The sequence below is a fragment of the Cylas formicarius genome, unplaced genomic scaffold, assembly GCF_029955315.1.
Source record: "Cylas formicarius isolate icCylForm1 unplaced genomic scaffold, icCylForm1.1 PGA_scaffold_7__23_contigs__length_41026272, whole genome shotgun sequence".
Taxonomy (NCBI): Eukaryota; Metazoa; Arthropoda; class Insecta; order Coleoptera; family Brentidae; genus Cylas; species Cylas formicarius.
This window is the reverse complement of record NW_026844352.1, coordinates 2,391,816-2,535,994: the sequence shown is the minus strand read 5'-3', so window position 1 is coordinate 2,535,994 and position 144,179 is coordinate 2,391,816. Positions and strand designations below refer to the sequence as shown.

The following is a 144,179-nucleotide window of genomic DNA, read 5'->3' as shown; positions in this document are numbered from 1 at the left end:
ATTTATTTACAATACACCAAAAGTATTACCTGTACATTTGAGTGCGACAAAGGTAATTTTGTTGTTGAGAAACGGATTAATAAAACTGCACTTTCTAAAAATGCCGAAAAACATTTCGTAAAAAAAAACTAATTTAATAGGGGTGGGTAAAATTATCTGCTGGCAAACATAATTTTTGAGAGAAGTTACACAGATTCGAAGGGAAACCATTAATAGATATATATTATCTGGGCGAACCTTAGGTAAGTGAAGGACATACCATTAGTAAAACATTAAGTCAGGAATTTTGATGTGTGTGAAGACCACTTCCAGCAAATATTGGGTCTGCTATAGTCGTAGATAATACCAGCTACCACTCAACAAAACTAAAAAATATCGGCCTATTTAAAAAAAAATTGTTTAATAATTCTACAGATTGGCAGACGGATGGCCATAAAGCGCAAATCGTTTACTGTTACTGGTATTTGGTTTGTTGGATGGCTTTACTCGGTCTGTACTGTTTGTACTAAATACTGTGCGAAGCTCAATAGAACATAAGGAAAACTTCATTTGTTTAATGTTATTCTAACTACACCGGTCATTTGGTCATTACATTTATCCACAACACAACAAAATGCATGTTCTATTTGGATCGGCGGGAATGGGTGGTAAAATTTCGAACAGAAGGGTTGGGCCCGTTAAGCATAATAGATGCCGACTATACCATTTTAGGACTTTTTGCCTTGAAAAGTGGACTTTTGGATTAAAAATAACGTTATATATACTGTGTGCTTGCAACGTTTATTGCACCAATAGACTTAGTGTGTTTGAATTATTTTTAATATATCAATTCTCTTAGGGATCAATCAGATTACTGAGTTTTAAGCATTTCGGGCATTTGATTCAAATTAGAACATGCGAAAAGTTTGACATGATATTATTTAGTCACAAAAAATCAATGGCATTTTAATTGTACTTTTATAAACATGTATTCAAAAGCTTCTGATGCTTCAATATTTAATGACAATAGAATTTTGGTAAATGATACAAAAATGTATATTTTTATATATTTAGTCTTCGTTCACTTTTCATTTAAAAGCTTCAATGGGGATATGAAAGATAATTTTAAATTGAAGAAAAATCAGTGTCGTAGAAATAATATTTCCCAAGTTATTTACTGCTACAGTGAAATGCACTATATAAAATTTTGAGAACGTGGAAATAGGAATAGATGAAGGTATTTTTGGAAATTACTGTTGATTATTAATTATTGAGCAAGTATGAATCTCTTGAATGAACATAATTTCATTGTGTTGTCTGGTTGTTAGTATGTAAATTTGAAATTTCTTGAAAGGGATTGCGTGGAAAAATTTATACATTCGTTCATTCATTCTTTTTTCATTGTTAATACTTACATTTCGCGAAGGAGTGTAGACATTGACAAATAGACAGTCTTCATTTTTTTTTAAGAAACTTAGACAGGCTACTGTAATCCTTTTTACAAAACTTCTGGATTCCCCCTGCGTCGGTTTTTGCTTAGTCGAAATTACTGACGTTTCGCCAATCATCCTGTTGGCTTCTTCAGAGCTTGACGGAAACTTCAGTTTGAACATAATGGTAGTAAATAATAGATATTAATCAACGTAGAAATCATTTCTTGAATAATTATCATTGTCTGTAACCTTTGAACAGACAGTAGATATTAAATTTTATCGTAAATGACAATCATTAATTTTTCTATACAGAAGCCTTGACAACCATGGATAACAAAAAAATGTTCATAACAACGATTTTATTGACAATTAACACTTCTTTGGTAAATAGTTTGTTGTCATGGATATTTTAATGCGATATGATGCCTGATATTTCATATTTTATTTTTGACCAAAATGGCGTTTATCACACTTGCTGCATAAAAGAGCTGCAAAGACATCAGTTTATGAATAAAGAAACTCTCCCGAATCGAGTCCTGGATAGACTATCGCAAAAAAAGCTTTAAACACGTATTCTTTGATATTCAGGGTGCAGATCCGATTATGAAAATATGAAGGGGTTCCGTTCGCATCTCCACCAATAGGGTTATTGTCGTATTGTCGTACAGGGTATGAAACAGGTACAAACAACACCACATGGCATTCCAAAATTAGGAAGTTGACGGCGATAGTTCTCGATAGGCTTCTGCAGAAAGCTTATTAAAAGAATTTATTGTATTAGGCCCCAGTCTCGACCGAATCATGGAAAGGCATTCTTGATACTACCAAAGCGAGCAAATGCAGTATTTCCGTAAACTGCGACCCATCCATTGAGGATGAATACTGTCTGGTCTACACTTCTTCGCGAAATGTAAGTCTTAGGTGTCCGACAAAGGAAATAATAAAATCAATATGCGTAGCTTGAAAAACGTGAACTTTGTCCTCAATCGTAGATTACAGACCAATTACCCGCCATGCTAGATTTCTACGGGGGTGCATTTGAAGCGGGTTGTGCCACCTATCAGTTCGGACCCGGCGAGCTTGTTAGCGAAGACTTGATATTTCTGACTTTTAACTACAGGTGGGGAATTTACGGCTTTTTGTCAACAGGAGATGATGTGATATTGGGAAATGCCGGATTAAAAGACTAGGCCTTGAAATGGGTGTAACAGAATATAGGTTACTTTGGTGGTGATCCCAGGAAGGTGACATTATTTGGCTAAAGCGCTGATGGGATCTATTGGAGTTCATTTGATGAACAAAAAGTCACAAGGTAATATGGTGGAAGCAATATAAAAGAAACTTTTAAGTAATTTGTTTGATTAGGATTATACAGGGCAGCCATCTATGAAAGTGGATGTTCGCTGGTAGGTTTGTATCAATTTGATCCAAAATCAAATGCTTACGCGGCAGCCAAGCTATTAAATATCGACATCGCAGATCAGAACACCACCAAAGAGATAAGAAACTTCTTCAAAATCAAGCTGTCGAGACTTTAAATGGATTCTTGAATATAAGGAAACTTTTGGTCAGTTGAGGATTTGACCTATTTTATTATACACGTATAACAAAGTTAGCAGAGAGTTGCTGTTATTTTATACTACAAACTAAGAAATTTGTCTATTTTTTTTAGTTTTTGGTAAATTGAGCTCTGTTGTATAGTCCTCAAATTCACTTTAAAAAGCCTGTAACTGCCTCCGGTTGTAGGAGATTAGTCCCAAGGTACTATTGTATAAAAAGATATAAAAGATTCAATGCAGTTTACAGCTACTCCGAATTTCTATAGATGCTTGCTCAGAACACTATGTAACGAGTCGCGTAATTTTGACGATTAGAAAGTGTTTTGCAGATTCTCCGCTATTGTAATCTAGTGATTTTAATCATGTTCCGCTAGTGCTAGGAACTATGTCTGCTGAATTACTTGGCAAAGGCTTCAATAGTCATTTTTTGACATATTTCTTAACGTCACGCTCTAATTGGAATTTTTTTAGATCTGGTCCTCGCTGTTGCTGTATTATATGATTTTGGTGTTAATTCCTCCTGCCCTAGAACCTTTTCCAGGAACCAATTTAATAGTACTTGGAAATATTATCAAAGAAGCGTATGTGGGCCAATCTAGATCATTTGTAACTAATATTTCACAAGCGTTAGAGGTAAAAAAAATACTAAGCCGGGAATACGTGATATGAACGTCAGGAAATAAGAACGATCTTATCTTAGCTAGCTTCATAGCTTATTCCTTAGCTACCGAATAGGTAAAAGAATGTTTAAAAATTGATAAAAAAAATGATTTTTTCCTCGTGACAAAATAACTTTCTAAATCACTAGCGATATTTTTGTGAGACGAACGATCAAACAGGCCGAAGTACAATCGAATTTTGACGCAAAACCAAATAGAAAGGCTACCCAGTACGCAATGTGGAATGAAGTTTTCTATAAATACGGACCGAAACCTTTCAAAGGATTTTAAAATTTATTTACCAACAACCACCCAACACTTTAATAAAATTATACTGATTTAATAGATTGGCTTTACATTTAAATCAATCAAACATCCTTGATCTATAATTAACAATGCGTCGTTAAGTAAATGTAGTTATAACAAAATAATAGTATACCATTTCGCGGTCTAGTCGATCCATAACTGACCATTCTCAACAATGGATTGAATATACTCCCAAAATTTTGTCTATGGTATTTCAGAATCTGATCCTTGAGGGGGTGGATCCGCAGGTGATTTTAAGATAACGAGTTCAAATAAACTTATTGCACTACAGTGTATCAAACTATTAAGGAAAGAATCGTTTTTGCATTATGCTTAGGATGCAGGACTATTATCGACGACACCGATCTTTCATCGAAAATGATTTTTGATTGACGGTTTCCGACGAAAAAATTAACAATGATTAAATATATACATAGCGCCATGTCCCCATGACACCTGGAAAGAGTTTGCCGAAATGTTCCAGATAAATAAGAAAATACCAGTTTTTGTTGGTCCCCACTTTTTAGAGTACTCGTTAATCTTTTACACAGTTCAAACTTTAGAAGCAAATTGACGCTAACAGTACGTTTTAGAAGCAAATTGACGCTAACAGTAGAGATAGACTTCAGAACACGAATTCAAAATTTGGTCGTTATTAACATAATTTATTAGACTCCGGTTCCATCCGAATCACGGTGAGGCATTTGAGATGCGACCAAGCAGGACAATTGTATTGACTGTAAACTACAACCGATCCGTTGAAAATGAAGACTGTCTATTTGTCAATATCTACACTCCTTCGCGAAATGTAAGTATTAACAATGAAAAAAGAATGAATAAACTTTTCCACGCAATCCCTTTCAAGAATTTTCAAATTTATATACTAACAACCAGACAACACAACAACAACACAACATAGGATTCGAAAGGTATAATGTAAATATTAACTAATTCTCTTTAACAAACAAGGAGTGAATGATGAAATTCGGAAAAGTGTCCGAGATATGGTCTATTTACTTTTAGTAATTTTCAATTTGAAAAAATGCTTAAATGTACGTCTCATTTTTTCGCCTCAAAAAACTGTGCAAGATTATTAACTGCGTTACTAAAATCTATCCAACAAACATGACTTAACAAAATTGACTCATAAACAAACATTCTACACAAGAACCTTGCTACGGTGGAACACCTTGTTTTCGAGCTCTATAGAAATTATTATGGATAGGTTTTAGATAGTCCTTAATAATAATTCGTTACCACTTTATACTTAAAGAAATACCTAATAGCCCTTCTGGACGTTTTTAATCAACAAATGGCCCCAGTTGGTCATACCTTCAGGTTGATATAATCATAAGGTTTTAGTGCGTTTTTGAGAGATCCATTTAACAAAAAAAAATTAAAACGTAAACAAATATTTTACTGGGATGTACAGCCTTAGGCCTTAATGATAGGAATAGTACTTCTCTCTTCTTTCTCCTTTGCTATCCAGTCCAGTTGGTTACGAATTTAGGTTGAAGCAAAACCAGTTATCCATTATACAGAGGAGACCGCGAAATTCACAGAAAGAAGGCTGAAATTGATAATAAATAACGATGAACCCGACTCTCGTCCGTGGGTGTTCCATTTTTTAAACAGGAAATATTTTGAAAATGAAACATAATGTGAGAACATTATCTTAAATGATACGTTTTCCTAAGGTCGGGCCAAATTTCCGACAAAAAATGTCTCTTGTGCGTGTCGCCTATTTCAGAAAATGTCTTAATCGGCAGACGGTGTCATTTATATCAAATTTGAAGACATTAGGTCAATTTAGCTTGGCAAACTACGCGTTCTTGCGTATTATTCAGCTATGAGGGAAATGCAAAATAAAATATTGACACTTTTATTCAATCAAAATTAAACTGCTGGATATAAATATATTGGGACATAGATTTTGGGTTGCGATTATAATTATAATCACCCATTCTACGATTTTGCATATTAGTTTATTATTTTTATCGTACCAAACACTGCTTTTTTTTTAATTTCAACCTGGCACTATTATATTTAATTTTTTAATTAAATTGTTATAGTTTTCCATTTTACAAAAACGTTTAGTATCAATTTGTCACTTTGTCAATTTGTCAACTTTCAGCCTCTTGAGTGTTAATTAGTATTACATATATACAAATTTGCTATCATTCATAAAAACTTGCTATAACATCGTAACATTATTAATGAAACGGAAACCTGTTCACAAGTGTCAGACCCCGTATGTTATTTTTGCATTGAATACGTCCAATAAACTGAAAAAATGTCAATCAAATCAAATTACTAAAAAAAAATGTTTTTTTTTAAACTGATCAAGATATCAAGAACATCATAACAAAAATTTGTTTTTTGTTCTTAACACTTCTTAAAAATGTGCACTAAATACGAAAAAAAATGTTTTTCTACTTCCGTCTGTAAAATGCCTAAGCGTCACTTTACTACGTACGGGTTTGGGAGCAATCGGATGTTTTCGAAGATATGTTGTGATGTGTTGTTTTGCGAAAAAGTACCCAAAAACTAACGGTCGTAGAAAAAGTATAGTATGCAACATGTTCGGTAAACTTTTTAAGTCACTCGTTTATTAAACACTCGCTCCACTCGTGTCAAATAAACTAGTAAGTCAAATGCCGATTACCGCACTTGTTGCATAATATACTATTTCTTCTCAAATATCTTTAAACAACCCTTCCAAAAATAATTTTAGTTCAGGTATGGTGCATTAACGAAAATTGGAGTTGTGTTAAAGTGTATACGAGGTGTCTTCAAAAAGTAAGGCAACTTAAGTGGCTGAGGCATGATTGTACTTTTGTTTTTTGCCAAAAAGTTAGACACAGGCAACGATGAGTGAGCAGGTGCGTTATCGTGATGCAAAATCTACAAATTGTTTTCCCGCAATCCCGGACGTTTTCTTCGTATTGCTTCTCGAAAATGGTCATAACTTTAAGGTAATATTCTTTATTGACAGTACGACCTTGTGGTAAGAACTCTTGATGCACTATATCACGATAATCAATGAAAACACTAACTAAAATCTTGACTGGGCTTTAGTTTCGACGTCATAACCCATAATTCGTCACCAGGATCAACATTGGCGTCGTATGCGTGGTGTATTCAAAGAGTAAAGCGACTTTTGTAATTTGTAATCCCTAACATACTTCTTGGTAAAACTTAAAAGTCACTTTACTTTTTGAACACACCTCGTAAATACGTTTTCTTTGTTTTATTTTTGAATTCGTTGTTGTCAGTTGTTTTTGTGTATATTTATAATTTGTAACAATTTCAATTTTATTGAATATTTCTCCATAATAATTGAAAGGAACCGGAGATTTTAGACATTCATATATATTTTTAACCCTATCTTACTGGGAACAAAAAAGCAACGCTGTGATCTGCGCACATAAAAGAAAATATCACATTTTTTAATCGCCTTGTCAGAACATCAGAATAAAAAAAGTACATCTCCAGCATAAAATAATATATAAGTGAAGTTTGCGAAAATCTAGACATTGCAGTTTAACTTGAACTCAAATCACCAGTTAGATTGAGATCCTCAGTTTAACTCAGAACTTCTCAAGAAATCCTAAATTGTAAAACTGGCCCTTAAAGGTCAGCTTCGTTACTCACGGTCTCGAGGCACTTTGGACATTTCCGGTACTTTTGCATTTTTTATGGTATTTTGATATCAATTCACCTCGCTCAGTGAATGTCATCGTGCTGTTGTGCAAAACTGTACACAAAACCTACTTGCAATAGAAACGGTATAGGTCCCAACACATTAATAAACTTCTTTATAAATTATATTGAACTAATTATTATATATTAAATTATATTATTGAACTGTATAGCTTAGTGGTCACAGCCGTATTCCATAAGCGTGTATATATGGGGATTGTTAAGGGTTCTGAGAGTGGCAAGTAGGTGGACAGGTAGTTCAGTGTGTCTTAGTGCTTAAAATTAGTTACTTTTCTTGGCAAAAATTCGATATTGAAAATGCATGGCGTTGTGAAACTGGACTTTCTAAAAATTATTATTGGTCTTCAAAGTTTATCATTCGGAGTAATTCAAATGTGTTCGAATAGATAGAATAGAAGAAAGAATGTGAGACGCTGATAACGCCCTACTCATACTACTCTGAACATAATGACCATAATTTGAAAATGAAGTTGTATTGTAAGAGAGATACTTTTATTTATTACTATTTTTCTTACTTCTACATAAGTTTTTTAATACTTGATCCTGTATAATTATTCTATATCTACATCTATTCTATATCTCTTTTTAATGATGTTTAATAATGTAACCAAAACGAACTCGTGACTAAAATCGCGTTTATCACACTTGTCGCATAATATGCTATTTGGCAGCATTTATTTAGTACCTTGTGGGTAGTTTCAATGCTACCCAAAGGAAAAACGTTTTTCACACCTTTCATTTGCTCCTTTGGAATGTAAAACGTTCCCCTTCAATCTTAATTACCCTGTGAAAGGAAAAGTATTTTAATAAGGGTAGTTGGTAACTGATATTTAGTGGTCGAAAATTAAAAAAATTCCCGCAGCCGTTAAACGAAATGACAAGCCAGAAATTAAATTACAGTCGCGCAGACATAGCTAGGTATAATTAAAACCAAACACCTTAGGTGCCCATAATTAGGGGTTGAAATGTGATACGCAGCCTCTAATTAAAAATCTGTACTCGCGTTTAACTCTTAAACTTTCGGCTTTGAAAAACGCGAGGCATTTATATACAGTGATTATATATTTACAAAAGTATCTTTCTGTAGACCATTTTCCTGTGTTATAGAATGTAAAGTGACTCCCGTTTTTTGCATACCATACATATCGAAGTGTTGAACGAAATCGAAATTCTTATATACCTTTCAGCGATATAAAACCACGCAATTCCGACGATTTTCGAGAGTCGGTATGTGATTATCGCGAAACGCGACAAAATGAAGTTGAAACCCAGTATTACGTCTTGATAACACGCCTCGTATAGTTGATTTGCATGGGTGTATTAACGCCTTGCGCTGTCAAAACCGCAAATTATGAAAAAGTGGGTAAATGTCTTTATAATTGCTTACAATCGACGACAAACATGTCTTGCGTAAATCTGCATCAAAGTGCTACAAGAGAAAATCAAAATCCATCACCAAATACCAAATCCTATGCTTTGGTAATATTGCAAACAGCCTAGTTGAATTATTTTCACCTTTGACAATATTTATATATACGTGGCGGATATAATGACTATGATACAATATACAAGGTGTTTCATAACGATTGTGAAAAACTTTCCTTTGTTTAAAATAAAGGATAGTTTTGGTTAGTTACGGTTAGTGAGATATGGCGGAAAGCACTGTTTTTATCTTAAAAACGAAAATAGCTAGAACAATGAAGTATTACGGAAGTATACTATTATAATAACACACTTTTCGTCTATTTTTTTTATGAGAGGACGGCCCAAGAAAACGGATAATTGCATTGTCATAAGAAATAATCCCGGAATATTTCAGCATATGAGTGACTCAATAATGCGTAAATTAAATGCACGGCTCATATATATATATATATATATATATATATATATATATATATATATATATATATATATATATATATATATATATATATATATATATATATATATATATATATATATATATATATATATATATATATATATATATATATATATATATATAAATTTTATTTTTGTTTTGCGTTATGTGTCATCTTTATTTCGTATATAAATTGCATTGTTTCAATAAAATATTTGCGAAGAAGTTATTTATTCATAGTTTACGCATGAATAGATCAATTAATTAATTTCAACTAAATTAATTTCGTAAAATGACATTAATTTTAAAAACCTTTTCTCTCTAATAATTTCCACATTAAAGATATTGTTCAATCACAAAATACATTTCACCACAACCTTCCAGTAGCAACGAAATCGAAAGGAATCCCACACTTGCCACTGTTGTCTTTCCTTATATTCAAAACATCACTGACCACATATCAAAAGTTCTAAAGAAATATAACTTCAAAACCAGATTTACCACTTGTCCAAAAATCTTTCAACATCTTCGATCCTCAAAGACAAAATTCCATTTGAGATGCCAGGAGATTACAGCATTCCATGGATATGCGGCAAAGAGAACATTGCGGAGAGCAAACGAAAAATATCAACTAGGCTCCAAGAACATTAAAGAGCCTTAAGACTAAGACAAATAAACTCATCAGCAGTTGCAGAACACAATCACGAAACCGGTCCTAAAATTTTATTCGATAAAACTAAAATTCTGGCATGTAATCAGTTCTTCTACCAACGAAAAATCCGAGAGTCTATAGAAATCTATAAGCAACCTAACAATCATAACCGCGACTCAGGTCTCTACCTGTCATCGACCCGCTCAAACAATATAAAAGCAGGTACAGAGTAAAATGCGGGCCAGTTTCAGTCAAGCTCTGAAGAAGGGAACAGGATGATTGGCGAAACGTTAGCTAGTTCGAGTGAACAAAAATTGACGCAGGAGGAATCCAGAAGATTTATAAAAGTATTTGTGAAATAACCTTTTTTTGAACATGCAATGCTTTACATTTTATTTTTTTATTTTTGAATGAAATTTCTGATAAACCGGAATTTATTTTTTTCTATGTCATTGATTAAGTATTTTCAAATTTAGTTACTAACGATAGGAGTAAACTTCAATCTCCTCCACTCATAAAAAAACAACAATGTATAAACGGACTAGTTTAAAATCAAAGGCTTCACTGCAGACGTAAAAGAACTTAAATTTTTACTGAAATGTTTTATGCAATGAAAGGAAACCGTCCAAGATCCCTAGGTGGAAAAAAAATTATAATGCCTATCAATCTCAATATCCAGACATTCACTTCTATTCGGCAATTTTGTAATTAATCATTATTTACAGCTTAGAGAAGCTCTTTCTGATTGGCCTCTATCTATTTTATCTGCACTTGATAACTGGTATACCAAACTATACGCCAAAACTGATCCAACAAAACAGAACAGTACAATCCAAGCACAAAAATCGATTTAAATTCTGACTACGAATCCCAACATTTAGGTAGCACCTACACACTAACCAGATACATACCCATGTATATATATATATATATATATGTATATATATATATATATATATATATATATATATATATATAGATATATATATATATATATATATATATATATATATATATATATATATATATATATATATATATATATATATATATATATATATATATATATATATATATATATATATATATATATATATATATATATATATATATATATATATATATATATATATATATATATATATATATATATATATATATATATATATTTAGGTAGCACCTACACACTAACCAGATACATACCTGTATATATATATATATATATATATATATATATATATATATATATATATATATATATATATATATATATATATGCGGAAGACCAGAAGCTACACTGAACCGAGAAGTAAGGATATAGCTTAATCACAATGGATCTCCATTCTACAAAACCATGATATATATATATATATATATATATAATATATATATATATATATATATATATGCGGAAGACCAGAAGCTACACTGAACCGAGAAGTAAGGATATAGCTTAATCACAATGGATCTCCATTCTACAAAACCATGCTGCTTCTCGACAATAATATTTTTTAAATCAAGCAACATTTTAGGAATGTCAATGTTAATTTCACCGTTGTTAGCTGACTTAAAGATGAGAGATATATGAATGTTTCCATTGACTAGGAAATAGACATGTAAAGCAATATATATAAAGCTAGTTGCCGTCTCCTCAATTGCTTTTCCCTCCACACTTTCTTTCCGTGAACTGTTAGTGTTCAACATTTTTATTTTCAAACCATCGTAAATCTCATATAATATATTATAGATATTTTGGACCCACATCTTAAAAATTCCAATTCAGAGAGAATATAATATTGTTGCACCAATTCTTTTAGGGTACATTTTGTTTGATTTGTGATTCTGTTATTCCATTTTTATCAACAATTGCTAGGGGGCATTTAAACTTGTCGTTTGCTCGTCTTCTTTTGTGCAAGAGTGCACAATGAGGTAACATAAATTTTGGAAATTTCCTTGAGTGCACAAAAGTTGTAGTCCCTTTTTGTTAAATTTGTTCTGGTAACATCCATAACAATTTTGGTAACAAATATCATTAGAACTTGAAAGCTATGCAGCCTTTACGAAGCTGGAAAGTCCTATAATACTATTCAAGAGATGAAAAGACTCCAGATATCAATTTTGGGCGTTAGTGAAATACGATGGCCATATTCCGGCAAATGTAATATTGATGATTACACTATCCATTATTGAGGGGAAGACAGTAACTATCACGTAAACGGAGTTGCGTTTATTATTTCAAAAGAAGCTGAGAAATCTGTCAAGTCGGTATGCCACGTCTCTGATAGAGTCATTATGGTACAACTAAACGCAAAACCTATTGACATCAATCTCATTCAAGTAAATGCACCTACAGCAGAAAGTAGCGAGGATCAACTCCATCAACAACATACTCCTGAAAAACCAGTAAAAAATCGATTGATTATATCACCATTAATGAAAGTTACGGAAACTCATTACAGGAAGTCAAAACTTTGCCCGGAGCAGATGTCCCCTCAGACCATAACCTCCTTGTAGGGGACTTAAAACAACCAGAAGAGAATTAAAAAGCACCAACCTCCTCAAACATTAAATTCAGAGTATCTGCAAAAAAATCACATTATGGTGACAAATACTATGGAAGAGCAGTTTGAGAAAAGATCCCTTGATTACAATATCGAATATCATTGGACCCTATTTAAAAGTATAGTGAAGGAGACAGCATCTGGTGCAACAGGACCTACTTACAAGAAACAGAAATGGATGACCGACTACATCTTAGTATTATTGTATAAAAGAAGGAAATTTAAAAATCAAGACCAACAAAAACACAACCTCTTCAACGGATGCAGGGAGATTGAGGAATTGCAGTTGAAACATGATGCTTTCAACATGCATAAGCAAATTAAAGAAGTAACAGGCACAAACACCATGATACCTCATAGACTAATTGACAAGAACGGCAATCTTATTATAAATATCGCAAACTAAGAACACGGGAGGAATACATAAAAGTACTGTTTGGTAACGACAGGTCAGAAAATAAAATGCAACATTGTATAACGGGCCCTACGATATCATTAGAAAAATTAAAGAAGACTATAAAAATGGCAAAAAGCAACGAGACCGGATGGAATACCTTCAGAAATACTGAAACTTCTTGATAATAAAGGAAAACAGTCTTATGTCTCTTCATTAAAATATATGAAATCAGACTCATACCAACTGATTGGTTACAATCAACCTTTGTGACACTTCCCAAAAAAGGTAACTCGAGGAAATGCTCTGACTGCCGAGCAATTAGCTTAATGAGTCACGTCCTGAAAATTTTCCTTCGAATAATACATCACAGAATCCACACCAAAATTGAAGAACAAATTAACGAAACGCAGTTTGGGTTCAGTAATAACCTTGGAACCAGAGAAGCACTGTTTTGTATTGTGTCTAGTTCAGAGATGCAGAGGTCCACCACCCCTTTTATATGTGCTTTATTGACTTTGCGAAGGCTTTCGACAGGGTCAGGCACCACAGGTAGGTACAAGTAGGTACTGACGAGAGGGACATGCCAATAATTAAAAACCTTTATCAGAATCAACGAGTCATTACTCCGGAAGAACTACAAATGCTTTGCGATAGACGAATGTGGACTAAAATGTACGTAAACAACCGGTAGCCGCGTATGTGGTTACAGCGTATGGAGTCCCGCTTGAGCAGGAAGACAATATTACGTACCTGGGATCTAACACAAATAACAACTGGGATATGAGCCAAGAAATCAAAATTCGCATTGAAAAAGCTAGAGCTGCTTTTTCCCGAATGAAGAAAGTGCTTTACAGCAGAAACCTCAACATCGAACTTAGGTTGAGGCTTACAAGATGTTACATATTCTCGACTTTGCTCTATGGGATGGAAAGCGAGACACCAAATGAAATACTGCTGAAAGACTACAAGCCTTTGAGATGTGGGTGTACCGCAGATTACTAAAGTTTTGATAACCAATATGATAGCCAACGTTCGATGACGGACACGGCACATGAAGAATACGAAGAAGATATGTTGTATATAATTACGGAAGTCTATAAAAAGGGAATACAACACAATTTTGACATAACGTATCTTAAATTTGACGAGTTTGTGCCTTAATTACGTTTGTTGCTAAAGTCTCCACCAATTTAAGTTTCCGGATATCTATATATCAATAAAGGGAACTAGTATATAGGCTGAAATTTTAATCGATTCATCTTCTTCCTTTCCCTTTTTCTTGCAGCCGATCGTTGTCACAAATGCTATTAAACTTTTATTAAATGGATGTATACATATTTTTGAGTTTAAAATGTAATTTTACTATAAAAAAACGTTTGGGTAGTTGTCGTTCTCTTTCTATAAGGCGCGCGCTTATCTACACCGGACGATCCACGCCAAAGATGCGTTTGGGCCGACCTATATAAGCCACTTATGGTTAATTAAATTCCGATAAACGGAAAATATTAAATATTCCGTCGAACCAGTTCCATCCATAAGCTCGAAGCGGTCCGATTTGACAGTTAGGTTATTTTGGCGTTTCACGGGACAACTTTTTGATATCGATCGTTATATAACTTTAATGAGCATTACCGTGCCAAGTCTTCCGTTAAAAGCATCTTCACTTACACATGCACCATCGGCGTCCAGACATAACGAACAGGGGTCTTTTTTTTTTGTTGTTGCCGGTTTTTAATTAGGATCGGTTCGCTTATGTATTAATTGGCGTTTTTCGGCGGAATTCATAAAACCGCGATTAGGCCTCAGATATGACCGGTGACTTTGTAGTTTTCATTCATAATCAATAAGCAAATCAGATATAATTAAGGCAACAAATTAATGCAACACTACAGGTAGTCACATTATTTTTATGTTTGACTTATTTTCCTTTTCAGTGATATTGTTTATCCTTCACAATACTTCAGCGTTTCGCTATTTCTTTTTGTCAAAAATATATTCCCTAGCAAACAATTAAAACATCTTTTTTTTGTCTTCTATTTTTTTTTATGGTGTCGATTTTCGAAATCGTGGAAAAAACCATTTACACATATTTTAAAGTACGACTCATGCATCCTTTCTAAAGTTATATAGTGTCTTCCATTATAGTAGCCATTATTAACCGTTGCTAATAAATCTAAATAAAAAAACATCCAGAACAGTTGTATCCGATTCAAATCCATTCAACAAAATAAATAAGAACTAAAAGTTCAGATTTTCACGAAATTATATATTTTCACATGGCAATTGTTTCGACCACACTGTATCTTTATCAATTGTAATACTTACAAACCACCTGCTACTATATATACCGAAAAATGACCATATAACCTTAATTAATGTTGTTGTGAGAATTTTAGTTCAATAATGAAGAGGTATTTAAATCCAATTGATCGTTAAGCAATACATTTGAATGTCTCATTTTGTTGATCTCCATTGCTTCCAAAAAATTTAATTTTCTACTTTTTGTGGCTGTATGTAAAATATCAAAATTGTCATCAAAAATGTGTTTTTCTGTGTTTAAGTGTGTAGAATAATTAGAATCTAGACTATTGTTTTTAAATGCTCTTTTATGTTCGTTAATGCGTTTCTTGAAGGATCTATTTATTTGTTAAATATATATTTTAGGACAAGATCCGCATTTCAACCTGTAGACACCTGATTTTTGAGATTTTGGACATTTTTATTGGACATTTATTATTATTATAGCTTGTTGTTTCATTATTATTGTAATATTCGGTTAACGTTGTGGAGTTGAGATCAAAATCTAAAGTTAGGCTTCGCCGTTTGAAATGTGTATTGGTATTAAGTCATTTTGTTTAAATCTTGTGCAATAATTCGAATTAAAAATTAAAGTTTTTATCGAAATTTCTATCCACAATTTATTTATTACTTCATTTTATTGTCATTGTTTTTCAATATAATGCTCGGCGCAAGTAAAGTTTTCTTTTGGTACTCTCTATTAATTTTCTTAGATAATCGTTTATTTGCTCCGAATTATGACAACAAAAAAGACGGATCCCAATGGCATGGTTTGAAGTAGTCCAAAGGAACAATAAAAATAAGCTATTATCTTGATTCGGGTTTAAAGGCCGTAGTCTACGTCCAACATCGGAGATGGAAGGACCTCTGAAGAAGCTCGCCACTCGTGCTAGCGAACCGTTAGGAAGTAATTCCAACCGACGACGGCCTTTAAACCCGAATCAAGATAATAGCTCATCAACGGGCCGCGAAAGCCTTAACCAATTTATCAATAAAAATAAGTTTTAAAAAAAGAACAGAGTATGGAAATGACAGAATCTTCTGTAACCATAGGACCCTCTCTTAGCATGTTGGAGGAATCCGGAAGATTTGTATACAGTACTGCAGTAGTTTCTTTGAAAAAAAGTAACGACTTCACAAAATTCTCGGCTACAGGTTTGTTATATAAACTCAACCATGGCGAACTTTGCACTCTACGTAATTTCCTAGAAAATGAAACTCTAATCCACGCACTGTTTAGTTGTCTTCTTGATAACGAAGATAATCTTACACATAGAATCGGAGTTGATATCTGTGCAAGATGACATTCTAAAACATAGGTGGTTTCTTATTAACGGATAATTTTTTTTTGTTTTTTGGATTCTTCACGGCTTTCAGGAAAATGCTTACAAATCAGGTCATACCATTTATTTTATATACTGATTAATATGATTGATTTATATGATTAACACATTGTTTTATTTTATTTCGTTTATTTAATATTTATTTTTCGGTAGGTGTTCTGTAAGACTTGACTGTAGCATTAAATACGTATCATCCTTTAGAGATCGTTGTAATAGGAATACTAGTATTTCCTTATAAACAATAAATAAATAGATTGACGAAGGCATGAATGAATGCATATTCATCTGAAGTTTGCATAAAATAGTTAGCAATTGCAATTTTTTTCTGAAAACAATTGCAATAATGGAATAGTTGGTATTTTTGTGAGTGGTTAGGTCTCTCCCGCAAAAGGTTTGATTTATTTCCAATTTTATAATCATGTTTACGTACCGAGTCAATAAACAGATCTCTATAAATGAAAACAAAAAATCCAGTAGAAACATGAGTGTTTTGATGATATTTTTCACAAAAACAGGTTTACAATTATCGCGAAAGCTCCTGCCAAAAATATCGAGTATCTATATAACCTTTTTTGTAAAAGCAAAAGGCTGCCCAAAACAAAAGTCCACATTTAAGTTTAGATTGTACCTATAGCTTTTATTAACCTTTTTTAAATTTCTAAAAAAAAATCGGAAACGAGTGCTTTTTTTTACTTTTTACTAGCTATTAAAGAACTACTACATAAAGTAATTGTAACTTTTTTCTTATCATTTAAATTTTCGCGGATAAAAAAATTGTTCGCGAAAGAGATACAATAGAGATAGAGATACATGCGAGAACTAATTATAACTCCACCAAACGTTAAAGCTGAAACCAACTTATGGCACTCGGGGATGCACTAGCAATAAATTTTCTCTTTACCAATAATGATGATTTCTTGCATCATAAATTCCGGAATTTGAAAAATTCGATTTGTCAGTCCAGAAAATATACTAAAAAAATAGCTTTGGCGGCAAAAGTTAACATACCAATGACAAAAAAAGTCTTCTCTCTGCCAAAAGCACCTCAGCTGGTCGGAATTTACAAGGGCAATTTTTTTTTAATCTTTTGAGAATAAGTTAGAGTCTATGACTTTGTCTCGAATAGAATTGTCACGAAATGCTTGAAAACATCCAAGAACTCCCATTTCCGCGTCTACTTCTATTTGTAAAAACGGTTTCATTCATTTAAATAATTGATAATAATTACAGTAGTAATAATTAACATATTCGAACTAATTTTTTCACAACTAGTGTCCAAAGGAAATGTTTTTTTGCAATTTTGTAATAAATATAGACATGGAAATTGTTGTTTTACGGTAAAATAAAACAATGAAAGGAATGTGGAGTTTTATTTCGCAACCACTCATAACCATCTAGTCTAAAAGTGCTCATAATTCGGTTATTTTCAATTTTATGCTAATATTGCATGACTTGTTTTGTTCTGTTGATGATTTACGAACGTTAGAGCAACATATATACAGGGTCTTCCATTTAAAAACAGTACATTTTCTAGTTTCTAGTTTGCTAATTTAACCGCTTTTGTATCTCTACTCATAACAAAGTTACTAATAATGAACATCCTAATTTAGATCACAATTATACTGTCCACCATCATGCTGCGACTGAATTGAAAAGTATTTAATTTATTTCCAATGTCTAACACTAAAAGAACCATGACAAAACGCAAGACGAATAAAAACAATATGTAGTGTAACACGTACGACTAACCAAAACGACCCTCTCTACAGGGATTAACAATTCGCGACGGTAAGTGAACGGATCACGTAAAAGAAGTTTTGTGAGGTTTGGCACCTGCTTCACGAATATCAAATTGGACCATTCGGCCTTAAATATTTAAAATTAAGTGTGCTGTAAGTCAATTTATAGTAGCAGGTGCGTCGACCCGTTTACGTCACACATTTATAAGTCTTACAGATAATAATTTTTGTCGTATTCTTCGTGTAGCGCGTCACTACCCCAGGAGTTTAACGACCTACTCACAACTACCCCGCGAAGTAGTGTAATTTGCACTGATTTTTTATTATGGAAAATTTTGTTTCTATGAAAACCTTTTCAAAGCAACTTTTTACGCAGAATTTAACAGCTTTTTTACATTTTTCAAGCTAATGTTTTATTAGTTAATAATCGAAAATTCGAAAAATTATATGGGACATAGAGGGGGTTATTAAAAAAAAATTTGAATTACCTTTCCAAAAATACACCAAACTTGAAATACTCGTTCAAAGTATGTATTTATTTTAAAGATAAGACTCTGGAAAGATATCAAACAGCTAACTACATTTTTTCAAAGGAAGTTCCATGAAAATTTCAATTACAATTACAATGTGCTTAATATGAAAAAACATTTTTTCTATTGAAGTATTAGCCGCAAAAGTGTTATATTTACACAGTCAAGTTCTGCGCAAAAAGTTGCATTGATGTTTTCATAGAAACAAAGAAAAATTCGGTATACAGGGTGTTTTCTAATATGGACTCTTTCACACATGTACTATGTACCAAAACGCATTATTAACTGTACCACAGCTTATTAAATGCAACCTAAAAATTAAGACGTTTACGATATATGTTCAAATGAAGTTTTCTTTTTTAAAATCGATGTAAAAATCATCTCTTTAATTATTGACATTTAATTAGAAACCACCCTGTATCATACTTCACCCTGCACAGGATGTGTGAAGTTTCAGCGGTTGGAATTACTTAGCACAATTTTGTTAGTTCTTAATTATGAAGCGAGTCATTAAAATGTGCAGAAAAAGTGCGACCCCAAATTTAAGATGTAATACCATATTCATAATATGACGATTTAAACCGATTTACCTCACTCAAGAATTGTATGACGTCAATATAAAAAGTTAGTTAATAATAGTTTATTACTCAGAAAGTGTCATAAAGGATAAGATGGAGAAGGAGTTTATCAACATAGTGCATGGCTAAATTTTGTTAGTACGTTTCTGTAAAACATTACGAATGCATAGACTGAATACATCCGATCTCCACAAACCCTTGACCGGAAATGCCCGAGGTGACTGGGGACAGTGTTTAATGAAGCTGACATTTTAAAGTGACACTTCGCGCACTCCTGAGCTTTTCGAATGGGGAGAAGACTGGCCCACATTTTTTAGGATATAGTTAACTTTAAGATATTGTTACCTAAAAACGTTCTAATCGGTAAGAACTGATTTCAATTTTTCACTCCCACAGGCTACTGTAATACTATTTAAAAAACTTCTGGATTCCTCCTCTTCGGTTATTGTTGAAATAAACGTTTCGCTTTAGTTTCAGTTAAGCTCTGAAGAAAGCAACAGGATGATTGGTGAAACGTTGGCAAGTTCAACTCAACAACAAGAATTGATTTTGGCAGCCATTTCTGAAATATTGTAACGCATTTTTTTGTGCATTACATCGGAATGACATTAAAACAAAACACCTGCACTTATTTTTTTTTTAAATCTACAAATATCAGAAAGGGCTCTAAGAGGCGTTATGGAATATGATTTTTATAAAAGTCTAAAGTTTCAGCCAACCCAAAATCAAGGTAAAGTAAATCGTATTGTATCTTAAGACTGATTCACTAGGATTAAAGCAAGTTGCGATAGATCGTCATAGTTGGTTTATAGTCAGAACGCTGGGCTGGCACTTTTCTCCACGTTTTAAAGGGGTCTGGTTAAATGGCGTGAAATTCAGGGTTGTCGAGATAAATAAAATCAAAAATGAAATCTATTTTGCAAAGCTTTGCATTATTTTAGCAGAACTGAGCAGAAACTGTCTCCTATAAGTTTCGGTGTTCGAAAGTTACTGCACGAATTTGAAGTGAATGACACTACGGGGTAAAGTAGCTTTACATAATCGTTTCTCCGAAAATTTTCTTTCAGTTATCAAACTCGGATAATTTCTACCTTTGGTGGGTTCATTACCATACGTAAGACGTGAAATAACGAGAGCAGCTAATCGGAATGAAATCGAAAGTAATTTTCTCTTGAAATATAGTACCGGCGATTGGATCGCATTGATAAGCCAGATTCAAATCAAGCGTACGTTTTCGATTTGATTGTTATCCCGAAGAGACAACAGGATTTTTCGCTCGTCACGATATAAGGTAGCCAATTAAACTAAGCAAGCTCCCGGAATCTATTTGTAAATATAGCCTAGAAAAATCTCTGAAAATCACATACGCGTCTCACCACCGAGTCATTCTAAATACGAATACGAAAATCAAAAACATATCCAACATTGTCAAAATAGATTTATTTATTTCAATTAATTTCAATTACGAATATAGTTTGAAAATGACCATCCTTCTGTTTTTGTAGAGATACGGGAGATTGCTACTAATTAATCCTTGGTAAAAAGAGCAGTGTTTTAAATAATATTACATTTTCATCCATTTTTAAAGTAATACAGATAACTAAGAAACTTTTTGGATTAAGGGAAACCTAAAGGAAACTACTTATAAATATATTTTAACATCTGACTAGAGTGAAAAGCAGTAAGAGTTTCAGCTTGCTAAGAGAAAGATAGTATTATTAGTTTATTACGGGGTGATTCGTGATCTATAAAGAAATTCAGATAAACGTAAAAACAAAAATTGTCTAGATTGACTTGAACTTCTAAAATATTATGAAGTAGCAAATTCTTATTTCAAGTAGAACACCATTTTTACACCATATTTTGAATTTTATGTCAAAAGTGAATTTTGCAGGTCTAAATATATACCGAGTTCTGCTACTAAAAAGTTTTGATTACATATTTGGGGTTGATTTCCTTATAAAAGGCGATATAATTGACTTGTATGTCTAGGGTTGATATTTTCAAAATTAATGAACACGGGGTGACCAAAACTAACATTAGAAATTTGAATGAAAAAATCGCTAAAAACTGTGATTCTATATAACGTTTCCTATTTCAAAAAGTTGTAAATTTTTAAATATTAGCAATAAAACATTTTTAAATTGCCAATACTACCAAACGACTCTTAATATACTATATAATAAATGACGGCGAAATATTTGTTATTTGCTTTAGTTTGTCATTTTTTTATCAATCCTATAAATTATGCCCGGTAATTAAATTATTATTAAACCTGCAAGAAATACGGCTTGAAATGATTAATACAAGAATTTTAAAATTTCAGAACTGCTATAAAAAAATATTATGTATTACAATAAATACATATTTTTGTAGAAATTTTATTTTCATTATCTTAATTCCCGAAAGAGTAAACTGTCTTTTTAATTTTGTTTTATTTACTGTTATTATTTACCTCAATATTTGGGCTTAAAATCATTTGTTGATTGAAACAACGATAACAATAAACAATGGCTCAGTAAGGTGGCAAAAGACGGTCAAATATTGAATTCCAAACCCTCGGCCTTCTGAAATGGTTGAATCTGCAACTTTTTGAAATTGAAAACGTAGTACATAATCATAATGTTATTAACTGTTAAACACGATAACATCACAAAAATATGGTTTAAATAAATAAAAATTAAAAAAGCATTTTTTTAATTTCAGCTTTTTCGTTAAAATTTTTAATGAATCTTTTTGATCACCCTCTATTTACATATTTTTAAAATATCAAACCAAAGCAACAATAACATCAACCAAATTACATATACCCCGTATATATAGCAAATATTTTAAAAGTATATGTAATAATGTACAATGTTCCTTTTTTTGGTGGTTTTTATCCCGAGCACTATTATCTTTTCCATTGCCGAAAATATAGTTATGTAATAATATTCATTTATACTTATTAATACCATTATACTATACTGTTAGTATTGGCAATTATCAAAACAAATATATTCAGAAAAATAGGAATAGGAATAGGAATAGGCAATAGGAATGAGTTTAATACTCGCCTGTTGCAAAGCGGAAGGGTCTAAAATGTTATATTAATTCCATATTCGTGTGCTTGTTATAAATCTTCCTAAAACACTCCATATATTAAAAACACATTAGAAAGCATAAACTGATTTAAAATTTAAGGGTTTTACATAACGACTGTAAAATATTTTTCTAGAAAAGCAATGCAAAATCTTATCTAGATAACTGATTTATAATGGATGCTCTCCTAGTTTGCTATTGGTTGATTTGTGATGTATGAAACAGTAAATTTTCTTAGCCGTCGAAGCTTTGGAGTTATTTCCATTTCCTCTTGTGTTTGTAATTTGTAATTACCAATTTACTTATTACTTTTACAAAATTAAATGTGGTTCTGTTTCTGAAATCGATATCGAGATAACTAAAATACCATATGCCACAGTACGTGACATAGTTGTCAATGGCGTCAAAGGAAGAAAAACACGGAAAGATCGTGGAGTCCCAAAAAGTCCACTTGAAATCCGTCAGCTTTCATCCTTTGTATGCACAAAGAACCGAAGTACGGTTCTCAAACGTCATTATGGAATTGCGAATCTATTTATTGGGGGTTACAAAAAGGAACAGAGAACCCTAGACCAGTGGTCGCCAACTTCTTCAATGTGTTGAGCTATTTTGTTAGTTTTGGAATAAACAGTGAGCTACCCACACGGAAGCCACGTAACGCAACGTAAATGAAATTATCCACAGCTAATTTATCGTTATATGTATTTATTTTACCATTTAACTTTAACTGGTAATACATAATACATAGGTACTAATAATAAACTAATAACAAAATAACTAATATTAGTAGTACGTACTTATTCATAGCTACATTCCTACCTACCAAACGACGGTGTTTGAAAAATAAACACAAACTTTTATCCAGCCACAACGGCATGTCAAGTAAGATTTAAAAAAAATTAATAATAACAACAAAAAAGTAACGAACTGTGATGAACATTGAGAAATAAAAAAAGCAAATTCAATGAGAAAGCGGATTATCCAAATGTTCATCTGTAAGTCGATTTCGATATTTTTTCTTAATTAACTTCATACTGGAAGAAGAAGATTCACACAAATAGGTTTGAACTGAATAATGCTTTCACTTTCAAGGCAACGCGGCATAGCACTGAATATTTGTCTTTACTTATACATTTGGTAGTTGAGACTAACGATTTTAAGGCTAAATCAATTTGAAACTCAATTATTTCCATTTCGGCTGCAGCGATGTCTTCGCCAAAGTTCTGCAAACTGTTCGATATCAATTTCCATAAACAACAACAACAAACAACAAACTGCGCTACTAAAGCCATTTCGTTGAAATCCTTAAAACGATGTTTGAAGTTATCCTTCAGAATAGAAACTATTTCTACATGATATTTCTAATGGATTTTGAGATATCTTTCTGAAAGAATAAGAAAATGCTTGGCATCGCTGTTAATTAGGTTTTGCTACCAAAACTCCAGCTTTTTGATAAATGCTGTTATATCAGAAATCATTTCCGTTAGTTCTTTATCTCTCCTCTGAAGCTGAAAATTAAGTTCGTTTAATTTCCCTGTAATGTCCACGAGAAAATAAAAATCTCTAAGACAGATTGAATGTTCTAGTTCCGGAGTCAGTTCATCGTGTTGTTTAAAAAATTAAACTATACCAGATAGGACGTCATTAAAACATCTCAGCATTCGTCCTCTACTTAACCATCGGACGGATTTTTACTACCAGTTTCATAACGTTGTTTAGTTTCAGGAAATTTCCACATAATGCTTGCTGATGGATAATGCAGTCATTTTTGCGACACAACCCACCATCGCTGGAGCGCCATCGGTTGTCAAGCTTATTGGAATTTTCTCGAAAGAAATAATATTTTTTAAATGAGAAAACAACTCCTGTCCAGTAGTGTGTCCTTTCAGTGGAATAAACTTCAAAAGATCTTCTTTAATCGTAAAATCACTAAAAACCATCATGACGAACATGGCCATCTGGCCATCAGTTATGGTCTGTTCATAGATATAAAAAAGTGACCAATTTCTTTTGAACGGATTATCCAAGGGTGGTCATTAACATACAAAAAAAATATCATTGCTCATAACTTCTACAGGTCTCATCACTGTATTAGCAGAAAGTTACATAATTAGTTACAGAAAAACGAATCAGCAGCTTCTAAAAACACCTGTTTTATCATCTCCCCGTCTTCATAAGGTTTCTTTTTTGTGCAATTATCTGAGACACACGATACGATGCTTCAGTTGCAGCATTATTTTTGTCGACTGTTCTTAAAACTATTCAGTTTCTTCTTTCTGGCGGAGAATGTAGTATGAATGATTTTTAAAAATTAGAATGTACAGTTTTATGATGTCTCTCAACATTTCCTTTTTTAGCAACGGAGACAAAAGTATTACATAACAAACATACATTTTTACCTTTTTTTTGTGGAATTGTTTGTGTTTCATATTATGGCAATTAGATTTTTTGTGGAATTTTGAAGATTCTCTGATTTTTGCAGTTTGTATTTTTAAAATTAAAATCGTTGTGAGAGCTACCAGCTATCAGAATTTATTAAAGTTAAATATCGAATTATGCAGTAAAAACGGTATATCATTGGGAAATGTATATGAATACGTTTAGACCAATGAATGTTCAATTAAACTACAGTCTGTTACCAAATTAACATTAACGTGAAATTTGTGTAGTCGATAGTGCTTGGGTATAATCTAGAAAAATCTCTGAGTTCGTAGGTGGTATACGTAATTATCAAATTAAAAGGAAGAATATATAGGTCAGTTTAAAACACAATTATTAGTCAAAATAGCTCGTATATCACACGGTACTTTGTCTAAATCCTGCCGACGGCTAAAAAATAATAACCCAAAAAAGGAAAAGTCGGCCACATTAATCAGGCAATGGCGACGATGACTTGGAGCGAAAGGGATTTTAGAAACGCCGCGTTACGTCGTACGTTTCGGGGGTGGTTGTAAATAACGTACTAATTATTGATCGCCCGAAGGTGACGCAAGTCGAGATGGACGGCTTATATATTCATAAAGGCGGGCCGAGAAGATTAGGAAATAGATATTAGTGAAATTTTTCGATGGCCGTAATCTACGTTCGTAACAATTTGTGAAGTGTCGTTTGGAATCGGCCAAACAATTCCCATACACGATGTATCCAAGATAAGGACCTTTTGAACATAAAACTGGAAAAAAATATCCAATTGCATTTTTTAAAGGTATTTTTAAGCAGGCGTTGAAAACAAACGCTTTTACGTAAATACCTGTCATCTAGTTTGACATATATTATTCAATATCATGATAAAATAGTAATTGTTCTTGTTGATACCCTGTTGACGAGTTGTTCTATTTAGAATAGTTAAAATAAGAGGAATAGGATCTACAATTCTTTAAATATTTTCATTGATGACGCAGTGTTTAACTTCGATAATGCTAAGAACTTGGGCATTTCTTTAGATAGCCAGTTAAGATGTAAATTCCATCTAAAAAATAAATTTCAAATGGCATAGACGGCATCAAAAATATTATACAGTAATAGACAAATTTTAGATCAAAAGGTAAGGGAAAATTTGGGCGATTCCCTTGTCTCATCAAATTTTAATTGTTGTAATTTTGTATCTGATTGATGTTTAGATAATGACTGTGAGTGTAGAATTCAAAATATTCAAAACCAATGTGGGCGCTTTGTATATGGCTTAAGATGGAGTCTCGTAGAAGACTACATTTCTGTACGTCCTCCTCATCGGAGTGCCATGTTTCGGAGGAGTCTTTCGTATAACCCCGCAAAATATCATAATTCAATACCTAAGAACCTGGTAAATTTAAATTGTAATACGTTTCAAATTAAATGTAGAGATTTTTTCTGTATTTTTTAGGGTTTCAGTGAATTTGCAAAATGTCAATGCAGAATTCTAACAATTACAGGTGTTTATTTTTGACAATGGGAGGCATTTATTGTTTACGTATTAGGCCGTGCATAATATATTCAAAAAGACAACACATAGAAACTTGTAAAATAATTTAATTAACACTTTAACAATTTAACATAACTTAAGTGAAAAATACGAAGCCTAAGAACCATTTAATATTTTAATTTTAATTTTATATGTTATATTTAAAATTTAATTTTGATATATTTGATTATTTAGAAAACAAAATTATAATTATTTTAAGCTAAGTGGAGAGTGATCAGAAAATTTTTTCACTTACGTTATTATTTGCGATAAGAGTATAAGATAATATTTTAACTTTGATATTAGAAGTTGATGATTGATTGTATCCAAAGCCTTCGAAAAATCTAACAGCACAAGAATGGTACTCATTTTCTTGTCATACATTTTATAAAACTTCTGGATTCCTCCTACGTCGGTTTTTTTTTACTCGAGCTAGTTCGAGTCAACAAAAACCGAAGCAGGAGTAATCCACAATTTTTATAAAAAGTATTACAGTAGCCTATGCCGATTTAATATGTGTTAATGAAGTGGAAACGTCTTTGTACTCTAGTACGTACTACATCAGAAATTAGTAGAAACGAAGGTTATGGACATTTTAATTCAAAACGAAATGACGGAGGATAATTTGTTCAAATGGCTGTGGAATTAGCAGAACCAATTCGAATATTTGAGGATAATGAAGGTGATGATAGGTGTCCAATACCAAAAAGCCAGAAGTATAACGAAGACTGTAAGGAGTTATGAAGGGAACTTATTCTGAGAATATTTTCGAGGCCTAGATTTGTAAATTCATTAAAAAAGGCCTATTTTAGAATTTACCATATCTAGCATGTTTCGGAGCAGCGAGACATTTGGTATGTTTAGAAGAGGTGCTAGAAGAGGAGCTACCATATATGGAGTAGATATTGCAGATGAGGGTGGAAATGATCCAAATACCAAATATGCTCTTTTAACAAATTAAAATATATTTTTCAATTATTGCTCTTTTTTTTTTCATATAAGTCCAAAATTTTGTTTCTTCCCTCCTGGATTTTCTTGCTTCTTTCAATAGGATTTAGTAAAAGGCTAATTTCTTGTACTCGAGCTTCCTCAATATTTGTCACCCTTCTTCGTAGATAAAACATTCCACTCATCTTACAAGCCTTTAATTTTTTTAATTATACCAATAAAAAAAATTGTGGAAACTTAACCTACAGATGTTGCTCTGATTGGAGTGGTTTCCATGTGCGAAGTCACTGGGATAGCGGGTGGGCCTTTCTTATTTTCGGCAGGGGGATTTTTTCCTTATAACAGGAACTGCTGTCGAAGTTATTAGGTTAGGAAGGTTAACTGTTTTTTTCCTACGTATGTATTTCATAAACCTGGTGATAATATTCCTAGAAAATTCTACCCCTTCCAGTTTTCCCTATATTGTCTTTGATGCCTGCGTAGGTTTTTTTCAGGTTTCTCGATTTGCTATCCAATATTTCTTCGGTTTAGTGAAAATGCATCCTGCAAATAACTTAAAATTGCATCTCCATTTCATGTGAGTGTAATTTGCGAGGGGTTTTCGGGAAAACTTTCCGGTTGGAACTCTGAAACATTTTTTTTTGTAAGTTTTGTAAATTTTAACAATAATATAAATATTAACATATGAAATATATTTATTATGCTGGAATTTCGTACTCACCATCACTGTCCAAGACACCCTAACCAAATTCCTCTTTGAAGAACAAATTCTGTCAATACCGATTGCTTTGCTACCGCTACCTAGCACAAAATAAGCTCGCTATTAAAAATGCCGTCCACCCCACAACATGTTGGATTTGTAGCGCATGTGCCGCCGGACGTTTGCGCTACGGCTTTGAAATTCAAATGTCCAACACGCTCTCAATCGCAATCGCTACGCTACGTATAGGAAGCGCTGTCCTGCGTCCGCTGAATGCGACCAAAGCTACTTGTTTCCCAGACCTCTTTAAATCATATTGCGGAAGTGGAAAATTTTCGAAATTGCTGGAAGAGTACTTATCAAACGCATATCATTTAACGAGGGCAGCGCCAAAATTTCCCGGCCTGAATAAGAAAGAAACAAAGTAGAATAACAATTTTTTATTATTTTTCAATATAATCCCCTTTAACTTCAATACACTTATTACATCTCCTTATTAACAACTCAATCCCTTTAAAAAAATATTCTTTTGGCTTGTAATAGTCGCTGGGGACCATATCTGGACTATAGGGAGGATGATATATCTGTTGGAACCCACATTCGAAAATGGCAGCTTGTGCAACACCAACAGCATGGACAGGTACATTATCGTGCAAAAGACGCACGCCTCTAGTCAATTTTCCTCGACGTTTTACACGTATGCAGTCTCGCAATTTATGAAATAATGTTGCGTAATATTTACCATTGACGGTGGTATTAGTTTCTTTAAAACATATCAAAAGAATTCCTTCATAATCCCAAAAGATCGTCGCCATCACCTTTTTTGTTGACTGGCAGACTCTGAATTTTCTTGGAGGTCCTTCGCCTTTACGACGCCACTCCATTGATTCTTTTTTCGATAGAGGATCTTAATAGAGAACCATACTTTCATCTCCCGTCACAATAGTTTCTATCACAGGCTTCGGTTCCGACCCACAGAATTCCAAAAAAGACCGCGCACACTCGACACGGCATTGTTTTTGAATAGCCGAAAGGTTTTTAGGAACCCATCTTGCACTAACCTTATGCATACCTAAATGATCATGCAGGGTTCCACGAACACTTGTATCAGAAAGCTTAGTAATTTCTGAGATTTCCTTGACCTTTAAACGTCAATCACTCAATACCACCTCTTCCACAATCACAACAATATCTTCCGTTATGACCTCCGCTGGTGAATCATCTTCAAGGGACCCCTGCCCCATTCGAAAACGTTTTGCCCATTCTTTCACTACAGAATACGAAGGAGAACTTTGACCGTACACACCATCCAGCCTTTCTTTAATAATTGTAGGTGCTAACCCTTCTTTTGTCAAAAACTTTATGACTAATTTGCGTTATTTGCGACATTTTTTCGGACACGTCATGTTTAAAATGCTGTCAATAAAAAACTATTTGACGCAAGACTTCAATTTTCTATTGCAGCCTACTAAGATATATAGTTAAAAGAAGACAACGTTTTAACGTGATACTGGAGCTGCATCTATGTCAGGCCGGGATTGGAAACTTCTGATTAGGAACTTTATCACATTAACAAAGGCAATTGACATTTGCCTCCCAACTAATAATCTGGAGAAAATAAACCGATACCGTGTTTGGGCACGTTAATCCCCAAAAATATTCCCGGTGCCCTTTAATTATCGAATTTTGTTAATTGCTCATCGGACGTATATCACGCGGAAGTAAAAAGTGGTATTGATATATTCCGAGATCGGGTTAATTAAGCGTTTTAGCATCCATCACTTTCGTGAAACGCAAGTTCCTTAACGTCTGTATATTTGTTAAATATTTGGAGCAGAGTTAATTAAACAAAATATTTATGTACGGGATGTGTTCGCGTGCACACCTCGAATGAAAAAAACTTTCGGAGTTTGGTCGGCCCCTGATTGACGTATTGTTTTTTTGCAGAGGTGATATTTGTTTAACGTAAATTTATAGCGACCGTTTTATTTCCCGCTGCATTTTATAAAACGTAATTAAAATAATTATTGCGGTCAAGATTTGCGATGAAAGGCGACAGAGTCGGACTGGTGGCTATCGGTTATAGTATGTCTCAATCTTCATCGTGTTGGCTTTGGACGGACCCTCCCCAATAAAACTATAACGATGTGATTACCTATTGTTCTTGGATAAAGCCATTAACAAAAAATTTATTATTACTTGAGTGACACGACAGGGGCGGGTCAGGTATATTTCTTTCTTTTTTTACTGTGGCTGTTTTTACTGCGTCTTACGAAAAAGTTATTTTAAAAGAATATTAAACTATATAAAATAAGAAGCTTTAAAAGAAACCTGTCTACTTACAAAAACGCCAATATCGTCGATAAATCGAATAGTAATCAAGACTTAATAATAAAATAAAAGCGTAGTTATTCCTATCTTGGATAAACTGAAAAAGAATCTAGAAGGAAACAAAACCAATGTAAATAGAATTTTTCAAAGAAACTTACACATGCTACTATAAAACTTCTTATAAAACTTCCGGATTCGTCGTCTCTACGGACTCCAAAAATTCACAAACCAGGATTACGTCTTCGATCTATTGTCAGCACTATTGGTTCCCCACATATTCTCTAGCAAAATATCTAGCTTCCTTATTAAAACCCTTTACAGGGAAAACTGATAGTTTTGTAGTTAATTCCTTTCACTTCATTGAACAATTAAAAAGCATTGCATGTAAGCATTAGATACAGTCGGTATTCTAGTTAGTTTCGCCGTAGAATCCCTCTTTACTAAAGTTCCTATTCCTGAAACTCTCACCATCATTCCAGATATATTAAAATCCGAGAATCTGAAATCAAACCTTCTCACCTTAATTGAAAAATGCTTGCAAAATAAACCAAAAAAAAATTTCAAAAATAAAAATAATAATAATTTGCGGAAATTGAGCCCGATTTTAAGAGTTTAAGTGTTGGTCGGGACTTCTACTTCTTCGCCAAATTTGAAGTCGGTAGCTGCAAATTTGAGACACCTACTACATGTTTTAATATAGCACCGAATATCCAGAGCAACAATATGTTAAAACCATAAATACAAAAGTTGTAGCTGCCTATGCGGGCTACATGGTCATGCGAAAGAAACTGAAACTGAAACACAGCCTTCTAGCTGTTATCAATTACCATTATTAGGGGACACCAATTTTCAGATTTTTGCGAATACCGGCAACACCCGGTACATTTAAAAAAAAATCCAATCGCATAAATGGTTTTCGAGAATGGATTTTTTATGGACCCCTGCAATATTAATTTTAAAAAATAATTCTCGACCCCCGAGCCCCCCAATTTCAACATACATACGCGAAATTTCAATTCGATATATTCAAATTTCGGACACTTATCGTGTTTCATGGAGATGTCCAAAAAACAATTTTTTCTTATAACGGTCAAATTTATGAACTAACGTCTGCAACAACTACGGGTTCTTCATTTGCCACTAGTCATAGCGAATATATTTATGGAAGCCTTTGAGAAGAAAGCTCTTGACACCTTCCATCTAAAACCAAAATTATGAAAACGCTACGTAGCAGATTTTCTTGGACATTTAAACTCTATACACTCTGAAATACGTTTTACCATTGAATTAGAAACTAATATCAACCTCCCATTCTTATATATTCTTATGTATAGAAAATCAGAGCTAACATTGGTTCAGTGTGTTTACAGAAAACCTACGCACACAGACCGATACCTTTATTGCATTGGCCCAAAAATCATCGGTTATCAACTTTCTTGTTTACAGAGCCGTAAAACTATCTCAGGCCGAGTCACTGAACCCAGAATTAAAACACCTTACTTCTGCTCTTCCCTCTAATAATTTCCACATTAAAGATATTAAGCGTTGCATCAAAAAATACACTTCACCACAACCTTCCAATAGCAATGAAGCCGAAAGCAATTGACATTGACAAGAATATCTAAGAATTTGACATTATTGCTTGTTTATAATTCAGTGGTGAAAGGTAGGGTGTATAGAGTTTAAATGGCTAAGAAAATCTCAAAGGGATTCTTGACCATGCGACCAAATAACAAAAGTATCATCATCATCATATATTCACCATGACTGCTGTTTCCGACGTTTGTTCAAAAATTTTACCATTTCAAAAAATATGTGTCCCAGATAAGCATTTCTCAATTAAGATGAAATAGTTTGGTTCCATATAATTGAATATATCTGAAATAATGTTGAAAGTTTCAGGAATATGGACTTTAGTAAAGAAAGATTCTGAACTAACCAAAGTACCCTGTGGATCTAATTAAATGGTTTTTACTTGTTCAGTGAAACGCAAGGACTTAAGTACAAAACTATCATTTTTAACTGTAAAGGGTTTTAATTTTGCTAGAGAATATGATGCTGACAATAGGTTAAAGGGGTAATCTTGGTTTATGAATCTTAGGGAGTCTGTAGAGACGAGAAATTTTAGAGTCATGATTTATGACTGACATTTCCAGCAATATTTTGACATTTGTTCTATTCTTGAATTTGCAATAAGTGGGTTACCAAAAGTAAGTCCAAACCTTGCTACTATAATTAGCATTTCTTATTTATATTTTATATCAAATTTTGTTATTATCAGAAGTATCAAAGCTTGCTTCAAAGATCCGCCACGTGTATGGTATTCAACTTTTCTAGAACTGTTTATATTTTTTTAGTATTTTATTAGTAAAGCTGGTGACATTACTACGTTAATGTCAATTGAAATTAAACGAATGTAATAAGTTATTATGCAGTGACTATTAATACAGTGACAGACAAGTCAAATGCAATGTAAACGAAAACATGATAATTAATTAATATACGGAATTATTTCTTCAATTACCCAGGATATTTAGAAATCGTTTTTTAATTGATTTTTCGGTTTCTTTCGACGAAATAATTATTTCTGGGGAGAGCCAGTGCAGCCGAAATATGTAGAAGTGCTGCCCTCAGTTTGATTTTTTTGTTCATGTTTTCGTATACGACTCCTGCCGTGTGTGTGGTCTTGCCCGGTAATCAATCACGGCGTTTTAAGTCACACTAAGAATAATAATATCAAAAGGGTAAACGTACTGTAATTACGAAGATTAAATATTGTTGTTAAAGCAGAATTTTTTCAGACTATAAGACATCCGAACATCTGACGACACTTTTTATTCTTTGAATATTTTGCAAAATTATATCGTAATTAAATTCAACAGAAATGAAATTTCTGGTCTTGCGTTTGGCGTACTGATATTTTTTATAATTAACACATTAACATCGTCAATTTTGCTTAAACTAGGGACGTTTACTTTGAAATTATTTTTTTACATTTGCATGTTCGATAGTGCTTAAAACATAAAAAAATAATAAAATAAACACAATATGCAATAAAATTAATTAATAAATTTTACAACTACTACAACCATTAACTATAGCAAGTTAACTTTTAGGTTCATTTTCAAAATAGTTGTAAGAAAATATATATACTTTTGAATCCACTTTATATTATTTGGAAAACTATTAAGATTTTTTGCATATGACTGCATAAATTCACATCAATTCTATTATAGTCCAAACAATCACAAATGAAACAAATGAATTCTCTTCCTTGTAGGGTAAGAATTAAATTTTTCGACTCCTGCTTGTAAAATACCTAATTACACACCGATCTAGCGTGCGGGAAGCGTCACTTTACCACGTCAGTTTCGTTTTCCACGAATCCGAGCCACTTCGGACATTTCCGGGATTTTACCGCACGGGTTTGGAAGCAATTGGATGTTTTCGGAGATATTTCCCACGCTTTGAATTTTGACGTTTGTCAATTCTGACGGTCATCTCAGTGAATGTTTTCCTGTAGTTTTGCGAAAATGTACTCAAACACTAACGGTCGTAGAAAAAGTATATGCAACACGTTCGGTAAACTTTTTAAGTCACTCGTGAATCAAATGCCGATTACCGCACTTGTTGCATAATATACTATTTCCTACTCAAGTTGTTCCGTACTTCATTACCTTCATTACCTACCTCCCTAAGGTGACCTACAAATGAAGTACCTCAAAATTTTGAATAGTTCCCTACAATTCCTGGTAATTCTCAAAAATTTCCTGTAATTCCTTCAGACTTACCAAAAATATCCTGCAGATTTATAGTTTAAACTCGTGAGTCAAATGCCGTTTACCGCACTATATACTACTATGTATTGATTTACTTAGCTATTAACTGCAATTTACGTTTCATGTAGAAAATTTAGATTTAAGTAAGAGATAAGCATGTTATATTTAAAAAGTATTTTGGTAATATATTTTGAAGGCTTGCATTTTCACAAATACGTATTAACTAAGAATGATACGCCAAAATTAAGAATGTAATGTAAATTAAATGCTTAGTTTTTTCTTTAAAGTAAGGCTCTACATTCGTAAATAAATGCCGAATATTAATGGTTCCTGCAATTTCAATTACTTTTCCCAGCAATATGACTTAGAAATGTTACTTTCTTAAATTCTATATCATCAATTTTTATTTCTACATCGCCTGTTTTTTTATTTGCACATTTGAGTTTACTTTTGTCAATATTTATCTTTAATTTGTTGTAATATGACCACTTGTTATGAATTTCCAAAGTCTGAATTACCATCACCCTTACCCTTATAAACATATATCATATATCATCATCATTTTAAAATATTAAACGGATATTAAATACAGTAACGGGCTAAGCCCCAATCTAATGATCTCACCTAATTTAACATACTGAAAATATTTTACAAATAAATTAACATTATATCGTTCCTAATTCAAACAGCTTTATTCAATATACAAATAGGGCAATCAGAATTCCGTTATCATGCAGAGCTTTCGAAATATATCTAGTTTACAAAATCAAATAGTTTTAATAGATAACAAATAGACAACTAGTAGTTAAAACAACATTGGAATAAGTCAAATGGTATATTATCTGTTGTAAAATAGAGCATCCTCTTCTTTAATTTTTTTTATATAACTTTTGAGAAATTGTTGATCACAGATATAGGTCTATATTTATTTGGTGAACAGTGAACTCCTAACCTTGTACTTCTGTTGTAAAAATGGTGTCGACTGCTTCAGAAAATTTCTAGAATACTTCTGTCAGTTCGGCAAGTCAAGTAACAACGACGTTACCATTAGTTTTGTTTTTCCAATATAACATTATTCATTTCATCTCTTATAGTTAACTACAGACTATTTGTTACAGCCCAATATTGATGATATGAAATGATGAAAGATTAAATGCAAAGTTCACTTTGAATTTATTACTGCCCTTTTATTAAAAAATTAAATAATTTATTTTTAAATGTAAAACATTTTTTCATTATAGTAGCAGATGGAAATGGTTTTTGGAGGGGTATGTTTTACATCTGTTCTAAAACGCAGTTTTTCTGCACATACTTTCGAATTTTGTTTATTGTAATTTTGAAGTGTAATAATTCTTTATAACTTTCACTTCACTACAACTGTCACAAATTTAACTAATCAATTTTCTTAGCTACATGGAAATTCCTTTACATATATATTTTTTGTTCCAGTCACTTGGGAAAACTTGTTAAAAACGTACCAGTGGAATTACGCAACCATTGCAAAGTGCCTCATTTACATAAATATATACCACGAATAATTTCGATATTTATGAAGACCACACAAAACCGCTATAATATTGTCTCTTTAGCTCTACGGGACAATAAAACAAGGGTTAAAAAATTACGCTTGTTAAGCTAATAGTATTCATACGATCGATTTCAGGGAACGCTAAGGTAAACCGGTATTAATCACAATTACCTTTAAGATTGATATGTGTTAACTGAGCTAAAAATCGATCATTTCGTACCGAATGAGCGACTGCGAGTTAATAACATCGAAAGTTATTGCTTCCACGTTATGCGCTACATACAATTTAGTTTGACATCGCTGTTGTTCTGCGTTTGTTGAGGTTGAAATAATATTAATACTATCTCGACTATTCATATGCTTGTTGGATGTAACTTAATAGCGTAATATTCATGTAAATGCTCGTATAAATGCCATTAAACGCAAAACCTTGAAATGAAATGAAATCCCAATGAGCTACACGGTAGAAACAGTTCATAGACGGCTCGTTTGATGGTGTCACCTGTGATGAAACTATTACAGATGTACTGTGCGTTCAATTTATAATGATAACATTTTGATTGACTGTAACATTTTTATTTTTAGAGGTATCAAGATAAACACAAAAAAATGACGTATACGTGACGTATAAAACAAAACACTATCAATTTCCTGACTTATGACCTTAATCATATTTTCTTAAATGGAACGCCCTGTATATTATATATGTGTGTTTAATAGAATATCCTATTCCGATTACAATGATGTAGCACACTTTATATTTTAGTACACTCGTTTTTGACAAATCGGCAAAAATAGGAAATTTTATGGAATTTCATTACATCATTGTAATGTCATATATAATATACAGGACGTTCCATTAAAAAAAAGATGTATGCTTATATGTCAGAAAATTGATAGTGTTTTCTTTTATATGTCACTTGGAAAAAAAATTGCTACTAATCCAACATTTTGTTTTTTTGTTTACCTTGATATCTTTAAAAACAAAAAAGTTACAGCCCATTTAAAATGTTATCGAGATGAATTGAACGCACAGTACTCTGTTTGTTTATATTTTGCACCATGCCTATACCCTATATAAAAAATTATTTAATTCCAAAGGAACATAAGTTGTAAATTAATCAAAATAACATAACTTGCAATGTTCTAAATATAACACTCAGCATATTTTAATTTATTTAATATAGTATAAAGTTTTCTTTTATCATCATTAATAACGCTTAAATAAACCATGTATAGCCATGAATTCGGTTAATATCAATTTATTTACAAATTAATAAATAACTTTATTTATTTATTTAATTGAAAAATCCCATAAATTTCATTTACTTAGACAACATATCCAGCATTATTATTTATGCAACTTTGAATATTCTCTAAAAAATATAGTGTTTATACTGTTATCTGCTACTTCCTCTTAATATACACTTTGTTTTTTCAAAAAGCGCCATAGAAATATGTCTAATGGATTGAAGTCGAGTTTATTGACAGGCCATCGCACAAGTCATTTTCTCCCAATCCAATGTGAAATTCTGCGTTCAGATAGTTCGTTCCTTCATTTATTAAACAGTTGCAAATGAATCTCTTCCAAAACCAGTTGGATTTGATTTTAAAGAGAATTTAAGTATCTTTGAAATTAATTTTGTAATATATTAATAATCCTGTTAACTAAATTTTATAACCTAACAACTATAGTCTAAAGGAAATATTAATAGAACATTTGAATGTACCAGTCGTTGTCTAGCATTATTATCTTAGTTGATTGAATTAAAAAAATTTCTTCAGTCTCGGTCTTTAGTTTATTATAGTTCTTTAAAAATATAACACTTGAGAGTTTATTTTCAAAGATCATGAAAGATTAACTAAAGATAACTTGCCAGTAAACTACCAGACTCGATAAAGTCGAACACACTCACAAACCAATTCGATTTAAAATGATTTCAAATGAAATTAGATCTAAATTTACGCCATTACCTTACATGAACTCTAAAACTGATAAAACTCGCTTTACATCGTGTTAAATATTTGCGAGTGTTTGGTATGGAAGCCGAAATACCAATTCAAGGTAGTTCAATTTGGTTAATATGTATTCAAAATGCCAATTGTATTATTGGGAGGCTCACAAGTTGAACGGAAACAACCGAAAACATCCGATTGCTCCCATCCCGTGACTAAAGTCCAGCAAAGACGATTTCTAAAGCGACACTTTCCGCACGCCTGGGTATTTATAGAATAAAATAATTTTCCAAAACCAATCTCACGATTTATTGTCATTTTGGCGCGAATTTACTCGCCCGTTATCGTTCACCATAAACAGGTGTAACCCTTTCAAATTTAATTTTCGATTATGCGAACATTAATTAAACTCGACTTTTAAGAAACAGTTTAATTTGTCTCGAAGATAAGTAATGTGCCAACTTAACAACATTCAATCAATATTTTCACTTGTTAATGACAGTTAAAGTGCATTGTAACGTTGCTCGGTAGTCGCTTTGATCATCAATCGCGAGCAATGCGAGCTGCGTTCTACCCACCTGGCCTTGTTGCCACTTGTTGCGATTTTTCCGGCACTGATAGGCAAGCCATCGATTCCTGCTATGCCATATATAAAGAAACCAGAAATAATAAGTTTCTTTGCACGATAATATTAATATATACATCTAGCAACTTTTATAAATCAAAGCTCACACACGTAATCTGCATCTTCCACGTAATTAGTTATTTTTCTTCTTGTCTTTCTTTACTTCTCTCCAATCAACTCTATTTAGGGTTCAGCGCGACGAGAACGGGTATATTTTAAAGTGAGACAGATGATAAGCAATTGATGACGTCAGTGGCACCTTGTTCTCTATTCTGTAGTCCCATGTTTTTATTAGCAGCGAATTTTTATTTGCAGAAAGAAACAACATTGTCAAAAGATTTTTTCAAAAATGTTATGAAAAAATAACGGACCCTCTGAAATGTATCATATTATTTTATAAGTTCCAATTTCGTGCTGGAAACTATTATAAGCACATTAAATTGCTTAACCTGCTCTCGTTCGTGAAACTTTTGGATTTTCCAATTTGTCATTGTGAAAGAACATTTGATTTATATAAATATAAATCATCAGTCTCTGGCGAAACTTCCACATCCCCTTTAGTTTCAGTCATCTTACATTTAAGCAGACAATTTAGTGGAGGACAAAACGATTGAAGTCAAAAAAGTATATTGCGACACTTCTATATCTCTTTGACACCTATCTACATAACTAACCAAAGGATTAAATTTTACAGATAATTCATAATAGAATCCACAAGAAATTTAACCCAGAAATAAGTGACACACAAATGGGATTTGGTACTCTTTGGAATTCTATTCTGCTTAAGTGTTCTTGCACAACGATGCCCAGATATGAATCAAAAAGTTTACACTTTTCGTTGACTTCGAAAAGGCATTAGATAAAGTACAATACTATCATATGATAAATATTTTAAAGTTTAAGGATATGCACAGTAGAGACATAAGAATAATCTTCAACTTGTACTAGTATCAGCGGCAAGAGTTTAAAGTTGAGCATGAGCTTACAGAGGAGATGAAAATCCGCCGAGGTGTCAGCCAAGCAATATGACTATACGAAATAGTATAGTGATCAATGAACAAGTGCTCAATAATAACACTGTACTGCCACCTGAAACTCTGGAACACATACAACAATTACGGTCTTAAAATTATCTTGAAGAAAATGAAAGTGAATATAATAGAAAAAAATATGACAATGAAGTACACTTAATTAGTTCCACTGATCAAAATAAGAAAATAAGAAATAGAATCTAAGTTGCTCGTTTAAGTTTTCAGGATAAGAGTTCGTATGCTGGCATATGCTGGCACAGACGGCTCAGAATATCATGGATGAAGGAGGTAACAAGCACTGAGGTTCTCCTTGGGATAAATATTTAAAGTAATTACCACAATTAAAAAATGAAAACTTCAGTATTTGGGGCACATCATGAGGGGGAAAAGTATTCACTACTGAGAAGTTAAGGGGTACAAAAAGTGTAGGTCAACGGAAGATAGCTGTGGAATTTCATGCGGCGGTGTGACTGCAGATTAAGTGAATTATTTAGAAGTGTGGTTTTCAATTAAGCTAGGGTGTCTATTATCCAGTATGCGGATGATATTGTCCTTTTTTGTAATGATGTCAATATTCTTTTGGATAGAGCCCTGATGAATAGAGCCTTGGGGGCAGTGGCTGATTGGATGTATAGATTTAACTTGCAGCTTAGTCCGCAAAAGTCGTCTGCTATTCTATTTTCTAGTTCTATTTTGGCTGGACTTTCTGATTCGGTAATTAATAGTCTAAATATTCCCTGGAAAAATGAAATTATGTACCTGGGACTTACATTTGATGCTAAGCTCACATGGAATTCCCAGGTGGATAAGATAATCCATAAGGCAGCTAGTGGAATTAATATTATGAGATTTTTATCTAGGACGTGGTGGGGAGCCCACCCACTCTTTTGATATTTTATAAAGCTTTTGTGCGTTACCATCTCGACTATGGTGCTGTTGTACTGGGGTGCTGCGGGAAAAAACCCTTTTTGGTCTCGATAGAACTCAATATCAGACGTTAAGAGTGGCATTGGGTATGATGAAATCAACTCCAATTAATATTTTATTGGGAGAGGCTTGCGAAACAAGCTCGGAGGTGAGGAGGATTATGTTGGCCTCTAATTTTCTAGTCAGATCCCTTAGATTTCACCTATTTATTTTGTTAATTCTAAACTTGTGAAGGGGGGAGGGGGTCTAAATGAAATTGAATTTCGGGAATTTTGTGGCACTGGGAAAGTGACATTTATATTGCCTGATGCTCCTAAGGGGAGGACGAGAGAGTTGACTTTCGAGTATTCATACCTTCACTGAATGTTAGGGTTGGTTAGGTTGCTCTGCAGAAATGGTAGCTATTAGTTGTGCTCTAGATCTGATCTTAGATTATAATATTAAACAGGCAGTAATTGCCTCCGATTCCAAAAGTGCCCTGCAGAGCTACGGTTGTAGTGCGGTTGAAGCCTCCAATAGTTACATTATACTAGATATTAAAGCAAAGATTGATATTTTGAAGCGAAGACAATGGTGGAAAATATCGTTATGGTGGATTCCAAGTCATTCGGGTATAAGGCATAATGCGACTGTGGATAGATTAGCCTCAGGAGCCAGACTTTTAGATCCGCTGAATTTAAGGCCCCCTTTCAGTGAATTTATCCAGAGAATTAGAGCGAAGATGTGGCATACCTGGACCAACAAATGGAAAGATTGGGCCGTTCAAAGGGTAGAATTTATAGTGCAGCTTACAAGACCACTCCAATGGTCCCATGGTTTCATAAATTGCAGTTGTCCAGAAAGGAGATTACAACAGTATGTAGGAACTGTATTAGTGAAACGCATCGTTGAATTGAATCCAGTGGTATTAGCGATGATGATATCCAATCTCTTTTGGGATATCAGAAGAAGAAAACTGACCTAAGAGGAAGAAACTAACTGTCATCAACACTTTTTTGCGTTATAATTTTTCCCATTTTTTCTTTCAATTTCCTATTCTGGAACCTTTCGTTTTATCCTGAAATCGAATCCGCATTGCAACACGTGACAACATAAAATTTCCTTCCAACTTTCATACATTATTTTTAATAGCAGAATAAGCGTCAACACGGCCGAGCTTGGGCATCGAGCAGTAAATGCGCGGCCCGATGTCCGAGCGATATTTTTTAAACACGTTTAAATCCTTATCGTTGATTTAATTCTGTTACGATAGCGCGCTAAATATACGCATTATTACTTTTAATAACAAATTGCTTCGGGTCGAATTCGCAGCGATAAGAGTTTCGGTTTTATATATACGTATACGCGAGCTTTGAGAAATGATACGCTTTTTTTTCGCAACGCAATTTATAAAAATGCTTTTCGTGCTTGATCCCTCTTTGTTATCGCTCTTTGTCAGGTTTGTTTTATCGCAGCGCTTATGGAAACGTAATGAATTCTTCTCTTGTCTTTGGGCCACTTCCCGTTCACCTCAAACGTTTACGTTTTTTTTTTCATCTTTTTATTTTTTATCAGCAAGGGTTTCAATGCTCACGTAAAAATCAAGATAATCAATTAATTTAATTAACTAAGTAAATTAATGAATGTTAAGGTAAGCTAATAAAAGGTAGATATGATTTCAAAAAAACCTTTATACATTTTGTAGCCAGATAATAAGATCTGTTGTTTTATAAAAGGACTAGGCATTTTATAAAACTACTAGGAATTTTATAAAATGACGGTAGCTATTGGGCCATATTAATATTGCTTTAAAGGAAGCTGTTTCTAAGATTCCCCAATTTGAAGGATAAGGAACAGAAAATGCCTTTGGTTCACTTCATTGGTCCATGTTTCAGTAAATAAATATTTTAAATGTTTTTTTAATTAAAACTAATTTTGTTTTTATTGTTTATGCTTATTTGAATTTTATGTTAGGATGTTAAATTATGATTTATTTTTGTGTTTTGTATTTTTTTTAAATGATATATTTCTGTAATTTAAAAATGTACAAAAACAAATTAAAAAAAATAACCTAATACATAAAATGTAAACTAAAAGACAATTTTAATACCTGCTTAATGCTGCCAAAAATACTCAACTTTAAAATAAAATTGCTATTTGGCAACCTACTAGACTAAAGTAATTTTTTCTACCAGAATGATAAACGATGAATACCTTTTTACCGTTTAACAATCTAGAAGAGGAGACATGAAGTTTCAGGCATTTACATAGTGGTAGTCTTATACACAACGTTTGTCACATTTTGGGAGAATTTTCGTCTATTAGGTATCTGTGTAAATCGTTGCATAGCCAGGAATTTACCTCAGTTAATAAATAAAATAAGGAATATAGTGTAAATCGAACATGTCTGACAAAATTACAAAAGCACTTTTGTAACGTTAGACCATGTACTGCAAAACGATCTAAATGCGTTGAAATACTTTTGCTCTTTACATTTTTAATAGCTTTCAAGAAAGCTGTTTTCGAAAATATTTCAAAACGGGAAAAGCAAAACAGCTTTTAAGTCAGATGAGAACAACCATGCACAGAACTATAATCTAGTGTAACTTTCTGGATTTTCTTTCTTCTTTCTTCTTTTCTTTCTTAGTTTAGAATAATGAGTTTCTTTAAAAAATTTATCTATCATCGGATGCTCAATGCGGCGTTGGAGAGGAAACACCAACACGAGATGCTATATTAAATTTAAGTTCAAACATAACAGATGCAGTTAACAGCCATCTTTGCCTCCCTAAAGCGTTTAATTCCGTTTCACACCAAATTCTCCTATCAAAACTGGAAAAGTATGGTTTCATTCTAAATAGTTGGAATTGATGGTGCCATTAGTGAAACAGGAGGAGTTTCCCAGGGCACTGTGTTAGATCCCTTATTTTTTAGTGTCTATATAAATGGCTCGGTAGAACAAAAAACTATTGGTGAAATAATAAGTATAGCTGATGACACTACAATCATCTACACGACCGACACTTGGAAGGAATTGAAAACTACAGCTGAGAAAGATTTCAAAATCAAAAAATCATGGTTTCAATTAAATAAATTAATCCATAATTGTGAATCAACGAAAATACTCTTTGCACTGTATGGACAAATCAACAAAAACAAAAAACTACAACACAAGTCTACTTCTTCACGAAACAGAAATAATGGATATTCACCAGCATCATTGATTGGAAATATTAAGAAATATTTATATAGGAAACATTAAGCTGAAATAAAAAAAAATATTAACTTTAATATTAACGGTTTGTAGAATATTTTGCACAGAGTATACAATTCTTTACCTCTAAGTATATAAAGTATACAATAATTGCACCTTTTTAAAAAACGTGTAATAAATTGGATAGTTAAAAATTTCGTAACACTCTGTACAAGTACATATGGATACAAAGTTTACATCTTCAATTCAAAGCAACGAACATTCCACAAATTCCAACGTTCATCGAATATCCTGGAAAATTTCGGTCTCTTTTAATTCAAGGATCCTATTTGCTGAAAAAATTGAATTTTCTCTCTGATCTCAAAATTAAACTATAGAGGAGGATAATTATTAAGTTTAACGTTTGAGATATTTTGGTTTTAGTTAAAGGATGGAGTGATCTAGATTTTTTTTTTAAGGTTCCTGACTGTTTAAAAACTGACAAAAACGAAAGCTGTACAAGGTCTAATCCAAATTATTTGTGAGATCTCAAAACAAAAGTATACTGGATGTTCCAGAATATTCTGTCATACTGGAGAGGATAATTCTTAGATTAAAAAGCATTCATAAATAAATTCATCGTTTTACTTTTTTTACTATCTTTTTTTTGCAATGAGATTACGAAAGAACTGTAACAGACGTATAAATAACTGTATATTAACGTACTTTAACATAAATTTTGGTTTTTAAATAATTCCCTTTTATCAAATTTGTGAATTTAATGCAAATTAACTAAAGAAGCTAAACAACAGCACGTTTCAAATTTGTTAATTAATTATTAATTAATCATAATATATAATTCAGCGAGAGGATAGAATCATGTGACCTGAAGTACTCTCAGGCTGCTAATAGATGGCGTTGAAATACAAAACGATTAAATTTTAAACGTGACGTTGGTTAGCTTCTTTAGTTAATTTGCACTAAATTCACAAATTTGATAAGGGGGAATTATTTAAAAACCAAAATTTATGGTGAAGTACCGTTAATATACAGTTATTTCATAATTTTATTGCAAAAAAAAGATAGTAGATAGAAAAAAAAATAAAACGATGAATTTATTTATCTAATCTTTGAATAACTTTTACAGGATTCAATTTATCGAAAAAAGTATTTAGGCCTTTTTTGTAGAGCGTGAATTTACAAAATATGTTCGAACGGTATTTTTGTTTCGAAAAATAAACTGCAAAATGTGCGAAAATCCTATGTTATTCAAATGGGAAACGGATTATGATTTAGGCACGGGTTAATATCAATATTAAGGGCTGGAATGGGTCTGATATTTTTTTTAGGTCACAATCTAAAAGTTTGGGAGGCCCTTGAAAAAAAAACCAATTTGGGAAATAACGGACACCCTACTGTAGATCCTCTTCCGACTTATTCGAATTGACATCTTTGAGGACGTTTTTTCGAATAAACAATGTTAGTTACTTTTTTATCGTATTTTCCAGAGAATTTTTGAAACATCAAAAAAATTGATCCATTTGCTGTGGATGAAATGACATAGGATATGTACATATTACTGACACGCAGAGAATGTGTGTGACATTACTTGCAAAGAAAAAATACACAAAAACGGTGCACTTACTAGCGTTAAACTTAAAGAAAAAAGTTTTAAATCCAGTAATTAAATGCTGTCGGTACACCTTTACGCAGCTACAAAAGATTAAAAAAGCTGTAATATACTCGCGTTTATATATTACGAAAACGTATCCGGAAGTGGTATATAACATGCGCCAAACATCTGCCCAAATTCGGGTCCTCTCATTGGCGGCGCGCGAGGAACGCATAAAAATTATATCTTTCAATTCTATCTCGAACTTGTCTGCCGCTTAACAAATTCAGAAATCGACCAACACGCAAAGTCGACGACTTTGTTGCTTAGCAGCGTCCTTAAGCAATAGCTATTTACTTATAGTCCGTAAAGCACTGTTTTTTACACAACCTGGCAAAATTAAACAATAAAAGAAGATTTTAAAATCTTGGTATTTCATATTATAAACATTATAATTATTATACTATAATCTTGCTGCTATACGTAAAACTTTGGACCTATCAGAAAAGACATAAAATGTTTTGGAATTTTTGACATTTCGAATTTGTCGGTTGTCCGCTGTTCACAATTTTGACAATTTTTTTTTGAAATTTGAAATTTTTGATAAAATTTAAAATAATTTAAAAATAAAATTTCTTGGATTCATAGTAGGTGTTTCTTCCATTTTTCAAACAGATTCCAGTCAACATCGTCTCCTCCGACTCATATCGTACCTAAAACCGCATCAAAACTACAGATATGCAGCTTAAACTATCATTTTTTGATCCAAACAGTTACATATTCATGTCAAAATCGGCGTCTTCGGGCATTATAGTAACGAAAACCTTAGTAAACCATTAGATTTTGACGTAAAACCCCCTTTCTGAGTCAAATAGTTACCGATTTCGATAAGTTCCCAGACAGAATCTGCTTTTTGCCTCCTATTGTACCCAAATCTACCGTAGAAAAGCAGATATGTACTGAAAACCCCTCTTTTTGGGACAAATAATTGGTTTTCGCTCTTGATTTCGAACAGATTATAGTCAAATCCAGCATTTTCATAACTTACCGGACCGAAATCCACTTTAAAACTGCACATAGCTAGTTAAAAACCCACTTTCTTGGATTGATAGTAGGTTTTTCTTTTATTATTCAAACAGATTCCAGTCAAAATCGGTTCCTCCGACTTATATCGTACCTAAAATCACATCAACACTGCAGATATCAGCTTAAACTATCATTTTTTGATCCAAACAGTTACATATTCATATCACTATCTAATACTAGTCAAAATCGGCGTCTTCGGGCATTACAGTAACGAAAACCTTAATAAATTATTAGATTTCGACGTAAAACCCCCTTTCTGAATCAAATAGTTGCCGATTTCGATAAGATCCCAGTCAGAATCTGCTTTTTCGCCTCTTATTGGACCCAAATCTAAAATTGGGAATTTTTTCATGTGAGTTTCATGGTTCAATTGTATGGTTTCCGTTGATATTGCTTTAAAGAAATAGTTCGCTGAGTATAGTTCGCCTTTATGGAGTCCCAGTATTCCACATTGAAGACAACCTTGCTTTTTTGCCCAACCTATTGGTTCATTTGTAAAATGCATCCTCACGAATCCTTAATTTACGACCATTTTAAAGTTACAAAATTTATATAAAACCAATAATAAAGTGTTTCGCCAAGAATTCATGGTTTTGTAAATGTTGGGCAGATGAGAATATTTCACAAGTAAAACGCGTCATAATTCTGACCCGCTTAAAGCTTTTACTCGATTTAAAAGTAAATTACTCCCGATTGTACGACGTGACCTTTAATAGTGAGAAATGCAACTGCATTTTCCAGATTCACTTTACAATATGCAACGAAACAAAGAAACATACACATACGTTTTAAATACGATCGACATTATATAAACATTTCGAATAATTATGTTGATTTTTAATAATTATTAAATTATTATTAAGAATATTCAGTAATATTACTTTTAATTGCTCTTAATACAAAAAATTAAAATAATTTTGGGAAAACGGTTTTTTTATTTATGAAGTTTTTTAATATTTATTATAATAATAATTATACACTTCAATTTATTTATCGCCGCTTCTGGCAGCGACCCGAGGAATATTTAAGTACCTAATCATTTGTCGAATGTGTACGAAGATTCAAAAATTTAAACAATGAAACATTTCAAAGGCTGCAGATTTTACAAACAGATAACGAGTTTATCGGAGATCTGCAAAGCACAACTACCCCGTTTCAAAACACCATTAAGCTAATGTAAGTGTCAAAGCAATCGTCTAGATTTGGAAGCGAAGGCGCCAAAATATCACTTTATCCGCTTTTAAGGTGGTAATGGGTTAAGTTTCTTAGATTAGATATTTTCCGAAAATTTCTTCGCAGGTTGCCAAACCTCTTAATTAATAGTTGGTCACCGGAGGTGTCAAGATATCGACCGGAATGAAGATATCAAACCGTCACTTCGAGGCGATTAAACTAGGTTATTGTTTTATGTTGTGACGGTTCCGATTTCAAATTTATCTAGCCGACTATTTACTGCGGTGTGAAGTTAATGGCAGGTGAAGATTAGACATGTCAAAGTGGTTAAAAACTATTTAAATTCGACCGTTAATTTGGCCTTAAATGTATTTCATAAGATAACGAACATGCTTGATCTAAACCAGAGACGTCGAAACTAAAAGAGACCGCATAAGGTTACTGTTGCTATGATAAATATGAATGGTTGCTATGGTAACCGCGTAAGGTGGGAGAAAATGGTTCCCCGACAAGTCTGCCTAGCCTACTAGATTAAAATGTCATATTAAAAATTTCATAATCACATTATAAATAGTTGAATTTCACATCCTATGTATACGAACGTTCTTTGGAAATCGTCACTACACAAGATAATACCAAGCAAAAATACACAAAACAATAAAAACAGTACACAGTAAACAGGGCTTCGACCGACCGCTAAACCGCTAAGTTCATTTCAAATTTTACAGTATTCGGTCTTTGTAACAGCAGTATCCAAAAATACCTTTTCACTTTCAAAAACTCACTTTGTTCGCAAATAAGCAAAAGCAGACGCGGTCCAAGACATACGTGAAATCTACTTTAAAACTCCATTTCTCTAATGTTAAAAAAAGATCGACTTGTTATGTAACTATGTATGGACTAATGAAAATTGTACTGTTGCTTAATTACATAATTAGAGGGCACATATCTCTACGACGTATGTTTCTCTGGGGTGATGGTAGCATACCTCCTAATATAACGAAAGAAATTCATACTCTATAAACTAATTTTTGAGAATTGATAATCTCGCATTTAAGGATTTAATAGTAATAATGGTTTTTATTTAAATTACATGGGCGAAGTCCGGCCTTAAAGCCACTGGAATCTATCGCACATGTATCTTTAAAGACGAGACAACCTCATCGAACTTCCTTTAAATTATTGGATAGAAATGTCGCCGTGTCAGCGAGAAACAATAAAGTTGATGATGGTCTGAGAAAAACGAAACATGGTAAAGGATTTTTGAAGATGAACCATAAAAAGTTCCAATAAGGATGTATTTACAGATTTATATTATATAGATACGATTACAGAAAATTTAGCGTTCTTTCATCAAACACAATATATCGATATTTTACAATTAACAATTTGCATTATTTATAGGAAATTCGTAATTTTTAGTGTTTTAGTCACAATTTTCTAAATACGCATGATACATGTACAGGATGCCCCATAAATAATGGAACAAAGTAAATTTGCTGTTTTATCGGCAAACGTAGTAAAGTTGGGCCAATTTGAGTTTACTCTAATTTTTGAATGACAATTTTGGGGTTGTGATGAGGGTGGTACTTAATTAATAACAATTAAATAATACCAAATTATAAGCAATATTTTAGTCACGAGTTTGTTAAGCCACGAGTGGAGAGAGTCTAAGAACTGTCAGACTTTAAAATGCCTTCAGTGGCTAAAGCCTATCGAAAACCTCCGATTTATCCCAAAGCCGTGACCAAAATACCAGAAACGCTCGAGTTGGCTTACTTTACTTTTGTGGCGCATTCAAGTGTCCCTCGGGGTTGACAAATAGGTCCAGTTTTCTTTAATTTGAGTTTTGAGATTTAAGTCGAAGATTAAATTTTATAAAATAATTTAATCATTTGTCTTTGCTCAGCTTCTTCAGAGCGACTTTAGCAATATCAGTTTGTGGCGCAGAGAAAATGACCTGGATCTAAATATTGGAAAATGGTTTAGTAGTACTTTTTCTTGCTTAACTAACACTTTTCGAAATATATATATTATTAACAATACAACGACAAAGTTTGTCTTCAAGGTTGAGTCAGCTGACTCTACTAGTTTCAAAGCCTTAAAGCCTCAAAGAGTATAAACATCTGAAACAACTATCCCGTTAATTATGATCTGGCATGTGAGCCTTTTATAATCAATGGTCGACGTTTTATAATATTTTGAACGTATATACCGTATATGTAACTATCTGGATCTCCTCCAGTCATCACGCCAATCATGTCTATCTTTCTCCTTTAACTCGGACTTTGAGATTATTTAACAACTGCTGTCTTGATCCATTTGCTTTCGACCATTTAAAACAAGAGATTAAAAGAAGTGGTTGATTGTACTGTTTTTTTCCTGTTTTCATATTTGTTATATGGCTATTGAAAAAATCTTTTTACCTCAGTTTGTGTTTTGCCATGTTACAATTTTTATTTACATTGCATATATACTGTATCTTTGTTCTTGTAAATTGGCTCAGCCGTTGAAATAAACAAAAAAAAATAAATAATGAAGCTGACACTTCGAAGTGACATTTTGTCAATGCCTAATGCCATTTTAGAGTTTGGAGTAGAAATAGTATATTATGCAACAAGTAAACAGCGGCGGAGCGTGTTTTTTATAAATGAGCGAATTAAAAAATTTACCGAACGTGTTGCATACGATAATTTTTCTACGACCGTTAGTTTATGGGTACATTTTCACTAAACAACACGAATACATTCACTGACATGGCCGTCAGAATTGACAATCGTCAAAATTCAAAGCATGGGAGATATCTCCGAAAACATCCGATTGCTCCCAAATCCGTGCGGTAAAATCCCGGAAATGTCCGAAGTGGCATGGAATCATGGAAAACGAAACTGAAGTGGTAAAGTGACGCTTCTCGAACGCTAGATCGGTGGGTAATTAGGTATTTTACAGACGGGAGTAGAAAAAACAGTTATAACCTTGTTGCAGTTAGTTGGCAGTTGTTTTTACGCATAACCCTATAAATGTGAAGCTTTGCATTTAAATTATTTTCAAAAGCAATGCAAAAAAACCAGTTTGAAATTTTTGTCGGACATTTTTTAAGAATATTGAAGAAACTGAACTGAACTGAATTAAAATGAAAATTAGTTATCAAAATAAATTACTTTCATTTCATTATTTTCATATTTTATAATAATAAAAATCTAAAATCTAAATCGATTTTTAGTTTTTGAAGAAACAGTAGCGTACCGTGTTTTCTTCAAAAATATTCAGTGTATAAACGCCACAGGTACCCAGAAGCCCTTTAATATGAGAAAATGCCTTTTGGTGCTAGAAAGAAGTGTGTCAATTTACACAAAAATATTTTCTTAGAATTTTAATGGCTTTTAACTGTGCCGATAGAACAGAATAGAATTTATTGAGCACGTTTTGTTGCTCCAATTATGGCAAGTCATAAATACAATATGCAGAAAAATGTGAATATAAAAAACAAGACAATGAATAAATTATATAAGAGGGTATAAATTATATAAAACAGTGTATAATACATAAAAACAGGACAGTGTATATAACAAAGAATAAGACGTTTATATAAATAAATAAAAGGAAGGAACATCAACAAAATTATGGAAAGTCATTGCATGTACCCATGTATACACCGACCGAGTAAAAGTAGTACCTTTTAAGAAAGGTTAAGTAATGTTTTTTTAAATACCTTGTACTCAAAGACGCTTATGTTGTTAAAACTCAATATTTCGTTCGTATCAGAAACGAAGTCGATAGACTGGTTCCAGTTTGTTTTGAATACCAAAGTCATGGCAATCAATTTAGATTTTTCACCAACGAAAATTGAAATTAATTGCTATGCTTCAGATTACCAACAAATTGACATATTTTCAATATCTCAGAGCCAGCTTCGGATATGCTGCCAGGTAGTCATTTTTAAAGACCCGTAATTCAAAAAAAAGTCGAAAAACTTAAGCATCGGGAACAAATTTTCGGCCAAAATTAACCCAGTCAATTCGATCGAGTTTTCCCTGGCGGATTATGACCGCAATGCGTACGGCAATATTTTTCAACGAAGAAAATCGAAATCGAGATGGGCACAACACCAACCCGATTCACACCTCCGTCATAGAGGCGTTGATTTATGGATGGAAGGTGTCTTATCCAACACTATCTAAATGGTAGCCCGATTGCTTATTATGATATTCCCTGAGATATCGCACAACTCTCTACTTATCAACACTCGGGATACTTCAATAAATAACGATTTTGAACTTCCCACGTTGGCACTTTGGACCGATACGGTAGGGTACTTGCCCGCGGTAAAAATTTTTGTTGTCGAAAAATTCGGGCCCGGATTTTTTTATTAATCGAGATACGTCTCTTCGCCGTAGGACAGTCAATAAGTGAAAGTCTACGATTTAAACGAACGTTTAGCCTTTCCTGAGTTTCTATTATTCATAACATAGAGAACACCAATGCGAACGAAAATTGTAGGTACATTATTACATACAGGACTAAAGAGAAAAGTAAAAAAACGGAATAGTCCCTAATTAATCTAGTTTTATTTCAAAAATAAAAAATAGGAACCACGTACCCTATGAAACCTCTATCAATGGTTCGTTCCCGTTGGTTTTTGTAAGTATAGTAGTAAATATTAATAATTGTGCGGTTAAGCTGGACTGTAAACAACAAAATTTCCATATATGTGTGCTCCACACATATAAACAAGCTGAAAATTGATTGGATTTGAATGTTTGGATACGAAATCCTAATTATAGGAAAATAAATTAAAAAAGTATATAAAACCTTTTAATCATTTTAATAAATTCACTTTCCATTTACCTCTACTTTAGAGTTTTGGTTCACTTTCGCTGTTTATAGCAGAAACGCACAGTCTAGAACAAAACAATAATGAGTAAAATGGGTATTTCGACTTAAAATTGGAGAGTTTTTCTTGGGTTTTCTCTGTCCATCAAAATGAATCTAGACAAAATATGTAAATAAATATATTAAACAATAATAATAAGCTTTGTTCTTACCTTTATTGTAGTTACTTTTTCCCTTTCAACATCGTTCTTCTTCTTCTTAGTGAGTTATTGTTCTTTCTTTCCTTTCATTTCAACTTTCCTAATTTTAAATTTAATTATAATAATTATCCAAAGACATGAAACACTTAAATACCAATACTTAAACCAAACTACAGATTAAGAAGTAAACTCATATATAAGTCTTAAGTTTGTTTATATTTTTGAGTTGTTCTACTATAAATGGTACTACTATCTATCACATTCTTTAAACCAGTTTTCTCCAAAATTGGTACCCAAATTTAAGTAATTTAGGCTACCTTGCCCTGACTTAACGAAATCGGACCTCAAAATTGTTTCAAAAATGCTTTAGATATTTTTTTTTTTTTGTTATTGCGGTAAGATCCGCGACAGAGGTTTTTTTTATTTTTTCTATGCATTTTTACTAACTTACGGGAGAGTAACAAAATGTAAATTTACAATAACCACTGCAGCAAAGTAACTTTTATTCTAATTTTAAACATTTATGCTTCGGTAGGACCTGTCTATCTACCTACGATTCCCATCGTAAGTATACTTCGACCAAAAATATAGTGCTTTTACAACCGACCCCGTGATTAACTTTGCCTACTGTTTATTACTTCAAAACCGCAGCCCCTTATAGAACACCCTACCGTAACCATTTCAGGACAGTCCTAGGAATTCATCTATCTACACTAACAAGCGGGATATAATTATGTTTTCAATCTTGTTCGCCGAGCAATTCTTGAAAGATGTACATAAAAAAATTTGTACAAAGTAACAATTTATTACGTTCTATTTCATTACATTTCTACATAGTACCGTTATTAATTAATCGGTCACGATAAATATTTTTTTCTTTTATTCCTCGTTTTTCGTGGTGCGACCAGCACCATACTGATATTTTAGCTACCTCTTGTCGAATTACATTTATGGTACTGTCGAATCGATTTTGTTATTAAACTGTTTTATTTTTAATAATTCCAGAAGTTGTTTTTTCGTGTAGCTGTCTTCCAAATATAAATTATTTTCGTACAGAAATTCTTTAATTTCTTTTTTATTTGAAGAAGCATTTGGAATTTTTCTAATTTGGGCAGAATGATACTAGGCATTATCCAACAGTATTTGGCGATAGTTTTGGTAACACTTTATTTTCAAACCAGTTTTCATGTTTTCATGGAAATCCACACCTGAATCTTTGACGTTTTTGGCAGACGAAAATATGACATCTTCCACCAACCATTTTTGGACCCAACATGAAGAATTATTATGCGTTTTCCATGTGAAAGTGGCACGTCTAGTACACACTTGTATTGTTATCACACCATCCTTTTTTTACTGTGTCGTGAGTGTCGAACCACGTTTCGCCTAATCACACCATTGGTCTATTTTGCTCTCGAAATATTCCAATTGTATTTAAATTATTCACCCTCCATTGGGAAATTCTTTGATATTCCATTAGCACTTGACGTTTATTAATTGTTTGGAACTGAAAATCCATTTTCTTCAAAAAAGTGCGTAACGACTCTGTGGCCCAACTAATGTTTAAGTCTGTCAGTACTTTTTTATGCAGTTCTTCTAGGGTTAAAACACTATTCACTTCATAAGCGTCGTAGATTATACGCTTAATTAAATCTGCTTGTTGCTCTCCTCTTGAATATCCCATTTTCAACAATTTTGCTTACTTCAGAACTTTGGTCATGTCACTTGTTTTTATTGCTCATACTTCCCCTTGTGAACGTCTTATAAAATTGTAAACATTCAAAACAATTTGTTTAGCATCCGAAGACAAATGGATCCGTTTTTTTTTTAGTTCGTCTCTCATCTCTTTCTTCACTTCGTCTTCAAATTCTGTGTTGTTTTCCATGTCTTCTTCTAACAGGGGAACATCTGCTTCATTCCGACATTTTAAAGTATTAAAAAACAGGAACCTTCAAAAAATGTTTAATTGCAAGATACTAACAAATGTATTCTTATGACGTACCTTTATCTACCGCAAATATAATCTATAGTCTTATAAAGACTGTTGTTGTTTACAAATCAAAGAACTATGTAGAAGGCACAAAAAAACAAGAAGAAGAATGTTGTTAATCGACAGGTAAACAAGACAAAAATGATTATTTTCAACCTTACCTGTAAGATAAATAGAGTACAGGTACTTACCCTTACCCTTTGAACTATCCTGTGAAAACAGGAATGATCACAGTCAAATTTGACCGTAATATATACGAACATATTTCAACTTAGATTAAAACGTCAAAGCACTAAATGCACTATATTTTTGATCGCATTATATAGTCCAGCACACCATAAACGGACGTGACTTGCCGAGAGCAGCACTTATCAATACAAGAAAATAATTCATATTTTAGTGGTGTCGATACCTTAGCAATTTTAAAATCATCTGCGCATTGCCATTAGTTGTGTTACAGTCATTACTTGTTATGTTTATAAAAAAAAGGAATGAACGACTTGACAAAACCATAATGAAAGCGTTTAGGAATGGTAAAGCATTAAAGAATGAAGCATAGCTTATGATTTTCCGGCTGACTTCCAATCACGTGGAAGGCAGTTGTTTTAATTGTAAGAGGTTGATTCTGTTGAAGGATTTTAATGCACCGGCATTATTCTGTTTAGATCAGTGGTATGATTATCGGTCATAGAATAAAATTTGTTATATAAAAAAGACCATTTCCTTAATCTATTCCTAGAATTTAGTTTTTCCCTGGTTATTTGAAGTTTAGGGGCAGGTCGAGGTTAATGTTGTTTCGATGGAACATGTAAAGCGATTTTGCAACCCTCGTGGCGTATTATAAATGATTTGCAACAAATTGTGAATGCGGAATAGCGCCAGGGTTGTCAGCAATGTCCTTAATTGAATTGTCTCGTTTCTCGACAGATAAAGGGCCTCGAAATATCGATGTTTCGATTTCGCCAGATAATTTGGTCATTCAACTGTCGTTGGCAATAAAATATTATCGACTGTCTTCCCCGTCGGCCACCGACGAAGCAAACAGCAAAAGTTCGTTAAATTAGACGAGACTCGAGATAAAATATTCCCGAATCGGATCTTTCAAAAGGGCTACATATTTATATAGGTAGAATACCTTTTGTAGATATGTACATTTGTTTCCGATATATATATGTAATCTTTTTTTGTAACAATGTGTTGAAAATAAAACGCAACAGGAACGGCATAAATAATTTAAAATTAAATAAATTACAGAAAAATAATCCGTTTTTCGTTTTAACTTATACTGTTTCTATAGAGTTATCTAATTAAGACAAGAACCTATTCAAAATATGCCAAAAAAGGTCTCATTCAAGAAGAAAAACTGTTGTTATTCTATGAATAACAACGCCAAGAAAATGATAATCCGTTTTAATTTTACTGAATATTTTATGAGTATATTATATAAGAAGTGTCGTAAACGGCATTTGAGATACGAATTTATTTGGCACGAGCGGAGCGCAGCGGAGGGACTGCGTAATAAAGGAGTCTTAAACAGATTTCCAAAACGTGTTGCATATTATACTTTTTCTATAAATGTTAGTTTTTGAACAAAACAACAAGAACATATTCACTGACATGACAGTCAGAATTGACAAACGTCAAAATTCAAAGCGTGGAAAATATCTCCGAAAACATCCGATTGCTCCCAAATCCGTGCGGTAGAATCCCGGAAATGTCCGAAGTGGCTCGGAATCATGCGAACCGAAACTGACGTGGTTAAGTGACGCTTCCCGCATGCTAGATCGATGGGTACTTATGTATTTTACAGACGGGAGTAGAAAAACTTATTTTATAGTCAACTGCATTACAAAATTATGTATTACCTTCTCACTAGCTTTACGACAGAAAAATTTCTACACTTTACCACTTCTACTAGTTATTTCAGTATGAACTAAAGTAAAAATATATTTAGAAATTATATTTGCTATGTATTTTATAAATATAGACTCACTGTTAAATTTTGTGATTGAAAAATAATAACCTTTTATCAGTGAAGCTTCTTTACACAACAAACGTTCCTGGTATTTTGTCCACGGGCTTCGCAGCCATTGATAGATTTTAGCCACATATGTTATTTTATTTTGCCAAAATGCTGGTTACGTGACACGTCACTCAGTGAACGTTCTTCTTCTTCCTAAACTCCACAGAACAAGAATAATGGGCCAGTAAAATTTTACATCCATGCACAGCAAAATCAATTAGTTCCTTACCATTAATCATATAAAGTAAAATAGTTAGATATCACTAGGTCACACTACGAGCTCAAGCTCGGGTAACAGCAGTGATTGCTCCTTGATCTACACACAGTAGTTTTTTTTTCTGGTAAGATTCAACCCACGAAACCAGGGCTTAACCATAGGAGACTAATTATTTTGTGTTATTTTGCAAAAATGTACCCAAAAAGGCAATTCACTGCGCTCCGCTCATGACTAAAGTGAAAATTGCCACAAACGTATTCTATAGTGGTAAAATTTTGTGAGGTTTTAAAATTTTTTAAAAACACTCAGTGTTCGAAGTGTTTCGCGCGCGAGCGCGAGCATTGAAGATGCCAAGTGTTCAACGAGCGAACGGATGATATCCCGGAATATAGTGTCATCAATATATATATATATATATATATATATATATATATATATATATATATATATATATATATATATATATATATATATATATATATATATATATATATATATATATATATATATATATATATATATATATATATATATATATATATATATATATATATATCGTTCCATATCAGTCTGATGACTAAAGTGGCCTTTCTCAAATTTGTTGCTTGACAAATTATTCGTAAATAGAGGTCAACTATTTAACTTCGTTGAAAATTGAATATTCCTAATATTCAAGGTATCTGAAGAACTGTGAACAGTGATGGTGGTAAAACAACCGTTACGTCAAACAAAATCGAAAACGAAAAACTAATTATACGAGTATTGGACACAGTGCCTTGTTTTAAATAAAAATCATCCCCTATATAAAACGGTAGCCGGGTCTGCGACTAACCAAATCTACGGATTTTTCGTTCTAATCTCCTGAAGAAATTTAGAGTTCATTATACGGACGGGGTGCGTAACCTTGAGATGCACCTGTACATACCTCCACACATGCACCTGTACCCTTCGCCGTATATAATCGTAATATCAAAGGTGGACGTGGTCCCCTTTTCGATGGCCACCCTTAAATCTTGATGTCTGTGGTCAATCGCACTTAAGCGCGTGTCCGATAAAATGTTTGTAACCGTTTCATGCCACGACGACCGTTATACTAATAATAATAATGTTTATTTCCATTGACTTTTAGCGAAAGTATCGGATAATGTCAACAAGTAAAAAAAAACATTATAACACTAAAATACAAACTTCAAAAACAGATACGTACAAACACACAAAGTATATCACACTGAGAGATCAGCATTACTACAATCGAAGAATTCATCGATAGAATAAAATATAAAAATAATAAATAAATAATAATATAATAAAAATAAAAAAATATATAAAATATATTATAGCGTAAGATAAGCAAGATTGAACATATCCGAAATAATATAATAGTAAAAGCTGAAGATCCACACTCGACCGCAGTCGCTAAAAAACAAAAGTATACATAGTCAATTTGGCCTGTTCAGGACAAATTACTGTCTTTGAACAAACCCAAATACTTGACAACATTAGTCTGATTAATCGATTTATCATGCATTCTAACCAATAAGCTCTTGTTCAAATCCCTAAGCGAAAACAACATCATCTCAGTCTTTGTCCCGTTCAAACAAATACCGTTACGCTCACAATATCGGATGATACCACTTACTGCCCTAGTGGCCAAGAACGTGGGATCTTCGAGACTCCTAGATGACACTGCCACAGCAGCATCATCTCCATATAAGAAAACATAATGGTCTGGGAAAGAATCAGATATATCACTAACAAATATTATAAATAATAAAGGTCCCAGTATGCTTCCCTGTGGGACACCGCCGTTGAGTATTTTAGATGGGGATCTAATCACAGAAGTAGCACTTCTAAACACAACTCTTTGGTCACGACCATTCAAAAACGACTCAATCCAGGCATAACTATTCCCCCGTATACCGCAATTATTTAACTTATTCAACAACAAATTAATATCAAGCACGTCAAAAGCTCGCTTGAAGTCAGAGAACATACATAATGTTTTATTATTCTGGTCCAGGTTCGAGACTATTTGATTATATAAGGAAACTAAACAATCTTGAGTGGATAATCAATTGCGAAAATCAAACTGAGAATTCGAGAAAAATTGCTCCTTCTTTAGAAATTCATCGAGCCGCACGTAAAAACACTTTTCGAATATTTTGGAAAAAAACCGATAGAAGTGACATTCCACGATAATTAGAAATTAAATGGGTATTATTCTTCTTGTGTATAGGCACAACAATGGAGTGTTTTAAGGCTGTTCTAATCAAAAAAGTAAGAGGTTCAACTATAAAATCTGTAACACGTTTTATTAATGAACAGGGTATTTTATATTACCCAGCTGAATCTTTTTTTGTAACTGACGAAATAATGGGTCAAAGTTCAACACCCGTGAAAGGTGTTAAGAATAGACTTCGACTTGAAGATTTTTTATTAGTTGTTTGTGTTGTTTTTATATTATTTATTATTTCTCTAACGGAATCCACAAAAAAGTCGTTAAATTTTTCAGAGGTCGCATGTAAATCGACATACTCGCTACCTGCATCATCATTGAAGTAATCTGGAAACTTTTTATGTTTAGATAGGTTACTTTCATTTTTTATAATCGTCCACGCCGTTTGAGATTTGTTAGCAGGGGTTGTAAGAAGTTTATTGTAAAAACTTTTTTTTAGCGTTCTTAAGTTGTTTTTCTTGGTACTTTTTTATAATTTATATTTGGTTAAAATTTCATTACTGTTGGTATATTTAAAATATTTGTGCAAATCTCTAAGTAACTCACCCCGTTCCCTAATTTCAACGGTAAGCCACCCTTTTTTGGCTCTGTTGGCCCTGTGCATGCATCTTTGATATGGAAAAGACGAGTCAAACAATTCCTCAAATTTTTTATAGAACAAATCAAATTTCTCTTCAGCTGTACCAACACCGTCAAACAAAAACAGCCAGTCCACCCTAGATACTTCAACCTGAAATTCATTTATGTTACTTTCACTTTTAAAACAACGTTTGTAGAAAAAAGATGGAGGAAAGTTGCAAGAAGCTATAGATATCATTTGCATAAAATGATCAGAAAAATCACAGTGAATAATTTCCGACTGAAAGAAAGTCCAGTCAATATTGGTAAAAATATTGTCGATTATAGACATGGATCTATTATGGACTCGAGTGTATTCGGTTACAGTTTTACTGAACCTGTAACTTGCAAATGTATTTGAATTTGCGTTTTCGAAGTGCACATTAAAATTACCGCAAATAAAAGCAACTGTAGAACTGGCGATCGATTCACGCAATAGCTCGGGGAACGATATAAGCAAAATATTAAAAACCGTTACATTTTACGTAGAATGTTTTCAAATTTATTTTTGTTACTTCTCCACTAGGTAATATCCCTAAATATCGATAGAAGCTTTTAACCTTTATCGTACTGCGCTGTCCCGTAATTAATATATAATTTTCATGGTCCCTTGATTCATTTAGTTACAGTATGAAAAGACGTTTGATTTATTATTATATAATATAAGTCTAAGTATTGCATCAGTATTGCTTTTAGTTACATTAAATTCTTCTTGTTCATCTGGAATATAAGAGAAAGATGGCATTAAAATGGATTTTTTTACTTTACTTTTCCCTTATTCATGTCGTTTCTTTTCTAACAGGTTTCGGTAGATTTTCGCCATGGTATTCTGGCGTTTGCCAGTTCTAACGATCACGGGACACGTGACATAGCCCCTATGAAACTTATTGCATTTTAGATTATTAACACTTTGATTTATTTTAACTTTATCTTTAACTTTAACATTTGTCCTAGATAAAGCAAATCATTACTTTTAAACTACTGATGCATGATTGTCGGTATTAAGATTTGAAATCAATCAAACTAGTGGTCCAAAATCTCCCTATGGCCGTATCTACAAATTTATTTAAACAATTAATAGCAATCTAAACTCAGAAAATTAATATGCAATATAACCATTTACTTCAGTTTTAATTTGTGATTGCACATCACTATGAAATTTCTAATATGCAATAGGTAATACCTATTTAGAAATATTTATTTTTTTTATATTCTATTATGTAATGTCTGTTTTTTTACCTCATTTTTTCTACTTTTCTCCATTTGCAACTATTTTATGTATATATATTTTTAAAAAATAAAACTTTACCATTACTCTACTACCAAAAATATTATCAAAAAGGAGAAAGAAAATGAAAAACCATTGTGCACTTATTTTTTTTAATGACCTCCAGCCCCATGGCAGTTCCAAGCGAATTAAAATAAACTGAATTTGGTTAGTAATTCGGAGTTTTAAAAATGATCGTGAAAATAATAAAATTTAGTATATGTAAATACATAATAAATAGTACATACATAATAGTACATACATAATGGATAAATAAAAATATCAATAGTAATAACAATAATTTATTTTCAACAACAATAATATTGTGCCCTAATGGGCTGTACAATCTGTGTGTGCACTTAACATGGTGCTTTTTGCATATTCCTTAATCTAACAGGTTACAAAACAATACAACACAATTCCTGGCGAAAACGGACGGTCCTATATTATGGACTATATATTGCTCAAAATTAATTTTTGTTTTAAATATTATAACATTTAAGGATTATTGATTATAATATGCAAATGCAAATACAATTGGAATTAGTTTTAAAGAGCTTAATTATACAATTCGTTCTAAGCAGAGAACCAAGATATTTTGTTATTTATTGGCCACTGTTTGAGTTTAATTTTTATTTTATGAAATGCTTTATTCTTAAATTCAACGAGTTACATATTTTTGATATGCTATAAAAAATACATTTTTGGCATTTAAATAGTCACGTGTTTTTAATAATACAGTTATTATTTTACTTTGTGCAAGTATTTCTGATTTTTTTGTAATACCTACTTGTGCATCATTAAATAAATCTACACTAGAATAAAACTTGTCTTGAGATATTTTCGAGTGACAATCAAAGGTCCACTTACGGTTTCACTGGCTGCATCCCATGCAATGATAGAGAGCATTTTTAAGTTTGAATCTAAAATAATTGCAAAATATTTATTTGTTAGTTATAGCAACCAAGAAAGTTTGGTTTATAAACGTTCAATGTTAAGCTAGATAAGCCGCCAGGTATAAAATTTCAAAATCAATTTCAGAAGATTGTTGAGATCAGGTACCAGACCAGACCAGATTGCGCTTCTATTTAGATTTCAGGGTGCGTTTGCCAGCAAACATATAACAGTCGCAGTTGCATTATTATCAGCGTTACGTTTTTTAAAGTGATAATTTTCAATAAATTTTCCTTATCAATCGAAACGGTTTCCTACCACTTCGCGTTATATTTGTTTTGCTCCTTTATTTCGTATTCTTTTTCCTTTTCTACTTCCATTCATTTTCGCGACTCCCTTTACTAAACATAATGTTTACATTAATAATGAACCTTATCTTGGCGCACTAAAGTGCATGTAATGGTGCGTCCGTGCATCCATTTTACGTTCACACGATTTATTAAATTTGCCACCCACAACTGGTTCGACAATAAAAAGGTATCAGTTAACGTCTACCGAACAATCGGCAATTTTTTTAAAGGCAAGAATTTGCGATTCGTTACTGTGCATTGTCAAATTAACTAATTTGTTACGAAAAAGTTACACGTTGCCAAAGAGATGATTATCTTCACGTTGACAAAGTTTTGTTATTATTTATTGTATTTTCACTAAAACTGCGGTTGCGTCGCGGGGTGTTTAAAGAGAAAGTTACGTGTAATAATTTATAGTCGTAATAAATATTCCATGAGATAAAGTTAGCTACCCGATGCCGTAGCAGAACGACATCGAAAAATGCATATGAAGTTTAAATATTTCAGGCCTTTGAAATGTATATAAAAACGAAGGCGTTTGCAAAATGCTCTGAATAAATCAACTTATCTGTGTTTTTATCAATTCCATCAAACTGCATTTAATTAAGCGATGGCCATTGCTGCCCCCTCTGTGGGCGCATAGATTAAGCCGCTTTAAATGGTGGCAGTTCTAAATTAAAGAAATGTTTAATTTTGAGAAGAACTAAACTGTTACACAAAAGCAATATGATTAGGCTACTGAGTGGTAGATGGCACATAGAACACTTTTTATACTATTATTTAAATTTTTAAACCTTCATGCGTTATTTGGATACTACGATACAATAATATAGCATTTTTCTTCCAATTCCAATACAGAATTTTACCAATATGAATTCTATAGATTGTTACCAATATGAATTCCACAGATTGAGACATTACGTCAGCCCGAATCTGAAGAACCAATGGTCGTCGCATATCTAGCCAGTTGACAGTAAAAAAAAAAATGTTTTGTTTTCTTTTTCTGTTTATTTCCCTGGAGTAGCATTTATTTTGTCAGATATGTCAGCTCATGTTATTTGTATTACGTCTGGGGGAGGATTACCTGTATTTTCAAGAAAAAAAGGCTCTTGCGAAAACGTGAAAATGAAATATCTAGGTGTATTATAAAAGCTGATATATATATTTGTAGCTCCCTTTTTCCACAATAGGATCTCTTAATGGAGTTCATATGTTCGGGAAACCTTTAAATATAGAACTTTTGAACACTTTAACAAATGATTATTCAGTAGCATGGAAAGAATTTCGAGAAAGGTACGGACTGCTGAAACTGAATCATAGGTTATCCGCTGATTACTCTATTACAGTTTAGTTATCATAGGCATCGCCAGCGGATGCTCAATTGAAGTTTTATACCAGTTGTTGCAACTTGTATTTGACGCGATTGTGTTAATAATTGGTATTGATGAAATTAAAAATCAACGAAACATTGACCGCATAAAAAGAGAATTACGGGTAGGTATATCTTTTGTCTAACCACGACTTGGTCTAGAAATATCTCCGCGAAATAACTTCTAGATTTGTTATCCACTTATTGATCGGTTGCTGGATATTCTAGACTGCGGAGACTCTAGTAACAAGCACTCCTCTGATATTGTGGGTTTTGTGGAGACTATAATGAGTACAGAAAATCATCTCTTACAGGTGTGCCGAGAAATTGGAAATGTAAAAATTAAGCAAATATTTTTATCATTTAGGTTGTTTTAGATTCCTTTGCAGAATCTGTTGATTCCATGTATAGCTGCCTACTAATTGGAGGAAAAATAGCAGTCGCAACAGAAAGTTACTGGTCACTAAATCCGCATGAACTGAGACTTTTGTCCTTATTGGCAGTAGCAGAAACAAATGAAAAATCCAAGGATGTTCCTGTGTTTTTACCATACAAGAGTTCAACTGTATAATGTTTATATCACATATTATCTGCATATATATACTTGCAATTTTTAGGTGGCTTTCCGCTTTGTGGCTTGTAGTATTATGCCTGACATTCAGGTTTGCTGTCTATGTGGATCGACACCTTCTTTGAAAGATATTGAATATTCAGCTGCTCAGTGTTTTAAAAATTCCATGGACATTCTAAAATCTGCGGAACAAGTATCCCCTAGGCATTTTCCCAATTCTTTTGTGATTGATGGTGGGATTCTAGGGTAGGTAATCACAGTTAGATGTTTTAATTGTAATAATGGATTTTTCAGATTATTGTTGATAAATATCACATTGAAAAAATATATGATGTCGAAAAATCCACAACCTAACTCATCACGCAAAACCACCAGCAGTTCTCATCGTCTTGATATCCTTAGAACATTTTTCTACCAGTCTGTGATGAAGTTTTTAATTCCAAAGTTAGAAATTGAAACCAATCTCATTCCTTCTGATAAATCATCACTGGATGACCAAAACGAAGGTATTGAAAGTTATTGGTGTTCGGAATACCACAAATGTCACGCCATAAGGGTTAATGACAATATTTTGTGTGTACTCTATAACTCTTCAACTCCCACACATGCAATGAGACTTATAACTAAGAAAACTTTGTCTTTATTAATATCTGATAAACAGACATGTTGGTGAATTACATCAGATTATCACAAATGTTTTTCAGATAATATAATACAATTAATAGGTATTTATAAAGGATGAACATAATAGGCATATTTTACTTTATTTGTGAGTGATAGGTTATACCTAGACTAATTCCACGTGATTGACATTGCAGATTTTAGGCATATATAATAAGTTTTTATGCACCATATTATTTTAGGCTTACAATTTATGTTTAGAGGGAATTGCCCCACACGATTGACATTGCAGAGTTTATGTCAATCTAATAATAAATTTTCTTACCTTTGTTTTGCTATAAACCGGATGTTTAGCTGTAATTCTGAGACCTGATTGACATTGCAGATTTTATGCCAATATAATAAATGTTCATACCTTTTTATTATAAGAAACCTTTTGCATTGTTAGTTTACTATAATAATATAGAAATCTGAGATGTAAACATGACAATATTTTAGAGTTATAGGTTATGTTTAGAGGTAATTCCGCCACATGATTGACATTGCAGATTTTATGCCAATATAATAACGTTTTATTTCTTTTTATCGCAATAAACCTTTTGCATGGTTAGTTTACTATAATAATAGGCACACCTGAACCAAAACATGATATTATTTTAGAGTTATAGGTTTTGTCTAGAGGTACTACTGCGGCATGATTGACATTACATATATAATAACTTTTTATACTTTTTAACACAGAAAACATTTTGCATTCACAGTTTACCATAATAATAGGCAAATTCAGCGACAGATTCAGATTTTATTCATATATAATAAATTTTTAAACTTTTTTATCACAATACACTCATATTGTTAGTTTACAATTATAATAGACAAATCTGAGACAATTGGTATTGGTATTGGTATTAAAGGGAGGTGCCCTCGCGGGCGTCGAAGCACTTAGGCCACCAGATGGGCCCGTTGTGCCCCCAGGCCGCTCTAGAGGGCTGAGACAAAACATCGCATTATTTTAGATATAGGTTATGCCTAGAGTTAAATCCGGGAACCTGATTGGTATTGCGGAGAGTATGTGGCTATAATAAATTTTTATCGCAATAAACCTTTTGCATTGTTGGTTTGCTCTTGTAATAGGCAAATCTGAGACAAAACACATTTTAAACTTATAGGTTATGTTTAGAAGTAATTCCGCGATATGGTTGACATTGCAGAATTTATGCCAGCACATCAACTTTTCTGAGGCAAAATATGACATTATTTTAGACGTGTAGGTTATGTCCGAACGGAAGTTGACATGATTGATATTTCAAGTCTTATAGGGATATAATAACTTTTTATACCTTTTTATCACAATAAGCATTGTTTATTATTGTTGAAGTAAAATTAAAGATCCATTAGTTCAGGAGGAACGGGAGGTGGCTCTGGAGGTCCGTTGGATTCATTTCGGCCTGTGTAACATCCTATTAACCAAACCGTGTACTCGTTGCTTTTACCTTCAAATTTGCTGTTTTCAGCATGACCCGTCTGCAGTAATCTGACAGGTATCAGTAAAATTATCTAAAATTTAAATTATTTTCGTTTAAATCAGAATAGGGATCTGATAATGGTACGGAGGAAATGTTTACTAATATTTACCTGAAGCAATATGATTAACATCAAACTTCCAACAATACCTAACCCGACAGACCGTTTCTTGTCCCTCAGGATCTCAAAGCATCCCTTGATTGAGATACTGAGATTATATTCGGGTGTGTAAAGGTAAGAAGTGCCAGTGTCTTCGATGTTGTGATGAATGCAAGGAAATTTGGAACTCATGGAACAACAGCTAAATGGTGTATTGCCAGGAACTTTCTTAGTACTGTATAAAAAAAACGTTTTTTTACAAAATTATATAAATTATAGTTATTAGGTACCTGTTTCGATCCTTTTTGGCCAAAGCATCATCGTACCAGGAAATATTGTACCATTCGTCGTATCTTTTACTTCCGCAACACTGAAATTCAATTTGCAAACGATCTACTTGCTTCTTGTAATAAGAGTTTGTTCCATAATTCTCCATAGAGCATATAATGCCATCATGCAGATGTTCGTGGGAGCCGTAAATATGAACCAGCACGTAAATTGTCAAAACCAACGTTACCGCAATTAAAATTAAACCAATCATAATCAAAAAGAAAACAATCCAGTTCACCCGATAGTTTTTCTTTTTCGAGAAAAGTTTATAGACAAATAAGCACAAGACGATGTTGAGTGCCAGAAAAAATAATACGGGTAAAGCTAAAATGCTGGGCAGGATGTCGCCATCACCCCTGGCAATCATATTGATAAAAGTTCCCAAGTGGCTGCGAATTTTAATAGCTGTTACAAAAAACTTAAGGGAAAGTAGGATTAAAACGATCACTCCTACGATAAACGCGGTGACCGTCCACTTAACTGTTTGAAAAGTAATTCGAAATACTGGCTTTCCAAATTTTACTGTAACATTGCCGGTTTCCTGAGTCCACTTTTTTTTATTAACTTTATTAACGTTTGCCGATTTTTTTCGTCCATTTTTTGCTTGTTTAATTTTCTTCATTGTCAATGTGTTCATTCTTGTCAGTGTCAATCATAACCAGAGCAAAATAATTTTATGTTGGACAATAACGCACATTGTACAGAGTGTTCAAAACATTTTAAAGCAATTCCGAAAATACAGAAATATTCAAGAGTTAAATTTAGATTACAAGGAGATATATATAACAAAATTGTATTTTTATCTCAAAATTAGAGATATGCCAAAATTTTAAAAGAAAAAAATTATTAATTACTTTAATTAAACATCAATTATCAACTACTACATTATTCTCCATTCGTACCAAAAGAAATTTTAAATATTTTAAAGAAAACCTTTATTGAAAAAATCTATCTGCCTACCATTATGGGAGCTTGTTAAAAACAAATCATTTGAAAATCACAGAATCACACGTCCTCTTCTTTATGAACTTTACTTGTTATAACACATAAAAGATTACGAGAACAATCTATAACTCTATGAAAAGGAAGCATACTCAAAAATATTCTATTTAAATTTAATAATAAAAACAAATATTAGTTGCAAAACACATTTTTTATTTTTTCTTCCTGGCTTTTAAAATTTTTTCTTTGAGAGCTGCTATATCCACTTTATTACTAAAACTGGGATTCTTTTTAGACACCTGGGGTTCTTCTGGGGGAACAAACGCTTCTTTTCTCTTTTCTTCCCGTCTCTTTGCAGCTTCTGCATGTTTTTCATCTTTTTCTTTCTGTTTTCTGGCTCTCTTCTGTTCCTTGGTGAGAAAATATTCTCCAGACTCCAATTGTTTATCAATCTAAAAACAAAAAGGGATTAAATAACTTTATTATATTGTCAAAATTACATAGTTACCTTGCTCTCAGTCTGAGGTGGAGGAAATGGTGTGTACGGTTTCTTTTCCTTTTTCTTGGACTGCTTCCGTTTGCTTGATGATTTATTCACAAACTTTGGCAAAAACCTTTCCCAATTTTCATTTTTTAATTTTGGATCTTTCGCAAGCTCCTTCTTAATCATTAAAGCTTTTATGTTATATACAGGATGCACATTCTTCATTGTATCCTCCACAACCTTTCTCACTTGCTGCAAGCCTTTGTAAGGTCCTAAAGCAGATACTGTTTGACCTTGGACCAAGATGTAACACTCGGTAAGCAATTCCAGTGCCTTAAGTGTGCATCCATTAGGTCCAATTATTCTTTGACGCCTTTTAACAAACTTTTCCTTATTTCTAGTAATTTTTCCTATTTTAATAATATCACAACCCACATTGTCTTCCAAAACCCGCTTAGCTTGTTCATAAGGCACGCTTCTTGACATTAACCGAATCATATCCCGAGCTTTTAGGATAATGTATGGATCCCATGTTTTTTTTGTGGTTTTAACAGTCATACTACCTTCGATGACATCTAGTTCTGCTTTAACAAAGTGGTCCTTTAACGTCTTTTGCACCAGAGGCCAAATTTGACGCAAGTACTGCTCTCTGTATCGGGGAAATAATGTAGCGAAAGAACTCTCTTCCAGTAATCCATGTGGATTGTCTGAAGGCTTAAATTCGGGTATTTTCATTGACCACGCGTTTTCCACAGGACCAGTTTTTTGGTCGCTTTCATCGTCGTTGCGCGCGGTCATTGTTATCAAAAAGCACGCAAATAGAAAAACGTTTTAAGCTTCTCGAATTACCCCCAAACAAAAGAACATATAACCTATTAACGGCTTGACGGATAGTTTAAATCAATACAAATAAGTTTATCAAGGCTGTTGGGTAGTTTGCTAGGATCATTCGCCCATTTGAGAAATCTATGGTATAATATTGATATGTCATGTCATGGATCGACACATGTTTTATGAGATACTACACATTCCACATACTGTTCACTTCTCGAAGAGGCTCACGGAACCAATTTTAAAAAGGTTAATAAAACCCTACCACTCACAGACCCTTCGATTGACTAATTAACATGTCTAATTCTTCATCAAATACGAATGTGGATCACAATCGCTGGGATCATTTGCCCATTTACCGAATATCACCATGCGTTATTGTTTTATACTAGGTGCTCGACTAGATTAACTAGTCGAGCAAACAAAATTTTAAAATTTGTTGCACTGACAACCTCGCTACCCCATTCAACTTAGCCTGACAAAGAAGTAATAACCAAGCTTTTCGAGAACCCAATTTAAAAGCAGCAATCAAGCGTAAGTTGAAGACACACTTATACAGTTATATTGCCGATCAGTTTTATTGGAGCATTCAAATATTAAATAGTTGAAAAACTAAGTAAATGTAATAGTTAAAAGGGTGCTGCCACAACAGAAACTGAGAGTAAAAATGTGATTTAAACATGGCTAAAGCATGCCAAGGATTGACTATCAAGAGATATCGTCAGACAAAACTCACCAGGACTGTTATCAGATGAAATAAGCAGATTTATTTAAATATGCCCCTAATAATTTTTTTTAAGTGCAGTGTACCTAAGTATTTTCAAAGAACTTTTAATATGTCAAAAAGTAAATTGAACTGAGGTGGCTTTTACTTGATGAAAATCCATGTAACAAAATAAATAAGAACTAAAAAGATTTTCATGAAATTATATATTTTCATATGACAATTGTTTCGACAACACCGTGTCTTTATCAAATTTAAAATTTACAAACTACCTGCTACTACAAATACCGAAAAATGGCATTAAAATCTTAATTTTTGTTGTTGTGAGAATTTAAGATTAATAATGGAGAGATATTTAAATCTAATTGATCGTTAAGCAATACATTTGAATGTCTCATTTTGTTCATTTCCATGGCTTCCAATAAATTAAATTTTCTACTTTTTGTGACTGTATATAAAATATCAAAATCGTCGTCAAAAATGTGTTTTTCTGTGTTTAAGTGTGTAGCATAAGTAGAATCTAGACTATTGTTTTTCAACGCTCTTTTATGTTCGTTAATGCGTTTCTTGAAGATCCGCATTTCATCAGGTGTCTATTTTTGAGATTTTGGACATTTCGTTTTTTTGTTTTAGAACTTTTCCTATTGTGTTGTTAGTTCTGAAAAAAGTGTCGAAAAAATTGGCATTTGAAAATATATAATTTCGTGAAAATCTGAAATTTTAGTTCTTTTTTTTTTGTCAAAACGTAAATGAAAAGAAATTGTGGACCCAAGGCAAAGATCTCGAAGGGCTTTAAATGCTACAAAACTGCAATTTAGTGGTGATGTGTTAATAGAAAATAACATAAATAATACACAGAATAACATTAATTCTAATTTTAGTAACACAAACTCAGATAAAGACAATTTGTGTATAATTCAAATTCTTTTAGTGAACCTTATTTCACAAGTGAGGAAAATGATAAATAAGTACAAATCAATTTCTGATTCAGAGAACAAGCCTTTTTTATCCAAAGAATTTAAGAAAATTTTAGATATGCTTCTGGTTTTGTTTTAGCGGTGCGTTTTTTTTTTTAAATTAGAATATGTTCATTTCTTTATTGATATTATAGTGTCAATTAATAAATAAAAAAAAGGCTCATCTTTATTCTTTACCTATAATCCTCCATTTTCCGCAGTAAAAAATATTCTATGTAATTTAAGTTGCAGCTTCTGTGTGAAAAGAAAAACCAACTTAAAAATCGTCATATTTTTTTTCGGTAGTAATGACCAAAATCTGATTTTAAGTTGACGTAAAAAAGGCGCCACTTAAATTACAAAGATTGACGACATTAATTTACGTAAAAAAGACGTCACTTTAAAGACATCATTCGTCTGAGACATTAGTAGTTTAAATTCACGTCTTGCAGACGTCATATATAACTTCATTTTCGTCATTTAGTGAAAATTACACCCAATGTGGCAAATACGAGTACTTAATATGGTTTTAGAGAAACAGTGATTTCTATATATTTTACATTTAACAAACTGGAAAATAGACTTACAGAAATTACTAAATAGAATTCCCTACATTTTTTGGTTCACTTAAATAGCTACGAAGATTGTTTTTGAAATATGTACAAGAATTACAGGAAATATAAGAAGCTATTTGAATTTTTACTAGAACAAGTGTAAGAACTACTCATTGTCAACTTCTTGAACGTTTTTTCCACTTAGACGTTTCTTGTGTGATATATAGCATCTCAAAGTTGTTTCAATGGAGGTTAAACCTATGAAAACTAACGCTTTGCGACGATTTAAAAGCAAAAAAATCGGAAAAAATAGCTTACGTGAATAAATACATGTAGAAATTGCATCGTATCTACAGGGCTTTAAAGAACAAAAACGCCAAATTAATTACAGAATTATATGCGGGACATGTAATTCTGCATTGCTTTTCCACACCTTAACTTCTTTTTTGCCTGAAAATTGAATAGGATTTCGACATATTTTCAGAAAATACTGCCATAAAAATTCCGCATCCAAACATTGATCATGTGTCAGCGCCCATGTTGCATGTTGAAAGCCGCAAGGTCTTATGGGTAAGTGAATCTGCAGTACGTACACAAACAATTTGACACTGATTTAATAGGAAACAGTTCTATCAATAAATACTGATTTTGTAAATCAGCTTGTTGGATTTGCGACACCTTGAGTAGGAAAAATATTATATGCACAACTTGGGAAAAACAGATGTTGATTAGTCTCCGACTATTTGCTTGGCTCGAGAATAAGCTATGTCCTTGACTCATAAGTATCACCTACCTCCCTTGTGTGAATAACTATTTAGTACAAGTTTTTGGACAAGTTATGAGACTGAACCATGTTCTCTGTACTATTTTTTTTGTAAACTTGCATATATGTCTGTTTCCTAGTTTTGATATAATAATCACTTAGCCAGGTAGTGTCATTCAATTTACATTTAATTTTTTTGTTTACCAAAAGATGAAATTGTAAGGAAACAATGGATAACATTCTTTGTCAAAAATGGTGCTGCCAGGGAGGCTGATAGCTTTAGAAGAGCAGCCATATGTGGGGGTCACATCACTCCTTTTATCTATAGAAGAGGTGGTAAACTCTTGATAAAGTAGGCAGTGCAGTATCTTTTAGGTGATCAGTTGTAAATCGGGTGGGTTACTTGTTTTCTGGTCATTCTATTTGCTGATGGTAGTTAACAACCCATATTTAGAGTGCCAAATGGTACCTTTTTTCATTTATTTTTTTACTTATTTAACTGTTTCATTTCTGATGTATATCTAACCCGACTGATAAAATTTATCAAATAATTCCACATTCCTCTAACACATTATTTTGTTGGTAATATGTTACCAGCTTTTTTTCAGTCTAAAATATTGATATTTCTCCTGCATAATTGGTTACTCAAAATTTTCCATCTCGAACATAAGAGCGTTTGGTGATGTTAATTCTATAACATTTAGGGCTAATTGTTTATTTACTTGTTTTATGCTAGCTTTTAATTTTCTTGGTTACATCTTCTAATACCTACACTTTTTTAACGAAATTGTCCATTGGTAGTTTTCATAATTATACATTTGGGAAGCGAAACTGCAATTGCTAGACTTGCGATGAAAGAATGAGCGTCCTGTCTATACGAGGTGCTTGTTGAACATTTTTTCCACTTGGATGTTTGCAGTGCGATATCTAGTACTTCAAAATTATATTAATATTTTAGAGTCACATTTCGTGAATTCAACTTTATTTACATTTTCAATAGACGTTAAACCAATAATTTTATAAAAATAAACTGCCGCCGATTTATGGGCCTAAATTCTTTAGAAATTAGCTATTATCGTGTCTATAGCGCTTAAAGAACCAAAACGCTAAAATACTTACAAAATTATATTAAGGACGCCGATCTGTATGCTGCAATTCAGTATAATAACTCTGCACTTGTCGTTAATTTTTTTAACAACGCTTTCTACACCTTAATTCCTTTTTTGCCTGAAAATTTAATAGGATTTCAGAAAATACTGCCGTAAAAATGCAGCATCCAAATTGACGACCTGCTAGCGGCCATGCTGGTTGTTGGAAGCCGTAAGGCGTTATGGGTCGAACGGCTCAAATGCAATTGGAGCTGCCATTGGTTAAACACGAAATTTTAAATTTCGCGCATGTGCATATTGAACAGACTTTTTCAAAATGTTACATATTTGCTTCACGAGTTCATGTACTATTAGCATAGGCCAAGAATCGTAAACCTAATAGGATTGCCTAATCCGCCAAATCTGTCCGCAAGTGCAATGCGAAAACTCTCGTTGGCTGTGACGTAGTTGAAGTCCTGTATTGGTTACATAAAACTAGCGAACAAAACGATTTACTTGTAAAACTTTGTGTTTTATCGCATTCTACCATTATAAATCTTCAAAAACTAGAAATCCCTATTTTTGGATATATTAAAGAACATTATATATATATATATATATATATATATATATATATATATATATATATATATATATATATATATATATATATATATATATATATATATATATATATATATATATATATATATATATATATATATATATATATATATATATATATATATATATATATATATATATTAGGCATACATAACAACGAATTATAGGTGGTAGGTAATAATATGTACCCTCGTATGTACATAATATAAAAATACATATTACTACGTTTACTTAAATCTTTACTTTACAATTTTACCATAATTTCCAATTTTTTTTCTGCGGGTATCATCTGCAAAGATTTTCTGGCCGGGGTTCTGGCATGCGTTCTGGAGATGGATTTTTGTCTAGAATTTCACTTGTGGCCATCGATTGTTGCTAAAAGCTCAGACAATACCTGCTGAGCTTCATTTTTGGCATTTTTGGAATGAAGTCTTTTTGATCTAGATAATCCTGTTTGTTGGTGGCTTCTGGTTAAATAGGGTGGAAACAGCAAATCCAATATTTAAATTTTGTGGTGAATTTAATGTGTTACTCAAGATAAAAAAAACCTAATAACTCATTTTGTAAGTCTCTTTCGTAATCATTTTCAGTAAAATGAACTGAGCAGACATAGCTTTTATCTGGATTAAGTTTGTCCTCTCTTGTACATCGAACTATCCACTCGTTCCGAATAGTTCGGCATACTGGATCTTTCCCTTTGGGAAATCGATAAAAACTACATTTTTCGAGAACTTGCTTTTTCATCAAAATATTGCACCCATACATGACACATCTCGTTCCAGCTAGCTAACTATTTTTTGATGTAACTTATCCCACTGAAAAAGGTAAAAGAAATGTATTTCTTACCTTTACCTATATTATTATGTGTAATATTTTGAGCTTACCTCCTAACTAATAACACCGCTAATAAGCAACACGAACACAAAACTTTTAAGTCTTTGTTTAAGGTTAAAAATACTGCTTTTCTCAGTTCTCGCCACTCAAGCACATACAATTTTTAAGTATTTGTTAAAGCTTTAAAACAGTGTTTTGTCCAAGTTTTTTTTACAGAAATACAATTAACACAAACATAAGCGCACTACTCACTAGTTTAAATTATTTTAATTGTTTAAAGAACACAAAATACAACGGTTTAATACGCCTTGGAATGCATTGACAGAATACACAAAAACCGTTAGAGGACTTCGCTTACGTCACAAGCCACCACGTGCGATCGATAATTTTGGCGAACGTATGTCTTATGGGATTGGGCAATCCTATTAGGTTTACGATTCTTGAGCATAGGCAAGGACTCTATATGTCTAATAGCTATATGGGATAGACGGTCGTATAACCAAAAAATTGTCCGCCACTGTTGTGTGACGCTCGATATCGCAGGGTTGCCGGTGTGCTGCTCCAAATCCCGTCGTTGTTCCGCTCGCACCGGCGCAAAACCGAACGGCAGAGAGGGGATCGTCAAATCGCTTTACCAACACCCAAACCCGACACCCCAAACAAACGCGGTAGCGAAAAGATCGTCCGCCGAATGATAGACAAATGTCGGCTATGACAGTACCGCGGCGGCCGTGGATGCTGCAATCGTTTTTGCGATTATTTTTTGCAAAAACCGCGGTCCATTGATGTCGCGCCAGTGGTGACGGGATTTTGTTTTACACGCGGGGGCGGTCGTTACCGAACGGAGTAACGAAATGAGGCGAAACATAAAAATCATGCTCGTTTTCACCGTAATATGGATGTTTGTTATTATTTATTATCTCCCGATTGCCGCAAACAATGGAAACAAGGTAGGTTAATTACTTAGAACCTAGCCTATTGAAACTGGATTGCATATTTGTTGTAAAAATGCGTTTATATTCCAAAGGATCTGTGCTTGCCGGCAGTATAAACATAATAATTGGTGGCCCTTCGCGATAATAAACAAATGCCGAGCACCGTCGTATCAAATTTTAAATATTTTTAAATTACTTTAACAAGCGTCAATAGGTACATTCTATCAGATTAAAATATTTCAGGGCCAGTTTATTTTTGGCTATTGGTAAATATTTACAACGATCGTTTCGTACACCTTTTGCTTAAATTTGACCTGAAAATAACAAAACCCGAAGGGGTGCAACTTCTACATGCGTTTATTCATGTAAGCTATTTTTTCCCTTTTTTTTTGCTTGTAAACCGGCAAAAGCGTTAGTTTTCATATTTTTTATAGGTTTAACCTCTATTGAAATAACTTTGAGATGCTATATATCTATCTAAAAACGTTCAAGAAGGATAGAGAGAAAATAGAGAGTAGTTGACAATGAGTAGTTCTTATCCTTGTTCTCATGAAAATTCAACTTGTAGCTTAATTGTTTTCCAATTGTGATCCAAATATATTATTTTTTCTTTTAGGCGCAATTTTCGCAAATATTTCTTTTTTTTTTAAATATATGACAACGCTAAACTCTCCAATACGTCCTTTAATTTCGTCTAAATTATTTTTAAAATTTTCACTGTTTAAACAATAAAAAAATATTCTGAAAAAAAAAGTGATTTAATAACAATTTACGAGACTATTTGATATGTTTCATTTGCATTTTTTGGAGTGTTACTCAACTAGTGATTCACTCATGGAAAATTTTTCTAGGATATCATCCTACCTTCGTTGAATTCAACAAACTCCCTTGGCATTTTTAAGGTTTAAGGCATAAGATAAGGTTATAAAAACTAGTTTCTCTGTCGTTTTAACTGTGCTTATTTTTTTTTATTGACAAATAATATTTTTTTTATCGAAATTGGCAACTAAATAAGTGGAACATGCTCTTTTCAATGATAAAAAGTTTAAGCATGAAGAAAAAAACAGAAACACAATTTTGAAAAACCTCGGAAAACATTTCAAAAATATTAAGTTTACATCCATTTGGAAATTTTATGAAATATAAATTTTTAATAGTTTTTTAATTACGACTGAGTATAAAGATTTCACACATAACCTTAAAAGTATTTTTCAAAATCGGTGAAATCTTGTTGGTCATTTAGAAATGTGCCAAATATTTTTCATCTGTGAAATGCTGTGAATGTATATTTCTAAAACTTTCAGGTTTGAGCCCTTTCGTTTAGTAAAGTCATTTTTAAAAAATAAACAAATTTTCCAAAAAAAATCCATTATTTCCGAGACTATATATTATATTTTTATATATTTCATTTGATTGTATTGGAGTGTTACTCAACTAATGACTCACGCATGGAAAATTTTTCGATTTTTGAATTCAACAAGCTCACTTGGAATTTTTTAGGTTATAAGGTATGAGGCATAAGGTGAGGTTGTAAAAAATACTTTTTTAACTGTAATTATTTTATTGACAGATAATTAAGAATTATTATCGAAGTTCGCAACTACAACTAAATGTGTTAAACATATCCTTTTCAATTAAACCTGAAGAAAAAAATAAGTAACACAATTTTCAAAAAATCTCGTAAAAAATATTTTAAAAATATTATGTTTACTTCTATTTTGAAATTTTATGAAAATTAAAATGACACTTTTTGAAAAAAAGTTTTTGGTGTATTTTTTATATATTCTTTTTACTTAATGCTTTTTTTTTAAATTACGACGTTTTTCACAATATTAAAAAATTCCTGGGTACGGTATAATTTCAATAAAGAGAAATTAAAGAAAAACATCTTCTGTTAATATGAATGCAAGCCGAAGCTAGATATAATTTATTTTTAAAGTTACTTACTTTTTATCCTATATCTTATTTAATTCAATTTGGACTCGTGTCAAAAAGATTTTTTTTCTTCTTATAACAAAAATAAAAAATTTAATGGTTTATTTTGTTGGGCTTTGTTGTTTTTTTTTTTGTAAAAGCGTTTTAAGTAGCCACATAGTTGAATTTTTATGTCCAATCTGATTTGTTAAACCTCAAAAATGTTTATAATTAATAAAACTAATCTATCTCATCAAAACTATTAGCGAGCATCAATATGCTGTAAAAGAATCTCTACTGGGTAATGCCACTATATGGGGATGTACAAAAACTGCCAGGAAATAATACAAGAAAGGGAAACAAATTGATAATCAATGAAAACCAAAATTTTCTAAAGACGCCTGCTGTCCCATCCATCAAGCAATATTTCCCATCACGTATTGCTAAATCATTCATCTGTGAGAGGGAGGAATCGTGGGTCTATTGCAAATTTATTTTGATTGATTCTACCTTAGTGGTGATTAGTGATTTCTTGTTATTCCCTTTAATCGTGAAAATGATGCAGCGTTGCCAAAATTCATCATATGTGCAATAGGCCTAGTTAAATACATGGATAAAGATATAAGTGAATAATTATAAAATGTAATAAATGAAGGTCGTGACAGATTTTTCGAAATTTTGTGTTGTGTGTGTTTATTAATTAATGATAAAAAGCAGTATTCAGTCGTTATATTAGTATAACGACATCCACAAGATGAGAAAATATCTTCATAACTACAATAAAGAGCGATAGTCGAATTCACACGTAATTTCTCGCCCAGTTCCGGGTTATTATTCTTGTTCCTTGTATCATTCACACTATCCATATTCTCGTATAAAAGATCCGAGGCAACTTACCGTTTCAATTGTTTAATTTTTGATATACCGGGTGTCTCAAGAAAGTGGAACATTCTGTAACTTTTCAACGACTTGGCCCAATAAATTTGGGTGACCCAGTAAATTTCACTGTTTTTTTATTCATAGCAGTATAAAACATTTTTGAAAACAATATTTTTTTCTTTTTAAAATTTTACAATAAATACTAAAAATTTTCCACCCTTGGTTTAATGGGAAATAGCGTTTAACTAACAAATTTTTAGGTTAACCTAGTTTTTTCAAAATAGCACCCTAGTGGGAACAAACACTTTTTAAAAGCGTTTAAAAGAAAGGTCATTTCAAGCACCAAAGCTAATCAATTAAAAACATTTTTATTTTTATAAATTACATTGTCATATAAGCAGAATGTTTGGTTTTTGTAGTAAGTAACAATTTTATTTAAACAGAACACCCTGTATTTTAACTCATTTTTAATTCCTCTGAAACTTCAAGAACTCCATATTTCGTACACCAGATTAGTCAAAAGTACTTGAATACGTAAATATCTCCGAAACTGCCAAAGCTGGAACGATAAAATCTGGGCGTTTTTTGGATGCAGAACGTGGTATAATATGTTGTGCCTAAGTCTTACCGTTTCTGAAAGATTTTGAATTTTATGTCAGATTTAAAAGTGTCTGTGTCTATGAATGCCTTGTTTATAAAATTGGGATTGATTTTACTTAGTTCTATTGAATTGATATTTTAAAACTAAAATAGTATATTATGCAACAAGTGCGGTTATGCGGAGTGAGTTAAAGAGTTTACCAAACGTGTTGCATATTTTTTCTACGACCGTCACGAAAAAATCACAATTTAACAAATTCAAAGTAATAACAGATTATCGGATTACTAAATTTCGTACCATTCAAACAAAATATTTACAAGTAGTTTGTCGTTCCGATCGGTTCTGGTATTGTTGTGTCTTTTTACCTGTGTACCTTAGACAGGCAGATATGTATTTATTGGATATGTCATATAAAGAACGGAATAAACACAATTTTAAAACGTTATGTTGTTTATCTAACCTCTACGATTGATCATTAAGTAGTTTATTCAAAGAAAGACTTTTTAAGGTCCTGTAAGCAAGAAAAAGCAGGTCCTAACCTTCAATTTTGTTTTGTTTGAGCTGATGAGACATGGATATTTGAAAATGGTGCAATTGGTCTTGGCAAGATATTAATATAAAGAGTGTAAAAACCACTAAAGTTCATGCGAACGGTATGTAAAATTTCTGTGGGAAACTTAATTTGTAAATGTCTCTTTACTTACCGACTAGTCCACTAGATTTTAATTGAAGCTTATAGCAGGTGGTATTTAAATAGTTTGATATATTGCATAACATTTTTCTGTGTATTAGTTTTTGGGTACATCTTTGCAAAACAACACGAATACATTCACTGATATCCCGGAAATCTCCGAAGTGGCTCGGATCCGTGGGAAACGAAACTGACGTAGTAAAGTGACGCTTCCCGCACGCTAGATCGATATATAATTAGATATTTTACAGGCGGGAGTAGAAAATAGTATATTATGCAACAAGTGCAACGGCATTTGACTCACGAGTTTATTTGACACGAGCGGAGCGAGTTTTTAATTAACGAGTGATTTAAAAAGTTTACCGAACGTGTTGCATACTATACTTTTTCTACGACCGTTAGTATTTGGATACATTTTCGCAAAACTACACGAAAACATTCACTGACATGACCGTCAGAATTGACAAACGTCAAAATTCAAAGCGTCGAAAAATATCTCCAAAAACATCCGATTGCTCCCAAACCCGTGCGGTAAAATCCCGGAAATGTCCGAAGTGGCTCGGATTTATGGGAAACGAAACTGACGTGACGCTTGCCGCACGCTAGATCGGTGCGTAATTAGGTATTTTACAGACGGAAGTAGAAAAAAACATTTCAATTGTTGCACTTAAAAAGTGATTACTTTGAATAAGGTTGCCTATTTGCCAAAGTTCGAAATATTGACAATAACGTGTTTTTCTATTGTAAATATTCTATACGGATATTAATTGATCAAGATGGCGGCGGAAGATCGAAGAAAAAAAAAACATTTAAAAATGTTTAATTTCTAAGAATGAGATTCATTTTTCAAGGAAACTTCCACAGGCTACAGTCACGCTATTTACAAATCTTCTGGATTCCTGCGTCGCGTCGATTCAACTTGCTGACGTTTCGGCAATCATTCGGTTTGGTTCATCAGAGGTTAACAGCTAAGGTCGATTTATCAACAACCAATGGAATCCCAAATATCGGTAAATACTAATTCAAAAAAAAATTAACATTTTTTTGACATTTTCTGAACAATGTTGAACGCTTAATAAAAAAATTAAAAAATATGTCACTATTAGTTAGGTAGTAAATAGAATCGTTTTCTAAAATTCTCATTTTTATATATTTTTCTAAAGATTTTTTATATATTTGTATTTAATATTGGTATTTATTTTATTTACTTAGTATTATGTTTTTTGCCCATTGCTTAGTTCTTTTTTAGACATTATTTTTAGAGATTATTTTTTGCATTAAAATAACAATAACTATAGAAATGAACTAAGTTAGGGGGCATAAAACTGTTTTTCTACTCCCGTCTGTAAAATACCTAATTACGCACCGATCTAGCGTGCGGGAAACGTCACTTTACCACGTCAGTTTCTTCTCCCACGGATCCGAGCTACTTCCTTAGAAATTAAACATTTTTAAATGTTTTTTTTTTCTTCGATCTTCCGCCGCCATCTTGATCAATTAATATCCGTATAGAATATTTACAATAGAAAAACACGTTATTGTCAATATTTCGAACTTTGGCAAATAGGCAACCTTATTCAAAGTAATCACTTTTTAAGTGCAACAATTGAAATGTTTTTTTCTACTTCCGTCTGTAAAATACCTAATTACGCACCGATCTAGCGTGCGGCAAGCGTCACGTCAGTTTCGTTTCCCATAAATCCGAGCCACTTCGGACATTTCCGGGATTTTACCGCACGGGTTTGGGAGCAATCGGATGTTTTCGGAGATATTTCCTACGGGTTGAATTTTGACGTTTGTCAATTCTGACGGTCATGTCAGTGAATCTATTCGTGTTTTTTTTACGAAAATGTACCTAAAAAAATGATCGTAGAAAAAGTATAGTATGCAACACGTTCGGTAAACTTTTTAGGTCACTCGTTTATTAAACACTCGCTCCGCTCGTGTCAAATAAACTCGTGAGTCAAATGCCGTTTATCGCACTTGTTGCATAATATACTATAAGTGACTCGTTTATTAAACATTTGCTTCGCTGCACTCCGCTCGTGTCAAATAAACCCGTGAGTCCAATGCCGTTTACCGCACTTGCTGCATAATATACTATAAGTGACTCGTTTATTAAACATTCGCTTCGCTGCGCTCCGCTCGTGTCAAATAAAGTCGTGAGTCAAATGCCGTTTACCTCACTTGTTGCATAATAAACTATAAGTGACTCGTTTATTAAACATTGGCTTCGCTGTGCTCCGCTCGTATCAAATAAACTCGTGAGTCAAATGCCGTTTACCGCACTTGTTGCGTAGTATACTATAAGCGACTCGTTTATTAAACATTCGCTTCGCTGCGCTCTGCTCGTGTCAAACAAACTCGTGAGTCAAATACCGTTTACCGCACTTGTTGCATAATATACTATAAACATTGTTTTTCAAATTCACAGTAAGTTAAAATAGTGACGTTCCTGTACTGCCCGATTGTTTTTTTGCCACGTTTCATTGTTAATCTACAACTTTTTCAAATAGACAACCTACGTAATGACAAAATGATAAAAATTACTTCTATCAAAGAATATTATTTTCTAATATGAACTGATTTAATCGTGTAAAATTTGAAAGTTCGACTGTGGCAAATTAGTAATCTAGATATGATTAATATGAGGCGAATTGCTTGGGGACAATGAAGTAAATACTTTCGAGAACGTACGGAAAATTTTATATGTTTTAAATGTCTGCAGGCATCTCGCCCGAACTTCTGTTTGGAACATTTGTATGGTAATGTTTTTATTCTTTGTTTTAAATTCTAGGTACGCGCCCAAGTTTGCAGCGATCTCATTTCTAATAACGTGTTATAGGAATATCGATTTAACGAAACAAATAGGTACACGTTTAGAAAGCCGTTGTTTTATCAAAAATAATATAATTTGCAGAGTTGATTTGCCGATAAAATCTTTATACGGTACTTGAATTAACGCCAGTTATCTTTGATGGTTTAATTTCCTAATTATATATAGATTCACTATAATAAACGTCGTCGAGACACACTTCCTAAATTAGTACGTTGCCCTTCTATACGTCTCCGTATTTATCACTTTATTTGCTTGGTAAATGTTCAATTATCACTTGGAGCGGCGCCGCTAATTTTGAACGAACGGGATCTAAGTTTTTTTAGCGCCATTGCAAATAGAAATGATCGATTTTAGAGTTCGAAAACAGTAATGGTTCATTTAGAGGAAATTAGTGAAAATTATACTACCAATAATACTAAATAAAGAAGCGAGTGTTTCATGTATTAACATTTTATAGCAAAAATATCTCTTAAAAAACTTATGAGATCAATCAAAATTGGTTAATTAAACAAAGACACGCCATATGCCTGTTTAAAAAACTGCACCGTAGATTTTAGACATCAAATTATACTACTCCAGCGAAAAAGACAAGATGTTAAAATTTGAAATTCAATTTAAAGAGAGTGATGTCAAAATTTAGAATAAGTAGTTTTTGAAATTAGTTTTTACGTTGTTGGAAGAGGGCGCTAATTACACAAATTTGAATGGAACGTTTCCATCATAACTTTTCGCAGTTTTGGATGCAATATGTATTGCATTGATTGCTCCTAAGTAAAACATGTATTCTTGTTATAGAAAATCGGCTGAATTTTGTCAGTCACGATTATTGTCAGTGGATACTTTGATTATTGATCAAGTAGACTTTGACAATTTAAAAAATATATATTTTTTGCAAGTATTCAATAATAAATCAATTTTTTCTGTAGCAAGTCGCAAATAGCACGAATCAGCTTTTTATTTTAAAAAGAAGGCGCTTCGCGGATTCTTGTCCTAGAGGGACGCATTGTTTTTCTGCGGACAACTATGGAACTTTCGCAAAATCGATGTAATTTGATTGTGAATACACCCTGTATAAAGTGTCCTTCACATATCGTCGAACTTCAAAGTTACGGCACACTTCGGTAAATATTAAAATTTGTACTGGTAATTGCAATTTAAAATTATATTTTTTCAAATATCTTGCGTCCCCTGTATTATAGACGAAACCTTAAACTCTTTCTCGACACCGTTTACGATAGTGTTCATACCAAATTATCACATCTTTAAAAAAAAACAAACAAAAGCGGAAATTTCTAAGATCTATTAGAATTTTTTGCCCACAAACGACGTACCCTGTATATAATTCCAACAATGTTCGAAATAGAGGATATAGCTTTGGATCTCCTTAGTTTCCTGGTATCCGAATTTTTCCAATGGAGTAAACAGTTTCCAAAAAACTGCTTGTTTCTTGAAACCATGCAGTACGTGATAATAGTACATGAAGTCATCGCGTCTAGATTAAAAGCGAGAAATGGTGATTTTCATTTGGAACATCGTTTTTACGTATTTACGTTACGTTTATACGTATACGTATTTACGAAAACCGTAAATACAAAAATTTTAGCCGTGTTTGAACAGATTAGTTATTGTCTGTACGAATTTTGATTTTTTAGATTTTTAGATTTTTGTCCATAACTAAAACACCTTGTATATAATCGAAAAAATGCGTGAAACAAAAGTTATAGCGCCGGGTCTTCCATGTATTATGGATGTAAAATTTTTCCGATCGGATGAATGACTTTGGAGGAAAAGATGTTTTTCTGGATGCCAAAATAACCACAAAAAATTGAAAAATAAAAAAAATACTTCGCGCTATTTTATCGCTCTCAATTTAAAGAGTCTAAATGCGGGTCCAAACTTCTACTTCTCTCCCAAGTCTGAAGTCGGTAGCTGCAAATTTTAATATTGCACGGAATATCGCGAACACCCTGTACAATACTTAAAAACCGTAAATACAAAAGTTTAAGCTGTCTATATGGGCTATATCGTCATGTAAAAGAACCTGACCTCTAAAACACAGATTTGAAATTATTGCCAATTTTCAATAATAGGTGGACCCATTTTTCATTTTTTTGAATTTGCGGCGCACCCTGTACATTTTTGAAAAATTGTCAAGAATAAAAGTTTATGGAGTCGTTTCCTCTGCGTCTTCTGGTTCAAGAATTTTTTCGGTCTTGTAAACGATTTTTGAAAAATGGTCTTTTTTGTAGACCCTTGCACACACGATTTTTAATTTTTTTAAAATACTTCCGGACCCCCCAGACCCCCAATTTTCAATAGGTTCCGTCACGGGGCAAAGCTGCGTATATATGCCAAATATGAATTTGATCACTTCAAATTTCGGACACTTATCGTGTTTCATAGCAAGGTTCAAAAAACAGTCCAAAATCGCGAAAAAAAGATGGATATTGGCGTCGGATCAGGGCCATTTCTTATAAACTTATATGCCTAAAAGGAGGAAAATTTCTATTTTGTTGCTCCAACGGTTCGAAATTTATTCAGGAAAAACCAAAAGACGAGAACGGAGAACGGACAGACAGAAAAAACATTTTTTTTCGTCGGCGATCATTTCTGTACCAACGGCGATCCCATAGGACTTTCCGTTACCGAGATATAAAATAAATATAAAGAACTATTTGAGCAAAATGTCCGCCGTTGACCTGAAGGGTTTTACTTTGAAAAAGGTACTTTCTTTGAGGTATCGAGCTATCCAGGAAATCTCGAACAAATTGAGGTAATAGTGCAGGTGCACCATCCTGCGTAAACCATCTTTTGCTAAATTTCACTAACTCAGGTTCTAAAAAAATCGGCAAAATGTTTTGCACCTTTAAGTCGCACTGGTAGTTCATATGGCCCAATTATAAAATCACCAATAATGCCACGCCAAATATTTATTAAAAATTCATTCCGAAAATGTCTTCCTCTCACCAAATCAATGCTCTCTTTTTCCCAATCCGAGCCACCTAGAAACTAAGTTCAGTTTCACATTTTTTACCCTCAAAAACCTCTTGGTGCAAATTATTATGTTATTTTTTTTCAAAACTGATCAAATTGTAATTAATATGAAATTGAAAACACCGCAATAACATTGAAGCATTTTTGGTTTAACCGGTATATATTACGTACCACCCTGTATGCATATTTATAGGAAACCCAATAATCATCGGTGTTAGTCAAGCGCTCAGAAGATAAAAATTATTAAAAATTTAGAGCGATACTTTGGAGCGCCAACAAGAATTTACTTGTAGGTTGCTCAGTTTAAAAAAAATTTTTTGAAAAAAGTAAAGTTGAAATCAATTTTTCACTAACTTTTGAAAAAAATATTTTTGTCCTTTATTTATTGGAAAATCGCTATAATATGGGGCGCACATAATTTGTGATCCAGTTGTGTATTTTTCGTAAAAATATAACAAAAAGTGTAGCAATATGAAAACTGCTAATCGCTGTCTAAAAATATAAATATAAAATGGAGGAGACTATAACATAATATATTCTCTCTTATTAAGTGTGCCGTTTTTGCGGCAGTAACTAAATGTGAACTACGTTGAACTGTGGGTAAATTTCTTGATAACGAACTCAAAACTTCCATAGTTCAGATTCATAGAAATATTTTAAAATTTGCGTTTAGGTAGATATGTAAGAGTTGAAAAAAAAATTATCTGAGACTAAAACTAAACACTATTTTAAAGCCTTAACTTATACTCAAATTATTATATTATCATTATTATCCACACAGTGTGGCCCAAACTGGATTGAATTACACAACTTTGAAGTTATAAGACAAATTAACTGTTGAAAATTATTATACAGTTCAAAGGATTTACATACAAAAATGTTATTTCTTACTGTTAATTAATCATTATGAAACAAATTGCATTTTAAAATAAGTACATACCTGGAGGTTGAAGGATATGCCACAGAAGACTTCCAAAAATGAAGCCTAGAAACTGATATGACAGTTTAAATTATTAGAGTCTGATTGGCGGTACACATTTCATTCATGATTATGGAATTTTTGGGTGCGAAAATGAAAGATTTGCCAACAGTGCGTTGCCAAGCTTTAAGCTTATTGTAACCAACAATAACGATGTCATTGTCAAGGTCGCGCCTTACAACGAGAACCAAAAAGTGTTCTAGATAAAAAAAAGGTTGCACACGAACGAGAAATTCCAAACCCACGCATGCCGGATTTTGTGTTTTAAGTACCTGTAGTTTCTCTCAATGTTCTTGGGTAAATTGGAATAAGGAAAAAAAGCAATAAATGTATCATTACAGTGAAAGTCGAGTTTATTAGCCGAAATGACAGGGTAAACTCACTTACCTGCATTATGCATGCGATTTGAAAGTTAATCTTAGGTTAATTAAAACGATCACTTAATGATGACATAGACACTCTATCTGTGATTTCGGATCCCTTGGGGTCTTGTGTTTGGAGTTCGAGTAAGGATTTAGAGGCGTAGTTAGGGCTATATTTTTTGATTGCGGTATTAATGATGTTCTTAAGCCTCAATTGAGGTTATGTAATTTTTTAAAATATGCTGCAACCAACCAAGAGATTTCTGTGATTGTTTTAAGTTTCCAAATCACATACCTGAATCAATGGTATGGTACTCTGTCACAAACTAGCTACAATATTATCTACAACACAACTACTGATTATTTGCGAAATTTTGCTCTACCTATAATGGAAAATAAAAGTAAATAAATAAATTGAAGTGGTTGAGTTTTTAAAACCATAATGAACTAACGTGTGCATTGCAATTTTACGGTTTTTTTTTGCTTTATTATCGAAAAGTTTTTGAGGACATGAGAGAGACTACATCGGTTAAAAATACTACGTATGCTGTATTTCCGTTATTTACCACTATCTTAAAAAATTAAAGTGCGGTAAACGTCATTTGACTCACGAGGTTATTTGACATGAGCGGAGCGAGTGTTTAATAAACGATTGAGTTAACAAGTTTGCCGAACGTGTTGCATACTGCATATTTTTTTCTACTCCCGTTTGTAAAATACCTAATTACACATCGATCTAGCGGGCGGGAAGGGTCACTTTACTACGTCAGTTTCGTTTCCCACGAATCCGAGCGACTTCGGACATTTCCGGGATTTTACCTCACTGGTTTGGGAGCAATCGAATGTATTCGGAGATATTTTCCACGCCTTGAATTTTGACGTTTGTCAATTCTGACGGTCATGTCACTGAATGTATTTGTGTTGTTTTGCGCAAATGTGCCCAAAAACTCCGCTCCGCTCCGCTCGTGTCAAATAAACTCGTGAGTTAAATGCCGTTTACCGCACTTGTCGCATAATATACTATTATTTATACAGGGTGTGCTGTATAAGAGTGGCAAGAAAAACATATATTTTTGGAAGATGGTAACAAAAAACGCATTTTTGAGCAAACAATCGATTTATTTTTAATTCAGTCAAAAGTTTCTTCAAGTTGGGAAGACAGCAGGAAACCCCCTGTGTTGGATAATTATCGGTTTACTAAACGCTTATAAAGTTTGCAGCTTAAATGATAAACAATACATCATATCAAAAGAATATTGTTAAAAAATAAGTTTTTTTCTAATAACATTTCTTCGAGGAATCATAATATACAAAACTGTATAACGTATTCGTCTGAAAAAAACATATTTAACTATTTTTAAAATATATTTTCTACTTCATTCTCTAAAACACCCGTTACTTCTCTACTTCGGGCGTTTCCGGCACTTTAGTCATGAGTTTGGGAGCATTAGATTTTGGACACTTTGTACTTATGGACAGTTCTGATAAACACAAAACACACAAAAAAAAGTAACCCAAAAACTAATGGCCATAGAAAAATTACATTGTCCAACCCTTTGATAAACTTCTTGTTTATTAACAAACTTGTGACAAGAGCAGAGTTTATCAAACTCCTTGGCTAATATACTATTTTCGATTTTAAGCAACATTGATTGAAACACTTGTTCCGAATTGTGATAAATGCTGAATACCATAGTATTGATGAAGCTGTTTAAGAATATTTGTTATATACAAAATTAGAAAATTGCATGCTTGTTTAAATAAAATAGATCATAATTGAGGGTTTTTATTTTGGTAAAGGTGGTAATATACGGAAATGAATCGCCATCCTCTTTAAAATTTAAAATTTTAATTTTGTCTTGACTTCATGGACAAGCAAGTTCCGCCACTGACTGGGCGACGAATCCAAGACTGCATAAATAAACTTATTTGGTTAATTGGTTAATTAATAAAACGGAGCAGTAAACAAGCGCCCGAGCGTATAATAAGAGTAATTTTTCTTTATGCTCTCGGCGATAAGATCTTAATACTACACTCTGGCGGGGAAGTGTCAACTTGCAGCTATAGCAGTTTAAACCTTATAAATTATTGTCACTTAGCAGTAAGAAATTAATCTAAAACGTTAGTTCTTTGCGTAATTATCATCTATTTACGAGTGTCATTCTTGGCCTGCCTGGCGACTCTGGCACATAAATTTGGAATAAAAATCGAATAAAATTTTCGAAAGCAATTCAAGAGATACTTCGGTGGCGTGAAAATCTTGGTTCACTTTTTTCGTTTAATAGTCTTGTTTTAAGTGAGCTAGCTATATGCAATTTGTACATTGAGTACAAATTTACTGAAATTTGAATTCAAAACATCAGAACACAGAGTCTGCCGGTCTTAGCTATGCCATGGCTACTGAACATTGGTTTTTAAATTTTGTTGGCTATTTGTTAGCAAATGCTATCGATCTTAGAAATCCGAGACATGTTAAATAAAATGTTAATTCGTTTTCATAAACAACACCTTCACCATTAGGCTGCCAATGACTATTGCAATATATTATAGTATTGCATAGACCCAACATTAACGGATGCTGTTATGCACCTTTCGATTTTCATGGCTGCCATTTTCTACCGTTCGCTGAATATTAATACGCAAGTGTTAATTTAAAGATGTGCTTTTCATTTTTATATCGCAGTTACCTCATCTTGGTGATGGTGGTGTTTTTTTATTTCGGAGTTCTTAGATTTTATTTTTTAAATAATCACTCAATATTTTTTTAAAATCATCATTTTGCTGCCCGAAAAAGCAACGTATCGTAATTTGGCACAGTGCATAACACCGAATTACTGAACATTAACAGTAAAGAAAATCATCCTTTCCACTAGTTTAATATCGCCTTTTGGTCCATTCGTTGCCGACTATCAAAAAAATAATAGGAAATTGTTCGGCACATTTTTAAAATTATTTTAGGCGATTTTAATTATTCAATTATCAACTTTTGTACTGCAGTTTAAACGTTATACTTCTATCCTAGAATCACCCATTAGCGTTAACCGAGTCAATGGGTGTAAGCGAAATGCTGGTCAGTTGCGGATAGAAATTATGTGAATGCGAGTAAATTTCTCATATTGAACTGGTGAAATCGCTTTTAATATATATTTTCTTATTTACGAACTAGTATCGCTTTTATACAAAGAGAAAAAGGTAATCGAATTCGAAATATACACTGAACAGCTAAAATATGAAAATAGTTCATTTAAAAATTAAGCATTGGATTTCAAGAAAAGTGCTCCCACACCTTCATCACAGTTATACAGGGTGGGTCAAGAAGTAGAGGTGAATACCATGTTCCTTTTCTTAAATGGAACATTTTTTTAAATCCATTTTCGAATTCTGCTTCAGATTTCACGCATAATTCTTGTAGGATATCCTATGAGCAAAAGAATAAAAACCAGAAATTCAATTTTGAAATAAATAGGGGAGCAGTTGGAGCTAGTAAAGTTCTTAAATTGTTACAATTACATGTCTGTCAGTAAACCCAATATTTAGGAAAGAAGCTGTAAGAGTGGGCATTAAGTAAGTGAGATTTTTGTCGAATAAATAAAATAAATAAATATTTTTTTTGTGTGTAAACAATAACTGACTGAATGTTTAATCTTTTGTTCTCATTAGTTTTCGAACCTCCTGACTCTAGACGATCTGTTACTGTTTCTATAAATTGTCTGTCAATATTACCGACTCAAATATCTTGAGTAATGTTTTGGAAGGTTTTTTAATCCGTTTAGCATATTGTCGACAAGTTAATGGTTGAGATTTTGCGTTAAACAAATTACAAACTTCCTCTGGAGTTCTCGTTTTGTCTCCATATCCAATAAAAATAAAAATTCTCTGGGGTTCATTTAGATTTATTAATTTCTTTACTGACAGAAACGTAATTGTAACAATTGAAAACCTTTATTGGTACTAGAAACGTACCAGTTCATTTAAAAAAAAAAAAGCTGCTTTTTATTCTTTTGCCCATGAAAGGTAGCAGAGAGGTGTAGATTAAGCTACATGAATTATGAGTGAAATTTTAACCAGAATTGGAAACTAGATTTGAAGAAAATTGTGTTTTGTCTAAAAAAAAGAACTTGGTATCGACATTTACTTTTGATCCACCCTGTATATTTTCTATTTACTGCCAAAAATGCCCAAGAAAAAATTATGTTGGACGTGTACGGGTATGTACTGTTTCTTTATTTATTCTTTTCTATGATCTTTTCTTCACTTCCCTGCATAATTTTCCTCTTTTTGCCTGTCTGGAATAAATATTATAAATAAATATGTGTGAAAGTGAAGAACAACATATTTGAAATACAAGAGGTAAAATATCAGTTAGTATTTTTAAGCTACTGAATATACTGAAACATTGACGTTGAAGTCTGACTGTAATGAATCAAACTCGTACGTATTTCAAACAATATTATGACACTGCTTAATAAATATTCAGATAGGGCAAGTGCGCCTACCAGAGCATAAATTTCGTACATTTCGTGTTTTACAGACCGATGATAAATATAATGCAACAAGGCTCAATTTATTATTTGCCAAAGGCTACAATAATATTATGGAATCTAATTTTTTTCAGTACCTACGTACTTATTATTTTTATTACTCCTTTGTCCTAGATATACCTACTTCTTAAGCAACCGTAGAAAGCGTGTGGCAAAAAACTTTACCTCGATTGTTTGAAAGTTCCTAATATAATTTTTGAGATCAGTTTTGCTATACAGATCTTGAAGTGTTGGGGTCTTTGCTTGAAGGTGGTAGACACTGATTCAGTAGAAATACTAAAAGGATGTCGAACTTCCATTGTCTTTATTTTTAACTTACACAACGTTTCGGACAGTTGTATCCCTACCCGTTATCAAGGGTTTACGAAACGTTGTGCAAGGTAAAAATAAAGACAATGGAAGTTCGACATCCTTTTAGTATTTCTATTGGGGTCTTTCTTTAGTTTGGAATTTTTTAAAACTAACCACATGTTGGTTTCAACTTTCAGAATACCTACCTTAATAACTAGCCATTAATAAGTATCAGATTTTAATATCGTGCAATTTTGTTGTTAAAGCCTTGTTTTACACACAGCAACGCAAAAAATAAACGCCACTTCTGATACACGATAGTTTAATGGAAAACTTCTGCTTAATGAAAATTTTCCGACTATTTACTTTGATTATTTTTTCATTCAGTAACATTTTAGCTACTTGGCGATAGATAGGAAAACTTCTGCTTAATGAAAATTTTCCGACTATTTACTTTGATTATTTTTTCATTCAGTAAGATTTTAGCTACTTGGCGATAGATAGATAGATATTTGGCATGTAAGTACATATTTCTATTCAAATACTGTCATATACTTTGTAATAAATAATAATAAAATAATATTTATCATCATCGGTTTTCTGTCAACATTTAAAGCTAAATTTAATTACCGAAATTTGATGCCTAAAAAAAATTATTCAATGCTATGGTGCGAAGGAGAGCCCTGTATTAGGAGTTTCAGATGCATATTAATTTATTTTAGTCTTTACTTCGGCACATACTTAGGTGAATAGAGATAAATCCTCAGAAAGGGTTTCAACACAACCTAATAATTGTATCCTGTTATTTTAAAGTCAATTCAATGTTTACAACTTGGTTTATCGAATGTTTAATAATTTAATTCGAAACACTCTTCTTTCTTCTTAATTCTTTTAACAATTTAAGCGCTTATGAAATCTAAACGACTCAATTTAGAGCCAAATAGACCCAACCCAATAAAAATAAATAATTGTAAAATTGAAGCTAAAATATAAACTGAAATATATTGTAATAGATATTTTACTCTACATTGAATTGTTTACTTTTTATAGGGGTCTGAAATAGATAAGATGCGCAAGAATAAAACCTTTCAAGTGTCAATAACTCAAAATTTTGGATGGTAGGCGAAAACGCCCACATTTTTTTTAATTTAAACCAACCAACCTGCAGTTACGGCTTGGGTGGCGAAATATAAATGATAACTCTATATATACATTGCAAATTTCACAAGACATGTTTGTAAATTTTTTTTTGCAAGTGTTGATATAAAGTATTTTTCAAATTTAAATTACACTGTGTAACGGTCGAAATAATATCCTGAATAATTTATTTTGACGAAAAATGGAATTTCACTTAATTTGTTCTGACGATGGAAATAATGTACCAAGTGAGTGATGAGTGATCATTTTCAATCATTTGGTTATGTAAACAAAGAAAGTGAAGGCATATGGGGCTTATAAAATCGACAAACTGTCCCCTAACAACGATCACGTCCAAAACAAATGACTGCTGCGGTTCGTGGTCAGGTGGCAAAATGAGCAAGGAAACATCGTTACTGTGAATTTTCTGCGCTATCATAATAATCGATTTTTTTGCTGCCACAAGTTGCTAATGTTAACACTATTTTTTGACTATTTTCTCTGGGACGATTTGAAACAACTGACGTTCTGAAAGATGAAGATGAGCGCTGCATTGACGAAATAAGCGAAGCTTTGTTGCAAAATGTGGTTCAAACTTTTGAGAAAAAAGCGGACGTCTGCCGACAACCTGGTTTATAATTTCGCATATATCTACGAGAGTACTTTACTTCCTAACTTCAAAACTGCTTTAATAGTATAATATGTAACAACTGCGAAAATGTACCCAAAAACTAACGGCCGTAGAAAAAGTATAGTATGCAACACGTTCGGTAAACTTTTTAAGTCCCTCGTTTATTAAACATTCGCTCCGCTCGTGTCAAATAAACTCGTGAGTCAAATGCCGTTTACCGCACTTGTTGCATAATATACTATTACCGCACGTTTTTGGGAGCAATCGGATGATTTCGGAGATTTTACCACACGGCTTGAACTTTGACATTTGTCAATTCTGACGCTCACGTCAGTGAATGTATTCGTGTTGTTTTGCAAAAATGTACGTGAAAACTAACTGTTGTAGAAAAAGTATAGTATGCAACACGTTTGGTAAACGTTTTAAGTAACTCGTTTATTAAACCCTCACTCCGCTGCGCTCCGACTCGCTCCTGTAAAATACCTAATTGTAGACCAATCTAGCTTACGGAAAGCATCACTTTACCACATTTCCCAAACATCCGAGCCACTTCGGACATTTCCGTAATATTACAGCACAGGTTTGGGAGTAATCGCATGTTTTTGGAATTTTACCGCACGGCTTGAATTTTGACGTTTGTCAATTCTGACGGTCATGTCAGTGAATGTATTCGCATTTGTTCAAAAATTAACTGTTGTAGAAACAGTATACAGACTCGTTTATTACACAGTCGCTCCGTTGGGCTCCGCTCGTGCCAAATAAATTCGTAACTCAAATGCCGTTTACGACACTTCTTATATAATATACTCATAAAATATTGAGTAAAAATAAAATGGATGTTTATTTTCTTCGAAACCAAAAGAATACGCATTTTAAGTTTACAATTTTGGTTTGACATTCTCAATGTTTCTGTGGCGTTGTTATTCATAGAATAACAACAGTTTTTCTACTTGAATGAGATCTTTTTTGGCATATTTTGAATAGGTTTTTGTGTTAATTAGAGAAATCTGTAGAAACAGTATAGGTTAAAACGAAAAACGGATTATTTTTCTGTAATTTATTTCATTATAATTTTCTTCACACATTATTACAAAAAATGATTACATATATATCGGAAACCAATGTACATATCTACAAAAGGTATTCTACCTATATAAATATGTAAAAACATTCAATGAATAATTGTAAACCTACCTACATAATTTAATATTGAGCTAAGGTTACATTATTATAAAACTAAGCGTACACTTTGTTATTATAGATTTAATGTAATAATCCACTCTTAGTAGAGAAATTTGTATAACAGCATGGCAGATGAAAACATTTTCGCAAAACGATACGAATACATTCACTGACATTACCGCCAGAATTGACAAACGTCAAAATTCAAAACGTGGGAAACGTCTCCGAAAACATCCGATTGCTCCCAAACCCGTACAGTAAAATTTCGGAAATGTCCGAAGTGGCTCGGATCCATAGGAAACTTAACTGACGTGGAAAGTGACACTTCCCGCACGCTAAAAAATCATCACTACAATGCAGAATCGTTTCAAAATCCGTGGGATATAATAAAACCGGCGGCTATCCGGTGTTATTGCATCTTGTCGTTTTATATGTTTATCGCTAACAGATATGCTTTTCCTCTTGCTTATTTATTTTATCCATTAACTCGGTTAACAATTACTCGCACATTATGCTGCAGATATAATTATGTACGTGCGATTGCAAAATTAAATTTATTACTGTGGCGCTAAATGCGGCAATTTAAAAGTAAAAGTCGGACGTCTTCAGATGATTTCGGTTGACTGTCCGTGATATAACAACCAATAAAAACAGTTTGGTATTTGTTGTGAAGGTCGCGTACTAGAAACATTCTTTTTTTTAGATGAACTGTGGGAGAATGTGCGGATTAATTAGCGGTGAAATCTGCTAGAGATCTAGGATAAACGGAATGTTATTCTGGTCTAATATTTGACGACGAGAAAAGTTCTACTTGCACTTTCATGTTGGTTAATTATCGATATGTATATGGGCATATACCGGGTAGACCGTATTTTATTATTATTTCGAGGTTTCGAGGTTTATCAAAAAATATCACTTTTATTCAATAAAGTACTTTTTTTTTTTCACTCATTCCACTAGTGTTTCGACATATCGTTCTATTGGAAAATTCATGTAATTCGTTCCTAAGCATTTCTGTACAAATTTCCTGACATTTCTTAGAAATTATTTTGTCTAAATGCACCAACGCGTTTTTGCTTGTTTCGTTTTGTTTTGTTTGTTTGTTGCTATCAAGTATTCATAGTAGATTATACGTAACCATATTAAAAAATACATTTTTACTGTACCTATGTACCATTGCAAAAATGAATCAATATTTTCGATGCAAATGTAATTCCATATTTCCTTTTTACAACAGCAATGTTGTCAGATTTACCAGTTTTACTTAGTAATAATAATAATAATACAAATACATTTATTCTTCAATGTTTAATTTACAATACAATAAAACACCAATAAACCACATAAATTGCAAAAAAGGAGATGAAAGCAATTAAAATTGTTCCAAGTTCTACCCCTATAAAATAATATATAGCAACTATTTTGAAATTGTTAGTTCGCATGAGACTAAAGCAAAAAAAGAAAATGTGTACGTGTATATAAGAATTAAAAATTGGATAGAAAATTTTAGGACTGAACTTACTCGAAAATCACTTGCAATTTGCTTGTTGGCTTGTTTCCTGTCTTAGTTCTTTTTTTGAAGTTTAATGGTGATAAGGGTTTTAAAGAGAGAGAGGAACGGTATTGTAATGTTTGTAAACGTTATAGGAGAAGCTTCTTTGAAAAAGAAACGTCCTGTGTGGATGGGGGCAGATAAGACCCCTAAATCTAAGGTTCAATCTGTGAACATCTGTCTTATATGTTATTTTATTTGTCAAGTAAGGAGGACCGTTATTAAAAATATTGTTGTAAAAAAATACTAAGGAGTGTAGTCTACGCCTATTCCGCATATTCAACCACTTAGACTGGATCATATTTTCTTATACCATAAATTAACCGCAAACAGTTTTTTTGTACTCTCTCAATTCTAGACATGGGCCATATAAAATGTCACAACAGTTAAAGTAACTCAACACTAGAGAATCCGTTAATTTCATCTGTTGAGCCTCAGACAATAAATGGCGATGCGGATAAAGCGACTTTAAGGAGACGCATCCCTTTTGTAAATAATTGCCAACTTGCTCTCTAAAACTAAAATCTGTGTTAATTTTTTTGCACAATTTGTAAACTGCAAAGCTCTACCACTCACTTTTATGTTAAGTTCAGACACCAAACGATCCCTATTCTTTCCAAAAAGCATAACAGATGATTTACTTGGATTAATTATCAATCCATGACGTGCTGAAAAATCTGTTAGTTCTTTTTAATCTGCATTGATCAATTTTTGAGCCGTATACCAAGTACTAGGGTCAAATGAGTATAATAGTAAGGTCTCGTGATTTCGAAACTGTGTTTCTATTAATTACTAAGTGACGGCAACGCCGCTTTTTCAGTATGAAGTACGTAGAAGTGATAAATCTGGCAACATTGTTGATAGCAATTTTGAATTTTGCGTGTTCGGAAACACCTAGGTATTAAATTTTCTGGTTTTGCAATTCATTGCAACAAAAATAAATGCAATATGCCAAGTATATCAAATATCAAAAAAACAAACAGAAAATTCGCTTCTATTTCGCTTGAATTTCTAGGAAAATTCTATATACATTTAATATATGTGTATTTCGAATTTTATTTCAAAAGTGACGATTGTAGGTCTAATTATATCTATCAATTTCTGTGACTGAAAGTCGTTGTTATTTATTTTCCTCATTTCCTTGTGAATCCTTTAAAGTATTGCTGTTTCAAAAATAAACAAAGACAGCGGATTCCTCCTGCGTCATTTGTTTATAAATCAAACCTACTGACGGTTCGTTAATCACCTTATCGGTTTCTTCAGAAGATTTGTAAATAGCACCTTGTCTTTATTTGTAAATAGTATAAGAGTTACTTGTCCAAGTTTCTTTGAAACATTAAAGACAGGATGATCAGAAATTAAGATTAAAAGTTAAATTAAAAATGGAAGCACCCATTCTTACAATTGACTTTGTATATGGTTGCATATTCGCAAAAAAGGAGATTTAAAAATATCATCTAAATGTTTTTTTCCATTGTAAAAATACTGCTATATAGGCGTTAATTTGTTATGAAAATGGCGACGAAACCTACAACTTTTTACACAAGATCACCATTTTTTACGTCAAAATTGCAAAAATGGGGACTTTATATTAAATAAAAAGGTTTTTTTCAGCATGTGCTTCTGTTATTATCATTAATAATATTAATACTATTATTGTTTTTTCATTTTAATGTTGATTTTTATTCACGGAGCGCTTAGTACATTTTGAAATGTTAAATTTCATTTTCAAAAATAGTGTTTTATTTTTTTAGTACAGAATTAATTCTAATCAGTACTCCCTCCAAACACTCGAAACAATAGAGAGATTTGTGATTGCGCGGCTCAAATAAAAAAAAGTTAATTTAGTTTAAAGATTTGGCCGCATTATTACATACAAAGCGACGTTACTAAAGTGTAACTATAAAAGTTTTGTTTCTCATGCAGAGATCTTCCGCGTAGGCACTTTTACCTTCACCGTAATAATGTGAGAAAGTGTACGTAGTTGCGACCCCATTGTACCCAAATTATAGTTCTCCATGTAGGATTGCCTATATATGCAAGCATAACAGAATCATGTTTCTATATAATTGTAATTGTAGCAGCAATCTTTCCAAGCAAGTATTTCCCAATTTGCTCCTGCGAATCAAGCCGTGCCCTAGAATACGAATTGGTGATTCCCTAAATCGGTCTCTGCGTGTCGGTACTGTCCTGAGAGTGGTGCGTTAATGCACCACCTATTCTATGATTTTTTTGTCACATCCAGGAAATATTTTTGCACATCCATTTAGAAATGTTATTATTATCACTACTAAAGGACATAAAACCGTAGAAATCGCTAATTTATGTGCAAAGGAAAGATCTTATATATGACTTCAAAAGTTAATAAAAGCGGTACATAAATTTGTATCACATTTTCAAGTAAATCCAAAATAGTAAAAAAAATATTTTGACCTGAGATCTGACCTTTCTTCCATTTGACAGTATTTTGTAACTCACTGGATAGTTTAGTAATGAATGCATGGAAATTGTATAATATTGTCAACGAATAAAATATTTCCCAGGTAGATTTTAAATCTTAATCTGCGTTATGATAATCAAGTTCACTTCATGATTGTTCATGCTAATAAAGCCGGAAGGAAATGTAGAATCTGCCACAGCTACACAATTTACGTTTTTAATAAGTGTAATGTACATTTATATACTTCACACGCTTTGTAAAATATCACCAAAAATGAAACCGGGTGTTACCCGTGGTGCGCTCACGCACCATAAAATATTATGCGTTTTTTTGTATCAAATCATGTTCTATTTGGAAAACAATCTACTTTTAGTTGTTTTCTGTCGAATTTGAACTTTATTTTGTATATTTATGTATACATTATATGTTACATCTGATGCCCCAAAACATTATTTAATGTTTTTTCCCAGTGGTTCGTTTACGCACCAGTATTTTTTTGTATGTTTCGAGTTTTTTTTTTTACACATGTAATGTATCCTAATTTCATAGCAAAAAAGTGTTTTTTTATTTTTTTATGCTTGGGATAAAAAAAGGTGCTTAAAACTATGACAATCGGAGAAAGAGGTTTATTTTGATATTATCTTTCATGGGGGTGGTTCTGTCGACGTAAAACAAGGCCAGTGCCAGACGGGTTTCTGGTATATCGATATTCATCACGGGCACGTAACCAAGTACACGATTTAAAAGTAAAACTCAAGAACACAAATATGAGGACTTGACTCCTACGTCACAAAAAGCGCTCTTTGAAGTTGTACGAACACAGTCAATCCCCAACGCAAGAGAAATCCATAAGAAGTGTACCTACAGCCCACAGTTATGGCCGATTTTACAATTCCATGACACCTTTGGCGGAAAAAAACTGTCAATCTACTCCGGAAGTAAACTGAATGCTGTTCGTTTGGTATTGGCGATTCAGTGCCGTTACGGATTCATCCAATTCTTTAGTATTAATGGAAAACCTTACCGACTCCAAATCCAAACACTTTAAGAGAACTGCAGCAATATGCTTGCAACTTACTTTACAATTGTGAGCAACGCGATTTACGGTTATTAAATGTACTTTTACAAAAAGTAAAAATCGCATAACTTGTGCCACAAAAAAACTGTCAGTGCAATCGAAAACTCATCGTTGAGAGTCTATTTTGGAATACTCGGTGTATTCCGTCACATGCGGATTTTATTTACTGCTACTCCTATTAATTTCCATAATTTTTTTCATTTTCCATTAATAAAATAATCTTGAAATAATCAACAAATTTTTCTAAAGAAAATACAAAAATATTTGTAGATTGTCTCTAATGTGTGATTAGATACAACAGGTTCAATTGGTGTTTGATAGATTGTAAGACGTATGCTGGTTTTCTAAATTCTAACTAGGTGTGGTAAATACGCTCTTTTCTATGACTAAAGTTCTTAATTAAAGTTGAAGAGAAAGAAAAAATTTTGAAACAGTTTTTTTTAATCAAAAATGTCACTTTTATTGAGGTTTTTATTTATTGGCAATGCCAATACCCTTTTCTACTTTTTAAAAAGCGGTTTGAGGAGTATTTTGTTGTAATTTAATAGTTTTTTTAATAATGGAGCAATACAAAAATTTTCCAAATATTCAAAATTATTTTTTTAAATTGTTGAAATCAATGATTTAGAAGTTGCGTGGAATCTGTTTCACCAATTTTAGAGAGTTATTCATCTGAATTTCCGACAAATTTTGCCCAAATACGGTTGACCGGTTACCGTATTTATTTAAATATTTTTATTCCGCCTTGGTTAATGTGTGAATGCTTTACATCTACGCTAATTAGTCGCGCTCCAGTAACCGCGAGGAGATACGCACACGCATCTCGATTCAGTGATCCGAATGAGATTTTGCTACATGATGATCGAAATGTCAGATAAAATTTTGATCGAACGTATAAAAAGGTTGATTTTCTACAAGATGACGGGAAATTTGTCCATAAAATCCAAAGGTCGTTTGAGTTTAATAATAAGAAGATACATAAAATAGAAAATATAAAACAACAAAACCACCGCATTAAATAGGTAAGTGAATAGCATAGTTAATTAAATACAATACAATATACAATATACAGAGTGGTTAATTTGAAAAAGGAAGTTTTGCAGCTCCAAATCATGTAATTGATTGGTTAATTTGGGGTTGAAGGTGAAAAGTAAAGTAAAGAAAATTTGAATAGGGTGGACTGGGTTAAAGTATTATTATTGTATTATTTATTATTAACAAATTATAGCTTAGGTATATAATAATACATCGTACACAATAACTAACTAAAGACGGATATCACAAGCAAATGTATAACAACTAACACTTTGGCATAAACAACACACACATTTATTTAAATGCTCTTAAATTCATTTCAAAGTCTTGCAGGCTGTAGAAAACATTAGCCGACAGGAGCCTCTTGACGGCCTTTTTAAACTGCTTTGTTGATAGATTTTTCAGGCTGGGAGGAAGCAAATAAAAAAACATGTGAAGTTTTGGTTTCAATAACTGTCCTATTACATTGTAACTGTGGACACCAGTGTGTTTCTTATGTGAATCTTTATTTTTATGTGTGATCAATTTTATGCTGTTGAAATGTCTCTTTACAGGATTGTCAGACAGGGAGTTTAAAAATTAACCTAGCAGCCTCTTTTGCTGTACCAATACCCTCTCAGAATCATTAGCCCTCAGCTTACGATATATGAAACAGAAAAGTTAGTGGTCTCAAGAAATGGGTCCCTAATCGTTAATATTGCAAAGCACGTTTTGTCTAGCTTATTTCAGACACTATCTATGGCCTGGTTTCATCTCAAGTAGCCATCAATATAAGAACTAAGAAACCTCGTGGTCTGATTTATATCCAACGCAATCCATCAGTATTGAACTGGTAAAGGTTTAATGTATTGACTAGTAAACTCAACCACAACTGTCTTCTCCGAGTGATTTTGCTTACAAAATTCATTAAACTGAGTAATGACAAGAGTGACACCATCCATCAATCCTTCTGCATCCCTTCCACAGACGAAAATGCATCCCCATGCATTTTAGACTCGACGGTCACCTTTTAGACCTTTTAGACTAGTGCTTTCATTTGCTGTAGCCCTTATTTTTTTTTAGTTATATATGATACTATCCATTGATAATTATTATTATGCCTAAGCATGCTCCTTTGCCATTATGTCCGAGGAGAAGGTGTCAAATCCGCGAGGCAAATCGAAAAACACTCCAAGATCATTTGTCCCTGTTTCCGTGGAGGGTTCTGAACGAAAACCATGTGGCACATTTGGTATTATGTCTTCTTGCTCATTCAATTCATTCGTTTGTAGATGGCTTTTTCTAGCACTTTAGAAAAACAACTTGCTATTGTTTGTACGTCTATAATTCTCAATCAGATTTAAATCCCATTTCTTACACACCGGAATTTTTCAACGCCACAGGCTGGAACGAATGGCCTGACATTGACGATTTTTCAAAAGTTTGATTTGAATTGACTAATTTTACACATTTTTAAATAAAATAATAAATAATTTTAATAAAATTATGGCCTATAAGCCCATATTAGGGTGATGTCATGATTTTTTAAAAATCATGACAGGTGCGAAATCGATAGGTACAAAATTTAAAATAAGATTGGAGAGTGACAATTACCTATACATGTTTGACAGTTAGCAATACAGTTTTTTTTAAATCTAGCCGTCTAATCCCATTAGTAAAGGGTGTTAATTGACTTGGGTATTTTAACAATAAATTTGGTGACATTTTCCATATCGTGTAACGCTTTTCTTATTATCGAAGGTTTTAAGAGTTATCAAAACCTATTTTTCTTTCTGAAGTCTCAAAATATTCACTATGATGATTTCAAAGCCATATCACGTCGTATACTTTTCATGCTAAAATTGCAGTGAAGAAGATATTAAAAAATTTCCTGAGTCTTTAAGCACGCTCTCGCAAGAGCTATTTTTGCAAAAAAATGGTATCACAGTACGTCATATATTTATATCACACTGAAATAAATTTTGTAAAATAGGGAAACACAACATTTATTGATTTTAAGATGTTTCGCATATCGGGGACACACTGTATATAAAATGTTTAGTGAGCAACTGTTAACTGGAAGTCTTCCAATATCAACCGTGCGGGGAATTGGCCATTTAAAACAGACGAATTACTTATCTCTGCTAAATATGAAGCTAGACACTTTAATAAGTCGAACAGCTATTTTGTCAATTCTAAAAGATTGTCGGTTTTCAGTGAGTAAATTTAATTTATGTTAGTTTCAAATGTTGGGATTTTTTAGTGATTTATTTACTAATATCAACATTTTTAACATGTATGTTTCACCATGTTACGAAAAAGTGCCTTGAGAATCAGAAACTCCAAATTCAAACTAAAGCTTTATCAAATGACCATAGGTTCCTGGAAAAGAAAACAGAAATTTCTCTCCATTTCATATTCGGTTTCACAGAACCATTTAAGGGTTCAATACGTCCATTGGCATATATGAATTAATTCGATATTGATATTTTTATTACTACCCTAAACCAAGTTAAATATTGTAAATACATGCAAATGGGTCAGAAGTATTTTAAAGTGGAGAACTTTTGGAAAATAAAAGAAAAAAAGCATTATGGATCCAGGTAAATGATCAGGCTGACAGACAGAAAAGAGTTGAAAAGACTGGGGAGAGAAGAAAAAACTCATTTCTATTAGAAATTAAAACAATCTTCGCTTTGACTGCTGAAACGCTTTAAAAAATAATTTATAATTAAGTAGGTTGGTTCAAGGATCCCACTTATATCTATTTTTCGCTTTTGAAAAGTGAAATACATATTTCGGAAATTAAGTTTCACTTATCATAGGTCCGTTAGTAACGACTAACATTGGGCACCGCATTAGACAAATTTTCTTATTTTCATTAAATTAATAGTATCATCTGGCGTGTAAGTAATTTAATTCATATATTTATATTTATTCGTATATTTCTTATGGTACAATCCAATTAACCAACAAATAGTTTGCTTTAATCTCATTTACACGTTCATTTTTCAACGATCGAAAACTGTGGCTTGCATTAATTATTATTTAATATTTGGGAATTTCAACTTCGTATATATGGAAATACCTCCATAAACACAATCTATAAAATGTTATTTCAAATTAGATTATTTTTTTGCAAGCACGCGTGTACATATATCACATTTGTCTGAAATGGCGTTCGTTAATCTATGCTTGTTTTGATATTATATTATGTAGGTATACATGTCAAGCATCTGATGCATACCGATGTCGTTTGCGAAACAAATGAAGCAATTCACTGAATTTCAAATAGCTCACATAATGAATTTATTAATGAAATGATTGTAACGTCGTTAAAGCATTTTATGTTGCAAGAAGAAAGTATGACGCGGATTAAATATCAAAAAAATATTTTAAAGATAGCGATTCGTTTAGGCTAACAGTGCTAGTGTGTAACTGGGTACGGCAATTTACGAGATAGTCCTATCCATTAGTCTGATTTTCTTTTGGTCGAAGGTGCTAGAAGGATAAAAAGCGGCATAGTACAAATGTCCGTTGGTAAGAGTATTAAGCAGGCAAATCAGCATCACTAGCATGACATAACTAGTCGCAAGAATAAGTGTAGAAAAGAATGTTGAAAACTACAACCATAACATCCATAAGGGAAGAGCACTATTAAGACTACGTTCTAGACATGTGGGAAATTGTTGTAAAGAAAGCAATTTTGTCCCCATAGTGAAGGCAACGTAATAAAATAATGTTGATGGTGCGAATCAGATGGAATGAAACTAGAAAGTACAATCCATACAGTTGAATTTGACTCTGGGCATGGCGAAGGATTTGTAGAAAAATATCAGATACTCGCTGTACACAATGATTACAAGCGGTAACGATTGTGTGACTGAGCGCTTCAGCTGCTGGATAGGTACAAAATCATATAATTCTCCACTAAGAAATCAACCTAAATGACTGGGAACAAAACTGCTAGTGGGAAAGGTAAAGTCTGTTCATAGATATAAGAAAGTGACTAACTGATACGAATTATGGAAAGACCCGGGCAAGCTGTAAGAATGAAAAATTGTCGAATAGGTCCGTACTTTGCTTAGAATTTAATTATTTGGGGTTTTGTTAGGAAAGATACTAAATAATATTTATTTATTTATATATGTATTTATGTTTAAATCTAAAATAAAATTACAAATTATTTTTATTGGCTACTTAAATTACTCAAAATTATTCACATAATAGGTATCATCAGTATCACTATCGCTATCATTGCCTGTTCTAATTATTTCTGCTTTTTCTATATGTTTAACTGAATTTGCCCAACTTTGTGGAGGGATGTTAAAAACTTCGGTTTCTATAAGTTTGAGGACATTGGAGTTATCACGGGGAAAACAGTGTTACAACGAATTCCTTTTCCGGGGTATCATAAGTGTCGAACCAGGTTTCATCCAAGTAAATAATTGGCTATAATTGTTGTTCTTCTGTGTAAATCCTAATTTTTTCTAGATATTCCAGTCGCCATTTCCGAATTTTAAAAGATTCCAATAAAACTCGCATTTTGTCAATTTTTTAAATCTAGAACCCATCTGTTGAATACACTTCCATAAGGTAGTTCTGCCACATTTAACACCGGTTTCATTTTTTTCAAACCTCCTAATTAAGATATCTAATGTAGGGACGCTTTGTTCCTCGTATAACTGGTAAATTTTACTCCGTATTATATGTTGATCACTTTCATCTACACTCGAGAAAATGTCAGCATCGCTTCTTTTTTTCCTCGCTGAAATACAGTTGATGTTGGAATTTTGGTCAATGTGGCTGTTTCTTCTAAAGATGCTTGCTTGCTAGTACCACGTTCAATGAGAGTGAAATAAACATTGTTCATAACTTCCTTAGTCTCAATGGAATAGTGTTTTCTACATTTGGGCGGGAGCATCTCCTGAGATACACTAGACTCGCACATATTTTGCATAATTCGCACACGATTCAACACACGCTGTATTACACACGAAATAAGAATGATTACTAATAAACTTAAACTAAGTAGTATACTAAACCAAAGAATATTAAACACAGGTAGGTATAAAATAATTTTCTATTACGGACCACAATTTTATCTGAATTTAAATTCCGAAACTTTAGGTAATAATCTTGTTGCATTGTATGTTAATGAAAACCCTTGGATAATCCCATTCAAAAGCAATTGGTCACTTTCTTATATCTATGTAAATCTGAAATCTGAATACTCTGAAATTTAGGATATGAAGATACCCAAAACTCGGTACTTGAAAACCTGAACATGCAATAACTACTGACATTGAGGATGGGGCAGGGATTAAAAAATTGTAATATGTCACAATGGAGGCGCTAAACTAAATGAACGCAGGTGAAGATAAATGTTGTTTCATAGTGCAAAAAAAATAGGTATAATTGTCAACTCATTTTGGGAGTTTTTTGATTTTAAAGATATTCAATGCATGGCAATAGCAATGACATTGTAAAAGCTGCAGATTTATGGTGAAAATCTTCACTGAAGTTCAAAAAGTTGTAAATTTTACTTTCTATTGGTAAATATAAGCTGACTTATTGTAACAGCTGGAAAAAAATGACTTTCTGTATGATGCGGTTTTGTTTTATTTTTAATTTTAAGTTTAAATACGTTAATATTGCATATGAAGGAACAAGATCGGATTATAACACAAATACCAGCGAAATATTGTTCACTAATTCTTAACTTAGTCGAGAAGTAATCATACCGCCATTTGTTTAATGGCGATCCTGCGCTTAAAAATCGTCGAAATTGCTTTAAAATTACCGAACCGCCACTTAATGATCCTCAATTCGCACGTAAATGTTGTAATAGAGCGTAAGTAATTTATTTCACGAGAGAATGGATGCCGTTGTGTACGTGGGCGAAAGCGAAGATAGCAATCTTCAAACGGTGAAAAAAATTGTTTATAAAAAAACCGAATTCGTGACCACCAAGCGGTTACCTAAAACCTTCGTGTTACAATCGCTTGAGTGAAATGGGATCGAATCGATTTGAATAACGCAGCTATTATCTAAATGGGTGATGGTTTCACCCGGGTCGATTTATATTGAGTTTGTATAAATGTATTCGCAGCGATTCACGTTTAAACTGCTGGATATTGGAACCCGGTAAACAATAATTATGACTGTCTTTAAACGTCAATATTGCTATATCGATGTCAAATTACATTTCAGAAAAAACATTTTTTTTTAAGTAAAATAGGGTTTTCAGACCGCACAGTGGAACGACGTTATGGGAACAGGGAGAAACTTTTAATCTGGAAAAGCTAGAAATGGGTTTTATACACACTTTACATGATTTAAACCATATACAGGGCAGCCCAAAAATACAGAGTGTTAAAAAAGTACGCTGCCAAACTTTCATATAAACATGGGTCCAAAAATGCATATTTTTCAAGATACGGGGTGTTAAAATTTTTTCTTTTATAACTTTTATATCACTTTCGATATTTTTATCAAAAATGGTGTACATCTTTTAATTATTGAGAGGCTATTTTTGACACAAAAGCTTTATTTTTACCAATGGCGTCCGTACGGGGTTGGGACTGAATATTTTTAAAGAAAAAAATGACACGCCACTGCTTTTTCTGAAAACAACGATTTTTAAAATCCACATTCCATTTGGAGCAAATTTGGTGCATGAACTTGCTTCCACACTACGCTTTAAAAAATAAATAAATACAAAAAATTAACTACTAACAGGAAGACGTTCATTATTAAATAATATTAAATAACTGTAAACAAACAATACTCTCTCAGAAAAAAATAAATTAGAGCAACTGCTGGAAATGACCTTCCCCGACTTCGATACATGCGTTTGTACGCCTTAGTAGAGACTAGCGAACCCTTTCTAAAATACCAGGGGTGTTCCTTAAGTGTACAAGAGTCTTCTATCCGATTTCTTAGATCCTTCTCACTTTGGACTGGTGTTGTGTACACTAATGTTATTAAGTGTCCCCAGAGAAAGGAATTTAATGGATAAATCAGGTGACCTGGGTGGCCAAAAATGTGGTCCAGCACGCCCAATCCAGCGATGAGTATAATTTTCACCTAAATACTGACGTGCTACTAAACTGAAGTGCGGTGGAGCTCCGTCATGCATAAACCACATAGAACGTCTTTGCTCTAGCGGGACATCCTCCAAAAGTTCAGGTAATACATGTTTAATAAATTGTCTTTACTGCTCACCTGTAAGTCGGCCAGGCAGAAAGTGAGGCCCAATAAGGAAATCCCCTATAACTCCAATCCAAACATTTACCGAAAATTGCTCTTTTACGGCGTGAGGATTATTATCGGCCCACGCATGATTGTTATGGAAGTTTATTTATTATTGAGTTACGGGAAACACATGCCTCGTGGGTAAACAACACTTGTGATAAAAACCTTGGATTCTACACTAACTTATTTTGTGTAAATCTACACAAAGCCACTTTTAGCGGAAAAATCCCATGGCAAAAGGGCTTGGACTCGCGTTGCATATGATAAGGAAGTTGTTGATATTTTAAAATTTGCCATTCTAATACATGGGTAACGTTTAATTCGGTTGCAATTTTTCTCGTGCTAGTTTCTGGGTTTTCTTCGATAGCATTTATGACAGCTTCCTCTATCTGAGCCGTTCTTACTGTTCTTGGTCTTCCTATACGAGCAGTAGACCTCTTAAAATTATCCGTTTCACTAAGTGTGGAGTGAACATTAACAAAAAGGTGTCTGTTAGGTAGCGGACGGTTAGGATATCTTTCTTGATACATCCGACCATTTCACGGTTTGTGAATTGAACCATTTTCACCAAAACAAACCAATAATTTTTAAATATGCTTTCAAAAACCAGCAATTGCTAAATAAACTTTTAAAAAACCACCAGCAAACAAACCAAGTGCAATTTTATTTAGAAATTTGACAGCTGTCATGTTATTGTTATAAACAAATAAATTACTCTCGCTTAGCAAATCCTACTTTGCTACTCAGGTTTTTTTGACTAGTAAATTGTCGATTAAATTGCAGTTAGTTTCTTAAATTTTCCTTTTAAATTGCTAGTTTAATTAAAAAGAAGTACATTTCAAAATGATGATGTAGTAGCAAGTTTTAATAAATAAAAAAAAGCTAAAAGGGACCGCGTGACCACAAAACAAGTACGGGAGGTAAAAAAGACATGACCTTAAAAAAGAATCAATTAGATTATTACAAATTATACTTATTTCTTTTTACGGGCACTAATCATAGCGTTATACGTGCCAACTTTCAAATAGAGCGTACTTTACATAAAAATCAACTTTTTAAAATTGCATTTGGATTATAGTGGATGCATTTAAATGGTTTTGTGCGTAAGGGTTTATGGTAAATGGAAAAATCTAATTTGTTGTGTAGTTTAGTTATATTTAAGTCCAGAAAGTTTAGAGGGTTATCTAGTTCCGTCTCTATGGTAAATTTGATACGGTTATGTATGGAGTTAATATGATTCAAAAGGACTGCAGTTGTCTTTCCGTTCCAGTGACACAAGCAAAAATATCATTTACGTACCTATACCACAGGAGAAATCCTTTACTCAGAAGAGGTTTATCTATGATATTTTCTTAATTGCACATTAAAATTTTTGCAAGTAGTGGACTAAGTGGGTTTCGCATAATTAATCCTTCTTTAGCAATATAAAATTGACCATTAAATTCAAAATAATTTTGGTCTAAATAAACTATTAAACTATCTAGCAAGTTTTGCTTTATGATAGGCCTAACTTGTCTGTGAGTGAGAATATTGTCTATTATGTTTATTATGTCAATTGGTGGAACGCTAGAGGATTTAAGAGAAATTTCTGTAACCTTGATAATTATTTCGAATGAATTTTTGAAACATATCTGGGTTTATAAATCTTTTTTATTGATCTAATTTAATTATCTTAAATTATTCATTTATAATTATGAAATCTAACTGATTTTTGATTATATTTGATTGGTTATATTTTGGAGACACCCAAGTATAAAGTTTTGTTCTTGGTGGCTGTTGAAAGAAAGTGTTACTATGAGCTCTTGGTTCCTTTGTTTTTTCCTTGACCCGGACTAAGCTTCGTACCCAAAGCCCTGTCAACCATTTCCCTATAATTCCTAAAGTTTTGATTGAATTTTATCATTTTTAAGTTTTAATATGACATTTTGACAGCAATTGTCAAAGTTGTAGTAACGTTTTCATCGCTGCCCATCGATTGTGTAATCGACATTGCCAACTATTTACAGATTAGAAATAAATTTCTCTTTTTGTGGTCAAATTTAAACCAATTCAATCTTAAAAAGGTACATTAAACTTTAAAACCCATTGCATAAAGTCAATACTTGAAGATTGAAGACGATGTGGACCATTAAACGAAAATGAAAATTACACGGTTGAAATATTTTGCAGAAACGATGGAACAATAGCTTCTTCAAATTTACTTTCACTTCCTGAATTTAGACAGAAATTCGTGCGATTGTTTGGCGCCAATACGGTAGGGAATTTCGCAAGGGAATATGCAAAATGCTTCAAAGTAAAATTTTCGTCGGGGAATGCGCACTGCATTTCAATACCGTTGCGTAATATCTATTTTATTTTGTACCGGGTGGTCCCAGTAATGGCAACGAAGTACCGTATTAGAGAAACGAACTATTTTAAAACTAGATTTCTACAAAAATGCCTAATGTTAATCACAGTTTGAGTGATACTGTTTTAAAACTAAGAAGAACTGAAATCTCTTTTGTTTAATTATAGAGGGTTTCTCCTAGGCAATCAATAGTGCTATAAGTGTGGTTGCTTGTCACTAGGTGGATGTAATCGCATAAAAATATTAAAAAAAAAATGAAACTTTTAACGATATAACTTTTATTTCATTAGATACTAAAACAAGGGCCCAACAATGCAGTGAAAACCGCATCTTCATATCTTTACCCTAACGTAACACCAAAAAAAAAAGGTTACGGGTTGCCATTAATTTCTAACTATCCAGAATTTGCAAATAAAAAAAAATATTATTTAGAATAAAAAATGATATTTAAAATCGCTTAAATAGAATGTTTTTATATATATGTTTTTTTACAATATTTTCGAATTGCGCCAAATTATCCCATACCTAGCATGTGTGACATGCTTAGCCGTATTATAATATATTATTTTATTAATTATTCGATTGAGCCAACTAACCAAAAATGCAGTAAATGTTTAATCAGATTGCTTTCGAAAAATCGTCGGTGAACGGGGCAAGTTCGTCGCATATAGCACGAATCAGCTTTTTATTTTAAAAAGAAGGCGCTTCGCGGATTCTTGTCCTAGAGGGACGCATTGTTTTTCTATCGTGTTTCTGCGGACAACTATGGAACTTTCGCAAAATCGATGTAATTTGATTGTGAATACACCCTGTATAAAGTGTCCTTCACATATCGTCGAACTTCAAAGTTACAGCACACTTCATAAACATAAATATATATTTTTTTAATTTTTCAAGGAAAAACTTACAGGCTACTGTAATACTATCTACAAATCTTCTAGATTCATCTTGCGTCGGTTGTCTGTCCTAAACAAACTGCCTTCTCAAACGATTAATGAAATTCCATTTGAAACCGCAAAAATCCTTAAAAAGTCCAAAGCTTCTAAATCTAATATTCCAAAATCAATCAGTTTATCGGTAAAGGGAATGCTACGGTGAATATCAGGAAATGATTCAAGATATTCTTAAGGGCGGATCCTATCGTTAACTTAAAAAAGATCCTATGTCATCTATCTAACGAAACCTTAAAACTGATATTAAGGCTTCTTCTCTATCAGAATCGGGGGAAAAATCTGTCACCCCTCATGATTCTAAAATTCCTCGTCTCTACGGACTCCCTAAGACTCACAAACCCCTTCGACCTATTGTCAGCACCAATAGTTTTCCAAAGTATTCTCAAACAAAATATCCACCTTTTTACAAAACTTCTGGATTCTTCCTGCGTCGGTTTTTGCTGCTTTTTCATCCTATTGGCTTCTTCAGAGCTTGACTGAAACTGAAAAAGTATTACAGTAGCCTCTTCGCTGGAACATATTTTTCTTATAATGGTCAAATTTTTTAACTAACATCGGGAACAGCTATGGGTTCTTCATTATCACCAGTCATGGCGAATATATTTATGGAAACATTTGAGACGAAAGCCATCGACACCTTTCATCTAATAACATTATGGAAATGCTATGTCGATGATACTTTTGTTACTTGGCCTCATGGTCAAGACTCCCTCCAAGATTTTCTCAGCCATTTAAACTCTGTACACTCTAACATACGATTTACCATTGAATTAATCATCGGTTATCAACTCTTTTGTTTGCAGAGCCTTAAAACTTAAGCCGGGTGGCTGAACCCAGAATGAAAACATTTTAGATCTGCTCTTCTGTTTTCTAACAATGTCACTGGTTGTTAAGTTACTACTACTTACTGGAAACATTCTATTTATATTGCATAAGTCTTTAACATAGAAAAACACAAATATTCAAATTCAATGGTAAATAAACTATATAGGTTTGACGTCGACGGGAAATTTTAAAAAATTTACTGCATAGTATTAGAAAGTCATCTGAAAATTTGAAACTCATCTGATTAATTCCACCGATTTATTTCTAAAAAAACTGCGCTGAAAATAATAAAATGAAATAAATAAGAAATAACAATAATAAAAATTAAACATTTTTCCTCTTAGGGTAAGCTATGTAAAATGTTTCGGGTAAATAAACAATTAAATTTATAGAATTATGTTCAACCTTGTACGCCGCAGCTAATCCAGGCTGCAGTACCTTGACGCACTTGCGTAGAGTACTGCCGATTGGTGCCTGAAGATTGGTTTTTGATTGCTGACAAAAAAGATATGAATCTTCTTTTACAGGACCGTTCGTTTTCCCATTATCAAATCGTTCGGAACAAATAATGATCGTTGATAAGCAAGTTACTGCAAAGTGATAAAAGTATAATTAATTTTAATGACCGTAAGAAGCGTTATTTATTTTTGTGTGCTCGTAGGCATGTCAACCATCTTTTGAATGTATAAACAAATACGCAATCTTGCGTATGTTTTAATAAACTTATCCTCCCATCTTATCAACTCTTCTCATTATGACGATAATGATTTTTATTTTTTCCTTATTTTAGTATTTGGTCTCGGAATTAACTGAATAATTGATTTGATTATTTAATTCTAACCTCCAGAGAGTTCTATTTGACTTGAGCTTTTTCCAAGCTTCTCTATTCGTTATTGTTCTTCTGCCAGTGTAAGGTCCTTGATCTGATCTAGAAATTTAACAGGAAATCTGCCCGTCGTTATCGTGCCGTATATTTGTCCCATTTTTTAATGGGATGCATTTACCAAAAATGCGTCTCTTGATCTTCCAAAGAGTATAACGCAGCTAAAATTTTCTTCACAAACGCTCTAATTGTTGTATGCTGGTTTCCACTGTTTCCTAAGAATGTCACTGGTTGTTGAGTTACTACTACTTACTGGAAACATTCTACAATATTTATATGGCATAAATTTTTAACTTTGAAAAACACAAATATTCAAATTCAATAGCAAATAAACTATATAAGTTAGACGTAGATGTAGTTCCAATTTCGTCGGAAAATTTTAAAAATATTACTGCATAGTATTAGAAAGTCATGTGAAAATCTGAAAGTCATGTGATTAATTCCAGCGATTCATCAATCAAATAAAATAAATAAGAAATAACAATAATAAAATTTAAGCATTTTTCCTCTCGGTTTGTGAGTCAGTGAGCTTAGTAGAGTGATTGCTATCAATTTATCGGTAGAGGCATCAAGAATTTAGTCGTCGATGTTATTTTGGATAAACGATTCGGTGGAACTTTCATTAATTTAAAATAGTCTGGCGTCCTTCGCACACCTTGACCGAAAAAAAAACATTCACCGAGAAACGTAATATTGCGTTTCCCGAGTCCGATACACAACATACAGGTTGTCCAGCTTTTGATTTTTCTGGGATAGAAAGACTCGGTTCTCACAACACTATCGTTCATTATTTTTGTGTTTCTGTATAATATAAAAAATGGCTTCTATATGATGATGATGAATGACTGGCATATTTGAATTTTGTTTTTCACATTTTCGAAGAATTCATCGCCAAATTTCTAAATGAAAACACTCATTTTAGGTGTGTTGTTATTTTAAAGCATTCTAATTACCAGTTTATATATTTGTTTTGCTAAACGTTAGTTTGGTTAAATAAACAGATTTCCGAAATTGCATTTTCTGTAACAGGAGGTCCAAAAAAAAATCTTTATACAGGCTAAAATACTTAAAGAGGAGATAAACTGAAGGGCTGGTGATGAGAGACACAAAGTTTGAAATAGCTAGAAATTTGACATTCCATTGCCGATGGTGGATTTTCGAACAGTAGTGTGAAGCGCCATCCTTGATCTATGCGTCAGTGGTGTCGGTTGACTTTTTAAAATCTCTTCTTGTTATAGAGAGTTTGAATGTAATAAAAATTTCCATTTTTTGACAAAGCATTTTAAAATGATGAAGATTACTGTAAAGTTCTTTCTCTATGTCAATACCTCAGAACGTATTTGCCATTTTTTGATACATTGAGTTGCTACTGTTTACAAATCTTCTAGTTTTCTCTCACGTCGGTTTTATATAAATCAAAGTTGCTGACGTTTCGCCAATCATCTTGTTGGCTTCTTCAGAGCTTAACTGAACTCGACAGTTTCAGTATATAACATTCGGTTAAGTTAAGTTAAGCTCTAAAGAAGCTAACAGGCTGATTGGCGAACTGTCAGCAAGTTTGATTTATACAGGCTGTCCAAATAGTATGTTGTTTTAGAAGAAAATGTTAAATACAATAGTTATAGATAAGACCAAAAGAAATATTTTAAATTTATTTTTAAATATATAAAACGATTAATAAATATGTGGGAAACTAAACTTATTTACTACTAAATGAAACACTTTGTATATTATTACATTAGTAGATACTCCTTTTTATATTCAATCACCTATTTTAGGGTTGTTGTGGTGTGTAATATTCATTTTCGTAAAAAAATAAAATTAAACTCCCTGTATATTATACTTTCATTGGTTACTTCTATTAACGCTCTTTCAATTTTATTAAGCATATCTAAAGTCAGTATTTCTTGAGGTCTACAAATTTTTACGAACTCAATTTCAAAAATTTGTCAAATTAAGAGAAAATATCTCAGTAAGCCAAGAATAATAAAACTAAATAGGTTAATTTTTAATTTTGTGAAAAAAAATTATGCTTTCTTCCCATTAATTTAAAAGTTCTGCCTTTCTTAAAGCCCCAAATATTATTTAACTATAAAATGTGTTCCATTTGATTTTTTCACTAAAATGAATATTTTTCATTTTGACTCACCCTGTATAGTCGATTTGAACTAAGTGCTAGACAAATATAGGATATATGACTATCAGTTTATAAAATTGTTGGAATAATAAAATGACAGCTACCGGAAACGGTATCTCAAGTATATGGTATTAAACACAGAGCGTTTTTGACTAAAAAATGGCCTTAAATCCGAAAACGATGCCATTCGTCGTAACAATGTTTTTCCCCGTGTTAACTCCAATGTCCTCAAACTTATAGAAACCGAAGTTTTTAACATTCCTCCACAAAGTTGGGCAAATTCTCTTAAACATATAGAAAAAGCAGAACAATCGTATATCCATATTGCAAATAATATAGAACAAATAATAATTAGAACAGGCTATGCTAACGATAGTGATACTGATATATTATGTGATTAATTTTAATTAAATTAAGTAGTAGTAATAAAAAGAATTTGTAATTTTATTTTAGATTTAAACATAAATACATACATATATAAATAAATATTGTTTAGTATCGTTCCTAACAAAACCCCAAATAATTAAATTCTGAGCAAAGTACGGATCTGTTCGGCCTTATTTCATTCTTACTGCCTGCCCGGGTCTTTCCTTAATTCGTATCAGTTAGTTACTTTCTTATATCTATGAATAGACTTTACCTCTCCTTTATTGAACTTAAATTCTCACAACAATTAAGGTTTTATTGTCATTTTTCGGTATATATAGTAGCAGGTAGTTTGTAAATATTACAATTGTCATGTGAAAATATATAATATGCAGTTCAAGATTTGTGTGTATTGTGGATCGTCATATTTATATATTCCCAATTTTGAGATCATTTTAGCTACAAGTGTAATTATTTACCAAAGCGGAATTACATAGATTTCAATATATATCTTGGTTTCAGACTGAAAACCGAGCACTGAGACTGAAAGAAGAATACATCTCCGCAGATTCTCTAAACGTGGTTGCCGCTTCTGCTAGTGCTTTTAATAGCGATGGTCCAGAACTACCGGACGATAGCAATTATCCTCTGGCACTACAAAACTTCGAAACTACCGACGGTCGATTGACTTGGAACTACTTTGACGAACTCGGATACATTGCCCGAGCAGGATTGAAGCAGGGCGAAGATCCTTACGTTAGGAATAGGTTCAATCAGCAAGCCAGCGACAGTTTGCCCAGCAATCGGGAGATACCGGACACGAGGGACCCAGCGTAAGTGCAACCAGAGAAAAGGCGTTCCATATAAACCGGGAAATTGGGACAATAGCCAATAATTTTGCTTTAACACTCTTTTTGTCCACGGGGAATCGTTTGATTTTACTGCTTTACCGTAAAATTCAAAATTTGCCCTTTTTGCAGATTCTTTTCGCACCCTGAACATTTTACAAAATAATAAATGGGCTGACTTTTTCGTTTAAACCTTTTGGTTTTATTTTAAATATTTAGTAATTTCGCATTATTTTAAAGTCGGTATATATTTGTAATTGTGGATTTCAACAATTTTTTATTATTTTTCAATATAATCCCCCTTAACTTCAATACACTTATTACATCTCTTTATTAACAACTTAATCCCTTTAAAAAAATATTCTTTTGGTTTGTTCGCAAAATGAGCTAAAACAGCCTCTTTTTGACTCAACTTCATCGTTAAACCGCCGTCCACGTAAGTCCTTTTTCAAATAACAGTCGGTGTGGGGCCATATCTGGACTTGGACTATAGGGAGGATGATCTATCTGTTGGAACCCACACTCTAAAATGGTGTCTTGTGCAACACCAGCAGTATGGACAGGTGCATTATCGTCGTGCGCCTCTGGTCAGTTTTCCTCGACGTTTTACACATATGCAGTCTCGCAATTTATGTAATAATGTTGCGTAATATTTACCATTGACAGTGGTATTAGTTTGTTCACATTCCCAAAAGATCGTGGCCATGACCTTTTTTGTTGACTGGCAGAGTCTGAATTTTCTTGGAGGTGCTTCACCCTTACGACGCCACTCCATTGATTCTTTTTCGATAGAGTCATAATAGAGAGCCATAGTTTCATGTCCCGTCAAAAAAGTTTCTATCACAGGCATCGGTTCCGACCCACAGAGTTCCAAATAAGATCGCACACACTCGACACGGCGTTGTTTTTGAATAGCCGAAAGGTTTTTAGGAACCCATCATGCACTAACCTTATGCGTACCTAAATGATCATGCAGGATTCGACGAACACTTGTATCAGAAAGCTAGTAATTTCTGAGATTTCCTTGACCTTTAAACGTCGATCATTCAGTACCACCTCTTCCGCATACGCAACAATATCTTCCGTTATGACCTCCACTGGTCGACCAGTTCTTGAATCATCATCAAGCGACTTCTGCCCCATTCGAAAACGAAATTTTTGGCGCTAACTTCGTATATCTACTAAACTCTTGATATCAAATTTCGAAACACAGGCGTCTGTCATATGGAAAAATTAATTGTAGTTGTTCTGAATTGTTAAAGACACTATTAAAAAACTTCTTTGAAATTAAGATATTATTAAAAAGAAATACTTTCATCTTCTACGTTAACGTTTTGGCAATGTACTGGGCTATCCTCAGGACCATTAAAGTGTTTCTCCGATCAAGGAAATTATTCTGGTTTTTGACACATTATTTTAGTTTTTTTCTATCTGTTTCAACAGGGCCTAAACTTTCTGCCCGTTTAAAATAGACGCAATTGTCATGCATTGACAATTTTAAATTTATATATAAGATTCAGAATATTATTATTGATCCTATTGCAGTAGCATTTTTGTAGGATGATCTAAAAAAAGATCGAAATGTCGGCTAAGGAAACACCTTTCAAAATCCTTTGAAAATCAAATTGGGTTAAGCACATCATATTGATAACATTCAATATTAATGTTATCAGTTCAGAGGCATTAGAGAAGTTCAAAGAAGTTCCTTTTGTTTCTTTTTTGAAATCGTTTATTTTAATAAACCACAAAAATAGTAAAAGTAATATCCAGATCTCTAAAGAGTGCCTATGAAGGTCTGGCATCGAGATGAATATTATATACAAACATTTTAATGCAACTACAGACTCCATTTGCATGCTATCAACTAATAACTTATCTAATCACAAACTGAAGCTATCAGGGGCTACAGGACGTTTCAGTGCTAATTGATTGTAAGACACTAAAGCCCTAGTGTGCTGCTAGATGTTCAAAATAAATTATCTTGTGAACTTTTCTCGTATTCATGGATGTAATATTGCAAAATATATTGTAAAACAATTTATTTTGCTGTAATTTCTAAAATAATTTTATTAACTTTTTCTTCATATAACCATTCAGTATTAATCATATTTTGAAAGACTTGTGATTCGCTAAAGTGAGTTTCATAACATTATTTTTTGCTTGTGTTAATTTATAATTTATTTTAGCGCCATCAGCTCTAAAGTAAAATACCTGTGTTCTGAGTTTGCAAGGTTTAACAATATGTAAATTAAAGATAGCAGTGATTCCAGAACTGAGTCCTGAGACACCCCGTGCGAGTTGATCATAAAGTCCCTTTTACTGTCCTGTATGTTAAAATACGGTCAAATCTACAAATAGCACTAATTTCTTATCCGGTCTCTTATATAAAATTTGTTAAATCATAAGTATTCGATAAAGTGTTTTGTAAAGACTTACTGAAATTTTAACACTAATTTTGAGAATATACTTATTAAGGAGATTGATCTATCTTTATTCATGTTATCTTTTTCACCTGATTTGAATATTGGCGTTAAGATACCTTTAACTCTTTACTACTTTAACTTTTTAAAGTTTTCAAAATAAAATCTTCCAAATTTATAATATCAATTTCAGGAACCTCGTCATTACCCGGTGATGAATTACGTTTTAATTCTAATACAATTTCATTAACATCATTAACATCTGTCAATTCAAAAGTAATTAAGATGTTACCATTTGCTATTTCACTAAATACGTGGTACCTGATTTCAGATGTAATTTCTTTTTATTTAAATCACAATTTTTTCCCTACTTGTAAAATGTTTGTTTAGTTTCGTTTGCTCGCAATGTCAGGAATGTTTTTATATACCCAGAACAGTAGACGAAGCCCATAGCTAGCTTTCTGTGTTAATATATATTTTTTTAAAAATGCTCTGCCGAATATTCAAGTGGCGCAGTCGGAACGGATTTTCTGTGTTTGTGTGGTGGACAACAAACCAGAACCTTCTGTGAGTTGAAAATCGCCAATCGTGGAAAGTTTCTGAAACTTTTGGACACTCCGCTACGTGAGTTTTTAATCCTTCAGCACACAGAAACATCAGCAAGAAAAGCAGAACTACGGCCAATGCAAAGGTACAACTCGCATGTGAGGAGTTTGAAAATTGAGCCAGAAAGGAGACGGAAAAATACGAAAAATTGCCATTTCCTTTTGCCCCTCCGTATAAGGTCACTTGAAGGGATAGTTTAAGGCTCGCATTGCACGCGATTGGGTTAGAAGAACTAATCAATCAAATCAATTGATGATCGATTCTGAATATCTCACATTTTCATTAATTGAAGGTTCAAAAATTGCTTTGAATGTTCAAGGTCTAGTTTTAATCTACATTTCAATTTTCTAATTACCATGCTTAAACATCTAGACTTTTTGGAGTTTTATATGATCTGACTTTTCAACTTTTTAACTTTTTAACTAAATTTAACATGGGTAACCCAATGTTAATTTATAACAAACACACGTTTATTCATTGTGTAGATTTAAGTCAAATGATTTACCATTCATTCAACATTCAGAATGCATTTAAAATAATTATATAAACGAATCATATTTCTTATTGTGGACTTGCCAAAATTTTACTTTTAAGCACTGAATATCTAATATAAATTTCAGTGAAAGAACTTGACAATTTTCATCCACAAGTTCGCAAGGAACGAGGACTAATTAACGTGGTCGGTAAAATAAATAATTGGCAATTTGGAACTCTCAACGCTGACTAAGAAAATTATTATAAAGCAGCAATACAAAAACTCGAGAGAAAAGCGAAAATAACTTAGGTAAAGAATTAGAACTACAAGTATCTTTACCAGAGAGTATACTTAATAACTATAATAAAAGTATGCGAAATTAAGTGAAAACCACAAACTGTGGTTTAAAAATATTCCAAAGTACAGTATTGATGACGATAAATCCTTTACAAGACTATCTTAGTTTTCATGAAATTATAACGCAATTAAACTTAGATTTGCCAAAATATTAGATAACCTAGAAGACGCCATTGTTTGCAAAAATCAATGCCCGTTGCAATCGCATTTTACCGACTTCAGACTTTAATAAAATGCTTATATATCTAGCATCAATTTATAAAGAAAATCAAATTCCCCAATTTAAAAATATTTTATCCTTTTACCAAATTTTGGGAACGTAGGTAAGGTTTGTAAACTCTTTGCAGTCCATGTACTAATTTTAAGATACCAATTTTAAGATGCGAAATAATTTCCTTTTACCAAATTTTACGAAGAATCCAAAATCAATCGATTTTTATACTTCAATACTCTTAAATGGCACAAGCGGAAAAGAAGAGACAATTCACTGCAAAAATATGTCCCATCATTGAAGGAATCTACTCTTGTAAAGAAGAAACTCATCCCCGCGATGTATGCGTGGAGAACTTATTTGACGACATTGGAACCGAAAACGAATAGAACAGGAAAATGAACCTGTCAGAAGCAATTGTAGAAAAAATTACCCAAGATTCATTTCTTGATGTGTCACAGAAACCTGAAAAACTGCTAATTAAATGTAACACCGACCGATATATGCAAATCGAAGTACCAGTACTGATTAAGATGCCAAACGGTCGGATAGATAGAAATGAAGACAAATTCTTCAAATCCAATACGGAAAACCTATCGTTTTCCATTAACGCTATGAAAGTCCTGAATACTCCCGGTAGTTCAAAAATTACTATTGACGAAATATACTACCTAAGGTCTTAGCAGAAAGAATAATTTCCATGGAACCAGCGAAAGAAGAAAGAAAGATATTCTATGTTCTTGGTAAACGGACAAAAATCGAAGAAAATTGCATCTAAATCAGAGGAAAACCGCCCAGAAGAAAATTTTGAATTTTGAAGTCAAGGAGGGAGGAGTTATATATGGTCTGTTGATAGATATAAGAAAGTGACCAATTGCTTTTGAATGGGATTATTCCAAGCGTGGTCATTAACATATAATGCAACAAGATCATTACCTAAAGTTTCGGAATTTACATTCAGGTTAAATTGTGGTCCGTAATAGAAAATAATTTTATACCTACCTGTGTTTAATATTCTTTGGTTTGGTATACTACTTAGTTTAAGTTTATTAGTAATCATTCTTATTTCGTGTGTAATACAGCGTGTGTTGAATCGTGTGCGAATTATGCAAAATATGTGCGAGTCTAGTGTATCTCAGGAGATTCTCCGGCCCAAATGTAGAAAACACTATTCTATTGAAACTAAGGAAGTTATAAACAATGTTTATTTGACTCTCATTGAACGTGGTGCCAGCAAGCATCTTTAGAAGTAACGGCCACATTGTCGAAAATTCTAACATCAACTGTAAGGAAAATTGTGAATAATCCCATTTCCACTAGGAAAAAAAGAAGCGATACTGACGTTTTCTCGAGTGTAGACGAAAGTGATCAAGAGATAATACGGCGTAAAATTTGCGAGTTATACGAGGAACAAAGCTTATGGATGTGTGTTCAATACATGGGTTTTAGATTTAAAAAATTGACAAAAGGCAAGTTTTAATGGAATCTTTTAGAATTCGGAAATGGTGACTGGAATATCTAGAAAAAAAAATAGAATTTACAGAGAACAACAAAGGCCAATTATTTACTTGGATGAAACCTGGTTCGACACTTACGATATACCTGAAAAGGGTTGGCTTGACTCACCTGATAAGTGTAAAACAAATGGACTTTCTCTGTCTGCGAAAAATATTAAAGATTCTTCTCTAGATTACCATGAAGACACCACCGCTGATTTATTTGATAGTTGGTTTAAAAACAAACTAGTTCCAAACATTCCTCCTAATAGCGTCATTATAATGAACAATGCAATGCAGATGACACCAAAGCAACAATCCAAAACTACATGTATAATAACGACATTTATTTTCACGAAGATTATACCAAAAAACAATTAATTGAGGTTCCACAAAGCTTGAACCTACAAAAAGAATACGTCTCTGATAATTATGCAAAAAATCTAGGGCATACAGTTTTAAGACTTCCACCTTACCACTGTATACTGTATATCTGTCATTCGTCGTAACAATGTTTTCCCCGTGTTAACGCCAATGTCCTCAAACTTATAGAAACCGAAGTTTTTAACATCCCTCCACAAAGTTAGGCCAATTCTGTTAAACATATAGAAAAAGCCGAACAATCGTATATCCATATTGCAAATAATATAGAACAAATAATAATTAGAACAGGCGATGATAGCGATATGATAATTTTAAGTAATTTAAGTTGCTAATAAAAATAATTCGTAATTTTATTTTAGATTTAAACATAAATACATAAATAAATAAATATTGTTTAGCATCTTTCCTGTTCGGCCATATTTAATTCTTACAGTTTGCCCGGGTCTTTCCTTAATTCGTATCAGTTAGTCACTTTCTTATATCTATGAACAGACCTTACCCAGAACAGTAGACGAAGCCCATAGCTAAGTGAAGATATCACCTCGCTGACACCACGTTAAAAGACTTAAAATTCGCTTATTTTATTTTAAAACTGCTCTTAATTATTCCAGCCTCTGTATCGATTTTTAAAAAACTCTCCCGAATTTGGAACATTTAAGTAATTGTTCGAAATTTGTATTTATAAAAAAAAACATTGATTAAATCTTCACTGCTTTTTCCTATTTTCATTCGCTCGTTGCCATTTATTTCGAAAATACGGTTTATTTCAAATGACCGAATCCAGTTCCCGGGTGGTTTCCGAGTGTTCTCCGCAAAGTTAAGCGATATCGAAAAACCTCCGGTCCAAAGTTTTAAAAGAAAAATGAGGGTCTAATTTCAATATAATAACTCGCGAACTTTATGGGAAATATTAGGAGCTGCGGCTCTCAAGCTTTGATGGATTTCTTTAGAAGTGGACTTGAACAAACTTTAAATGTTTTTAACTTCGTTAAATTGCTTGCTCTGCGTGGACGTTGTTGACGGTTTAGCACTATCTAAATTGCTACGCATTAACCATTTCGTAACGTACAGAACTTTCTTGGTATCTAAATATAGGCTGATATAAAAAATAACTCCACGTCCGATTGATGTAACTGAGAATGTGAAAATCGGCGATACATCGTAGCGAATTCCTTCGGCGAGAAGAAATTTATAGTGTACCAATGCAATAAAGTTTGTTTTACTTTCAACTTTTCAATAGGCGATGGGCAAACATATGTGATAAACAACATACCTATTTCACTTTCGTTTAGACTCAAGTGCTTTATATCCGGATCTGGAGAAGGATTATCGAGTCGATTTATGGGTTGTCTGTTTTTGTGTATTTTATCCCGGAACAATAGGGTATCGCGAATTGAAGATCGAGGATTAGAAATACGAAAATTCCCTAACGATTGTTGTAGGATCATGCGGGCAATAAAACCCAGATTATAATGTGCTGGCGTTCCAAAATATATTATTTACCATACTTGCAGGTGGACTTGAAATTCTTACAAAAAAAAGGAGAGGAAAAATTTATGATTGCAATCAGTAACAAAATATAAATAAATCAATAAAAATTATATAACCAGCAAACTAGGAATGTGTGTTTGTACTTATAATAAAAAAAAATCGCAGATCACAAATTTCATTGTGTGGTGTGTATTCATAATCGTTAACATTTTATTAAAAGAAAAAACAATATATTACAAGTATAGGTAACAAGAGGTATAAGGAATTTGTTTCAGAGAGTCAGGGGTGAGCCGGTGGTGTCTGATTATGTTACGATTATTGAAATAGGGATACGACGTTTTGGGGTCCAGTTAGCCATCCTCAGGACATCGAAATTCTTTTTTGTTCGGTTGACCCGTCTTTGACCTATTTTTTTTTTAAAGAAAAATCATCACAACGTTTCGTCCAAATTCCTGACATCTCCAGCTTTCGCAAGAGTAACTTCAAGTTTAAGCTATTTCGTTCATTTTCGACTGAGGGGGATGCGGAATTTGCATATAACGTTATTTTTTAGTATAATCGATAACTGAACGATAATTGATCAATAAACCTGATTTTCGGATATTTCTAGAGTACAGGGTTATGCCACGTTTTGGCAGGATTGAAAAATATTGACCTAGGTCGAAAATTTTTGTGGGTCGTGATTTTTTTAAAATTGTTTTTTTTTTTAAGCAACTTCTTATTTTTATGGAAAATAGAAGTCAATAAGATCTATCTTTGAATAACAAAATATTCCCCCTACCTTTTACCGTTTTGTTGTAATTAATTTTTCCATGCCTTCATAAAAATTGTCCCTGAGGGTGAACGGTACCACCAATGATTTTTCACTACCGTTTAATAGAGGAAGAGTATTCTAAATTTCAACCTCGTGCGAGATATAAAATATCAAAAATTGGTTATCGATTTTTCGGCCATTTTTCGACCCAAAATGGGATTTTAGGATAATTTTTCGAAAGGGGATAAAATTTTGTTGTTCTCGACGGTCAAAAATCCGAATTCGATAACATTTTTTGAAAATATCGATAATTTATCGATATATCCCATTTTTACCTATATTTTTACGCACTGTGCCAAAAATATTGATTTCGATTGAAAATTTTCATTATATTATTATAGCCGACAAAGCGCATAAAGTATTATATATTCGCTGGAAACATTATAAAATTGCATTATTAGATAATCAACTAATTAAGAAGTAAATAATAAAAGGCGCAGATTTTGAATTCTTGGTTATTATGATGATTACAATGTCGATTATATGCAAAGATTCTTGTTTCCAAATAGCTTGGGGTTTATTCGATGCCTACTGCATTGCATTTTATTCAAGGAATTCTATATACAGGGCTAGTCAAAAGTTGCGCGACGGCTATATATCTCAGGAACTAATAGACTTAAATTTATGAAATTTAATATAGGCGACATTGCTAAGTTATAAGGCTTTCTTATTTTAAATGAGAGATAATACGTAAACTTAAATAATAAAAACTATTTAAAAGTAAAAGAAAAATGTACTTATTTTTTATAAATGATTTAATATCGATTCATCCATAACACGTTTTATTTAAGTTTACCATTTCGTTAAAATCATTATGTATGTCATTCAAAAATTAAATTTTAGTTTATTGATTATTGATTGATGATTAATTATTTTCCTTTTTGTCATTTCTGCCAAAACTGTTGAATTTGGGTACATCCTAGGTTACATGAAAAATACTTAGAATTTTAAAAGTAATCCAAAAATGGAATAAAATGGTACCCTTTCTATTTAAAATAACCAAGTTTGGTAGTTTAGGAAATATCCATAAATGTGGCAACGTCGCATATATCGCAACTGGCTTCAGCCTAATTAGTAATCCCCGCATACTAGATTTCATTAGGTTTAGGTTATAAACAAATCGAATAACTTGTCGGGAAATGATGCCATCGATGGGGGTGCTATTTTTTGACGCATCAAAATGAAAACCTGTATACGATCACTGGTACGGGAGATAAATATTAGGGGATTATTAAGACAACGTTAAAATAGACAAACTTCCACTCGGAACTAAGTTGGGATGAAATGAAATGGGGGCAATCATTAATAAGAAATCCGCTTTTATAAAAAAAATCTCGACTTTTGCGGTAGCCTGCTGTAAAATTGTTTTTTCTGTTTTATAGGTACGTGTTGGATTTATCGAGTTTCTCCGTAAATCCGATTTTACTTTTGACATAAAGTGGTCATTTCGGCGATTACCGGGACTTGATTTTGGGTCCGTTTCTTTTTGCTTTAATTGCAGACGGTTTTTTGCGTTTCTCTTTTTGATAACATCAATTAAACAAATAAGCGGCAATAAACGGAATTTTTTCGCAGATGTCGGAGCAGACGGTGGAGAACAGATCTCCCTGCTACTAGCGTAATTATTACCTTTCACAACGAAGCAAGATCCACCCTTCTTCGCACCGTTGTAAGGTATGGTATGTTTGTCCCCATCTTTGCACATAGGTTAAGCATAAATTCATAGCTGTTCAGATAAGTCTGGGTCGATTTCAATTAAAAAAAGGGATAATTATTTTCAAAACAAACAAAATATTTCAAAAATTGGCTGTCAAAACCAGCATTAAGAAACTTCATACTTTGAAGAAGTTAAAACTAGAAATAGTGATCGATTCCCTTTTAATTTATTAAAATTGGGCAGCAAGTGCTAATATTGTAATATTTTACTGGCAAAAGATGATACTTAGAGATACTTAGACATTTTGTTACGGTTCTTCAAGCTCTAGCAATACTAAAAAGTGCCCTGGTCATCCCTGTTTATAAAAAGGGCAACCCGATAACATGATAATTACCGCCGTTTCTCCATTTTAAGTATTGTTACATAAACATTTTTGAAAAATTTTATATGATAAACTTTTTTCCCTCGGCTTCCGTCTATGATTTTAAATTGCATTGGGATGCATAGATCTTTAAAAACATGTAGGTATACAATAAACATGGAAATAACGAGTTTACGAAAGTTTTTGGCTAGGTCAATGGTGACTGAGTGTTTTAAAAAAATAACAGATTGTCCCTTCGAGAACTTGTTAATTCATCCAGTTTTAGGAGACTGTAAAATAACTGCTAAAATTGAAAACGTAATTTTTCAATTTTAAAATCTAGAGCTCCCCAGGGTAATGTGAATATACTTTCATAGGCTTAGTTTTCCCATATAGTGACGATTCAATTGCTAAATGGAATAAATGTCGTCTAACTCTTCTCGATAACATACAAATTATACTTTCTGAATTAACAAAATGGTGCAAAAACTGTAGTAACACAGTTTGTATTGAAATTTCAACTATAATGAGTTCCGTTAAATTTGTATGTTGATTTTGGAGGCCGTATTGTTAAAACCCAAGAACTTATCAAATTTATAGATGATGGTAGTGAACATATTAACTCTGTTGGTCTAAAACTCAATAGACATTTCCTTTAAATAAACCTTCACACCGCAAAGTGTTCTCAACGATCTCCTTTAACATTGCGATCTGCTGACAGACCAGCGATGTCGTGAGAGTTCTCTTTCCGCAAAAAAGAATAGAAAATAATCAAAATATTTACTGCAACTTCTATCTATTTACTTACCATGGAAATGTTCACTAAAAGTTAGTAGGAGGTATTCGGTAAGATAATTCCACCAGTCGTTATTAAAAAATCAAAAATGATTTTTTGACATAATTCATCCGTTGCCATGGTGATCAGCCAAAGAAACACCTTTTGATTGGTTAAAAATTACCATAACTATACCGCAAGAAATAGTATTGAGCAACATAATCGTGAATATTTTAGACAATCACCATCATCGCAGCACATTTTTATATAAAACCACATTTTTGTTTGTGTCACAAATAAAATAACATTAATAGAAAAATTAAAATATTTTTGGTTTCGTTTCTTTGAATGTATTCTTACCTTACTTTGTCTCCCATTTTTGTTGATTGTTGTTGATTGATTTTGTTTCAGTGTATTGAATCGGAGTCCAGAACGTTTGATACACGAAATCGTTTTAGTGGATGACTTCAGTGACAATCGTAAGTAACGACGTCATTGCTAAGGAACCTTATATCTTTCATCTTGAACTCGAGACAAATAAAATGTTGGAATATGCAATATATATGCTAATAAAATGTGATATGACCGCCTTTTTATAGGGCGCATATAAATTATGCGTCTGTAAAATTTCCAGCAAATAATTTCACATATTGCTGCATTCAGACCGAGAATTTCTTAAGTAGGTGGGCTGTTAAGCTGTTCAATCTGAATACCCTGTAAACACGAAGGCTGATTTTAATTTTTTTTTTAACAAATTACTGATGTCATTAATAAATAAATAAATTACCTAGCCCTCTCAAGAGTAGTTTGAAAACTGTTTTTATCACATTTTTATAATTTGTGTTATTACTTATTACATCTTGTAAATCGATGTATACCACCAGGAAATGAATAAATGAACTTGAACGTTTCAAAGGATGAAACAGTTTAGTAAAGTTTTAAGTATCCATCTTTTCATGCTGTAACACAACTCTCGTAGCAATTTGCTATTCACATCTGAGAATCTCATGTAATACAACGTAATTTCAACGATTTAATGAATTAATAAACATTAAACAAATGACAGAGTTCAATCAAAAGAATCAAAGGGCTGTTCATTTTCGGAGTATTCGGAGCAAATTAGGAGTGATCTTTAAAATTACCGATTTACTAATAATAATCCTATTGCTTTTTTAAAAATGTTGCATTACTTCTTTTTTTCCAAAACCGTAGAAGATATAGTAATAATAATAATAATAATAATAATAATAATATAAATAACGATAATAATAATAATGATAATAATAATTTAAATTTATTAAAAAAACCTGAAGTAAATAAATGAAATCAAATAATGGGATAAATGATTCTGGTTGCAACCCAAAAAAAAAAAGAAAAAAAATCAGCAACTAATATTATGATAAAAATATTAGTAGGTTATGAAACAATATACCAGCAAGGGCAATATAAATTTGAAAAAAAAGTTATTAAGTAAATTAGCCAAGAGAAAACACTGAAAATTATTTTGGAGCTTCTGAAATAGACACCAGGGGGCGTAATTGTTTTCTTAACTTTTAAAACTCGGATCCTACAAAATGTATAATATCAACCATAGTTGCGGTTACAGTTACAGTTATAGTTTCAGTACTGTCTTAAAGCTGAGAAAATTTCATATCATTTTTGTTCAATGATTAGAATTTTTTCTGAATAAATGCAACGATACGGGTTTTTATTGTCATTAAGTAGGAACCATTAGCCCAGTGAAAACCACATCTGAATATCTTTATCCTAATCTAAAATACGAACTTAAAATTCTTGATCATTATAAATGAATTATTACTGCCAACGAAGAAGTTCTATTGATTTTTTAAATGGTTACGTTAACAGTTAATAACATTATTTGGTCTACAACAATTCATCAGTGACCGAGTTAGTGACTAAATGTTATTGTAAATGAAAAAATAAGTGATAATACTAAATATTTGAAAATAGCAAAATATGTCATTACGTCAAAATATCACCCACGGTGTAATTTCATGCACTTATGCATTTACCATTTTACTTTCATTTTAAATATCATTTGTTATTCTAAATAATAAATTTGCATTTCATTTCAACTTAATTTTTTTTATTCATATTTTAGGTAAGGATAAAAATACGGAGATGCGGTTTTCACAGGATTGTTGAGCTCTTATTTGAATATCCAATGACCTTAAAAGTCATATCGTTGCATTTATTCTTTTTTCCACTCCATTCTGTAAAATACCTAATTATAGCCCCTTCGGACATTTCCGGGATTTTACCGCACGGGTTTTTGAGAAATCGGATGTTTTCGGAGATTTTACCGCATTTTTGTCATTTCTGACGGTCATATCAGGGAACATATTCGTTTTGTTTTGCAAAAATGTACCCAAAAAGAAAAAGAATAAAAAACATGTTTGGTAAACTTTTGAAGTCACTCGTTTATTAAACACTCGCTCCGCTCGTGCCAAATAAACTCGTGAATCAAATGTTGTTTACCACACTTCTTGCATAATATACTAATTATCTACTCCCTTCTGTAAAATACCTAATTATACACCGAAAGCGCCACTTTATCACGTGAGTTTCTTGTCCCAAGAATCTGTCCTGTCTGTCTTGCCCCTTCGGACATTTCCGGGACATTACCGCACGGGTTTTTGAGCAATCGGACGTTTTCTGAGATTTTACCGTACAGCTTGAATTTTGACGTTTGTCAATTCTGACGGTCATGTCGTGCCGTTTACCGCACTTGTTCTACTCTTTCCGGTAAAATACTTAATTATTCACCGATCTAGCGTGCGGGAAGCGTCACTTTACGACGTGAGTTTCACGGATCTGAGACACTTCGGGCATTGCATTGATATTACCGCACGGCTTGAATTTTGACGTTTGTCTGTTTTGACGGTCATGTCAGTAAATGCATTCGTATTATTTTGCAAAAATGTACGAAAAAAATAACGGTGGTACGAAAAGTATAATATGCAATAAGTTTGGTAATTTTTTTAAATCACCCGTTTATTAAGAACTTTTGATTCAAATGCCGTTTACCACCCTGGTTGTATAATATACTATTATACTATACTTTTTCTACGACCGTCAATTTTTACCATTTTTGTTAAAACCTCAAATTACCATAACCAGGATATTTGTTTACCTTAGTACCTTTTCAATGGCAAATTGTTTAAAAAATATCATTATTGTTGCAAAACGTGGTCGTTCTAATGATATCTGATTTTCTTTTTTTAAATACTTTCTCGTTGGATCGGGCGTGAATGTAAGGCAGTGAAAAATTTTCAGTTTCTGTCAAAAAATATGGAAAAGATTGGGAGTCGGTTTTATTTTAAAGTTAGAGCTCAACTATAACAGCTAAAGTATAAACTACCATCAAGTAATAAATATGCAGGAAATCAAACCCTGCATATTATGGCATTAATAGATGCTCCCTTTTATACTCCATCGCCCAAATATAAGGTTGTTGTGGTCTCTACCATACTATACATCGTTTTCGGATTAAAGGCCATTTTTTCGTCAAAAACGCTCTGTGTTTAATACCATATTCTATGGATGCCGTCTCCCACAGCTGCCATAGCCACTTAAAAAGTTTACCAAACGTGTTGCATACTATACATTTTCTACCACCGTCAATTTTTGGGTACATTTTTGCAGTACAATACAAAATTGACAAACATCAAAATTCAAGCCGTGCGGTAAAGTCGCGGAAATGTCAAAAGTGGCTCGGATCAGTGAGATACGAAACTCGTTGTGACGCTTTTCGCATGCTAGATTGGTGTATAATTAGGTATTTTTTATAAATAATTTGCCCATCATATATTATGCATTATACATATCAAGCTAATTTAGTTTATATGAATTTTATGTATGGTTCGTGAAGGTAAACTTAAAGATGATACACACTTTTCAGTAGTATCGGAACTTGTAATAAGTAATCCATATTAAAAAGTTTCCTTTCCTAGGACACTCAACCTTCCACATAATAATTTTATTTTTAATTTCAATTAACTTATTTTAAATGAGAATACGCATTGCCCGATGTATGCGGTATTTAATCAGTCCAAAATTAGCTTTTTATTAACTGATTACAGCCGCCGACGGGGAGGAACTGGCCAAAATTCAAAAAGTCCGCGTGTTGAGAAACGATAAACGCGAGGGTCTGATGAGGTCCAGAGTGAAAGGTGCCGACGCCGCGAAAGCTGCTGTCCTCACTTTCCTCGATAGCCATTGCGAGTGCAACGCGAATTGGCTCGAACCTCTTCTCGAAAGAGTTGCCGAGGTAAGAAAATTGTTCGCATAAACCCAAAGGGCTAATAAAAAGTATAAGATAGAGGGGAAGGCTCTCATTAGTGGCAATGTCAATAAGCGTACACGAGTTCAATAGAATTTAAAATTTGAAAGGTAAAATGTGAAAAAAAATTGTCGAAATAGTTGAAAATTATTGATATTTATTAAATTAATAAACATCTGAAAATACATAGTAATGATGATAATGATAAAAATGATTAATGATAGTCTTAAAATAATAAAACTATTATTGTAACAATAACAATAACACTAACAATAACAATATTGTAAAAATCAGCAAAAACACGCTTTTTTTAGTAAATCATTTGATATACCATAAAATTTATTCTATTTAAAAACATAATATAAAACTTGTTGTAAATAAAGTTCTGATAATAATAAAAGTTTTCTTAAAAGGCACCTATTGGTTATAATAATAAAATTTTTCAAAAAACATATTCCTTTACTAATCAGTGCTGAAACAGCTAAAAATCATTGCACTTAGTAATATGAAAAAAAATATTTTAATAAAAGAAATGAAGATACGAAAATGTGCTTTAACGTATATAAGAGTTTAAGAATTAAATAATACATATCAAAATATTTTTGCTTACACGACTACAGCAGATAACTAAAATATATATATTTTACTCAATCTTTTCCTTAATTTCTTTTTTATTGGTCCTCACTTTGGTTTGATTTTTTAATGGTATTCCATCCTCTATTTCTCCTCTTTGGTCGTCACTTTGCTTTGCTTTTTTCATTGGTATTTTTTCAGTAGTTGATTTTGCGAATTTAGACAATTTGCTGTTGTTTATTTTTTTGATGTTACAGTATCAGTCTTTTTGGGATCATGTCTGATGAATCGTGTTTTTATAAATATATTCAAAAATAATGTTGTAGCATCCCAGAAACATAATTGAAAGCTGGTAATTCTGAGGTCAGTTTTGAGTATAAATGAGCCGATATATTCAATTTTTGCGTATCCACGTTCTTGTTGAATGGCAACTCTTCTAATTCTGCGTTAGATTTAGGTTTTTCAGAATTAGTAAACAATGTAGGCATATTAGTATGCTTCTGTAAGACTGCCTCCACAGTATTGGAAAGTATTTCTGCTGCTTTAAAACTTCACTCGTCTGTATTACTACTTCTGGACTTTGTGGTCTCGTTAATTTTCCATATTTCTCGTTCGTCTTGAAATGAAAAATGAAAAAAATAGTGATGATGTAATAGATGGTGCTTCGTAAGATTCATGAACTTAATGTGTTTGTGATTAGTAGAAAAAAGTTAAACGAAATAGGATAGGAATTGGTTCTACAATCAAATAATTTTAATTGAAAATTTTGTCGAGTTTTATTTTGTTAAATTTTCCACCGGTATTCATGCGTACGAAGCTAAAATAAATTGCAATCATTGAATACTATTCAGTATTAATACGGTAAATTTGGATATCATAACGTTTCCGGGGATCGGTTACAATGGAATTCCAACAATGTTAAGTTATTTACAATTTTCCAATTTTATCATCTCATAATTTCAAGTTTGTGTCTAAATTTTAAGAAGCTATTTAAACAAAAATTCTAAAAAATAATATTTACAATTCGGATCAGACGTTTTTGAAAATTGAAAATAATATTTACAATTCGAATTTCAACATTTTTAAACCAATAGTAACTATATTTATCAATTATTTACAATTATTAATAACAGAATATTTCTGTTATAAATCTCACATTTTCTTTGGTATTGAAATAATAAAAATATGGGAAAATTGTAAGGCTGCTTATTACAATAGTCATAATTTTCAAATAACTATCTTCCAGTTGAATATCACTGAATTTCTTTGTGTATTTATCTCTGCATTTTATCTTCTTTTGGATTTATTTGATTTTCTATCGCCTCCCAGCTTTTTTTACTCGACACAAACGCAAAAGATTATGAATTTGAAATACAATTAAATGTTTTTCTTTGCCTGCATAGAAGTCATAGTTTTTAATGCGAGAAGAAGCACTTCTTACCTCTTAATGTAATTTTTACAAAGCTATTTGTTTCAATATTAATTAAAGCTGGTTAATTATCAGTAGCCTTGCGTACTTCTAAAGTAATGCCTTTGCCAATATGTGAGCATTCATCTATAATAACAATAACTTTATGGATATTAACAATACTTTACTAATACAAAAATTATCTATCTTTGAATTATTTTTAACGCAATACCTTCCAAAGCCGGGCATTCAAATATAACTTCGTCATTGTTGATGTTTACCAATGAATTTTTCGCAGTTGCACTTGTCAACGGAGGTTTTGGCATATTTTCGGGCATCTTCAAAATATTATCAGGCGGAAGTAAAGTGGGAACAGCATTTGGTACTAATAGTCGTTTGGGTGGTGTATTTTTCTTGATATAACGCCTTCCAAAATAATCGGAACAAATTCGGGGCATCTATACAATTCAATTTGTAAATCAATTGAAAACACTAATTTTATTAAACAAAATTTTTAATATTATGTCATCAAATTTAATTAAACAACATTTGACAAAAGCAAATTTATAGGACATAAATATTTACTAGTGTAGTAAAAAAAGTTGATCGATAATCAACAATTTATTTTTGAGGCGCTATAAATTTAAGAATGGTCTTTATCTTTTTCTGGTCTTCTTAGACATCCTTTCACATTACACTGAACCATGCTTTTTTAATTAATTTTAATTTTTTTTTATTAAAATATAAGTAAAGTTGCAGTTATCCGTTACAAGCTACTGTAGTTTTTTCAGTGTGACGCATTACTTTAAACCGCCCTGACAGTACTTTAGTACTTGGACATAAATATTAGATGGCATTCGTAACAGTATACAGGACCTTCCCTTCTATCTTATGCTCTTTGGGGCTAATGAAATGGTATATCGTTTATTAAAGGACCCGACAAGAGTCGTTTCACCGGTTATCGACGTTATAAGTATGGATAACTTTCAATACATCGGCGCGTCTGCCGATTTAAGAGGCGGCTTCGATTGGACGATGGTGTTCAAGTGGGAGTTTCTCAGTTACGCTGAGAGGGAGAGCCGAAAAAAGGATCCAACTCAAGTAAGAAATATTTCGGAAAGACATATTACGATACAACAAACAAAGATATGACAGATCGCCGTTTCAAATTTGTCTGGCCCACGCATGATGTCACGCCGAACTTAAAAATAGGCATCTGTTTACAATGCAATTGCTAAAATTTGTTAATTATTATAGGGAACTTGAACAAAATTTTAATTTTAAAAATATTGGTTATAAAAGTAAGTTTATACTATGAGGGCTGCCTTATGTTTGTTGGATTTTCTTAAACTGGGTCTGCCATCTGGCGACTAACGTTTTTATAGGGAAGTTTGACATTTCGAGGTTAGGTTGACTCAGTTAGGATTTGGCGAAAGAGTGTTGTTTGTGTTTTTTGTGATAAATTAAAAAAATTGTGACTGTTACAAATGGAACAGTGCTAGCTCTCACCGATCAGTGCAAACAGAACTTTTTTAACATTAAAAACGTAGATTCGATGAGCTATCCACCATATAGTCCTGATTTAACACCTAATGACCACACATTAAGAATAAATTACGTGGGCAACGATTTTTGACACAAGAAGAAGCAATTGATGCGTTTAAAAAGCATGTTTTGGACGTGCCCTACTCGATGCGGGAAAAGTGCTTTGATGATTGGTTTTATCGAATGAAAAAATGTATTGATCATCAGGGTAAATATTTTGATAAATAATAAAGTCATATTTGTTGGTGGCTTACAGTTTTTTTATTACAAATCCCGAAATATATAAGGTAGCCCTCGTATTAAAAAAACCACAGCTCACAAAAAAAATAATTTCGTAGTTCTATGTAACAAATATAAGCAATTAAAAATTGCAAAACATACCGTCATTGGTCGCATGCAGCGGACGTAGCAAAGCATTCCTGATACGTAGCGGTAATGATTCTGATTGGGAACGATGTTCGCTGTCATGCCATTTGCCGTTTTAGTTTTTGATATATGTTATTTTTGTTTGGGTGTTGTTGTTTTTGAGATTTAGATTTTTGTCGAAGCTATTTCTTATTCAGTGTTTGCGTGTAGTGCTGCTGATTTAAGAAGTGTTAATAAAGTGGAACCGTCTTTATACTCTAACATATACTACATCACAAATTAGTAGAAACGGAAGTTCTATTTCAGAAGTATTACGAAAAGACTATAAGGAGTTATGAAAATAATTTATTCTTAGAATATTTTCGAGGCCTACATTTGTAAACTTATTATAAGAGGTCTATTTTAGTATTTGCCACAACATCTAGCACGTTTCGGAGCAGCGAGACATCCGATAATATATTTAGAAGAGGTGCTAGAAGAGAAGCTAGCACACCGGAAGTGTATATTGTCGTTGAGGGTGAAAATGATAAGAGAAACCAAATAGTACCCTATGCTTTTATAACAAATGAAATATATTTAATTTGATTTGACATTTGCCAGCCTTTTTCGTAAATAAAATATTCCTCCCTTTGACTACCTAGTTTTGGAACTCTAAAATGAAAACATGGTTGTTTCTAATTTTTTAATTATAGCCATAAAAAAAATGTTGAAACTTAACATACGGGGTGGATACAACTGTTTCTCTGATTGGAGTGGTTCCATCCGCGGAGTCAGTGGGATAGCGGGTGGATCTTTCTTATTTTCTGCAAGGGACTCTAAGTCGTTTTTCCTTATAACAAGAACTGCTGTCAACGTTAATAGTTAACTGTTTTCTCCTCCCTATATAATTCATCAAACTGGTGATAATATTCCCAGTAAATTCTACCCCTTCCATTCTTCCGTATATTGTCTTTAATGCCTGTTTGTTTTTCAGGTTTCTTCATTTCCTATCCAATATTTCTTCCGTTTAGTGAATATAAATTCTGCCAATAACTTAAAATTGCATATCTATGTTGATATGAGTGTAATTTGTGTTTAAAGAAGTTTGTTCGACAAAAGACATACCTTGATACGATTTTCGAAAACTCGAGGGATTTTCGAGAAAACTTTCCCGTTAGGATCCTGATTTTTTTTTTGTAAAAACTAAGAATAATATAAATAATAACAAATAAAATATATTTATTATGCTGGAAATTCCGACTCGCCATCACTGTAAAATACACCTTCATCAAATTCACAACTTTCAAAAACCAAATTCTGCCATTACAGATCGTTACATATCGGCAGCTCTTTGCTATGTCCGCTGAATACCATTGTCTGTGCTCGGTTGTGACGTCAATTTGCACGTAAGTTTACGGGCCAGCCGGACGGTAGCATAAAGAAGCCATTAGACAACGATAAAGCTCATCTGGTTCATTTTGTGTTTTTTAAAAAGTCAGTCTGATAATTTACCTTTAGTGGATATGTTTATGGTGACACCTTACATACAAAACACCGAAAGTTTTTCTTTTGCTGAGGTTCGCAGTGTTAATGCTAAAAGGTATAGAAAATACGCTGAAAATGTATTCACTAGTTTTAAACCAATATAATATTGTAATTAGCTTAACGTTTTCTATTTTTTAAAATTCAAATGGTATAGGTACTAAATAAAATGTAAATTATTCAACAAAAACAAATATTGGGTTTTGAGTTTTCATTTTTGATATGCGTTATTTCTATACATAAACAAATATATTTACGAAATAAAAAAAATGTTCAACTTCCCTATTGTTTATGCATGATATGCAGAAAGATATTAAAAAATCTTTACGTTTTGCTTTATAAAATGTATTATAAGATTTATAATTCAATGTAAAAATAGGCGTGAGTTTTGATATTATAATAACGGATATCATTTTATTGAATATTAATAAAAAATCTAGGTGCTTTTAAGATGATCTATGAATGTTAAGGAAATTTGTTTTTTAAAATTATTTTAGAATAAATTACTATGTTTTTCTGTAATATTCTATCAATTAATTATAAATGTACAGTTTGAAATAGGAACAAAATGGGATTTATGAACAAGAGTCTTAAAGGTAAACACTTTTTTTACTACAATAGAGAGTTTATGGACTAAAATGAATGTTAGTAGTTATTACAAAAAGAAAAGTTAGCTGCATAAGGTTTTGAGTTAGATATATTTAACTTATGCTATTTTTGAAATACCTTTTTCTCTAAAACTTGATCCTGAAACTTAAATACTTTTATTTAAAAAAAAATCTAACATGAAGTACTCACAGCGCGTAAAGCTTTAGCATAATTTATGATTTTAATATATCGACCGTTTAAAGGCAGGATCTCGTAACTGACACACATCTAATTTTACAAGAGACCAAAAGAACTAGTTAATTATTTTAGAATTCTATTTGAAATAATTTTTTATCTTGAAACCACTATTTTAAATATACCTGTATCGGGCAAATACTCGTTTTTACACTAAGCTGGTCTACCCGTTTGCAAGCTATCACCCAACTCTTGAATGTTTTCGCCATTGGGGAACCGAAACAGCATGAAATCACTCGAAAAATGTTTTAACTCGTTATCTGTATTGCAACTTACCACAAAGAAGCACTGAAAATAACACAATGAGATTTGGTTAAGAATCCCGCCAAATCAAGCTCCGCGTGACGTTGTGACATTTCTCGGTGGCGCCACCTACGTGCGCAATGTCATATCTTTGTCGTACCATGAAAACTTATAGGTATGCATATTACGAGAGGTTTTTGTTTTAGGAGATTAGAACGCCCATGATTGCTGGCGGTTTATTCGTGATAAACAAGGCGTATTTCAATAGACTGGGAAAGTATGATATGCAGATGGACGTATGGGGAGCTGAAAATTTTGAAATATCATTCAGAGTGTGGCAGTGCGGTGGTACATTAGAAATTGTTCCTTGTAGTAGGGTGGGTTTCGGCAAGATATCCGATAAAACAATTTTAGAAAGAGAGTTTATTATAGGTGGGGCATGTATTTAGGAAAAAACATCCGTACACGTTTCCCGGGGGCAGCGGATCAGTTTTTGCAAAAAATACTCGACGAACCGCAGAAGTATGGATGGACGACTACAAAAACTATTATTACGCTGCTGTTCCGCTGGCCAAAAATGTACCTTATGGGGAGTAAGTAGTCGAACGTCCATTCCAATACTTAACAACCCGAAAATTCTGGGTGTGGTTGTTCTGCTAGTCGAATATTTAGCCATGATATCCTTCTATATACGAAAGCTGCAAAAAATCGTGGAAAATTAGATAAATTTTTAAAGCAATGAGGAGAGTGAAAACGACAACTTGAGTTTTTACAGTGACCATCTGGTGAAAATATGGATAACGGACAATTGACTCAGAGATTTTGAAAGTAGGAAACCAGATGTTGCATTAACTTCCTGTATTCGTGCTTTGTTGCGACAGTGTACTGTTGCGACGGTGTAATGTTCATAGCCCTTTTAGTTTTTAAGAGGTAGAGCTAAATTGAAATTATTGCATTTTCGGGCAGCCCTCGTATCTCATGCAAATCAATTCCGGTTTCGAAATTTATATACAGGGCCAGGTCTAAAAGTTATATCCATTATATTTACAGACTATAAAATTTTTATTTTTTTATCTTTTCAAAAATATAGAATCGTATGCGCTTTTTCTAAGAAGCATGCAAATAAATGACAATTTTCCAAAATAAATGCTCACTTTAATAGAAAGTCACGAACAACAATAATAAACAATTGAAAGTTAGATATTGTTAATGAATAATTAGATACCTTTTGAAGTTTTATAATACCAGTAAGTTTGCAAGTTTTGTAACAAAGTATAACAAAACAAAAAGAACTGCATTATTAAAACAAAGAAAGAAATATTTAAAGGTAATCTTCACATTGGCGACCATTTTCTCTAATGCAAAATTGACACATTTTTATAATCCTTTGGATAGCGTTAAAAAGAATCACTCATATTAGTTCTGAAAAAACTCAAAGATTTCTAGGTATCTACCTGTTATCAGATCTCCTTCAAAAGTCATATAAATTATAGTCTGCCCAAAATAAAACACCTCAACTCACCGAATTCAACTAAAAATGCGCCCGCATTTTGGAAAAAGCATCTGACCAGATAACTGCCAGTCTGCCAAGTAAATAATTAGCAACGATTTGTTGCAAATGTTGCGTTATATTTAATTGGTATGGATATATATTTGAATTGAATTCGAATGTGTTGCTTCGGAAGCTGCTTCAGAATTTTCATTACTCTGTATATAAACATACCGGCATATCATATAGCTGCCGTTATTAAAAAATCGTTGAAAATATTTCACATTTGCTTTTATTTGTTGCCATTGCCTGCATTTAATTTTCGAGATTTGTCATTTAGTTGCTTCTTCTTGAGATAAAGTGCATACTATTTTTTAAAAAGGTAAAAAAAAAATAAGTGGGGTAAGATAAATTTTCAACCTGGACCTAAACAATAATTCATTCACTTTGCGAGGGCTATCCAGAAATGCAATAATTTCAGTTTAGCTCTGTATCTTAAAAACTATAAGGGCTATGAAAGTATCTTTAGTTTCACGAAAAAGTAGTATCTATAAGAATAATGGAGATAACTTTCAAAAGACACCCTGTACATCGCAACGCGAAAATCTTTGACAAATATGGTCGTGAATCCAATAGTCTGCGTAAATTATGTTTCTATATCTGTATATAGCTGGTTGCCGATTTTCTAATGCATTTTCATCTGGTGTATGCCAAAATGGTGTCAGCGTTAGTTTTAGTTTTAAAAAAATCTATATGTTATATATTATTAAAAAGAAAAAAAAACATGGAAAAGCATCTTGACTTTCTGTCATGACGTTTCGAAAATAGGGTTATCAAATTCTGTCTAATTTTTGCTTTATTTTTTGGTCCTCAACGTATAGAATACTGGAGAAAATTGATAAAAGTGACCCATTCGCCTTAATTCAGAAAATACTGTTGAAAAGTGTCCCAAGAATATACAGGACAATAACTAACAGACTAGGACCATAGTCACTTCAATTGGATTGAATTTGACAAACACCAGAAATTTGGCAACGTTTTTCTCTGACAACACAGTACCTCCTCTGTTGTCAAGATGCTTTTCCATCTGTTTTTCAAAATTAAGTAGCTCTTGTCATTTTTCATATGGATTATTATTATTGCTCTGCATTTTTTAAGCAGCACATATTGACCCTATTGGACAGCGCTGATTGCTCATGATCCTTTTTGCTTACTGTTTACTGTACGGTTACTGTGGTGAAGTAACAATAACGTTTCTTCCAGTGTTAGCGAACGTTTAAATCTTCGTCGAAAACTTCAGTGTAAGCCATTCAAGTGGTACCTCGACAATATATATCCCGAACTTGCCGTACCGTCGACGGTTCCGCGTCCCGGCGAGATCAGACAGGGCTCGTTTTGTCTGGACACCTTGGGACACATATTGGACGGGGGAGTTGGAATTTACCAGTGCCATCATAGTGCCGGAAATCAGGATTGGGTTCTAACTGATAGCGGACTCCTCAAACACCAAGACCTTTGTCTTACACTAATCAATTTAGTTAAAAGCTCAGAACCGGTTATGAGGATATGCGAAGGGTCAGATTTCCAAAGGTGGCAACTTATTCAGCCGGGCGGTCTGATACGACACGCGAAATACCCCTTGTGTTTGGACACGAGGGACAATGACATTAGGGGTGTGACTGTTGAAAGATGTAACAGTGCTATAGAAACTCAACGGTGGCAGTTAGCGACAATTTAGTTAGTAAGACTAATAGGATGTTCAAATTGCGGGAAACTACGCACTATGTACGATTGAGACTTGCTGTCCAGTGATTATTGGTAGTTACCAGATTAAATTATTTATACTCTTATATTTGTTTTAAGATGCTATAAGATTCATTAGCTAAATCGATGAGGTGTTTTGAAATTGGCAATAAATCAACTATTTAGGTACAAAACTATACTGCAGTGGACCATTTGAAATGGAAGCAAAATAGTATAAAATTAATAAAATAGTAACTTTATTACAAGTTTATACTGATTTTTTATGCATTAATAACAAAACGGTTTATATTTATTTATTTTTATATTGACATTTCATTAACGAACTAATTTCAACAAAGTATACCTTCAATTGTCAGAGACACTGAAAATACTTCAGTCACTTATAAAATTCAGGCAGATAGTCTTCAGTTTATTAGTAATAAAATTTTGATTTTTAAAATTGAACTTGGTTAAGCAATGCACATTTTAAGCTCCCAATTGAAGTGGAACACACTGCATGTATCAGCCAATAAGGACAAAGTACCCATACCGCCCTAAATTTTGACATTGTAGTTTCCATCTGAAAAATCATAGATTAAATTAAAACAGGGGAAAACATTTTCAGTAAGAAAGATTTCATATACTTTTTTTGTAATAAATTTTTAAATATTTCTCAAGATATCTATTTAGCGACATACGAATCTCTAGGAGAACTGACATAATATAAATAAATAATTTGGAGTCAAAAGGCACAGAACAGATCAGTATACTTAGCACTCATTGACTTGAAAAAGGTCTGATACGGTGCCCAGGATAGAACTATGGTAGGCTATGGCAAAACACTGGCATAAAATCAATATACACATAAAAGTAGGCAACAGCATAGTCGGTAGTTTCACAATGTCAAAGGGGCTGATACAAGGATGCCCCACTTCACCAACACAATGTAAATGTGAAGGAATGAATACCTTTACACAGTTTGTTTCGCGGAAGACCAGGTAGTAATAGCCCAAAATGGAGAAGACCTCAGTTGCATCGTCAGGAAGTTAAAGGAAGAATATGAGAAGGTAGGATTGGAAATAAACTTGAAGAATACAATTTACATGAAAATGACGGAAGAGAATGCAGTTTATTTCCCAATAGAGGGTACCATTGCAATAAAAAAAGCAAACAACTTCAGATTAGGATTTACACCGTCTAAAAAAAAATGGTACTACAGAGGAAGAAAGAAAGTATAGACTTAGGCAGACGCCATCCATCCAATTATTAGAACTCCATTCTGTTATATGGGACATGAATCTCAAGAAAAAAACGAAAACATTAATATAGGAAACAATGGTAAAGAGTATAATGACATATGCAGCAGAGGTGCGGATAATAAAAAAAAATGAAATCAGAGCTAGTCCGTTTCACTGTAAATTTATCTCGTGATACATTTTAATTGCTACAACAAAACTTTAATTCATTAACTAGACGTCCTCTGTTAACCAAAGTAGATTGTGATGAGATTGAATAGCAAAATAATAATTTATTGTACGCACAGTTCAAAATAAAATTATTAATGACTGAACTGAAACATAATTGGTTCATACTTGCAATATGAAAAATTTAGACACAAAAGCGCTTGAAAACATTTCACACGCAGAATCTTGTGATTGTTGAAATATTAAAAAATATCAAAGCATTATAATTCTTATTTTCTGGAATCATAGAAAAAGTGTGATACCATTGTAGACATTTAATCTTTAATTCTTCCTGAAGGGCACTAAACAATACAGGATACTTCACACTATTTTTCTTGGTTACTTAAGGTAATTAAAATAATTTATAATAATTTGTATCCTAGACCGAATTTATTGAATTGATTCGGCTTCTAGATTTCTCAAAACTTTAAAGTTTTATATTTAAAAATGTGATAAAAGTTGATGCCATGCCATACTAAACAAAACTAAAAAAAAATAGCGATAACTCGCAAACTAGCAGGATACAAGGTTTCTTTTGTTCGAAGTGAATTCCCTTACCTGAAGTTTTAGTTTCATCCATGATTTTTAGGGTACCTTGTATTACGCACTCGATGTGTGTAATACAAGGTTGACCGTTGTATTATATATGAGAATTTACGCACGTGTAGATTGTTGTAGATATATTTTATATGTAAAATTTGATATTATGTAATTTAAAACTTGATAAAACATGTCCTGTAGCTAATAGGCCAGTATACTTAACGATTTTAATTTGTGAAGCACACACTTACAATGTTTTATTTTATGTTTTAATTTACAATGAATCTCGAAATAAAATCTTTTGACGTGGCTTATGTGCAAAACAGTGCTCAGTGTATAATTATACATTGAGGGGATGTTTTGTCAATGCTTATTGCATCCCTAGCAACGCCCATCAACGAAATGTAACATGTCAAAACCGACCAGCATTAAGGATGCAATAAAAAAATGGGAAGAAAAGCACCCAAATGAGCACATCGGCGAGGCTATCAAGGTGGGTTTTCAGTTTCAGTGGCCGCCAATCGAAAAAATGGACAATTCCCTGTCGGCGCTAGTAAAGTGCCAAAAATTAAGCCTGTCGACGAATATGATTGAAAAAATAGCCGGTATAAGCGCTCTAAAGAACCTTAAGATATTGTCTTTGGGTAGGAATTATATAAAATCTTTTTCCGGTTTGGAGGGAGTCGCAGACACGCTGGAGGAGTTGTGGATCTCTTATAATTTCATTGAGAAAGTAAAGGGCGTGCAGGTGTTGAAAAAGCTTAAAGTTTTGTATATCGGCAACAATTTAATAAAAGAATGGGGGGAATTTGTAAAATTTCAAGAGCTACCCATGCTGGAAGACTTAATGTTTGTCGGCAATCCTTTGTATGATGGTATGGAGGAGGCAATCTGGAAAATTGAGGCCACTAAAAGGCTGCCCAATTTAAAAAAGTTGGATGGGGAGCCCGTAGTAAGAGAAGACGAC

General features: G+C 32.7%; 6 protein-coding genes across 7 annotated transcripts in view; 4 read left to right on the top strand and 2 right to left on the bottom strand.

Annotated features, from left to right (window-relative positions):
• Positions 1-1,210: 1,210 nt before the first annotated feature.
• On the top strand, positions 1,211-2,602 carry LOC132704409 (juvenile hormone esterase-like). Its single transcript, XM_060674393.1, has 3 exons — positions 1,211-1,216; positions 2,194-2,322; positions 2,405-2,602. The coding sequence occupies exons 1-3, from the start codon at positions 1,211-1,213 to the stop codon at positions 2,600-2,602; spliced, it is 333 nt and encodes a 110-aa protein (XP_060530376.1).
• Positions 2,603-63,096: 60,494 nt separating this feature from the next.
• Positions 63,097-65,926, top strand: LOC132705171 (protein fuzzy homolog). 2 transcript variants are annotated; one of them, XM_060675610.1, is made up of 7 exons: positions 63,097-63,257; positions 63,310-63,431; positions 63,485-63,632; positions 63,696-63,821; positions 63,875-64,072; positions 64,125-64,324; positions 64,373-65,926. In XM_060675610.1, the coding sequence occupies exons 1-7, from the start codon at positions 63,180-63,182 to the stop codon at positions 64,749-64,751; spliced, it is 1,251 nt and encodes a 416-aa protein (XP_060531593.1). In that variant the 5' UTR covers positions 63,097-63,179; the 3' UTR covers positions 64,752-65,926. The 2 variants fall into 2 exon arrangements, with proteins under 2 accessions (XP_060531593.1, XP_060531594.1); XM_060675611.1 differs by lacking the exon at positions 63,696-63,821.
• Positions 65,927-66,027: 101 nt separating this feature from the next.
• Positions 66,028-67,312, bottom strand: LOC132705172 (rod outer segment membrane protein 1-like). The gene is made up of 3 exons (XM_060675612.1): positions 66,613-67,312; positions 66,335-66,557; positions 66,028-66,256 (listed from the first exon to the last, which is right to left on the bottom strand). Exons 1-3 carry the CDS (start codon positions 67,287-67,289, stop codon positions 66,083-66,085), a joined length of 1,074 nt encoding a protein of 357 aa, XP_060531595.1. The 5' UTR covers positions 67,290-67,312; the 3' UTR covers positions 66,028-66,082.
• A 494-nt stretch (positions 67,313-67,806) lies between these two features.
• LOC132705173 (KRR1 small subunit processome component homolog) lies at positions 67,807-68,990 on the bottom strand. The gene is made up of 2 exons (XM_060675613.1): positions 68,103-68,990; positions 67,807-68,046 (listed from the first exon to the last, which is right to left on the bottom strand). The coding sequence occupies exons 1-2, from the start codon at positions 68,874-68,876 to the stop codon at positions 67,807-67,809; spliced, it is 1,014 nt and encodes a 337-aa protein (XP_060531596.1). The 5' UTR covers positions 68,877-68,990.
• A 6,067-nt stretch (positions 68,991-75,057) lies between these two features.
• LOC132704658 (polypeptide N-acetylgalactosaminyltransferase 2-like) lies at positions 75,058-141,212 on the top strand. The gene is made up of 9 exons (XM_060674814.1): positions 75,058-75,402; positions 115,803-116,113; positions 125,958-126,056; positions 127,587-127,654; positions 131,279-131,466; positions 134,393-134,560; positions 138,184-138,354; positions 138,410-138,570; positions 140,730-141,212. The coding sequence occupies exons 1-9, from the start codon at positions 75,307-75,309 to the stop codon at positions 141,202-141,204; spliced, it is 1,737 nt and encodes a 578-aa protein (XP_060530797.1). The 5' UTR covers positions 75,058-75,306; the 3' UTR covers positions 141,205-141,212.
• Positions 141,213-143,605: 2,393 nt separating this feature from the next.
• Positions 143,606-144,179, top strand: part of LOC132704659 (dynein axonemal light chain 1) — a 585-nt gene continuing 11 nt past the window's right edge. Inside the window, exon 1 of the mRNA XM_060674815.1 lies at positions 143,606-144,179. This exon is cut by the window's right edge and continues 11 nt beyond it. Coding sequence (XP_060530798.1) covers positions 143,622-144,179 — 558 coding nt within the window. The 5' untranslated portion in view covers positions 143,606-143,621.

What these genes read in the sequence shown, in the direction of transcription:
- LOC132704658 (XM_060674814.1), top strand. Translation starts at nt 75,307, where the DNA reads ATGAGGCGAAACATAAAAATCATGCTCGTTTTCACCGTAATATGGATG. An exon ending in CCGGACACGAGGGACCCAGC is followed by an intron (nt 116,114 to 125,957) that starts GTAAGTGCAACC and finishes ATTTTTTCGCAG; the next exon opens with ATGTCGGAGCAGACGGTGGA. An exon ending in TTCTCGAAAGAGTTGCCGAG is followed by an intron (nt 131,467 to 134,392) that starts GTAAGAAAATTG and finishes CGTTTATTAAAG; the next exon opens with GACCCGACAAGAGTCGTTTC.
- LOC132705173 (XM_060675613.1), bottom strand. Translation starts at nt 68,876, where the DNA reads ATGACCGCGCGCAACGACGATGAAAGCGACCAAAAAACTGGTCCTGTG. An exon ending in CACCTCAGACTGAGAGCAAG is followed by an intron (nt 68,047 to 68,102) that starts GTAACTATGTAA and finishes TTTTGTTTTTAG; the next exon opens with ATTGATAAACAATTGGAGTC.
- LOC132704409 (XM_060674393.1), top strand. An exon ending in TCTACACTTCTTCGCGAAAT is followed by an intron (nt 2,323 to 2,404) that starts GTAAGTCTTAGG and finishes CCTCAATCGTAG; the next exon opens with ATTACAGACCAATTACCCGC.
- LOC132705172 (XM_060675612.1), bottom strand. Translation starts at nt 67,289, where the DNA reads ATGAACACATTGACAATGAAGAAAATTAAACAAGCAAAAAATGGACGA. An exon ending in GCCAAAAAGGATCGAAACAG is followed by an intron (nt 66,558 to 66,612) that starts GTACCTAATAAC and finishes TTTTTTATACAG; the next exon opens with TACTAAGAAAGTTCCTGGCA. An exon ending in TGTTAATCATATTGCTTCAG is followed by an intron (nt 66,257 to 66,334) that starts GTAAATATTAGT and finishes TTTAAATTTTAG; the next exon opens with ATAATTTTACTGATACCTGT.
- LOC132705171 (XM_060675610.1), top strand. Translation starts at nt 63,180, where the DNA reads ATGTCAGCTCATGTTATTTGTATTACGTCTGGGGGAGGATTACCTGTA. An exon ending in GCATAAAAAGAGAATTACGG is followed by an intron (nt 63,633 to 63,695) that starts GTAGGTATATCT and finishes AATAACTTCTAG; the next exon opens with ATTTGTTATCCACTTATTGA. An exon ending in ATTGATGGTGGGATTCTAGG is followed by an intron (nt 64,325 to 64,372) that starts GTAGGTAATCAC and finishes TGGATTTTTCAG; the next exon opens with ATTATTGTTGATAAATATCA.